We start from the raw sequence: 137,952 nt of genomic DNA, 5'->3' as shown, positions 1-137,952 counted from the left end.
GAAAATAAAGAAAATAAAGAAAATAAAGAAAATAAAGAAAATAAAGAGTATTTTGTGCCATTGAATCCATGTATTTGTCAATGGCTCCCAGAGGAAAGACAAGAGAGCCAAAAACCTGGCTTGGTCTACTGAACACACAGATCAAGAAGAATGCTGCAAAAATTAAGGTAAGATAAAAATAAATCCACAGAAGAGTGCTCTTCCTTTTTGCCTTGAGGATCACTTGCACTACATTCATTGATCTTAACTGAACATCAAGAAACATCACATTGTCACAGGTCATGGTCATAACTCCATTTAAATCATTAACAGTCTTGCAACAAACTATCAGTAGGAATAATGTTTCCAAGCAATGACCAAAATCATATTACAAAGTCTGGAGCAGATGGATGATGATGGGAGTCTCCCCATAGTCCTTACACTGTTTCATCCATATTGCTGTCATTTGCTGTGCCAGGAAACAAACACCTCTCCTTCTGCAAGCTCCATGTTTGCCACCTCCCAGCCCCCTGAGAACAGCCAGTACTTCAACCTCATCTCCCTTTATTGTACAAAAATCCTTAAACACAGGAATGAACGCAGTTTGCTGATGGAGATCACCCAATTGCACCCGAAACAAGGAGCTTTCTAGCTCCACTTTCTAGCTTTAATTATGATTCACTTTTCATAATCATCAGCAAGTGTTAACATTCAACTACAATATCCTAAAGACAGAAATGCAGCTTTTTCCGTTATTTGGCCACCTGCTACATGGTGGGGGGAAAGCAGGTATCACTACCCCAGATTTCACATATTATTGGGAAAAGTCAAGAGAGCTTTCACAAGTATGCTTTAAGTGTCACTGTAAGTAACCTGCTTGGTAACAGAGTTCTAAAACTATTCATTAGCTTCTTTTCACATATCAAGTTGAAATACATGAAAACTGTGTGGACAGGAATGGAGAAAAATTGAAAACATAGTTTATTTATTTTTCAAATTTATTTCAAATATTATTTATTTTTTAATAAACATCATTTTCTCCAGCTCTAAATCCACTTCCAAGAAGTTAAGTTACTGAAAGACAAATCTGATTTTAAACAACTAAACCCAATAGCCAATTACATCTCTCTAAATTCCTGTGAGACAAATATCAACATGATATTCAATGGAACAATTCCCTGGCCACATGGAAAACTAATCTGTGAACAGATTCCAATGCTAATTTCAATGCGGTAGGTAGTTGCAATAAAAACAAAACAAAAACCACAACCAAAAGATCCATTTCTCCAACATAGCTGAAATGAAAAATTCATATGATGGAAACCAAATTTTTCTAGCTCTTATCTAAGCTATAAATCAGGAAATAAAATAATACAAATATAGCCAACAGACTATATGCCAACAAGTGCTTAAAGAAAATACTTGAAAACCTAACTAAAGCATTCAGAATTTAAGAAACAGAACTTGCTTTGAAAAGTGCTGCTCATTAATCAAATTATAAAGTATGGTGCATCTGCAAGTGTCCTGAGCACTGAATATGGAATATTTAATATGGGCTTTAATTCCACAGTGAATCATCTGCTACCTTGTAGAATACATCAGGAAAAGCAAATAACCAGCAGCAGAACCACCAAACAACCTCCCTCCCCAGAAAAAAACCAAAAAAACAAAACAAAACAAAAAAACCAAAAAAAAAAAAAAAAAAAAAAGAGGACAAAAAGGACACAAATACAACAGACTTGATAACACTTACTGTATTTCTGTGTCCCTCTTGTCTTGTTTTGCTATTTAACAGCTTTCCTTCTTGTTATGTACCTGAGATTAAGAGGTATAAAATACTATTTCAAAACCTGCTATCTCATTACTATTTTTTGACTTCTTTGCAAATTAAAAGTACTACTTGGAGGGGAAGGGACTACAGTTTGGGCATAAAGTATTTCAGGTTCCAATTCATGTCTGAGTATTTTACATACAGTAGAGGGAAGAACCTGTTGCCTGATGCTACAAAACCATCTAATCTAGCAGTGCTATATTGATCAGCTCCATTCCGGCATCAATTAAATACTTAGCAGAGTTATGTAAAGGAACAGGAGGATAAACTGCACCCTCAGTACTGAAGCTAGATTCATGTTAAATCAGGTCAAAATGCACACTCACAGCTTTTAGTGCAATGTACATGTTGCAAGTTATTTCAAACGCCCACAATTCAGATTTTGGAAGAAAAACGCCTCAGCTAATTTATGTTAAATTTTTAACAGTTACAATTATTATGTATGTATATATAAAAAGGAAACCCATCAAGGAAATGTCTTATGAAAAACATTTTAGATATTCTTGATTTGGAGACAGCAATCTAAACAGATCAAAAACTGACTTGCTCCTTTTATTGTAAAGACGTGTTACGACAAAACCAAAACAATGAAAGAAAACCTCACAGAGCATTATTCTTCATGAAATAGCAATCATTAGCCACACCACAATAATGACTATAATAGAAAAAATGTTTAATTACAATACCACTCTTACTCCCCCAAAAAAAGTGATTATACCAATTTGTTGCTATGAGTACAAATTATGACTCCCAAATACAGCAGGAAAGCTAAAAGGTTCAGTATCATCTCACAACAGGAAGACAAAACTTTCAAGTGCTGTAGGGCAATATATTATTGTGCAGAAGACAAGGTACTCAAGTCAAGTACCTCAGAATTTGCTTCTAAGAGCTCAGTAGAGCAAGACTTTCAAAAAGCAGCTTTACCATCCTCTGCAACACACACTAAGAGCTAGTGCAAGGCATTATGAACACATGCAAAAATATGTGTAGCTCTGTATCACTCAGGTAAGGGAGAGACTTGCATACACCAACCAAAGATATTCACTGAAAACCCACCACTACTGCACGTAGAAAGGTAAAAACAAGACTGGAGACTAGAAAGAAAAACAAGCCCCACAAGAGACAAACTTGGTACACAGTATTGTATCTGGACTTCAGTACAACCATTCAAGAATAAGGGAGGCCATCAGCACTTCCTAAAATTGCACTGACTTGCTAACTACCCTTCCTGAATTATTCCTACAAACAATAAAGCTTTCCTACTTTTTTCACCACTCCCCCCAACAGGTATCTTTTCAAATTATTCATTTTTCTAACAAAACAGTTGGCCTATGCAAAAGAGAATTTGCTCACGGAAGTCACTAATGTCTCGATTTGTACTTTTTCACAAATCTAAGATCATCACAGGAAAAACAAACAAATACCCGCTGCTCTTTCGGTGTTAGAACACTATTTACCATTAGGTAATAAAAAGACAAGGCTCCTATATAAGGTTTTTTCAAGCCTGCTGTGATTCCTTACCTTTAATGTTACCTCAAAACACTATTGAAGTAAGAAGGGTTTAGCTTTCAACAAGGTATTACCAGACACTCTTAAAATAAAATAAACTGCTCTTCCATATGAGAGAAGGTTCTAGTCTGAATTAATTATTGATGAAAAGATTAAAATACATGACAAACACCCTGCCCCAAGCACAGGAATATATATCTAGTTTCCACAGTGAAAAGTTACCAATATGTCTTCCCCACTTCCCAAAAAACTGTACCCATACCAAGGTTCTTCAATAATTCCATAAATAAATCAAAAACAGTAGGTAAACAAAGATAGTAAAGTTTGCTGATAAGAAAACAAAATTTTAAATAATCCTAACTGTTAGTGCAGAGTCGCAAAGCAAGTTCTCCATGAAATTGGTAATAAAAGAATAGATAAAATTTGGTGCAAATAAATACAAAATGAACATGTTCAAAAATAACTTAATGTCATAACAATGTGGTAACTATGGTGCAACGTAAGAGAAAATACTATTTTTCTACAGTTTTTAAAAGAGTATCACTTCACAGCTCAGTGACAATCAAAAAAAATGACTTAGTAACAAGTAAGAAAGGAACAGAGAATAAATCTATCATTACGTGAGGCAGAAATTTACAGTATACCCTCCTCTTGACTAGTGCATGTAGTCATAATCACCCTAACTCTGAAGGTATACAGAAGCAGAAAGATTCAGGGAACGGCACCAAGAACTAACCACAGGTTAGGAGCAGTTGCTATACAAGCAGATACGAATAAACTACAATACCCCAGCTTGGTTGAGGAGAACACAGAGGTGGCATGTAAAATAAAGGTGTTTGTGGGGAAAAGAATAAAAATTATGAAGTACATCAGTAACAAGCAATCATTACTATTTGGAACACAGGAACGTGGTGGAAATCAGTTACATCACTGGGCACCACATATAAGACAAAAAAATCAGTAAGTTTTAGGACAAAATCCTCAGAATTACTGTCAAAACTATAGCCAAAGCCAGAAAAAAAATCACAAATATCAGAGAGCAAGCCCACCAACAGCTGTAAGGACTATGTCCAAACTGTTGCCTCTGTCCAGGAAACCTAAGCCAAGAGCTGGGGTTTTCCTAAGAGAGAACACAGTAAAGGTGGCAAAATATTTGCCCTATACTTACACTTTCCTTATGCATCATTGCTGGCCACAATCAAACCATTTGTACTGACCTGAACAGACCTTCGGTAGGATTTGGAAAAGAAAAATGTCCTTTAGCCAGTATTCCACCATCTTTTTTCATTAGCCTTCAATAGGTATGCACTAAACTATCACTAAATTCCATTTCTATTCAATTGAAAACTGCTTAACTTTCTGTATCTTTGGAAATTCCAGCCACTAGTGAGCCAACACTTTAAATTCTTAATATTTTGTCACTATATTGTAACCTTTAACAGAAAACTCCAGTAGTAGGCTGCACATTGATTAAAAAAAAATTTTAAATCACACACAATATAAAAAGAATAAGTGGTACCTCTTGAGATTTCAACTTTTCTATGTCTGTGGAGAGGTCTGAGCTTTTTCCATGAAGACTGCCATTTTCCTGTAAACAGACAAGCAAGTAGTAAGAAAAATTAGGACAAGAATGACATTCTATATTGAAATAATGGGGAAAAGCACTGGATTAGAAAGTTGAACATGTAAGACAATTACAACTTATTTAAACTCTGTGTTAATCAACACATGGAATAACCCAGAAATGTAGAAGGCTGTGTATCATTTGCTCCGCCTTCTGAGAAACTGATCTATACTCTTACAATACAGACCCACACACTCATTTTAGCACTTTCTCGAGACATCTGGTCTAGCAGCACATGTAGGAGTAGACAGAAGTTATCGTTATTCAAAATCCTGAATCAGTAATTTGCCTCATTAGTTGAAAGAAAACCAAAAACTAAAGGCCATACATCATAGCCAAAATTTATGCATGTAAGCTTGATTCAAACTGGTAAACAAAGTCCAGTGCTTTTTCAGTGAATTCAGAAGAGAAATTCCTGTGTTCTACTTTTTTTTTTTTTTTTTTTTTTTACAGAAGATCCCGGCCACAGGACAAATTAATTTGTGACTCTTAATCCTCACCAGTTCTATACACAGAGAATATATATTTCTAGTGTTCACTTTTCTGGGGAGAACACAGAAAACTCCATTCAGAGTTTTCCTGTGAAAAGGAATTGAGTTTTCTTTAAAAGAAAACTCTTGTAACCTAAATGACATTCCAGATTAACATTCTTTATTGCCTCATGAAAAAAAAAAAAGCTAACATACAAGAATCACTGACTTTATATTATTCAAATATTAGCTGGCTGATCCTCTAACATGAAAAAAAAAATGTGATTAATACAGCCACACAGCCAATGAATCACAAGCTCAAATTCCAGTTAGGTCAGCTTAACTCATAATTGATTAAAATTGATCAGCAACATAATAAATTAGTGTAAAAACACCAAACACATGGTAAAAATATGAGCTACTTAAACCTGCATAATTAAGATTCCATTTTAAATGTAGAGGAGGCATTTGAAGGTTCTACTCTATGCCCCAAGTTACGCAGGATGTTTTAAATGAATGCCTAATTTCCGCGTTGCACAGAAATATTTCTCCAATACATGAAATACTTCTACATTTATTATAATTTATTTACTAACGATCAATGGAAAAATTAGGACTTTGTAAGAAATCTTTCTACTGCTCTCTTCCAAAGTAAGGCAGAGGCTTTAACAGCATCCAGTGAGCTGAATAAGATCTTGCAGCCTACCCATTTCATTCCACAGCACAAGAAAGCTGCAAAGGTGCAAGTGCTAACACAACTCTCTGGCTCAAAGGCACTGAAATCAGAACATAAGGTATGCTGTGTATATCCAGTTAAGGTACTTAGCTCATTGTCCTTTTAGAGAGTAAATATTCATAAAAAGAAAATGGAGCAGATGAAAGGGAATGTGAGTTACTAGGAGGAAGATTGCTTTTGACCATTGAGTTCAGTTTCAAAGGGTCATATTATTTTAGGATATCAGATACTATCAAGAGCCTTCAGCTCAGTAAGTGGGATGGATGAAGCTGGAACGAGAACAGGAGGAAAGCATTTAAAAAGAAAAGCCTCTCTTCAGCATCATGACAGCACATACTATAGCTGGTTAATGTTAACAGGGAGGAAAGCCTTCCCCACACTTTGCCAATAAATCTGCTTCCAAGTAACATGACTTCTATTTTCATTTTCTGTAAATAAAATACATGCTCATCATTCAAGCATACAGTTACATATGGTTTATTTTCATTAATTCTTAGCCTATATATTTTTTAGTCTTAGAAATCTAAATTGCTACTGTAGCCCATCAAAGTCATTAAAGTCTCTAAAATATGCTAATCTGTGTACTTAAAGGAGTTTCCCTTCAAAAACTTTGCCAAATCATCTGCTGATTTATGGTGTAAATTCCCATAAACTTTCATTATGAATTATTACATGGGTATCTTACCCTTGAAGATTCATATGAAGGACTTGGCTGACCGCTTGTTCCCCAGGATGTGGCACCTGTTCGCTCATCCATACCTAGAAATAAAAAAAAAAAAACAAAAAAACAAAAAAACAGACTTATAAGAAATGATAGCAAAAACAGTATTCTCTGATGCAACCTGAAAATATATTCATCCACTTCCATACACTTAAAGTAAACTCATCTGCTTTTGTATACTTAAAGCAGTGTTTCTAAAAGCAAAACTTCAGAAGAAGAGTTTCCTTATTAATTAAGCTGGCTACAGAGGAACCTGTTCATTTGGACACCTGCAGCTGCTGAAAACAGGAGCATAAAAAGGCAAGAAATTTGCCAACCTGCAGAGTCTGCCCTACCCAATCCATAAGAAATTAGCATGAGTAACAAACCAAGCACAACGATGTGAACATCATGGCTTTTTGAACAGCCCGATTTATCTGCATCTCAAGCAAGCACTGAATATTGCAGCACATAGTGTGAAACACATACTTGTTATCTACTCTTTGCTTATGTCTTGCTTAAGTATTGTAAAATGTGCAAAATTATTTCCCCCACTTGGCCTTTACATGACACACAAGATATTTTAGCATAATGGGGAAAATAGGCAAGACAGACTGGTTATATTTCAATGGCTTTAAAAACCTCAGAGGATCATGGTCTCTGCCCTACTAAAACAGTAATATTTTCTACACTCAGTAACGGTTCTTTTAGAATCAGTTCCCTTTATGCAAATCCAGGTTATAGCTCACAAGAGAAAGGGGAAGGAAAGGACAGGGAGATCTTTAAACATTGTATCAGAATATATATATATCCCATGTATTATCCAATTTCTATCCAAATTTAATTGGTCAAACCATCTTTAAACCACATTCCCAAACAGCTAATTGCAAAAGCACCTGAATTCCTATAGCAAATTCCTTCATTAAGGATAAAGCTAATATTCTAACAATTAGGTTCCTGATTATCTGCTTCACAAGATATTTTTTTGTAATATGTGGAACACATCCTAAACTGCAGGCTTCCAAGCACTTTGGCCTACAAAATGCAGCTCATTACTTCCCTATCACATGAACTTCTCCCTTAAAGAGTTTTGATATATAGCATAAATTTTTTATGTAATATATACTATGAACTATTTATGAAGTTTTATAATGTCATAATTTATAAATAAGAACTAAGTGTCCCAATTTATAAATAAGAGTAGAATGTAAGCTACTTCATACAATCATCTCTGAACCCTAACTTTATATTGCAGCTATAAAATTTTCATGCATATTTCTCAGACTGGACATACTGCAAAATAGAATGTAAGCTAATACTGTAAATAACTACCTATGGACCACTACTATTCTAATCATTATTTCCTTAAGAAATGTGCTTTATGAAACTATAAAATGTTATTTAGACAAAGACAGCCTGCAAAAGGGAACGTTAAACTGAAAGTACAGTAAATCACTCAGATAAAAACTATAGACACTTTTGGTGTACTGCAGGAAAGATCCTCAAGGTTGAAGAACATTCTTTGAAAATGCAAAACCACCACTATATTGAGCCAGCAGTTTGGGGAAGTTTACTGCATTTTGCAGCTGACAGTACTGTTGTTGTTTCATTGTAACTGGTCCAGGAGCTGAGTAAAGAGTCGTGGCTGGCACTGACAAAGGCAAAAGTAATCTTTTGGCACAATTGACTCTTTTCTGCCAGAAACAACAGAGCTAGTAATCCAGTCATTATCATAACATGTCTTCCATTGCCTTAGTTTCAAAAGATACATATATGTGGGGAGAAAAGAAAAGTATCTTACTGCAAGACAAAGTCCTTGGGAAAGTTTAAGATACAGTAGGTTATATCAACCCATTTCAGGAAATATGTCAGTAGATAATGGTTATGCATAGAGCATTCAGATGCATGACCCCTAATCAGTAAAACATGCTACTCATTTAAAAATGTGAGTCAGTGGGACATAAGGACTTACGTCATGGTTCTGCTAAATCAGCACATGTACAGCTAAAAATTCTAGTATTTTAGTTCTACCATTTGAATTATGCAAATAAATTGTTTAAAGAAACTGCTCTAAGCCAAAAGGTAGCTGTTTCAGATAGGGAAGAAAACTAATTTCTGACTAGTTCCCAGAATTCTTTTTTCTAAAAAAGCCCAGTACAGTTAGCTAGAGTAGTAAACTTCCTTTTTGCTGCCAGGTGTCTTTTTCCTCCTTTTCATTTTTTCCTCCTTTTCAATTTTTTTATTCTCACAAGCCCCAAACAGGCTTGCATGTAGACCTATCCCTTACACAAAATTTTCACACAAGGAAGATGCTTTCACATTTTAGATGCTCTGTGAAGGCTACAAGAAAAAAGAAACCCTATACTGCACGCAGAATGATACCCCTGCTGCCCTTGGTCTCCATCAACCTAAGACACCAAACAAGTGCTGACCCAGGTAGTTAGCAACACTCAACCAGGAAATCAGATGTGCACCTACGATGGTGTTCAAGGAATCTCTTCTGCTTTGTACACCAATGCGTTTTCCATGGATGACAGATGAAAACCACCCAAATGCTGGATGAGACAAAGACCCAGACAGTTTCTAGCAGGATGAGCACAAACAAAAAACAATGCATACTTTAACACAGCCAAAGGTAACTCTGTGTAACTGAGCCAGGACCATCAGATTCACCTTTTAGATGTGAAGATCCTGAAGTGGGGAACACTTGGTAAGGAATAACATGGAAGTGATCTATAGTAATAAATTCAATAAAGTCTCAAAGCATAAGTATCACGAAAAGAGTTCTAGTGTTTTCCTGGGAAATGCAAAAGAGAACAGAGGAACTAGGGGGATCATCACCTTTGTATAACCCCTTCCACAAGGAAAGGCAGTGAACAATTGCACTATCTATTAATTCATCACGGATGTCAAAGGGCACGGGAAAGCTGTGACAGTTAACAGAGCACTGAAAGACATGCAGGACAAGGCTGCAGTATCTCAGCCGCTTTAGGTAAAGCAAAAAAGGTGGAAATTGAACAACTGTGTTGTTACAAAGGTCCAGTAACGCAGACTTGCATTCAGGCAGACGGGTACAACAAGGTTCTACCCCCACTTCCTATTTTTAGTAGGCATTGAGGACAGAAAGTAATTGAAATGACTCATGATTTCATAGTTCTCAATCAAAATTGACTACTTCCATAGCACATATGCTGCAGTTTAATCAGGGAGTAATACCATAAGTCTAATACCACGTTTGTTTGAGCGGGTTCAGCTGGCAGTCTGGGGCTGGGCTGGCTCACAGGGTACCTCCACAGCACTCACTGCTGCTGTCCCAGCGAGGACACTCCTGACCTTGGCCAGCCGTGCACACAGAGCACAACCCAAATCCAGGAGCCTGGCCAGCCCGCAGGAAAGGCTGAGTGTTCCTCACTCACCTCGGGGAGACCCAGCCAAGTCATGATGATGCTTTCTGGCTTTATGCATTGGATTCTAAACAGGCTTTGCTTAACATCACATTTATGAAGCTGCTGTGAGCATTTCAAGCTCTTCTAGAAGAAAACCTGAAGAAACCTGTTGCCTCATTATTTCAACATATGTATTCATTCTCAAGAAACAGATTCAAACGTTCATCTAATAAAAAAAAATTGGATCTTACAATCAAACTGAAATGAAGGTTGTTCTTGCTGGCATAAGACAAAGAAGACTATATTTAAAACTTATTTCAAGAGACACAGGCTCTAATGTTCATGTAAACACGATAATATACTTTATAGGGTTACCATCTGCTACGATGTTGATCAAATAAATGATTTGACAAAAAAATCACATTGTAGGTTGTTATACTAGGTACTCAAGGTATGAGTTTCTATCTTTTATAGCTTCTTTATCCAATTTTGTTTCAGAGTAATGATATTCCTTCAGATAAGATTCAACATCTGAAATCAATTACAAAAAAACCTACAGCACAAACCATAACAGCGTTGATTGTGTTTTGCATTTCAGACACACAAACAAATCAATCTACCATTAGGCCATATATTGCAGAAGTCTGTTGTGAAGTATGATACCAATTATTGCCCAAAATTATATTTTAGGTCTAGACTTTCTGGTAAGGAGATGAAAAGAGTAATAAGAGTTGATGGAGAAACACTATACTCAAATATTTTAACTTTCAGTAGGTTAAGACTAGTTTCCAGCCTCTTCTTGGTATTTTCAATTAAAACTACTTCTCTTTTTACAGTAGATGTAATATTTTTAATAAGATAATAAAAACATTTATTTTCTAACAAAGAACTCAAAATTCACAAGTCAGATTTAAAAAAAAAAAAAAAAAAAATCAATAAGTAGAGACAAGATAAAGTTCCACACATTTATTACTCAGGAAGTGGGAGGAAACATGGATGACAAGGGGACTAGCAGGACACTCAAAACCAAAAGCAGCTTTGACAATAGATATAATGTGGTAGGCTTAAAATATCCAAAGCTGAGGGCATTAATCAAATTGAGAAGAAAAATGAAATGCAGGCCACCTACCAATAGTCTAACCACTTAATTGCCATTGGGATAAATTCAGATGCAACATTATAATTAAGTAAAAGACAAACCACTTTCATTTCAAACTATATAAATAGAGAACTTTCTCTCCATCCACTTTCCACGATAAAGGTAGAGCAAGGGGTAGTGCAAGCATGGAGGGGGAAAAAAATTTTTCAAATCTCAATGCATACTGCTTCTTGGAGAATGTACTAATTGTCTTCCAGCATATGAATACCAAGCTCCCCCCCATCCCTCCAGATCAAAAAACAAAGTTCCTCCCCAGTAACAGAGTTGCTTATTAGAGGCACCAGCGGGAGTAGCAGAACAGTATCCTTTTTTGTACCTTTGCTCCAGAGAAAATGAATGGAAGAGCTATGGATATGTCACAGAAACACCATCTTGAGTCTGTCATCTAGTACCAACTTTGGACTTTACAATTACTTCAGGGAACTTCCCAAGATAATTTTATTAAATTGCACACTGCTGCTCACTCTCCTCCCTGTATTGAGCTGTAGTGTCACAGATTGAACACTTAATTCATTGCGCAGTGTAAAAGTGAGATCTCTCCTGGGCTTACCTATCAGTTCTCACATCTTTCCCCACCTGCCCAGCCAGGTTCATAACCATGGGAGTTGAGATTTTTAACTACCAGCTTCTAATGGCAGGGGTTTAAAACTACAAGGAAGCCCTGCAGGGACTGAAGGCCTGCTGAGTGAGGGGACACTGGTTACCTCAATTAGTACCCATAAAACACTGGCTTCCATTTGAATATTAATATTTGCAAAGATCAGCTTGTACACCTGTTTGAAATATCAACAGTGATTATTAATAATAGCAAAAAAATTTATTTTCATTTTTGAAACATTCTTTATCCCAGAGAATTCCAGAGCATGATTATCTGACATGGCAAAGACTAAATATCTACTATGCCAGTCATTGTGGAAATTATTTGAAGAAAAGTCAGAAGATATGCTATACAAAGTTAATTTCTATCTATAGAACAGGTAACCTCAATTAAAACTTCAGAAGAACAAAATTATTCAAATGGGAGGAATGTACAGCAAGTACAAAACTTACCTAGGCAATAACCAAAACTTAGACCAACATTGGCAGGTATTAAAAATTAGTTGTAATCTAATATATCAGCAAATTGAATTCTCCCTGTATGTAAAACTGTTTAAAACCTATACTTTCATACAGAAAATTATTTGCAAGAACAGTATTTTCTCCAGACAGAATTAAACTTCTGGGTGTATGCTTCTTCTACTTTTTCTAAAGCAACAAAAGACATTGTATAAATCCAGAAAAAAATTGAAAAAAATCCATGCTGGTTCAGGACAACTGACGAAAATCTTGAATATATTTTTAAAGTGTCTATTAGCATCAAAACTCAGTACTGGTTCCTGTATAACTATCACGTATGTTTTAGATTTGTTTCAACTCATTACCTAAATACAATTTGCTATTAAAAAAAAAAAAAAAGGCAATTACTACTTTTAACTTGATTTCACAAACAGTCCTATTCATTTCTTGCAATAAGACCTATGTATTCCCTAAGAACAACACTGGATTATTAATTCCCGTAAGAGCAGTGCCCTTACAGAAATGTCAGAAATTACCTGCTTCTCTTTCCTCATATTCTCTGCTTCCTAGACTCTAAATCATGTCACTGAACACACCAAGTGACCTGGAATGACCTGGACACTTTAAATAAAACACAACACAACACACTCAAAATAAAATTGGAGCTGGCATTTCCCACACAAACTGTGCTAAACCAGAAAACTGCACATTGCTACACCCATCTTGCCAGAAAAATTACATCAGGTACTGTTCAAAGAGGAGAGCATATTTGCAATACTGTATGCAACATGCATTTGTTAGTTGTGTGTAGTTATTCAGAGTTCAAGCAAAAGCTAATGACAAAAACTATAAAAATTGGCATTTAAACTATTAAAAAAGGGAATTTTCTTATAAATCCACAGAGGTGCTCAGAGGACTATACAGTAAAGCTACCATTCACCCCCCCCCAAAAAAAATTCCCTATATTAATACAAGTTTTAATATTATTCTTTGATCCAATTTGAGGTTAAAATTCTAAAAAAAAAAAAAAACTGAAATCCTAGCCTTCATAAATTATCCTGTATACTAATAATATTTACATGTGTGCACACAGAGTATATTTTGAAGCCTCACTGGTTACAAATGTGAATAAAGTACACCAGCTTAGAGATCAAGCCTTTAAGAGGGGTACAACCCAGAGCTTTTATTCACACTCAAACACACAGCTAAACTGCTATTAAATCGCATCATGCTGCTTATTCCCTATCTGTGTTCAGCCATGAAGTATCAGGCTGAACAGCTCTAACATGCAAGTCTCAGCCCTACAGTACCAGCTATCAAAATAATCCATTCTACTGGCAAATTTTCCTGTGGTTACTTCAGTTATGACTCAACTGCTTTATATAACCACACACTTTAAAATATAGATATACACATATATATTTATATATACACACCAAATCAAGGCCAGTGTCACAAGACTGCACACACCAGGCCAAAAATATTCTAATACAGCCTCATAGGCAACAGCTACTGTTACCAACTGTATTACAACATGATTGTACAGAAAACTGCCAATTCAGGCACACAATTAATCTGAGTTACACAGTGTGTAACTGAGGTGCTAACTCTCATGAGCAAAGAAAATATGGCAAGTGCAACAGCTTTTCTAACAACGTGTCTAAAATTTTTAAGAAAAAGTATTTTTAATCATTTATGACATCACAAGGGTCCAGCAAATTTTGACCCGCTTGAAAACAAATTGTAAGATCAACCTGAGGTCAGTACCTTTCCATGGTGTTAGCGATTGCCATGCATCTTTATACAGACACAATTAAGATAACCAATTGCAGCAAATTAAAATTACTTTGTTGCTATTTAGAAGATCATTAATACTTTAACACTAAAATATTTCAAGGAAAAAGAGACCCTCTGACATATCAAGCAGAGAGTCGGGGCGGGGGGAAGAAAAACCTGATAAAGTTTTTGAGAAACAGCATATATTTTGACTTTCCAAGTTCATGAAGGTGAATCAGTGGAGAAATCAAGCATCAGACAAAAACCTTGTAATTTAGTGAGGCAGAATTTTGAGCCTTAAGTATAATTGCAAGCATACTATACAGTATAGCCAAGGAAATGCCAATGTAACTCCACATTTACAATAATATGACTGGAAACAAAGATATTTACAGATACACAGTCAAGATCACAGAAGCCTGAGTCGGAACTTGAGAAGATCTAGACCAAGCCATTTCATAAAAGAATGTGGAAGAAAAGCTATACTTTGCTAAAGTATACAGTATCTCTCTATCTGATTTTTGGCATTCCTACAATACTAAAATCAAAAGTCTATTACCAGCAGCATGGCATCTCAGTCTCTCACATTAAAACAACGATACACTAACATCTTACATTTTTCATAAAACAAAGCATGTAGAATACAAAGAAATCTGAAAGGTTTTCAAGTTTGCCTCTAGACAGGCATGTCTTCAGTGAGATGATTTCTTACACTTCCTTGCTCTAAAGAGCACATCTAAGTCAGCTGCAGGAATTAACTCTCATTACTAAGCAAAACAGAACTTACACATCAGGGTTGTGTGAACTTCAGTTCGTCATGAGAGATTTCGGGTTCTTTCAATACAGCTGGGGGAAAGTGTATACTGTATGAAAATTTCAGCATTAAACACCCTCTTTTAACTCTGAAAACAAAGTTTATCTGCTCAATATTTAAAAAGGGAAGAATGCTTATATAGATAAATGGAAGCACTGCACATCTGCTCACCTAAGCCAGAGCTGTGGTAGGCTAACTCTAAGTTAGACGTGGAAAAAACAATAAAATAAATATAGCCAATGTTGACTTAGGTAACTATTACAACCAGGCTCACTTATTTCTCTCCTCTTTTGCATAAAATCAAGAAGAAATCCTCCATACTGCATCTTCAATCAAGAAAGAAGCTTTTGCGATGTTAGGGCTCCGCTATTTGTCCTGCAGCACAATGAAATGCCTACCGGTTTGTCCAAGGGAAAGGTAGCACCTTCTTGCCTCAGAAAAAAAGCTGCCTAGGGCAAAATGTGTTTTTTTCTATTATTTTAGGCATGAAGGAAAAAAAAAAAGGCTTAAAGTAAACTTAAAAGTTTCTAGAAGCATCTCTACTTGCATGCATATGACTGATAATTTGAAGTGATGGAAGTTAGCAACAGCCTGCCGTGTCGAGGTCTACTTTTTCCAGTATGCATTTTGCACCAACAAGTGCTTCCCCCTCCATAAGCAAGTTGGAATGTAGTAAGGCTCTTGCCAGATGTTCTCCTTCTGCAGAGGTCCAAAACCAACAGTTCTCAATAATTCCATTACTTCCAAAAGTCAAAGCCAGAATCCAGTCTGAACAAATGGAGATCTGGCACAGCCTGTGCTGCCAGCAGGGCCCTGAGACACCTTAAAAAAACTCAAACTAAAAAAAAGCACTCCAAGAAACCTTTCTTTCCTTAACACTGAGACATTTCTTCCAACAGCTTATTAGACAGAGATTTTACAGGTATTGTTAAATTTCATTCTCAAATTAAGAAAAAATTATGTTCTCCGACAAAGGAGAGAAATGTGTCTTTAAATGTGCCAGGTACCATTACAACTGCTCAGATATTTTCTGAATCAAGCTCCTTGCTGCCTGGGCTGTTAGCTGCCTCCTGAGGCAGGCAGGCAGGCTTTGTGTTGACAGCTCCCTTAGTGTGAGTGGCAGTAAATGATGGTGTGCCCACAATGCTGGAAAGCTGATATGATACAGTTCAGTCTCCTACATCAACAAACGAGGTGGAAGGACGACTGGTGCCTGATGTTAATGGGCCTTGCACTAATACACAGCAGCACTGCAGCAACTGAGATGTCTGAGGGAGCCTGGTTCACCTTCTATCCCCCAAAACATTTGTTTTTCTTCATTAGGTGTTTCTACACTTTCCCATTTTTTAAAAGAAAGGCTGTTCCTCCCCTTGAACTAAGATGTGTCACCACAGTTCATGGCAATACTAAGTTGCATGACACCTGTATTCACTCGTTTCTCCCCTCATAACCAAAAGGTATCAGCTGATCTACTGATTTCTGCTGCACTTTAGGACAATCCACATTTTAACGCTCTTCTGGTAGTATATCCACGTTGTTAGAGCTTGTAATTCTGGAAAGACTACCCTTAAACAACAAAATCACACCTTTAGAGGATCAGCAGCACAGAAGTAACAACTTCCTAGAGTAATCAAGACTGTGTTCAGCATTGTGGTCTTTAAATGCTAAAAAATAATTAAAATAGTTTAACTTTGCTAGTTTAGCAGAAACATGCAACTATTATGAAAGTAACTTATAGTACTATCACACTAACTAAAAAAACCAACTTACTTTTCTATTCTAGAAAATAACTACTAAATCTGACAGGGTCTGGCTCTGGTGGAAGTGAATCCAGAAATATCTCCATCTGCTAGTGAAGATGTTGAGATTTCTCCAACTTTACTTCTTAACCAAAGACTTTTTTTTCCCTATTTGAAGACTTTACTGATCTTCCTTTTATTTCTTCCGCTAGCTTTTCATTTAATACTCCATAGTATGGTTCAACTGCATAGCATTTCTCCTTGGCTTAAATCCTAAATATCACACTTTTTATAGAAATCTGAGTTTCAATGCTTTTCTTGTAACAAGTGTTACATGAGTTAAAACACTCTTAATAAAATGCACCTAGAAACCATGCATGCTTCAGAAGCAGAACTTTGACAAAGAAGTTAGAATTGGAATTTATAGTCAAGTAACCCATTTAAATTGCCTTCATACTCTAACAGCTGGAACAGACATACCTGTTGCTGTTCAAGTGCACTCATGCCTTTGTTTTTTTTTTAAATGAGGGCAAGTTGCACTCTGAATACAAAATAAATTTGCTGTTGCTGCCTCTTCAAGTATGCTGTTACAGCAGTTCTGTACGTTATAGCGAGAAAATACTGAAAGCCAATAAAATATGGTAGACAGCTCTTCCGTGGCAAAAAGCAGCCTTACCTAGTAATTATCCTTCTTACAATAATAATACGGTATTAAAGACTTTAAAACATTTACTTAAGTAGTCAGAAAGCAAGTAGCAATCAATAACTAAGTATTTTTCTTTAATTCCTCCTCCCAGGATGTTTTAAGTGTCTCTCCTTTTTCAAAAGCACCAAATAGTCTCATAACTTCATTCCTGTAAAAATTACACCTTAGTTTTAGGAACCAATTTCCAGGGATATTTAATCAGAACACAGAAGTGAATGATTTTACATTAAAATTAGGAAAAATACTCCAAGTTTAATGTAACAGATGAATAAGAATAAGAAGTGGAAGGATTCTAAAACCTTTCAGTGGGTTTTAGAATCTGCCAGCACAGTGTCCAACAGAGCCATCAGCCAACCTGCAAGTACAGCCCCACAAAACCTCCTCTGCAAAGTGAGCCTTCACACAGGCTAGAAGCACTTCCCAACTCCAACAAAGGATTCTGATGCAGGAACCACTGCCAAACAACAGCTTATGCGTCAAGGCTTATGTATGCAAATACAGCCTATCTTCCCAACAACTAAGGGCTGGCTGCCACCCAAAAGGAGGCCATCCTGCTTCCCTTAACACTTCACCGTCCCCACTGCCCACAGCCTGGCCCTCATGTCTTCTTCTCTCACACTAGCACTGGGATTTTGCAGGGACCTGCAGTAAACCTGTTCAGGAAGAAACTAGTAGAAAACAGACCCCTAAAAATAACAAACCCTCACTGGTTTCTGGCCAGACTTGCTCACAGAAGTATTTCACTACTGGGCCAGAACAGCACCAGTGCTGGCAGAAAGGGAAGGAAGAGCATGAGAATCAAACAAGGCTAAAGTCAGGGTTGTCAGGTCTTTGGCCCTTCCCCAAAGAAGGGCCAGGGAAGCCAGCCCATCACTTCTGAAGCATTTACTACCTCTGAGACTGGCTGCATTTAAAAGGAAAAAAAACAGTGATTTTTTTTTAAGGGAAAAAAATAATAAGAAAAAACCCCAGCTATCACCATGTGGTGATGCATAAAATCCTGCAGTCTACTTTGAGATTACTGGCTTTATTGAACCAATGGTACTATGCCAGTGTGTGAGAAAAAGAACTGAAGAAATGCATGTTTCAATTACATGAAACACTAATAATCTCATAAAAATCTTAAAAAGATCAAATCTGCTCCATGTTAGGGTAGAGACAGGTTACCAGGAAGTTCAATGTTGCCAGAAAACTCCCACACATACTTTATTGTTCACTTACTGGAATTTTAGCCAAAAGTTAGAGGAAGAGTAAATTACTTCAAAGTAAATGGCAACAAAACCCAAGCATTTTGCTTCCCTCTGTTTCTTCTGTAATTCCAAAGAAAAAAAGAATTTTTATTTTAAAATTTCTAAGTACATTTTGAAATTTAGCCAAAATGAGTCTTGAGTTATATGTGCCCAATAAGCTTCTTCTATGAATTACGATATCCCATTTTCTCTTTTGCATTTTAGAATGCTAAGCATTGCCAAAACAAGTCAATTTAACTACATTGCCTCTTTGGGTGGTGACTTTGTTTGTCTTATATCCTGTATGCAGCTCTCTGTATAGATACTTTTAGCTCTGGCAACAGCTTTCAGACTTTGCTTCACTTTGTACTTTACTTGTTCATACTGCAACACTCCAATACAATGAAATTTGTATAAGCGCCCAGATTTGCTCAACCACTAAAAATAAAAATGTTACCATTTATAAGGGTTATCAAGTAATTTTAACACAAGACAGACTCTTCCCATTCTGTTAAATATATAAAACAACAAAAATGAGAACAGAGTTTCTGCCTTTTTGAAAAAGACAACCATGACTTGGTATTTGGGAATGAATTTCTTATATTACAGTCACAAGGAATATTATTACTCTTCAACATAATATAATTTATTTAATTTGCAGACCACACTTTGTGAAAGGGTAACAAGGCATCAAATGTCTTCACATCCCAGTTTATAAGGGAAGGATTACTGAAGAAGGTTCAGAAGAAAAATATCAACTCTCCCTCCCAGATGCACGAGAGCATTCTGAAGAATCGCACATGTAATAGGGCAATTCAGAATAAACATCACATACAGCTCCACAACATATGTTCACATGAACTAAAAATGCAAAGCTTATTTCTTGGGACAAGGCTGGCTCACATACCTTTAAGAAAATTAAGAAATTCTTGTAAACCAAAGTGAATTCATAACTTAACACTCTTCACCTGAACTCAAACAAATGTGATATGCTTACATAACTGAAAGGCTAAACAAGATGACATTTGTGTCCTTTTGTGCCCATTCCACAGACACACACAGGATTTCCCTGGCAGCCAAACCAACACAAGCTCTTGACCAAACTTCAACAAGTGATATGAAAGCCCCATGAATTAAACAAACACATATTAAGGCACCTGGCAGGAATCATGTGAAACAAATGTAAAATTCAAGAACAAGAGCTCCAGCAGTAATTTTGTTCTACTTCATTTACTTAACAGAAAAAGCTTATATTTAAAAGGTCACAAAAAGGAAATAAACATGTGCTTCACTCAGATGTATATATGCAATTTGGTCTTTTAAAAAACTCTGTGTATATTACCAACTACAACACCAAATTTAATTCCAGGAATATGAATTTTTGTTTGGATTTTACTTCTTGCCTTTTTTAAAGAAAAGCCAAACAAAGAATACATCTGAAGCCCCTTCCCTTCTACATCTTCAAGTTCACTGTTGAATTTTTAAACATCAGAGCAGAACTTGCCCTAAGATATTCTTAACTAATTATCAAGGAACTAGAACACCATATACATTTTATCCCCTAAGATCTCTTTAGTTTTCATTTTCCTAAAGGACTCAGAGCAATCATTATTTTAATGCTGAGTCTATTATGTGACAAACAAGAGAAAAAAAACTTTTTTAAAAATCCTATGAAATATAACACTAAAAAGAGGACAAATAACAGAGTAAGAAGAGCACAGAAAAACAATCAATATCTGCTTTTATAAAAAAGGTTCAAAGTGAACAAGAACTTCACACATGGTGGAACCTCTTAAGACCTGTGAAGCCTCCAAGTCATCCGAGGACTAATTAGGTTTTCAAGAAGTCTTAAAATCTAATACACCCTATTCCTACAGAATTTCAATTGAATATAGATTCTTAACTCTTTCATTGTAAAATCAGAGTCTAGCAGTTTATAAGAGATTGTAAAAACACAGATGAAGCTAAGCCACTTCATTGTATTTTCCATTAAGAATGAAATGAAGTACAGTTGAAATCAAAATTCTGTACTGGCTGTACTTGATTTAATCCACAGTAACGCCATCTATATGCTACTTACAGAGAAGTAATAGAAGAAACTGCTGTGGTGCCTATATTGATCTAGTGTTGTACTGAACACTTTCTTTTGAGAGTCAATTACATCTCCTTCACACCCACATCTGTCATTCTAACACAAAGTTTACAAGACTTTTTTCACATCACAAGAAATTTTCTGCTAAACAGAAAAATATAAAAACTATAAAAGGGAACATCTGTATTTTAAAAAGATCTATTGGTCTTGATATTAGGCCTAAGAAAAATACTGACTAGAATTACAAGAATGTCATTATTATGTGTATGCCATCTTTTACACAAGAAAATCCACTCAAAGCCATTTTTAAAACAGATCCAAAATTAGAAGTCTGTAACTGCAGCAATCTTAAGGCTGTTAAACTTCCAGATCACAGCCAGTTCATAGCAGGGCTGATTAGCTCAATCACAGAGTCTTGCTAATGGCAGTTGAGAGCCCCAAACTGAATCTAAATCACATGAAGCAACTAAAAACACAGGCAAAAGTACTTTATCCTCAAAGCCTCAAGTATACCAACATAAAAAGGATGGATAACCCACCGGAGTTCATGAGTTAACTAAAACCCTATGATACATGTTAGCACAAATAGCATATATTTCAACCAAAAAAAAAAAAAGTATAGATAGTCCCAAAATCTACTTCAGGAGCACTCTTAATGATGGAATACTGTCTGAAGTTAGTGATTGCAAATATAGCACCAAAATGTTATTGCGGGGGAAGACAATATGCTATTGAAGAGAGATAAGGGGAAATAAGAGTTAACTGCTCTAGCTAGGTTTTTACCAGCTTTTTCTTTGTCCCTTGATGTTGCCAACCTCACTGGAAAGGAAAAATATCTCTGTAGAATTTATTTTGTTTCTCTTTCAAATGCAACTGAAATTCAAGGCCACCAACAGCCTGAAGAAGAATGAACCACCTGTAGAGGTCAGCATTCCAAAAGCGTATCAGTAAAAATGTAACAAAATGTCAAATTCCTTGTTTTGGAGAAATTTGATGCTATGTGTATTGAATAATGATAATCCAATGCATCTATACACATCATGTATCCTCTGTCCTTTAGCATGGAAATAATTTTGCTGTGATTAATACAATGTGGAAGAAGATGAAAACAAAATTCCTGAACTGGCTCATCACTGGAGTAACACTTGAATAAAAACCAGTTTCCTAAGGCAGAAAAGAGCCACCACTGTGATTAAATATTTCATTAATTTAATATCAAGAATTTCTATAGAGAATTAAACAGGAAAATTAATACATAGGTGGCACAGGCAACTTTCAAATTTACATTAAAAGATTTCCATAGTATATCAAATGATAAAATTCCTTCTCAGAGCAAAGAGTTTTGCTCAGCTCATATCATAAAATGAATATGGTATAGTAAAGGTCTTTCTGGAAGACTGAGAAATACATGCTCAAACATTTCAAATATTTAACATACTGTATAAGAAATCAAATATCTTTTACTAGATCATGAAAATGCATTAGAAAGAAAAGAATGCCTATTATATTATTATGCTATAAGGTGAAAAAGGTTATAAGAACTCTGATCATTGCATTTTTTCCCCGAGTGTGTGGCAAGATACCAGGTTTCATCTAAATTTCCTGCTGATTTCAGCAGGAAAGTAGCAAAAAAACACCTGCTACAGAAAATCTCTGATTTGTTTCTTTTGATTACATGTAATTCTTCTGTGTTGTCCCAGGCATTTCAGGTGAGGTTGCTCCTTGCATGAAGAGAGAAGCAACTTGACTTTGAGTTATAAAGCTAAAAAGGAAAGGCTCACGAAAAAAAGTAGTCAGTCTTTTTCACAGGGAAAACCAAAATTTAAAAAGGAAATACATATATATAATGAGCCTCCAGCAATAAAACCAAAGCAATTCAAAGGGGTTTTTAAAAGAAACATCAACACTATGAAGCGGGAGACAGTTATCCAGCTTGAAATGGATCTATATGAACAGAGTGGATTTAAACAAAATTGTGTTTCACTGTGGAGCACTAACTTACTGTTTTTTAAATAGTTTAACCTCATTCTCTTATGCTTGCTTACCGTTGCATTTGGTCTTTAGGACATGCTATAGACGATTATTTATTTTCTGACTGCCAAACCTTCCGTCTGGGAAATACTTTTGCTCAAGGTTCTCCAAGTTTCCATCCTCCTCAATACACTTCTAGTTACAGTATTTGGCTCTGGCTGTGAATTGAACAAACAATCCCATCTCCAGACAATCACTGATGAGGCAGAGCCTGGCAGCAATGGTCAATGGCTGGATCTGACAAGGCATTTGTTTAAGAGCCTCCTTCTGACAAGTCATGGTCTTGGCTGTTCCCAACTTTTTGCATTAAAAACAAGGAATCCATCTACTAATCCAGAACATTCATGTTATCCAAGTATGCAGACAAAGCAAGAAAAACGGTCTTTGAATAACCAACCTTTGAGAAATCCTACCAGTAGAACTCCCTGCATCAAGGAGCTCTGCACTCTTCAACCTATTTAAGCAGCCTGAGTGTGAAGGAATTACTTGAGTGCATTACTAGAATATTAAATATCTCACACTGTCCAGATTCACAGCAAGCCTATCAAATAACAGAATAACTACTTCAGAGCAAAACTTTTTTGCTGACTACACACCATCAACAAATAGTACCAACAACAGCAGCATCCTCCCAGTTTCATGTCCAGTTACACAGTACTCTAAGTTGTCTACCACAGTTTGGAGAAAACACTGCCATAGCTGGCAAATATAATCTTCCCCTATCACTGCCAGAGCCACTGGATGCAGTGACAGACACTGTCCCCTTAGAACTTCACCTAATTTTAGGAAGCACTCGAGTACTCAGCCATTTCTGAAAGCCTTAAGTGGATTAGCATTTATTCAAAAACTCACTTGAAATCCTGTCTCATAAAGGATGTCTTCTCTAAGTCTGCAAACAAAAAATACTTGCAGTCACTGTGCTAGAAAGATTGCAAATCTCAAACAGAAGGTGCAACTTCCTTGTCAAGAGATTTCCACCGCATACCCACATCTGCAATATGTGATAGCAAAAGCAGACAGGAAAAAAATAATGAAATGATTCCACAACAAAGAAAACAAATATATACATATATATATACACACACAAACATGTATAAAAATACATATTTACAGAAGTTTCCTTTAGGCATTCCAGATCAAGACTCCAGGTTAAAAACAAAAAGCAATAAAATTTAAAAAAACCAACCCAACTTTGAAATACTCATGTCATCTTTAAAATGCAGAGGAAGGTATTTTTCTATTGCTATTACACAGCAAAAAATACACAAAAATAAGACCCAGAGAGTTTCAGCAAATTTCATCTCCCTGGTGGCAAACTTGTAGTTAACCATGGAGCCTCACCTTCAAAGTCACTTAGTTTAAAAATCACTAATTTCTCTGAAAATACTGTGGATTCCAGCAAAGTGCCAACAGGGAGAGAAATGGGCTGAGAGGGAGGGTAAACAAATAAAGGACAAGGAAAAAGAAGAGACATATATAAACAAAGTGAAAACATTTGAAAAGCACCAAAGAAAGTATTTCCTAATAATCAACACATGTGCACACACAGCTCCCTGTCCTTTCCCCCCTCCCAGCAGGCCGGGGCTCCCTGGGCTCCTGCAGCTGTGCCATCAGGTGGGAGCAGCTGCACCAGTGCAGGGCTCCTTCCTAGCTGCAGCGTGGCAAAGGCAGACTCCTTGTACTCACCTAAGTAAGGCTACTTTTTTTGGATGACAAAAAGGTAAGGCAATCTACATTACTACCTCATATAGGTCTGGTTTTAAAAATAAATAAAATAACATGAAAAAAACTCAGATACAAAAGCCCACACACAACCCACTGCCTACATTTTAATCAAGAACAGAAAGAAAAGAAAATGAGAGCAGATATTACTTGGCTAGATTTAAAGGAAAAAGCCAATCCTTTTCAATAGCAGGCTCCATTTCTCAACATGACCATGTTCCAGAAGATTAGATAACAGTATCAGGCAATATCAGGCTATTAATGACACAACCTCACAGAACGGAGAAAAGTATTTAAGCACGATATTGACTTTGTAAGATTTAAGATACCAGCACACAAACAGCCCATCCTTTTCTAAGACATTAACATATTGATATTAAATGCTTGGATTAATGGATTATAAAGGAGTAATACCATAAATTAATTCTGATACATCTCAGCAAAGTTGCTGAAAGAGAAAAGAGAAAGAGAAAAAAAAAAAAGAAAAAGAAGAGATCAGCATTCTAGAAGTATCCCCAGGGGAAAGCAGCAGCCGATCATGGCACACATTACCTCTGCCCCTGGTTCATCCATCTGCTGCACCTCAAGGAATGCCACAGGGGAAGCAAACATGTGGAGCACAGCTAATAACAGCAATTCTGTCCATATTAGAAACTAATTATCACCCTTTCCTATCAGGATCAGTGCTTCCAGAATTATAAGCAATTTACCCTACTAAATGCAGTCTAGAATTTAACACTCAATAACTCAATAGCTTATTTAAAAAAAAAAAACCAAACCAACAATGTTGGTTTGGACTTAGATATAATACAAATTATATTTCTTTTCCTCTCAACACCACCCATTTTCTTGCATCTGAAGATTTAAATTTTTGGTGTTTGGGGTTTTTTTTGTGAAGGAATGAAGGGAAAAAACTCTGCTTAAACAGAATTCTGTGCGTTTAACTCTCAGCTCAAAACTGCACAATTACTGTGGTTAAGTTTATGTTAATCTAACAAAAAAGACAGAGTTTGTCTTGTATAAGCTATATTCTGGAAATAACTGCATGAAATCTCATTGCTCCCTACCAAATATATTACTTTTCATTAAATACACAGACCATAAAACTACAAAATGAGATTAAAAAGCTGTGAATAGCATTTTATGTACTGACCTTGCAAATAGGAAACAGTTTCTCCTTGGTCCGTTGTCGTTCTACCAAACTAAAAATTAAGAACTTGGAGGATTGTTGATATCCCTCAGCATTAAGCTGGTCTATAAGAACCTAATTATTTATTTTGAAATCAAGTAAATATTGTTTTGTTTTAATTAACACCACCTATTTGAGGCACTACTTCTGCACACAAGCAGTTCAAACATTTTGTAGCACAATCCAAATAACTGAGAAACAGGGAACACCAAGGAAAATCATATTATGAGTGAGTATAAAGACCTGAATAAAGAGCATTAGATATGGATAAAAACAGTGCTTCTCTCACAAGAATCTTAATTTCTCTTTGTTTTCTATCCATCCTTTCCTGAAGCCAAGTACTTCTTTAGCCCTGACCCAAGTTTTGTCTCACAGCCTACCAAGACCAAAGCATACTCTTCCAAATTCCCTGGTTAGCTTGCAGGTGCCGCTTTCTTGAGAAAGAGAAGGTCAACATTCCCCTAAGGATTTGAGCAAAATGCCTCCTCGAGCAAGCAGTCTGGGATTCGAACTTGGGTCTGCTCCCTTGAGATTGCACATGCTGGCTCTGCGCCTTGAGGTAGCAATGTCAAGAACTGTTAAGGATTTACAGAGAAGTCTCACAGATTTAAGTGAAAAGCATTCTAATGGGAATCACTAAGCTACTTTGTTTGCACCTCTGAAGAACACACATTAATATTATGCTTAAAACATTTTTACATGAAAACGAAATATTCCCCAAAATATTTGACTCAAAAGTAAATAGAATTTAGTGCCAAACGCTAAAGAACTGTAATTACAAAGCAGAGCTACTACTTTTTTTAATATACAGACAAATGTAATACCAGTATACATTCAAAGTATTTATAAAGCTATCTTTTTTTCTAAATTGGGAATAGTCAAGGCTGTATTTATGATCAACTGTATCCTTCAGCATGAAGGGATACAAAGCACAAACCTAACGCAAAACATCAGCAACTTGGCTTAATAAGATTACAGTACATTAAAAGGCGCTCATAAGCATTTTCTATAAATGAAATGTAAAGCCTGATGACTACATATGAGCCAGAAGACCAACCTAAGCTCATAATGAAGGTATTGTGACAAAGCTTAGTACCTAAAACATCAACCGAAAAATGTAGTTTTGATATAGTTGAAAATTTCACACTGATTATAAAGCAGCCATGTTCTGGTGGCTAGTTTTAGGGTAGTAGTGTTCTAGTTTCTATGATCCATGTAACAGCTATAAGGCAGATAATACTGAGTTTACCTAATATATTATTCCTTCCTGCAAATCTCACTTCTCAAAATAACAGTATATTTACAGTGTAATGGCACATAGTTGGAAAATTTAAACCACACGTCCAACACCCTTAAAGAAATCAGTAAAAATATATGTACATTAACTTAGCACACAACAGTTTCTTTTTCAAATGCAGAGAAAAAGGGATATTATGATCTTCTGTGGGAAAAGCAAGCTGGCAGACTAAATAAGCACCAAGAACTGTAACCATTAATTCATTAAGTAAAAATAGGTAGGAAATCAAAACCCCACACCCCTGCACTCCAATGACACCTGCCCTCTATCAGTACACAGAAATAAGTACTATAGTGAATCAAACAGCACCAGACAAACTTGGTTTTGTTTCCTCACCTACTTTTGAAGTTTTGAGCATGCTCAACCCCATGTCCACCACACACAGACACAGCTATTCTTATATCATCTGTATGCCTTCAGAAAACACTCCTACAGTCCTGGACTAGTAATGACATAAATTTGCCAAAACAGATTGGTCAACAGCAATGATAAACAGCATATAAACTGTTTTACCAACATCCTACTTACCTTATCACCCTTACTAGATCCAGTAACTAAATTTACATTAAAATAATTGTACAATGGTACTTCAGCATTCAATAATCCACGTTACTTAGTATGTCAGCATGAGCCATTCCCAGGATTAGGGGAAAAAAAATTTGAAATATAAAACGTAGAAGTCAACATCCTTTGACTTCATACCTGGTTCTCTGTCCAATCAAAACCTCTGTTAAGTAAATACTAGTCAAGGTCTTTATTTCTCTATAAGTGACATCTCAAACCACAGATCCACAGATAAATTCCATTTTATTTCTAAGAGTTACCAGGAGCTCATTGTGCATGCACAATGCATAGAGTGTGCTGAGGAGGAAGAACTAAAATAAGGATACTCTTACACAAGCCAGTCACCCATTCTTGCCATCATTTACTAAAAATAATATTTTTTTTAATTCCCTTCTCTTAACTGAAGTACCTCAACTTCTTTTTCTGTTTGTTACAAGGAAAACTCAATTCTGAAAAAAAAAAAATATATTAATTCTTTTAATTTGAATCAAAATACATGCAAGCCTTTGAGTAGATTATAAACCTGCAGCCAGGTGTCTATTTCTAATAATCCTCATAATAAAAGGAGAGTTTTAAGTAGAGCTCCTTTCTGAGAGAGGATATTTTTTCCTTAAAAACTAACTTGGTTACAAGCCACAATATAAAAATCAAAGGACAAACTTCTTAATCAATTTGCCACTCCTATAGAGTACAGATTTAATAACAGACATCCAAATATATCCAGCTGAATCAGAAGACATGTAAGAAAAAAGAAGGGGTTGTTGCTGTTGCTTTTTAATAATGTGAAGCAACTGACCACCTGTAAGTGCCTCCACTGTCAGCACTGTCAACAGGAAAGGGAATTCACGTTCACAGAGATGGAGGCACATTCAGCAAGCTTCTACTTCTCAATATCTATGCTTACCAAGGCACTTCCTTCACCGCAGTGCACCCTGTGCTACCATGACATTTACTTCAAAAGTTTTCCATTCCCAGCTCCAGACATATGTATTACAGGAAATATTTTTTAACAACATGCAATATTATCAAATTTTATTTGAAACAAATGAGCATATAATCCTTCTTAGGACTACTTTCTCTAACTCTAATACTAAGGAGAACAAGAGGAAAGTGCTAAGACAAGTCATCAATATCCTCAAAGAGAAAGTCAAATTAGAAAAGCCAAATACAAAAAGGCCAAAATGTGTCATATCCAGCACAGAAATACTTGAACAGTCATATTAAAACAGAGCTCCAGCCTGAAGCAGTAAGTTAGAGGCATATTGAGAAGAGTGTACTTTGATCCCAGAGGCAGCTCTCTCCTCTGCAAGGCACTTCCAGTATCAGGCCACATTCACATCCAAAAACCAACAGAGATTTACAGGCTATGAAAGCACACCTGTTTTGGACTTCCCTACAAATAATCCTGTAAAAGAGTGAATGACTACTTAAACACAAAAGGTCAGAGATAACTTCCAAATGGCTGGCATTGCCCCAAGCTGTTACAACAGTTATGGACAGGCAGATAACAGTTTCTGAACCTAACTTTCCACACCCCAGAAAACCTTAGCATCCTGGCTGAGCTCTTTCCCTCCAGACAGACAAACCCTAACAGCCTCTTTCTGCTCTCCAGAACAGGCTGGCAGTAAGCACAGAATGAATTTCACTGCAGAACATAAACCACAACCAAACCCCACCACATGTGCAGTGCTGGCTGTACTCACAAATGGCTCTCAGCCAGCTTGACTCCTATCACTCACAGGCAGGAAGAAAACCAGACAGGCCACTTAAGCAAAGGCTTGTTCACTGTGGGACAGCAACAGAAGATTTATTTGCACAATTGGAGCCATTATGCCAATAACTTCTGTTCACTGACACCCTTTACAGAAATCCTGAAAAGAAAATGTTACAGCATAGAGATAACTAGAATTCAAAACAATAGTCCCAAATTGTCTGAGACCATGTGAATTTATATACAAAGTGAAGAGTAAAAACTACAAGCATGCAAGCGACTTCAATAGTACACGATTATTAAGCCAGCATCCAAACTACATTTCCACAGCAAAATACTGTCTGAATAAAGGTAATGACACTACTTTATTATATAACATATAAACTACTTAGTCTTGCAGGAACTTTACAATATCACTATTACCTCTGCAGTCTATACAGGATTCCAATGAACTCCCCCAACTAAACCAGGTATGTAAGTGCTTGACTTACAACACAGGTAATATCACTGACATGTTCACTGATCAAAAGCTACATCTTTAACTGAACTGAAAGAAAGGCAAATTATCTAAAATCCGGGAAAACTAACAAAGAAAGTACTAACTGGATGTACTCCATCAATTCCTTAAGGTCAGAGGAAAAAGTAATCAAGAATAAAGAATTCAAAAAGATGGCCAGATATTCCAGTGCTGACAGCGGCAGGACACCAGATAGTTGTTGTGTTTTTTCACAGAATTACAGAATATTCTGTGTTGGAAGGGACCCAAAAGGATCATCAAGCTCAACCTTGAAGTTAATGAACTGTATGGGGATCAAACTTGCATTATTGGCATTGTTAGCACCATGTTCCACTTTCAATTTGTTCATTACTACTGCTGCTACAGAACACAACATGGAATTTCCCACATGTAAGCATGCTTTACATTAAGTTGGTTGTTAGTTTTGTTTTTTTTAAAGGAAAACAGAAAATGCATAAAGGAAACCAACAAAGGCATAGTCTTCACACAAGAAGTACAGATACCAAATTTCTATTTTATCATAATGGTGGCCCGTATTTCCAAAGAAGTTACCAGACTGCTGAGAAATTAAGTTCTTCCCTGCAGTCCTAGATTTTGTCTGAATAAGTTCAACAAACTTCCTATGAAGAAATATTAATATAATTCTCAATAGTATCATTCCAGATGCATGCAAATTAGTTCTATATATTGTACATTTCAAAGATCATTTCCAAAAGGACTGGAAACTAGTTGTTTTTTTTAATCTGTCTGCATTCAAATTTAATCCATCATGAAGTTTCAGAGGAAAAAGCAGGGTAAAAAACATTCAAAAGCCTATCTACAGCCCCATGGGAATGCAAAGTCCCAAAACACTAAATCTATCACTGGTTCAGGGGTGATTGCAGACGCTGCTGTGCCTCCCACTTACATTTTCAGTTGTACATTTCCAGAAATACGTGTGTGTGAGAAGAAACTTTAATACAAGTTATTTTTAAAAGGAAAAATATTTAAAACTGCTCAAAGGTGATTATGACCATCTTGAGGCATTCTCAAAGAATATCTTTACAGTAAAAGTGAATCAAACTGTACTCCAGAACACAGTCAACTATTCTTAGTATTTGTCCACACACTTTTTTTTTTCTCTGCCTACTTTCTTTTCTTGTTAAAGACATCCCCATAAAAAAAAATTAAATCACACCACAAGGAGCAGTAATGAAAGAGAAAGTTACTGAATTGTCCCTGCACATTTTGTCCATCAACAGATGTTAGAAAGCCTAACTGGAAAACACAACACAGAATACAATGTTCAGGACCGGCATTCCTTTGGTTAATACTGTACAAATGCCTGGAGGAATCACACACACCTAGGAACGGTTAACTGTATTATCCACATGGATGAAACTAAGCACAGGATAATGCAAATGACCAAATAAAATTTAAAAATTAATAAACTTCAGCCAAACATCCAAATTCAAATCTACCCCAAGTAAAACAAGTTTACTGTTCTCCTTGCTACCCAACGGCAATTACATTAGCAAAGTTTTATTGATGCCATTAACACTTACTAGTAGAAGCAGCACCACTAACAAACTGCTATAAAACTCAGTAATTCTTTAACACCCTCTCTTTTTTTTTGCCTTTGAATTGAAAACTAAGTTTTTAGTCAAAAATAATTATTTCAGAAATTAAGAAGTACTCACATCAAGTCCAGAAGAAAGACATCCTCAACTACCTTAACCACTAACAAAATCTGGTAGTGGACAATAGTAATCACATGGGAGTGGATGTGGTCATCTGCGTGAAGAACCCGAGAGCACAGTAGTTCTTTATTTCCTGGCTTCAAAGGTAATCACTCCTTTTTACAAATGCTGATGCTCTTAAGATTTGTTTTAAGTTTTTGGATAACACAATCATACCAAAATAAACATGAAAGTTGCTTTCATATTCTGTTTCATTACCACTTAAAACCATACATTCTTCAAAAACAAGTTGGAGAAGACACCAATCTACAAAAATAAAACAGGCAAGGATCAAATGCATATTTTGTGCACTAACAAGAAATGAAAAGCTAAGAATCTCCAAAGTTTCTTGTACATCAGTCACAAAGCAAACAGCCTTTCCACACTAACAGTTTCAACCAGATAATCTTATGGGCTTCCCTGGAAAATACCCCTGCTTCCTGATTTCCCCATCTTTCTGTGTCTAAAATACTAGTACTTGCTAAATACTTGCTTCAGTGTAAACATCTTATTTCTCCTTAAAGCTGCTGTGAAGTTAAAAATAAGTACCTCAAATCTCTCAAATTACAAAGAGATGGTAAACTAGACATGAATTACAAATAAACCCCAAAAACCAACAAACAAAAACCACCCCAAAACAAAAAAAAACCCCTCAAAATAAGTATCACATTCAGAAGCTGATGAAACGTAATCTATAAACTGGGGTCAATAGTTAGCTCACCTTCCTAAAGAAATGTTTAATTCCTTAAATTCATTTGCACTCTCTCCCTTTCAGTGTTTTCTAAAATACTGTTCCCACTAGCTATATCAGAAATTCCATTTAAAATCAACGAGGTTGGGATAAAAACAAGTGATCCAAACTTTGTAGCTTTATCCTTTCTTTTATTTTCATGAGGTTTACAGCAGCTTTTTTTTTCCCCAAAAGCTAGAACCAAACATAAAACAGGAGTCACAACAGGCTAGTTTCGCAAAACACGGTAGTTGAATTTTGAGTTTCAAAGAATTGTTTGAGGGCCAAGACACTGTTTTTCTCTTAAATAATATTTACTAACAGAATAGGTTTCATTAATCAAATGGAACTGAGACCAAAGTGTTCTGTTAATATGTGAAGTATTTGTTTTCAAAACATCTGTAGCGCTTGAAGTCTTCCCCTTTGACACATACTTACTCATCAGTACTTCCTGAACTTCCCCTCACATACCAGAATTATGATATAAAAATCATCTATTTCACAAAAAGCTCCATTTAATGATATACAACTATTTTTATGACAGAAGAAACAAACAAGTTAGAAAGCACTTCAGGGGAAGTAAAAATTATTGGTTTGAAACTAAGTTTTTCATGATCCTTAGGTTAAATCAAAATTGTTTCCTAACTTTAAGACGCACTCCATTGCAGCACAATTAGCTTTTCCAGTACTGTTAGAGAGTAGGTTCTGTCTACAACAACCCAAAGCATATTTTTTAAGTATTCAGAATACAGATACAGTAGCAAATACAGCCACATTTAACACAGCTTCATCTCTTGTTTCAGTCAGAGTAGGTTTTGTCAAAAGACCCACTTGATTACTGAATCTTTTTAGACGACTTGTTACCATATCCATGATTATTAGATCATGGCCATAGGCTAGACACTGGTACATATATCCAGCTGTCAAAGTGAATTTAATCCATTAAATACAAAGGATAGCTATGGACAGGGTTGTTTTCTGTTTATGTATCCGGAAACCTTTTTAGACTAGAATTTTTTTTCCTTGAAGAAATTTGGGCAAATGTGTTTATCTGTGTTTTCTTATTTGGATAAGATTCAAATAAAATTTACAGAAATGAGACCCATATGTAATCTGTGAAGGTGTGCTGAAACAGTTTCTACAATGATGATATGAGTCCCAGACTGAAATTTGCATTTCCACATTTTTAAGTAACAGAGCATACATTTAAGAAGCTGTATAGCGGATACAGCAAGAACTGAACTGAAGAAAAAGCCCAAAACTTGATCAAGATAACTAAAAGATTGAATTAAACAAGCAGAGATATCAAACTAAATACAAAAGGAGGGAGTGAATACTGATGCTGAAAACAGTGCAAGCTAATTTAACTCTACTTAGGTCATATGAGGTTGTTGATATTAACCCATTCCAAGACTACCTTTACATGAACTAAGCAAGTTCAAAAACACTTCTTGTCTGTTCTGCAGTGTAAACACTAGCCCCCATCTTACAGCTGAGGAAACCAGAAAATAGAAAACGAAAAAAGAAAGGCAGTTCCTCAACAATGGAGCAAAACAGGAACAGAAATTTTAGCCTCTTTGCTATGTCCTTTAAAACTCAAGAATATCTTTTCTTCATTATGCAATGATACAATCTTGACAAAAGCTTTTAGGGGAAATAAAAAGTCTGCTTTAACTTTCTACAAAATTTTATAATTTTACAAAAATACAGCACTAAGCGAGTAATAATATTTCCTAGGATTTTGCTATTCCTAGTGAATTTTTATATATGAATTAAAAGTCATTCAGACAAAAAAAAAAATCACATTTCTTGAATATTGTATTTTGCTCATTACTTAGTATTCCACGTTCTTATAATTTAACAGATCCAATGAAACAATAGTATAGATTATAAAACCAGAGAATATTGAAAAGCATTTAATATCTCAATATGGAAGCTTGTTACATGAATTAAATGATCTGTGCCTTTCATTTAAGGATTAGTCATACAAGTAGAAAATTATTTCAGAATTAGAATTTAGAAAGATAAATACCTAACTTCTCATACTAAATCCATTTTAAATGCTATCTTTGTTAACGCTGACAAAATCAGGCCAGTATTTATACACACTTGCATATTCAGAACACAATGAGCTTATCTCAATGTATGTAAGTGACCCTACTGCCACAATCCCAAAAACAGTGCCTACTCAATCGGTACTGACTCAAAGGCTAAAAGGACACATAAATAGAACATTTGTTGGAGCTGTGAAAGACCTTTTATTCCCAAACGTGACTTGAGACCAACTGGCACAACAGTCAGAGGATACTTGGGGTTATTAATGCTGTGTTCGGGGTTATTAATGCTGTGTTCGTTCCCAAGGATAGCTGGAGAGCTTTAGGACACACGTCCGCTGAGGCAGCATTAAATTTGCTTAAAAGGGGAAAACAACGACAAGCAGAGACCTTGAAGAGTCCGATTCCCTTGGTTCATACTCTCCTTGTAATCAATGCTGACCTCTGCTTAGTACAGGATCTGGTCCTCGTGCCAAGGCCACTTACACCACAACTTGTCTATGCAGGTTAGGCCAACACATGTAGAAACTGTAAGTAACAAGTCCTGTCTGAACTGCTTAGAGCAGCAGCTCAGCAATGCTTCCCAAGGCCAAGCCAACCTGGAGCTATGCTGCTTTCCTGCTCTGAGAAAGGGGCAAGGGCAGACAGAGACTGAACAACAAAACCCAAGCTAAAGATCACTAGTACAGCACATGCACACATCTGCTGCAGCAGACAGAAAGTTCTTTTCAAGTACAAATAAAGTATTCATTTCATTCTTCCTTAATTTCACTTGGAAGGAGAAAAACGAAGAATCAAGTGTTTGCTTAATTCTCACTTTTATCTATTTCAGGGAAAGTGATAGAGCTAAAGACTGTGTTACATAAACAGATGTAAAGGATGGAGCAAGCTATATGGATAACTTCAGAACTCATCTCATCTAGAGGCTCCTTCAATACAAAGGAAATACTTACACATGGATGTTCCAGTCCACATAAAAGAATATGCTGTACAGTGTTAATCACATTGTCTCCAAACTTTAAAAAATTCCACTTCTTCTTTGAATTCTTCAGATTTAAGGTTTTTTTTATCTTCTTAAATAAGCAAAAAATTAACCAACTCCATCCTCACAGCACATGTAGAAATGAATATTACAGCTGTCTAGAGCATCTGTGCTCTAGAAATTGTCTCTGATTTCCCACAATTCATCTTGAGGAAAAACTTCACATACGAAAAAGCCCCAAAACTATATTATCTGATGTGAGACAATAAACTTATAGCCTTTTCTTAATTTGAAAACAATTAACATTTGGTAACTACAGTCTGAAGAGGAAGCATTTATACATAAAGATCTAGCAAAGTTTGCTGAAAAGGGGATCCTATGTAAGATATATTTGCCAAATACAGAACGTTATATCTCTGTAAGTGATTCTCCCCCATTAGTGTCACATTTATAAATAATATGGTAGCAAGACAACCATTTTATCTATAAAAAACAAAAACAGGAATGAGAAAAGGATGATGAATGAAGCAGCGTATTTTCCCAACTGTTTTGCACTAACCAAAATTATGGATGAAATCCTCAAAAAATATTTCTTCAAGGCACTAAAAGGGACAAATACTGTGAGAAACTCAGACAGCGATACTTTTGCAATAAACCCTGGTTAGCTGTTAGAACCACTCAACCTCTAAGTGCATTCAAGTTAAGTATGTTAAATACACAAAAAAATCACAAAGAAAGATTTTAAAAAGCTGTAGCTTTATGAACATTGGGTTCAAGCAACCAAAGAAGGAAATAACATATTTCAAGGAAATCTCTGCTTCCCGCTCTTTTTACTCCAGCTATGTGCTAATACTGACAAGGTACTTTCAGATCAATGCATCAAGCACTTCAGGAGATGCAAGAGCTCTGCCAGGAATCCTGCCTTCAGAAGGACTTTCATTGCTATGGCAACAGCATGTTCTCCAGGATCCAATTCAGAGACAACCTGTGACACACTCAGAAGAGATGGCCAAACTCCGACTGAGTGCTCGCTGCAGCACAAGTCACTCTGTCATACACATGCCAGTTAGCACTTGCAGAAATGCAAGGTACAAAGCAGGGGGCTTTTATGATAGTCCACGGGGCACTTAGGATCCCTGCCTATAAACTGCTGCATCTAGGAGAAAAAATACCATTTGCCTTATTAAACAAATTTAGTCTATTCAAAGGCCAAAAAGAATATTATCATTAGCATAGATTATAAATTGCATTACACACCATCTCCTATATGCAGGCACTTACCCCTTTTCTGGTCCCAATTTCCCCTAATAGGATGAGGATAAAGGAAAAGGGAAGGGTTAGTACATAGTAAAGAAGCAAATTATTGAAACCATTATTCAGTACTCAACAAGTATCTTAAAATAAAGTGGATTTAATGAGTATAACAGACACATGTGGCTACAAACTCTAGTTCTACTACTCTACAAAGAAACCCAAACAATCTTTTACAATGCTTCACCTTCTAGCCAGAAATGTATTCACAAACACACACCCTTGACATCTTGAGATTTAATCACCAAGCATGCTGAGTTTTAAGCATTCCATATACTACTTGTAAGTAGTATACGCTTCTAAGATTTTTTATAATACTACATAGGGACCAGCCATTAAAAAGTGCCACAAGGAAATTTAAGTTATTTATCCATTTCTGCACTTTTATTACATTAGTTTACAAAAACAGACAACATCCTGCCTGTTGTTGCTCACCTAAGTTCATTCACCCCAGACAATCAGATATATCTTTCCTGTACACAATGAAGACTATAACATGGTTGCACGTGTTTCTGACAATGCCTAAAATAGTTTAGCCCCTTTTAAGATTACTTCTGGTTGTACTGTACAGCCCTTACATACTGAAGGCCTGGTAAGACTGTTGGGTGTATGTGCTGGAAAAGATATGGTCTTGCATTCTTTAAAGCCTCTCTCTTCTTCCTTTTGAAGTATCAGGCATTATCTAACTTGCTTTGCAAGAAGTAATATTACAGATTGTTAAAAAAATATTTCAAATAAACTAATAAAATTAACAACTGAGAAGGGAAGAAATATGGGGGGTTTCGTTTGTTTGTGTTTTATTTGAGTTAGCATTTTTGAGAGGTTTTTTAGGCTTTTGTATTGGGTTTTTTGGTTTGTATTTTTTTGTGTTGTTTTGGTTTTGGTTGGGTATTTTGGGGGGTTTTTTTTTAGTTGAGGAGCTTTTAAATTCAACATCTTACAAATACTTGCAAGCATCTAATTCAGATGTTCCTAAGTAGTATTGACAAAGTTTATGCTTGATTTTTTTGTGCGCTTATTGCTGTCCTCTGGCAAGGGAATATGATATCAGAGATATTTCCAAGGTTACCAAAATAAAAGTATTACACAGACCAGAGAACACATGCCAGACATTACATGCATTTATACACGAATTGGCAGAAATGTGCATTTGTTTTATAAAATCCAGCTAAGAGAAAATTTTTGCATTACCATTCCATTCAATCCTCTTGCATCTAAGCATCACAAGCACTAATCTTGCAAAGACATACTACAAAATACAGCCATTTGAGCTCTACGGTAGTAAGCACCAGACATCAGTTTTAGAAATACACAAAAGCTTTTCATTACTGCAAAACTCGGTCATCTTCATTAAATCACCATCTCTTCATAAAAGCCTTGGCTTCATTTAGCATTCAGGAAGATGAAAGAGCAGCTACCCTCCTTATGGATTACTTCTCTATTACAAGAGAATATTTTGCACGTCAAAAGCAAACAGTAAAGGATTAAATGATATTGTAGTTTGTGCTCTTATTTATTTGCAATGGGCAGTGAATAGAATTGCAAAGAAACAATCAGTGATTATTTTAAGCTGTGTTCTTTTGCAAGGATTATGACTCATGAAGTTGCCGCATAAAGAACTGGAACGGGATAGGTGTCGCATTGAAAATGGTCGAAAAACCACAGTACGAAAAATGTTTGTCCTAAAAGTGAAGCCGTCTGATTTAATCATTTCATAGGGTAGCCACAATAGCTCTTGGGATAACACCAAGACAATAGTATCTTGCATTCAAGTAAACAAAAAATAAAAAATATATGCAGTGAATTCCATTCTCCTACAGAAGACTAAAAATACCTCCTGATTTTTTGTTTATACTGAATTAAGGGTAAAATGTGTTTAAAACTCAATTTAAAACACAGAACATGCACACTTGTGGTCTGACACTCATTTGCATTTTACCTGCAAAATGTACAACTTGAAATAGCCAAATTTGGATTTTGATTAACTAGGTATGTTTTTCTAACAATTAGTTCAGCCTATTCATCTTAATACTTTTTTTAAATATAGAGGGGAAAAAAATACACCATCTAAAATACAATTTTCACAAAATATGGCTCAGAGCACATTTCAACATAAAACTCCAGCCCAGTCTAAGTTTTGCTGTGTTACCACTGCTTCAGCAACAGCAAAGATCTCTTACAGAGACAAGGCAAACACAAAATGTGTCCACAGTTTTGTTCATGAAAAGTAAAGTAGAAAGCAAGTGGTTCAGCTTCTTACTAGAAGTCCGCACAACTAACAACCTGATCAAGACACAGAGACATCACCATCTCTGTAACTACAACTGGCACAGACAAAAACCCAACAAAATCTGCTACCAAAAAAAAAAAGAAAACTTGAAAAGTGTAACAAATATCTCACATGCTTACAAAAAACCATATAGGCAACCTCTGTAGAAGATCAGGAGCAAGATATCAGGTTGACTGCAATAAACAAAATTTACTTCAGGAAAGAAAAAATTGCCAGCTCTATGTAAAAAAAGAATCTACCTATTTCCCACTTAGCAATAAATTGCTACCATAACAAAAATGTACACATTTTAACCATCTTTTAAATGCAATTCCATAGCCCTAATATCAAATTGTACATCTTGCCTGCCCAAGACGAACTTTACTTAGTTCTATGGTAAGTTTTTACTACCATTCAAAGAGAGCATTACCCTACTGACAGGGCTGCAAAGTAAACATTTTCAGTCAAGACTTTACCCCGCCCCCCCCCCCCCATTCCAAATACTACTTTAAAACACCAGCAACAATTATTCTGGTGTGATCAAGCAAGACTTTTCTGCATTACATTAGCAAGAACACTAAGTTTGTGCATTTTAAAGCAATTTCAGCCCTTTCTTAAAAAAAGTAATAAATCACATCTCTAGCATACAAGATTCTAACAAAGTCCTGAAGATTGATTGGGTACTTTTTAGCCTCATTATCCTCTGAAAACAGAGAGATATTATAAATATAACAAAAGCTACTCTTTCTGATCATTCTTGGTATTCAGTTAACATCTTCACCGAAGAAGTACGTCCTTTATGTTTTCGAATGTTGTATTTACAAACACGGTTTTGTTTTACAGATGAAAAAACAAGGCATTCATTCAAGACATTAAAAAAAATTATCATTATCTCATCTTAGACTTGTAATAGAAAAAAATAAAAAACAAACAACTTTACCCCTACAACCACTAGTAAATAATGCATTGTAGTATTTTAAAAGTCCATCAAGTACCACAAAGTACCTCCAAATCATCAGGTTGAGGTATACAATACAACTGGGGACTTCTACATTTTCAAATTAAAAAATAAACAAAAAGCAAACAAAACCCACAAAATGAGGGAGTGGCCATTATATTACAATTTAACACAGGAAAAAACCCTCCGATATTAAAAATAAAATTCCTATCCTTAGAATAATAATATTTAACTGAACGAATATACTTCCCCCCTTTTCCTAAAATGTTTAATAACTAAAAATGATTGAGGTGAATACACTATTTAAAACTAGTTATGCATATTCAATAACAACCTCCAAATAATTCACATGCAAAAGAAAATACTGCCTTTGTTCATTTCTTTATTTACTTAAAATCTAGTGACCTCACAGGAGAACATACAAAACCAATCAAGTTTTGCTATGTATTTCTGAAGAAGTGCTAACACATTAAATTAGACAATGGCTCTAAAAAAAGGTTTAGAGAACATACTTAAAAATAAATACTAATTTTCATACTTGAAAATTCGGTTTCAATAAACGACATCACGAAATGAAGTAAATTTAAGATAGAAGACTTATATGTCATTATTATATGTCAAAGATCACATCTGGTTCTGTGGGTACTTAAATAAATTTTATAAAGTTCTGAAAACACTCAGTGCTATTTTCCCAAAAACAATCCTTCAACACCAGAGTAACAAAATGAACTGCATCTCCACGGGCAAGAGAGGTCATTTCAAGAAGTCTACCAAACTATTTCCCTTTATGTGCAGCTTCCCATTTTAAAAACAGTCTCCATAAACTTCAGTCATACTAAGTGGGATGGTAGTATATTACTGCCTTCAACATCCTTCTCTTCATAAATACACCCTATGTTGAACCATAAAAAAGTTACACTATTCCTTTAGCAATTTCAGGAAAATATAGTTTACCAAGTTCATAATAGAGTATAAAGTAGATGAACAGAAACTCATATAATGGTATCTGCAGGCTCAGCTATGGATAAAGTAGAATTACCTGAGACAAACAGCTGTCAAAGCAACTTGATAGCAAAACAACTAAGGGGTTAAATCCTCTTTATGTGACAGCTGGAAAGAAGTGGGGGGAAGGGGAGCTTTGGCAAGCACGTATGAATGACAAGCTTTTAACATGAAATTCCTTTGCTAAAGATCAAAAAGAGACCATAAACAAATAAACCCCCACAAAAAAGCTAAAACTTAGCAAAAGATTCAGACATAAAAGTTTTACAGGGAAAGATTACAAGTCCCGCTGACATTAAAGGATGCACAAATACATAAGAATCTCATTCATACTTCTCTTCCTTCTCTTTATCCAAACCTTTAGTCCTCGCATTTACATTTCTATCAATACTACTTTCTGGATAAATACAAAATTTCAAATCATATTTCTTCCTACATGCCATTAAGACCACTCTCCAAAGCATCTGAATACTCTTCATCACCTACAGTAGATCAGAAACATTTGGCAGAACACAGTTACTGGCTGGGGGAGGCTGATGGTGGAAGGTACCCCATCCAAGGTAGTTCCACATCAGGAAAGGACAAGGCACTACTGCAATCCCAGATCTTCTGAAGCCATCCAGAAATAACATAGCAAAGATCTTCCTTGCATCCCGAAGTAGTAACATTTATATGGGCATTGGAGGTTGGATGCTGTGCCTGTAACACAGTGACCACACTGCTGCTCTCACCCAAGGAAAAAGTTGATGAAAACACAGGATTAACTTTTTGAAAGAATGCTTTCTACACACCAACACAGCAAAAGTCAGTTTCCCTTATTAACAGTGTCAAATCTACCTCTAAACAGAAGACAGGCCAGCACTACTAAAAATTCTCAAATCATCTATTTGGAAAACAGCAAAGAATTTCTGACCAATTGTCGTGAGCTTCATACCGTCATCTTTCAAAATCAAAGTCAACAGCAATGAACGATGGACTAACACCTATTTCTCTGCTCACCAAACTAGATTCAGAATACTGAGCTGTTTCAGTAACTCTCCCTTTTTCCTCAGTCCCCAAGACCCCAATATTCATATGACCACAACACCTTGCAAAACACTGCTTTAAAGCTGGGTTGTCAGTTCTCTCGACTTTCCAACATTTTTTCCCCTTCTCTGTCTTAAACAGGAGTATGGAAGCTGTATTACACAGGAATATATGCTATACTTTTCAAGACTTTTCATGGAGTGCCTAGTAATTTATCTTTCCAAAGGCCAGGAATGGAAGGAGGAAAGGAGACAGCAACAGTGAGACAGGAGCTGCCAACAGGCAAGCTGCAGAGCCATGTATTTACTGGCTCTGCCTCACCCTTCAGGCTTCTAAATGCAACAGGTGAGAGATCCAGAGTGAAATCTTGATCTCACTTGCATTGGGCCAATTTGAAGAGTAATCCATGCGCCTCCCCTACAAAAAAATAGAAGGTAAAGAAGCCACGGATACCCTTCTGCTTTCGAGGCTTCTTCAGCTCCCCCAAAGCTCTTCAGAAGAGGGCAGAATTCAGCATCCCTCAGACCAAAGATGAAATACCAGGTTACAAGGTCTGCTGGTTCACCTTTAATGAAGCTAGAGGACAAACTAGACACCAAAAAATTAAAAATAATGACAAAGCTACACTGCTGCATGACCTAATGTTTAACAGACCACTCCAGATTTCTAACATTTAATACACAATAAGAGCACCTTTTCTCTTCAGCACTTGCATAGATCAATGAACAGAATATCTAAACCATTGCTCATCCAGGTAACTCTCCCAACTTCTTTTAATTTGGGGGGTTTTTTTGTTTCTTTTACAAGAAATTGCTGACGGAAAATTAAAAAGGAAGTAAGAGTTTACAGGACTGACAAAGTCAGGTTTTGTTAATTTTGAAAACACTGTGTTAATAGACCTGCTCAAGAATTGCCATTGTGTCCATTCTCAAGACACATGGCCCTAATTTAGGGACACTCAGGTTAATGGCAGGCTATCAACTTAAATGGTCTTTGCATCAAGCCACTAATTAGTGGCCTATCTCAATCCAATGCACCCCTTACAAACTCAGTACATTAGTAGAGAGAAGTGGAAAGGGCAGCCAGTCTCTTGAACTTTTATCAAAGGGGACCAAAGCAATACAGATATCTAAACAGACACATTCAGAAGTTTTTGCATGCATGAGGAATGTCTGGGTACACAAGATTTGTGGCCAAAGCTGTTCACACTCAAAGGTGTATATTTATTTTTCATGAACTTCAGAAAAATCCTGTAGGCAAGAGAGGTGTCATATTTTGACAACTTAGCTCTTAAACTGTACCTCTTACTTTAAACTTTTATCCCTCTTTTCTGCTACAACCACATTTTCTTACTTCATCTCTGACTGATACCGCATAAATGCACGTGCACAGCCACATATAAAAATAATAAATAAGGCTATTAGTACGCTGAAGAAGCTAGTAAATTGAAAATGGTAGGCCAGAGAAAAATATTGCCTTGGATTTACTCTTCTTTGCAAAAGACAAAAAAAAAAAAAAAAAAAAGGGATTTATTTTAGGGTACCAAACCCGAGATTAAAAAAAAAAATCAGTTAAGGAAAAGACTGAGATTGAGATCAAATCTACAAAAAACCATAGGAAAACTGCATTACCATTGCTAATGGGAGGCACCTGCATATTGTGATATTGGTTATTAATGGAATTACTGTAATAAATAAAGGGTGTTGGGTAAAATCAGTAACCATCCAAGTTTGTATTGGCATATGTGTGGTAGCTTAGACAAAAGCAAAACAAGGCAAAATGTCACTGTAAATCACAAACACTACTGTTAGCCATAATAGCAACAGAAATTTTTGATTTTAAATAAAATCTGAAAAAAAGCCTGATTAAAAAGCCGAATAGAACAAATCTCTGACCTTTTCCACCATCTACTACAGTTTCTAATACAGAAATGGCTTTATCTTCATAAGTTGGTTTTGGAGGAGAAAATAATTACAAGTTCTGTTTTAAACAATAATTAATTACAACAGGTATGACAAGGAATATTTTGTGGGTTAACTCACTGGCTTACATATCAGGTTACTTTTCCAATATGTTTATTTTCAAAAGTAGTCTGACCAAGTTATTTGAGTTTATCAGCAGCTTGCACAACTTACTGTCATAATATACTATGATATATCAGATTAGCTCACTTATTTTATCTGCAGCTTTCATTCATAACGATTGACCTGTAGAAAGCAAGCCTGCCCCAGCTATCTTTTAATCAAAACACAACGTTCTTCTGTTAATCCATTATAACAATTTCTTACAAGATATAGATCAGTTGTATTAGCTGTTTTATTCATGCAACCCAACTACACATATATTTTTAAAATACAATAAACAGAAATATTGCAGAACTACAGCAAATCAAGCTTGTTGCATCAGAATTAGTAACATACACCCCAGTATTTCCAACACTTCACAAAGCCACACCTGAAAAACAAACAATACTTAACCATCCTTTAACAGTAACTAATCTGTCCTTTTAAACTAGGAACCAGGGGGTGGTAAGGAAAAAGCATCATGAGCATTCCTTCCTTCTAAATAGATTTCCCAGAAATATACAGTCTTAAGAGCCATGCAGATATACAATTGATCTTCACCTATTTAATGGGGGCCATTAGGCTGAATCTCAAATCACTGACAGGTTGGAGGGGGAGGGGAGGTGTTTTCAGATGCTTACTTTAAGTTTAAATGAGAAGGAAGAGGCTCCATAATAAAAAAAACCAATGAACACAGTCTTACTCCAACTAAGAAAAAGAAAGCACTTTCCTTTAGAATGCTTGTAAAAATATCACAAAAATAAAACTCAGCTTAATGGGAAAGATATAAAGCAAGCTTCACTTCTCTAATTGCCAATAAAACCACTGAAAGTCTCTGTAAGAGGCAGCAACATCCGAAGAAAAAAAGAAGTACTTTTTAGGAATCTCCACATAGTGTGATTTTCAGTCCTAGACAGCTCAAAGGACAAAATACCTCATCTTTTCATGTTTCTCTTTAAAAAGTGACCTCTAGTCAGTTAAAAAAAAAAAAGCTTTCAGGTATTGTTTGTCCTAAAAGTTACAAAACACTTAAAATTATAGCAAGAGCACAATTAAATCAAAGTACTTAGAAATTAAATGCTGTATTTCATCACTGATCTTGACACAGTTTTTCTACAATACTTAATACTGTCTCAGAACACAACTAATGAAGAAGTTTCTCACCTCTCACTCCTGCAGAGCAATCCCCCTAGGTCAAGGCTTAGGTCCTAACATTACCAGAATTAGGGCATATAATCCCACTAACCAGTAAATCTCTACAACTAGAAATGTTTTTAATAAAAATCCACAAATATATACTACTATCATGCCAAGGGGAACTCAGCTGAGGTTGTAGCTTGTTTGGAAGTTGTGGTGTATTACTCAGGATTGGTATTTATGGGAGGATACACCATATATGTAAAGAAATTCAAGGAGTCACACTGTTTCTCTTAAAGAAATAACTATTCTGGCATTCTCTCTTTTACTAAGACATCCAAGGAAAGAAAGGGAAGCATTACCAACAAATATGGCATGCCACAGTATTTAGCAGTGCTCTAAGACCTAAAGTAAAAATGAAAGTTTTATTATTCAACAGAAAATTATTTTACTCATTCAGGAAAAGCAAAGTGGGATGAGATGCTCAGGTTGTGCTCCCCACAATTAGGTTTTAGGTGCCTGAATGTCTTTTAAAACAAGCTTCAGAGAAACAACTCTCTTAAACATTCGCATTTTAAAAAATTTAAATATTAACCACATTGTAAAACAGATTTGCTGTGTTACTATTGCCATTAATTTAAACTTGACGTTCTTTCAAAAAGGAAGAGAAAGCCAGTCATATATTTTAAGAGAAAACCTAACAGACTTCTTCAAGTACGCAACAATTACATTTGCTACATATTTTCATTAAATTAAATGTGAGAGACAGTCTCTAGAAAGCTTGAAAAATTACTCAATTGAGAAGTTTTAGGATGCTTTTAAAAACAAAAATTCTCAAGTGTCAGTAAAATGAGGTGTCATTTGGACTCTCAAAGTAACAGTTCTGACAACCTAAGAGGCAAATGGGGGATGTTACTGCAAAACTTCAAGCCACTACTTCACTTCTCTACTGGCATTCTAAACATTTATTTTCATTAACTGAAACAGAAACATCACTTTGTTGTATCCACAAGAGCAAAAATATCACTTCACTGTATTCAAACAAGATGAATCTACACAAAAAGTTACTTTATCAGAAACTTACTTTGGTTTCTCTTTTCTAATAAGTAATAAGTATTCCCTTCAGGGAATGATATAAAGCATCTGTTTTAAAATTGCACTTATTTCCTATTACAGTCTTAGCTTAAAGGTCTCTGACACAGCTATTAGGTGGAGCCCATGATAATACACTGAAGCCACAAAACACATGGAACACGTAAATACAGTTACTTATGTTCCAGATGCACACAAAGTTGCAACATGAGAAAATTCTACTTGTCAAGTCTTTGAGAGCTACACAGTACTAGAAAATTGTATTGAACTCACATTTTCCTTAAGTATTGCATTTAAAAATAACATGTCCTTGAGTCAGGAGTATTTGACTATTTGGCATTTTACAGAAGCTTTCTCCTTTCATACAGGGGCTAGGAAATTCTTCAGTTGAACAGGTAGGTTTGATTTTCTCAAACAAAAACAACACAGTCATTCATTTTTAATATAACAAATATACAACTTCCATGTCAGTACGGCTAGAGATGCTCAACACTTCACTGTACTGTGACTAATAGTCTAAGACATATAGAGGAAAACCACGGTTAAAGTTAGCAAAATGTTCTATAAAGATCAAAACAGCACATCTTTAACTGATCTGAATATCTTATGAGAATACGTACAAATGAAAGATTACAATACTTTGAGAACATGAAGACTATGCTGAAACACCAAGACCCAGTTAGATGAACATTATGTATCTCAGATGCATCCTACCTGATCCACTGAACTGGCTGCTTCCTAGCGTAGTTGGTCTGGTTTTTCCACTATTAACAGGTGGGGAAAACATCTGCAAAACAAGACAAAAAAGACATGTTTTAGTTGGCTTTGAAAGTCTGTGTTGAATTATTAATGCAAACAGAAAAAAGGTTAATAGGAAACAATTTTTTTTCTATTTTCTGCCTGAAAACAAACAGAATGCAAGATGCATGTTTAGACACACAAAACCAATAAGCTGAAGCACTCCTAGCAATTTATTAATAGGACTAAAACCTCATTTCTACACAAACAACTTAAAATTAAAAGGACACCTATTACTACTATGACAATTTCAAATAGTTACAAGTCTTAAATTGTTTTACTCCAATTATATTTCTTGCTGATCTGCAAATATAAAGTCACTGCATAAAGACAGCATTTAAGAGGCAGTAGTTTTCTATTATATTTATAAATCAAGAGTCTTTTTGGTATGTTAAAAGTATCACACAGAAAATATCTATAATTTTCTAAGCCAAGAGCATCAATTAATAACTTCTGTTATTTGTGGGCAATAATTTTTCTTTTGTTTAAATAAGAAAAAAAAAATAAAAACCGAAGAGCCAACGTGCCAGTGCCACACGCCAGATTAACCACCGTTAATTATTAGATTATGCCATCACTGGGTCAGCCTGATTTTAACCAGTTAAACCAATTGACCCAGCTGGTATTACAGTATTAAATCTGGAAGTCTAGACATTACATCAAAGTTCAGGTGTCCAACTTGGCTGAGGCAGACCCAGCCAAGCCCTGCACGCTGCTGCCCCTGCTCCTTAGTTCGCATGAGCACGGAGAAGTCATGAGAAGACCTCGGAGAATATCCTACCGCACTGAAGTCCAGCAAGTCGCTCAATTCCTTGTCAGTTCCTATAGCGGCCATCCTCTGCTGCTGGGAATTCATCTTCCTCCTCTCCTCCGATCACCTTTCTAGGGCACAGGGAGAGAGGCACAGGCAGCACTTCACGGCGCGAACCCGGCCCCCGGCGAAGAGGAGCCTCTGGTACCTGCACCCCTGGGGCGGGGAAGAGACTCCCAGGGGAGCCCCGCTTGGCCGGGCGGGCTGAGGGAGTCGGCAGCAGCAGCTTCCCCGAACTAACCAACTCTCTTCAAGTTTCCTCAGGCTCCCTCTTCTCCCTCATTCCACCTCTCCCCCAAGCTCGAGCAAGGCACGATCACGCCGCAGAAAGGCCGCCGAGAGGAATTAAGTCCCCCTCAGGCAAGCGAAAGCAAATAAACAGCCACGGCCCGGCGAGGTCCGGAGAATTAGCGAGAGATTAAGTGACTCACTGTCCCCGCAACAATGGGGCTGACGAGCGGGGCCGGACGAGCCTCAGCAGAGCCATCTCTGCCCCAGCATTATCGCCCACCGCCGCTGCCGGCTCCCCCTCCCCCTCTCTCCCGACCCACCCACCGGGGGCCGCGGCCGCCGCTCCGCGCTCGGGACCGCGGCGGGCCGGGAGCCGCCCCCGCGCGCCGCACGCGCACACGCGGGACCGGGCGCGCGCGCCACCAGCGGGCGGGCGGGGGGGCTGGAATGCCCGTGCGGCGGCGGGGACGGGAGGGGCCCGCGCCTTCCCTTGTGCCGGCGGGCGCCGCGGGGGACCGGGCGGCCCCGCGCCCCGGCAAGTTTCAGAGCCGCCCGGTCCTTTATGACCGTGGGCAGCCGCCGAGCGCCGCCCGTGGGGACTCGCTCCTGCCCGCGATCCGCGGCCCGGAGACCCCCGCACGCCGCACGTCCGCCCCGCCACCCGTGCGGCCGCCCCCGGCTGCCGCCCCTCGGGTTCCCCAGCGGAGCCTCCGCCTCCCCCGCGGCCTCCCCGCCGCCACCCCGGACAGCCTCACTCCCGCCCGCGTGCCCGCGGCCCCGTCCCCTCGCCGCCGCCTCTGCCCCTGCGAGCGCCCGGCCACCGCTTCCCTCCCCCCGCCGCTCTCTCCCAACTTCTCGCGGCCGCCCGCACTTACCCGCTGCCCCCGTACGCTCCGGTGACCAGGGCCGGGCCGGCGGCGGCGGGCGGGCCGCGGGCTGGGTGGGAGGCGACGAGCCGAGCGCTCCCCCCCCGCTGGAAGGAACTTGTGGGTTCCCTCAGGCGGACATTTTTTTGCTTACAGAGCCTCAGCACCACGTTCACGGCTCCGGCTCCGTATCCCTCCGCGCCGAGCACCGCCGCCTTAACCCTTGTCGCGCCGCGCCGCTCCCGGCCGGGGCGGGCGGGGATCCCCGGGAGCCGCCCCGGCACCCGCCTCGCCCCCGGACGCAGCGCCGGGACGCCCCAGCAGCTGGGGAGAAGCGGGTCCCCTCGGGCCGCTCAGGGAAACACGCACCCCACGGGAACAGACCCCTCCCCACCGCTCCCCAGCTCAGCCAAACCGACAGCAAACCTCGACATGCAGCACTGCCGGCAACGCACGTGCCCCAAGATACATTATCGCACTCACCCTGAATTCACATACGCTAAAATACGCCTGAATACTTTTAATGTATCAATACACAATCTTACTGCTCAAAATAAAATGGCGTTTAAATTACATAAATCTTTAAGCATTCATTAACAGCTTCCTCTTAAAACCATTAAAACCGTAACGTGTTAAAGCACAAGAACATGGCTGTTACTACAAGAACACACATTCAGATAAACTGCAGCTCTCTGAAACAGGTGATGCTAAAGGTGAACCAGCCCAAGGGCTTCCGTGAAGGAATGGGAAGCAGCGTGCGAAGAACCTGCACCCTCATTTGGGTCCTGCCACTGCTACAGACAAATCACTCTTTTGTGTTCCGTCTCCTCACAAAACCGCACTGCCAGCCTGTCCTGTTGGGAAGTTTATTTCGTGTTTGTAAAGCCACCTCACACACCAGCGTACCGGCCTAAGGCAAGCGCACGCCTCTCCCCGACACCGAGCGGAGCGGTGCCGGTGCGATGCCGGTGCTCCGTCGCACACCCGTCTATCGAGCCTGCAGAGCCCCCAGGTGGCACCTACTTGCCACCACCTGGGGCTGGGTCTGCTCTTTTCTGACCCCAGCTACCGAGGGCCACCTACCATTCTCTCCGAAAGTGAGATTTATAAAGCTATAATCTATGCAGCTACTGGCATATTTTTCTTTTGAAGCAAGGGTATTTACAAAACACAAGGACAATGGAAAAGGATACTTGAAATCCCAGAGAACCTGAAAGGCTCGGGGGAGCCGGTAAGAGCAGTGAGGAAGGGCACGCTGTGTGGAGGAGCCCGCATCCCTCACAGGCTGCTGCTTGGCAGTCCCCCAGCTCTGGAAAGCAGCAGGCTGTACTGAGGGCTCTCCAGCCACACACCCTTCCCTTCCAAATCAACTGTCCCCATCCCAGGCCCTGACTGTGACATCTTCCGAAGGAAGGGGAATGTGGTAACAAACTTACCATCCCCAGGCAAAGACAAACTGGAGGTTCTGGAGATTCTCCTCCATTTTTCTCCCTTACACGCCTTGTGCTGGATGATCATTTGTCCTCGTGATTCTATGAATATTCATATATTTGCCACTTAGAAATGCAGGAAGCAATTTGTATTAAAATACCAACACAATGACTTCCATTCTGTGCCCCTGAGGCAAATAAGTATGTACTTTTTCTCTTTGATGTATAAATAATACTTCACTTTAGAGGAAAGTACCCATTGAAGGAGATCATTATACTTTTCATGAGCAACATTCTCTAACATATTTTTGTTACAAGAACCCCTATATACCTACTGAGAAGATATTGTTTCTCTGGAAGTGCTACTTTTTAACCAGTAGTGGCACTCAGTACCAGTTAGTACAGCTGCAACGCTGATAAGCATTGATTAGAAAACTAGCTAAATGTAAAGAAAGTGGAAGCAATAATGCTAACAATTATTTGTAGTGACATGTAATTCGATTAAAATTATAACTTATTTTTGTCGAGACACAGATAATTATAGATTCTTTGTTAATACAAATACTTTGTATTTGCCCTCTAACATCAGATTTTAAGGTTCACATTTATAGGCTTTTATTTGCAGCTAGAAACTTTGAGTGGAAGATGATATATCCACATGGCACAGGGTTTAAAGTTACACAAAATACCATACTATGTTTTATTTGCTCCAGAATGACGTCACTTTCTCGTGGAGATCCTGAGTAAACATACTCATTGCTGAAAGTCACATTGTAGCAGCCATTCTTCTGCGTTACATTTCCATACCTTGGCGGTCCTCTCAGAAAAACTTCAAGAAACTCAGAGAAAAATTATCAAAACATAAATGAACTTTCCAGAAATTATGCCAGACAATTTAGCAAGTACACAAGGCCTCAGGGAAGGTATGCTTTGACCCAAAATACACCATGAGTCTGACCTACAGAAGATTGCTTGGGGACACAAAATTGTAGTGAGTTGGCCAAGTCAGAAATTTCAGAATATACTCCTGCAGGTAGCTTGACTAAAACTGTTCTGGAAGATTAGTAACTATCACATCCTTCATTACAGTAAAATTCAAAAGATAATTAACCTAATGTTTCCTGGGTATAGAACATATTCTTCCACATTCGTGAGATTCAGAACCTTTAACATATTCCATTTTTAACCCCTTATCATGTAACACTGGTCAGAACTACCATGTACACTCAAAACATTAAGGCATGATATTCTATGTCTATGCAATATTGTCTTTCACCTATCCAACCCCATGCTCAAGGTGTTACTTAGAATCCTTTCAGTTCTGTCACGCCCTATAAATTATTCCTGTTCACTGTAAAGATAAAAGTTTTTTAAAAATGCATTTCGTATTCTTATCCTGTCATTCCCCCACACAGAAAATGAAACAAAAATCGATGTTGACAACATTCAAAAGAAAAAAAATCCAAACCCAAAGCATTATATAGTATAAACATTTTAAAAGATCTGAAGAAATCAGTGTCTGAAACTTGGTTCAAACAGGTTCCCATTTGCAACAAAGAAAATACTTTCAGTCTCATTCCTGCTGCAACTCCTAGATATGGTTCTTTCCTTGCATGTGTGCAAATGTAGCAAGCATAGTATATAAATCACACAAAAATCAAAAACTTCCAACCCTTCTGTGACACAACTGTACCTTTCCTGCACATTATGTAGCAGGCTAAAATGCTCCCCCCTTCTGTGACTGTTACACCCTCTTTTCATTCACTTTATTAAAAATAAAAGCTCTTCACTATGTAGTGAGCAACGATTCAGATGGGTAGAAGGAAAATACAGGATCAATCACAAGCACTAATAATTTTGCTGGTGATTTCACAAGCCAGGACTCTGGCAATCAGAACTGAATTCCTGTAGCTGCTTTCCCAAAAATATTTTCATCAATGAATTTTCTACCAAGATAAATATCAGTGTTGTAGATAAATAACCTTCCCTTAGAGAAGTCTTCAGTCTTTCATGGAGTAGTGCAAGTAATAGGCAGGTAAACCTCTGCATACAAAGTCATCAGTGAACTCCAGATGCTAACAAAACACACAATACAACTATAAATCTTTATGGTAACTGCCCTGACAGCTGAGCTACCAACATCAATATGGTCAGCGACCAACCAGAGCAATCAGGGAATTGCTACTTGCCAGATGGTGATGGCAGCATTCTTCCACATGCTTCAACATGACCATGAAAATGAAGAATTACATACAGAACATAAAAAAATTAAGAGGAATATAAAACCAAATCACTCGAGCACAACTCCCTGAAAATAATCACGCTCATACATGGTTTTCACAGCCTTCATGAATTGCTTTCCACCCACTCCTTAAAGGAAAAATATTTGATACAGCAGACAGCTGTTGTGCATTCAGGGATGTGAGAAAATGTATTCTGTATTACTATTTAATGTATCATGCCTGTGTGAATAGAATCATTAAGCTTGCATGTCTCCTTTTGGCTTATTTATTGTTAAATTTACAGATGCTGAATTAATTCACCATCACCACCCAAACTGTGCAAACTCCTAGGGTGATCCCCGACAGAGCACTTGACCAAGGATGGAGTTTTCACTGGAATGGCTCCTTTAAATCAACATGTATGTGTTCAGCTTGCATCCACAGCCAACAATTTATTCATGATAAATGCTATTGCTCAGCAAATCCATAGCCCTGGAGAAAAGTCAGCAAACCTTCTTTCCTGCTCCAGTTTGTTGTTGTTCTTGTTTGGTTTCTTACAACAAATTCCCACCCTCACCTAAACCACTGAATCCTTTCTACTGCTTCTAGTAAACTTCCCTGTACAGAGAGCAATGCTCATTTGGAGTCAGCAATAAGGAGAAAACAACATTGTTTCCTGCACTAGGATGGACAAAGCAATTCCATTTTCTCACTGATGTGTTCCTTCACCTGGAACCTGCCTTGAGCCAACAAAAAATTAAAATATTTTTGTTGTAATGCATGAAGCTTTTGGATGAAGCTCTTGGGGAGGCATTCTGTTCTTCGTACAGCCTTCCCTTACAAAACAGACTAGAAAAGTATCCTACAAAAGAGCATAGAGCTGTGTTCCTATGCCCAAGCCTCATGATTGCACAGTGCTTGCTGTTATCAGTACAGCCCATCTTACAGATAACCGAATTTGCTGCCTGCTATATTTACCTCGCGGTAATTAAAATTATATAACATATATATTATGTAACAATTGGAAAGATTTAGAGCATTTGCAGGAGGCTACAATGGTGAAACCTGTCACCAAACAGTACTGCTTAGGAGGTGACCAGAGAAAACATATGCAGAGTGACTATTGTTAAGTCAAAACCTGTTTCTGTGGGGCACTGACAGCTACACTTCACTTGTTTTCTGCCGTTGACAAAATGCTTGCCAAGTGCTTGTGGTTGAGCAGGGAGTGAGTAAAAGCTTTAGCTCGCTGTAAGGGACCTCTTCTCAAGAGGAATTCCTACAAAAAAGTTGTCTGGGGAGAGCAGGTTAAAAAAAAAAAAGGCGACTGAAAGGAGAAATCGCGGCGGGAGGGCCCCACCAGAGGTGGCTCCTCCTGGTCCCGCTCCCCCCAGCAGAACCGGGCCGGGCATAGAGGGGCCACCCGCCAGCCGTGACCACGATCACAGAGCCCGGGGGCGGGCGGCGGCACCGAGGCCGGCGGGAGCTGCCCCGCCAGCGGCCCCTCGGGCTGCGCGAACCCCGCGGCGGAGCCCCCAGGGCGCGCCGAGCGCAGCTCGCCCCCAGCGCCGCCCCGAGCCCCGCTGCCCCGGGACGCCCGCCGCGGGAGACCGAAGCGGCCGTGAGTGCCCCGACGCCCCTCCGCGGAGCCGGCCCTCCACCCGCCGGCCGAGAGCGGCCCAAAGTTGTGCGGAGCCGAAAAATGCGGCAAGGACTATTTGTCCTTCCGCCGGCCGGGGGAGGGGAGCGGCGGCAGCGGGGGAGGGTCGAGGGCCGCTCCTCGTCGCAGGTCCCGGGGCGGAGCGGGTCGGCTGAGCCCTCCCCGGGGCCGGTTACGAAATCCCGGGGAGCCCAGCCCCATCCCGTCCCGCCCAGGCCGGGGGCAGGCCGGGTGCGACTGTGGAACGCTGCGCCGGCCGCGGGCCCTTGCGGGAGCCGCGTTAGGAGCAGCGCCGCGTTCTGCCCCGTCCCGCCCCGTCCCGTCCCCGCCGCCCTGCGCCTGCCGCTTTGGCTACTGCTGCGGGGCTGGCGGGGCAGCAGCACTGGAAACGGCTCGTCTGGGGGGGAAAGGTCTGATTTCCCGTATTCCCTGCTGGTGCTCCAAGCCCTGCACTCCCCGCTCCCTGCGGGACGAGGGCTCCGTACGAGCGCGGCGCAGCTCGTGGCCATGTGCGCCTGGAACACTTCTCATCTTCCCCTAGCTCAAGAAATGAACCTGAATACCACCAGTGAAGAAGTAAGCAGTTTAAATAAATAAATGACGTTAAGCTGGCTTGGATAGTCATTTTGTTTAAGCCAATATTTCTTAAATTACCTAAAAACAATCAACAAGTTTATGCTAAAAGCAACATAAGGTTTTCTTCCTTTTGCAGTACTTTGCTACTTACAGGGAAGCAAGTAGTCATGAGAGATTTACCCAAGCTTAATAAAATTAATCTAAATTATATTGTCTTTAAAGGTGGCTTAAAAAATCAGTGTCATCTAAAGCTTAATAGAAACGTGTTTAGATGTTTAATTAAAGCATTCATTAAATTGAAAGCAGATTGATATCCCTGGAGAAAGTGGGGGTTTTTTCAAGTATCTCAACCTTTCTGTTCAGGAGGTCTCAGCATGGCCATGCCGACTGCTCCTAGGAGGTGAGCACCGGCTCCACGGCGTGGTGTCGCAGCCAGCCAGTCCCACCGAGCGGCCGGTGCGGGGTGTGGGAGGCAGCACGGCCCCGCTACCTGAGGGACAGACTGCTGGCAAAAACAGTCCAGGGGCTGTGCAGCTGCAGCACTCTGAACTACTTCATTTTAAGAAAACCCATTTATAAGCTCAGAAGACAGAGATTACAACAAAGAATCATGTAACTGAGGTTATAAAAGGGACTTATTTTCAGTGAGGAAATAATACAATGTTTTAAGTTTCTTATGTGAACTATATGCCTGTCACTACACATTTTTTTATGATGATCACATCACACAGTTCAACGTGAGCAGTTTTGAAGTATCCCTAGGATGATTATTACTGGTGCAAGCCATTGGGACAAAGCATCTTCCACCAATAAGTTCTCACTTAAATTCTCATGCTGGCTAGGTAGTCAGAATAGAGCTAATTTGCAGAAAGGATAAAACATGAGTATCACCACTTTTAGCCTGGTTTCCTAAGGAAATCACTTGCAGACAACCACACTGTGTTCATGGGGATGGATGAGATTTCTTAATAAATCACAAATTTACTTGCTAATTTCAGCCAAGGAAAATTAGATCACATTCATGCATGTAATGGAAGCAAGGATTAAAGGAGAGAAAAAAAGGAGACTCTTAGGGCATCTACTGAAGAAAGGAGTAGTTAAGGTCAATCCTTGTTAGTGACCAAAGAACCCAGCGATGCAAAGCCGGGGCAAGGTAACTTTAAGCAGTTCCCTTCTGGCAGAAAAAATTCTGGTATTCTGTCTGCCACCAGAAGTGGAATCAGCCATCTGTTTTACACAGAACTTTTTGAATGTTTCCTCATCTCCCAAGTTTCACAAGAGCCAGGAAATAATTGCTTCAAAGTAATCAAAAGCCATATAACACACAGATAATGTTTTACATTCTAAAATTGCTTGAAAGAGTTTAACTGAAGTCTGACTACAGCCATGCATCAGCCAGTCCCAGATCCAGATGGGTCCCTCATGCATGGGATTCCTACCCAGCACTAATTCCCTGCTTGGCACTGACGGGAACAGTTTCTGTCTGTCACACAGCTAATGGACCATCAGATGATGCACTTTGGGGAACTAACGGATGACAGAGAGGACCAAATTTACAGAGGAAAATCACAACTTTGAAGAATAGTAGGAAATCTTTACACCAAGCACATATAGAACTACACTTCAAACTACTCTGAAAGAAGCTTAATTTCTTAAATCAGTAGAATGATAATATGGAGTTGTTTAAGCCTTTTGGAAGAAAAACAAAGCTCAGAGTTTAAATCCAATTTTGAGTACCATTGCAGCTACATCATAGGTGGACTCTTGTATGAAGACAATGGTTAATACTAAAGCATTTCCTTCCTCATATATTATCAATATTATTTTTTCCAACAATATCTGCAGTATATATCAGATTAATTTTCATTTGGGAATGCCATTGTAGACAGTCTTCTTGTCATACATGATACATACATATTTATAATTTCATTGAAATTAACATAAATATTTCTGTTCGAAATAAGAAACAGTATTGTAGGTGCTCTGCCCATAACACTATTGATTGACTACATTTAACGTTCTTTTTACATGAATCATTTAAGATTAAGCTTCATAAAATATATCTTGTCCCCTATAATTTGCCTTTACGTGGCTCTTAACATAGGAAAATCCGGGGGAGTTGTCTCAATTACTGAAGTTACTTGATTATCTTGATTATTCTTTTTCAGAGGAAAAAAAACCCCAAACAACCAAAACCCGTGTCAGAAACAATAATGTGATAGGATTACTGTACACAGCATATTGCTATTTTGATCATAAAATGTTTCCATGACAGACATGCAAATATACAAGGCCAGATGACTTCAAGAATGGTACCTGTCCTTTTGATGAACTAGTTCGTATTATCTCATCTGAAACTCTCTTTTATCATATGCAGCTGTCTTATGCATTCACATGATTTTGACAGTCACATTCAGATACTTATTGCAACTACATAGTTTCCAGATGCTACAGAACAGTATAGCATCCCATTCAAAATTATCTCCATCAGAAATTTTGAGTCTGCTCTCAAACTAGCAGCTAACATAGGAAAATGTGAATGTTATACCATGTAGAGAGTAGTTTTATACAGGTCTCAAGTCTAGAGCTAAAGGACACTTCAAAGAAAGTGAATTTTTGAGATGTAAGTTTTAACTTTCTTTTCTGAAGAGCGTTTACATTCTAAACAGCATATTTATGCTTTCAGTTCCTCTGTGCTTATATAGTAGTAGTTATGACCTCCAGGGCCATAATTCCACCATAGCTGCAGGTTCTGGGGAGCTGGCTTGTGGCAAACAGGCTTCTGAATGAAATACAACCTTAAAGTTTCAACAGCTTATAAGAACAGGGAACATAAGAAAGCCATGCTGTTCAGACCAAAGGTCCACCTATGCCAGTAGCCTATTTCCAAAATAACAGCCCAGTATAGTGTTTATTCTTTTCAGTTTAGTCTCTCATATGTTCTCAATGTAGTGACTATTCAGTGGGATTCTGGAGAGCAGAAATGAGTTTGGCTCTGTGCCCGTTCCTGGTATTGCACCATTTCCAGATTAATGAGAAAGATCAATCATTAGCCAGTGCAGGACACTCAGGGAAGTATGTAAGAACCAGGCATGAGCGGAGTAATCCTGTACCTGACATATTCCCCATTCTGCCAATAAGAAAATTAATAATTTCTCAAGCAAGAAGTTGCATTTGATTATTGTTTTTAGTGGCTATTGAGAGCTCATCCTTCATTTATTTCTTTGGTTCATATTGAATTATTTTAACTACTCAGCAGCCATATTTGCAGAAATCATGACAAACCAGTCATCAACTAGTGAAACTTTTTAATACTGTCAACGGGGTAAATATACTCCAAGAGGGCGACTCTTTGAAAGTCAGTAAAGGAGATCCTAGTATTGATGGGGAAGACTTGCGGTTGTTCTTCATCAAATACAGGATAAATATATTGCCATTGAAAGATGTAAGGGCCAAGTGAAAATATGAACTTTTGGTCAGTCACTTTACATTCCCTGTATCACCTTATCTTTAGTTGTAAAGTTGAGGTTTTATAATATGGAACAGGCTGTGATTAGCCCAGGGTATCATGGTTAGTTTGCTGCTATATGCAAGCTGTTGCCTCTCGGTTGTTGGGCAGACCAAGGTGAACGGTTAAAGGTCAGTGTCTCTCTGCATTTGACTTAGTAGGGCTCAGGGTCTTCTACCCAGATTCTTATGTTCATGAAAGTGGTAGAAATTTACTATCTGGGAGACAAGTACCCTCCATTAAATTGAATTAAAATTGGAAAATATATTTAAAAGTGATTGGAAAGACAAACAGATAAACTGGTAGTGCAGAAACTGCAGAAACTTATCTTCTATAATCTAAAACCAGAATAAAGCAGTTATAAAAGGTACTTGCCATAATACTGTTCTGATTAAAGTCGATGGATATGAAGCTACTGGCTTCAAAGGAGGACCAAAGTATAGCCCATCCAGTGTCCCTTCAGAACTACTTCCAGCAGAAATGTCACAGCCTGTCAAAATAATTCACATTACATGCAGAAATTTTTCATTATATTCTTTAAGAAAAATGGTTATTTCAAAGTCAAGAGATTTTTCTTCTAACATTGTTTTGTATTAATCCCCTCTTTTTCAAACTGCACAAAAATATTAAATTAATCATATAGCTCAAGGCAATTCCAAAGTTTACATTCATTGCTGATGGTGATTGAAGTGATGGTTATTAGAGACCTGAGCAGCTGCATTGCCATCAGGGTCCTGGCTCATAACTGAAAATTGAGGGTTTGCTGAGCCCAAGCTGAAGTTAAGAACATACTTTTATTTCTGGGAGGCAAGAATTATTGTACAGTTTGCAACTTTTTTTCAATGTCAGACTCAGTTTAAAGTTTCTAAAAGTCTACTGTTGTGTAGACGATTTTGAATACTGCCTTCCAGTTCATAGTTTTACATATTACCATCTTTGTTCTTATTTTTAATGGTAAAGAAAACATTTTAGCAGCACAAGTAGAAGACTTGCAGCAGAATCTTGCCCTCCAGAACTATCTCAAAGTTTTAGGTTTCTCTTCAGGGGACCTATGATTTTCTTTCTGGGCTTTCAACTCAGCCAATAATCAAGTAACTTCGTGTAGGTCAGTTTCATTTTCTTTATCTCAGTTGCCTCACATGTAAAATAGGAGTAGACAATAACCTCCCTTAAAGGCTTGCCAAGAAGGAAGAAACTATAAGATCTTCAAATGAAACACATAATAAAAAAGACTTTAAGTAATTTGACATTTAAAACTAGAACTGGGAAACATTCTACATACCTAAAAGACTGTACTTTAATTTTGGATTATAGGGTAGATGTATATCAAGAAAAAACTTAGATAATTTATACAGTTTACCACTAGGGATATACTACCTTCATTTTAAAAAGCTAATAATGTTAATCTAAACCCCCCTCATTATTGCTATTTGATACACAAATACTTGAAGACATTCTGTCCTACAACTTATTTAAATATATTTTCAAACTTTATGAGAAATATATTCAAAAATTGCTGCCTGTAGATGTATTATTAGAATTTATACACGACCTGCATTTCCTAACACCTGTACAATACCTAAAGAATACCTTAAGTTTCTATTACCTGTGAAAGCAATTATTTTCTAATTTTTTAAATGCAAAGATCATGAATTTAACTTTAGTTTTCTATGTGAAATTCCACTCACCCAATTTCACTCATCGCATTTTAAAATATGTATTCATTTCAATAGGAAACAGTTTCTATGTTTCCACCTTCTACCTGATATTATAAAAACCCTGTAAAACATTTTGCAACTCGATGTCAATATAGCCTTTAAACTCTCCTTAAATTGAATAACAAAAGAGAAACTATTAGAATATCATTTGAGTGAGACCTGCTTGCTGGGAAGAGGTGGTGTTTGTTAGGTATTTTTGTGTTCATGCTGCAGCTATTTAAGTTTATATTGCATTTATGGTCATTAAACTGAAAATAGCATGAGGTATATATATCTAAAAATAGAAATGTTTTACTCCTTAGTCTGTGAGACAAGGCTGTTCCTTCAGCAACTCCAAACAAGCAGGAAATTTTTTTCATAGTAAATTTTACAGCTATTTGGTCATTTGTAGCTTATAAATAAAATAAAACTTAGCTCTTTACTATGAGTTATTACTTATTTGCATTTCACATTTTCAGAGCATATTTTTCACCTCCCCACTACAGAATACCTAATACCAGACAGCTTCTATTTGTTAAAAAGAGGCACCCATGGGAGAGACTTAATTTTGATTGATAAGAAAACAGTTTTAAGAAGCCTAAAGAGATTTCTTGAGACAAGACCCGTTTCCTGTGGCATTGCTTTTCAGACTACCAGGGAATGGTAACCAGCAATACTTTGGTATATAAGGAACTACAACTGCAACGACACAAGGTAATACCAGAGCTGTTACATTTATCTCACAGTGCTCATGATACTGGTCTAGTGACTGGCTCAGTGCCACCTTTTTTGGTCTGATTTAGCTCTGCTGTATCTGGATAGCTGGTCATCCCAACATACCATTTGATTCATTGACCTTCTGAGATCCCTTCCAATGTGAATTGCCCTATGATCTTGTGGTCCTGTGACTCCTCATATAAGTTGGTTTAACATTTCTAATAAGACCTCACACCAGCAGAGAAACTGCACATGGAAAACTTCTATAGGTATACAGAACTTCATCACAGAGGATGGACTGATGTCTCTGACCTACTCAGCCTTTAGAAAGGTTAGCAATGAAATATCAGACAATTTGTTTCAAGGTTTTTTTCTACATTTGAGAGACTGTTTAGCATGATGTAAAGCCAAATTAAAAGTAGGACACAAAGCATTTGGGGGAATAGACACATGCTAAATAAAAGTGGCTGCAGCTACTGCCACCCTGCAGGGCCTTACAAGATATCATGGAATGTGTCATTGTGATTTATTTTTATGAATTACTCCTATGGGCATGATGTATGTATTCTGTGAAGATTAAAAGGAGTTGTATCTTTAGAGATACTACATTAAGACTCACCATAATGTTATAGTTTAATTCTGCAGAACAGAAGGTCCCACTCACTGGAATTTTATCAGTATAACAGAAGAAATATTGTATACAAATTTCATCACGGAACAATTCACAAGGCTGAATACATTTTACAAAGTCAATGAAGTTTGACATGAAACAGATGAGGCACTGAGCAAAAATATTTTCCTATTTTGAAGCAATGCATTCAGAGACATATTTCCTGTATTGTACGATTTAATTTTCTTGATGATATCTGTTAGCTCTTCAAGAACTGACAAAGTGGCTCCCACTGTTGCCCACTTTATTTAAGGTTACCCATCTGTCAATTGCTTCTAGAGGCACCAGTTTCAGAAGATTTTGTAATTTCAACCCACATTGAGCAAGACTAGGATTATCTCACAAACATAATTTCCAGTGGGTTTTTGCATCTTTCTAATAATCTGTACAGAAAGTCACACTACACTTGATACAGGACTACTAACTACGTAAGTTTCTATAATAATCACAACAGAGTATTTTTCTGTGCAGTGAGAAGCTTCAAAAAGCACAAGGCCTAACTGCCTCAGCACCAGAAAGCATTTCATGAATGGTCTCTAGAGCTGCACTGACTGCCTTCTTGGCTCTGACTGCAGTTACCAAGTTTGTGCTGGAGTACATTTAGTATTAGTACACAGTTAGTATTTCCAACAGGTGACCATTTGATGTAGACAGGGCTCCCTCTGCTTTCAGCCACTGCTGGACACAACAGCTATCCCTGTGTGCAGGAAGGCTGTCAGAATTCACAACTTAAATATGTTTAAATATGTTTATAGAAGGTTTTTCTTGTGTGCATGAGAGGATGTGAAAATAATCCATATATTGTGTATATAGAGGTAACTATTGTCATCTTCTCATACTTCTACACTAGGCTTTTTTTTCCTTCTTCTTTCATAATGTGTTGTGATTAGGATAGACTTTTAGCTCTTAGAATTGTCTATTCCTCATCATTAAATGAAAATTTTTGTGGCAGACCACTTACACATGAGAATGTAGCTGCAGTTGTCAATCATTTAAATACGTATTTATCTGCATATACATATGTTAACTATAGCAAAAGGTATTTGAAAAGACATACTATAAAATAATTGTTAAAAATATTATTCGTTAAACCAATATTTGTTTTCAACAGATGTCTCAAGTAGTTGTTTGAGTATAGTCTCTTTACTATAGATTTAGATACAGCTGTAGTTTAATGAGCTTCCTAAAGACATCCACAGACACCAAAGCAAGAGAAATCAAGGAAATTGAGTCTGTCACATTCTGGAAGCAGCTATAAGACAATTTATCACTTATGAAGGGTCTTCAAAAGCTTATGAGCATTTGGGACACCATATATCAGAAAGTTCATAAATGACTCACCAAATGTTACAAAAGGAGGAGAATGATTCTGGATATCTTAAAGTACAGTGGAATAAATCCAAAGACTGTTTTGGAGTAACAATGAAACTGAGGAATGGAAATTGCATGTAAATATTCTCCTGTCTTCTCTACACATACCTTCTCTTTATATCATATAATGGTAAAATAAAGCTACGGCTTAAAAATCACATCTCACCGCGTACAGGGAACAAGTTCAAAGGGACAGATTTTCTGTGTTTCTGAATTTTGTGCTTCTCAGTCAGCAAGGAAAGGGAAGACGCAGGGCTGACAGCAAGGATAGAATGAGGGAAACATGATGCAACAGCTCCCCAACCATAGCTGCTGGTCTTAATGGGGGAAGCGACCACAGCACCCTTGGGAATGGTGATGAGGGGGACCCCAGTCCCAGTGGAAAGTAGGAAGTATTAGAGCATTTCCCAAGCTGCTGACATCTGTTATAGCCAAAACATAACTACAACAGAAAATAATTTGTACTACTCTTCCAATTCCTCTAGCCTCCCCATTGAGCAGCAATTTGCTACAGGAAAGAATTATGTACCTATTGAGTAAGATTTCTTGCAGTTCTTGCACTAAGGAGTGCCTCTATCCTGGCCATGAGAAGGTTCATCTCAGGGCTCACACTGTCTTTCATACTACCCCTTATGAATTGTTTATATACTATAGACACTACTAAACATGCTCAGGATGATGAGCATGAAGATATTCCCTGTAATCATGACTGAAGGCTTACCACATCACTTCATACCTATGTTTATATAATTTTGGAGGTAGATTGGATTTCCAGGTGCTACTAAACAATTACACTTCAAAAGGATCAGGAATATATTTTTTTTCTTTTTTTTCAAGCAGAGCATGACCAGACTCTCCTCAGTGGTGCTCATGACAGGACAAGAGGAAATAGGCATAAACTGAAACATGTTAAATTACATCTAAACATGAGAAAACACCTTGAGGGTGACTGAATGCTGGAATAGATTGTTGAGAGTAGTTGTGGAGTCTCCAGTCTTGGAGACATGGCCCTGAACAACCTGCTCTAGCTGCTCCCCCTTGAGCAGGGCTGTTTGAATCTACAAGTTAAGTGTAACTCATTCCACTATTTAGGTGTAACCTCAACTATTCTGTGATTCTGCAATTAGACTACCTTCCTTAATGCAGTCATCATGATTTATGCCTTTTACTTTGAAACTGGAATACTGTAATTGATTCAATAGGGCAAGGCCTCATGACCACTGAGAGAATGAAGCTGTCTGAGATGTTAAAACCTAACGGTGAAAATGAGAAACCAAAAATCAAACAAATCACATCAGTGTTTCATCCTGACTTGGTTGTGTTGGAGGAAGAGTCTTACAAGAACTGGGCTAACTACGTGTTACCATCCTGGATTTGCCCTAAATGAGAGACTACATCTCTTCCTCTCTGTTCCACGGTGAGCAGCAGAGGTGACAGAGGGAGCTGCCTTGCACTGGCAGGATTGTCTGCCAGCATCTCTCCCCACTGGCACATCCTCCCTCTGGTCTTTAACTGGCAGGTGTTGCTAACTTGAGCAAGTCTAGAAAGCTGCAGGAATTTCACAGGAGAGAGATGTTGCTGAGAAGATTCTCTTTGGAATTAGAAGTGGTTTTACTCTTTCAAATGTTCTGAAGAGAAGCACTATCTGCTGTTTGCTGCACAGAGTTTGTAGGCATTACTGGTTTATGAAAGGGTAATTTCAAAGAATGAGAAAGATTGTGAGTATTTTGGTTGAAAACATCCTTTGTTTTTCTATGTTCCAAACAGTTTAAAATTCAGCTTCTTTAAACTCTGTTTTCTCCCCCTAATTGTTAGAGATTAAGGGCCATTCAAATGTGATGGAATATTTTCCCCCTTTTCAAAAGCTACCCATAGAGAAACGTTTGGCTTCCCTTCAAATGGAACAGTTCAAAAAGAAAGAACTGGTGAGCACAGGGGTTAACAACAGTTGCACTTGAAAATGATTGATACTTTAAAATGACTAGGGGACTGGGTGTATACTTGTGAAAATGGAACAACAGGTACAGCAGAAAGGCTGGACTCATAAAATGTGATTAGATTATTAGCAATAAAACTTGCACACATGGAGTTAAACATATTTGTAGAGAGGCCTCAGCTGTACTGGCTTGGAGGAGTGCACCTGTTTAATAAAAAATTTGCCAACAAAATGGCTCACTTAAAAAGTTGATGAATAAAACTAGAGATTTTGATGTTATACTTCCCAAGGTGAGCAGACTGTTTTTGGGTTTATTTTAATTATGCTTTTCAAACTCCTTTCAAATGATAGTAATTTAAAAAAACCCAAACAAACCTGCACAAAAACGTCAACACCCAAACAGACAGAAAAATCATTAGTAATTTTAAATATTGTTTCTATATCATTGGAACTAATGGTAAGTATTGTCTATTTCAAATGTTAAAGCCTTAATAAAAACTGAGTATGTATTTAGCCAGCCCTTTCAGTATAACATTACTGAGGCATTAATATACCAAGACGCAGCTTCCCTGCGCCACCAGAAAAATGATCCCATTTGTTATCTTTCCAGTATAGCAAGCTTTTTCATCCATTTCTTTTACAAGCTGCTGTTGCCACTATTCTCCTTGAGGAGTCTTGACACTTATTCAAGCTCATGGGCACGCTTCTACAAACTGCTGTAGAGGAACTGCCAAACCTGTTTTCTACCGTAAGTCTGGTGCTTTCTCTAACTCCTCATGAATTTGCTCTTAATATATATATATCATTTTATTATGTTTATGTTATTGTGAAAATTATGTGTCAAGTGTGGAGCAAAAAAAAAAAAAGCTGTTTTCTTTTTTGCTCTCTTGCTGAAGTAGACAAATATTGGATTTAATGCACAATAGAATTCCGTTGCACAATATGGCTAGAACAGGTGAAAAAGCCTGTGTTTTAAATGTAAACTTTTCTAATGAAAAAATAAAAGAAGAAAAATTAGTTGAGGATGCTAATAAAATAGTAGAAAAAGCCCTTAAGGAAGTATGATGGTGTTGAATGTGTGATACAGGCCAGTTTTTAACTGAGGGAAGAATGGTGGTATTAGTTAAAACACACAAGATATGGGCCCAGAAGCAGAGATTATTTGCCATAGTTCTTGTGTTTTGCAGACAATAGGAAGTAGGGGTGTGACTGGCCATCTGGTCTGCATGCTCCAGCTCCAGCTGTGCTAGCAAGCTTAAAGGAGGAGCTGCAGCTGTGTAATGAATATTTACAGCAGAGGAGGGTGTGATTTATGGCAAAGATAAGAATTGATGTAAAAGTAGGACTGGACGTGCTTGAGATTTAAGATGTCATTTCAAATCCTGTTGTCTGTGATTCAATACTGGGCATTTCCTTAAAATATTCAGAGATCTGAAAGAAGATATTTGATTCATAAACTTGCTTTAGTGTGTGTAAATACAATGCTGGGAATTAGGCAATTACAGTTGCCCAGGTCCAATTGTTATAAACATAGCTGCACAAGCACAAGAGTTTCCCTGTCAAGTAGAATGATCAGAAGGCTTTGATAACTTAGTATCTAAGAATTAGAAATCTATTTTAGATAGTTTAAACCGTGAACACCTTGAGTACAATTTATTTGATACTATTCATGCCAACGAATCAGACTCAGAATCAGATCATCAGATGGCCTGAGTGGAATAACAAATTATCATCACAAGACATCTTCACTGATGTACTTGTTGGTATTTAAAGTTTTGTAGAAAAAAATAGGATTTTTATAAATGAGATTTCTTTGTATTTACATACATACATGTATGTGTATAGCAGATGCTAAACAGTTCTACCTACTGTCCCTTCTAAAGAGATGTGGTCAGCCTTCAGTCATGATTACAGGTGAATAAATAATTATAACTGGCTTAAGATATACCTTGTCCTTGTTATTTAGCTGCCACAGGTAAAGCTGTTTGTGATGGTCCATATACTGGTAGAGAAGTACTAACCTGCCCAGCAGTTCCAAGCAGGCAGCAGCTAACGTGCAGTTGTCACAGCACACAGTACCAGCAAAAAGTTAACTTGTAACTGTGTGGAAAATGAATTGCCAGCAAGATTTCCTCATTTTTGCCTTGCTGAAGAAATATATCTTGGATGGTAGGTACTGCCTTGAAAAAAATATTTAGCTAGAAGCCTTTGAGTGGGAAATAGTCACATTCTTGGTTGCTTTTCCTGTGCCCCAGAGAGTTTGTGACAAGCACAGAGAAGTGTGAAAAGCTTTGATATTAAATCTAGAGATAACATTCATCTGAAGAGTTGGTGTCCCTGGAGATTGGAAGGAAAGTGTTATTCTCTAATATTCCTTAAAACACTCAGAGCAAGTGGTTTTATTCTGTCCATGAAAACATTCTCAGAAATCTAATTCTATTAAGTGCTACTGCCTTAAGAAGCATTCATTCTGTAAAAAAAACATGCCATAGGAAATCCTTAGATATAAGGGTGGAGGTAAGTAGCTGGCATTTGTTTCTAATTCATGTTTATTTTATTTCATTGCAAATTCTAGTTTGTCTCTTCCAAATTAATATGGAACATTTCATTTGCTGATCTTCTGCATTAATGTGGTCAATATAATTGGAGCTGAAGTGAGTGTTTGCCAGACTTTCTAACTGCTGCCAAGAAAAACTTGGGTGTCATTTTAGAAAAATCCATGGGTGGAGGAGGACGAGATCATGACCATCTGTCTGTGCATCAAAGGATATATCATTATAGGGGAAAAATAACTTCTCTGTTGTGTTTGCCAGCCTTGTTCCCCTTCAAAGTAAGTTCAGTTAGTAAGTTTAGAAGACAAACATCTTCAAAATTGTCCTGTGGGCTCAAACGTTTCTTGGAAGGAAGTTGAGGAAAAATTTAAAGGTCAAAACTGCACAATTTAGAAGGGAATGAGATAGCATGAGAATAACATTTGAGGAACATTATACGGTCTCCTTCAAAACTTCCCAAATGCTTCCTGTTGCATCCTTTTCAGTTCCAGAATCTACCAGGTAGCCCCTAGGAAGCCCATAATCTCTTTCTTGTCCTGAAGACGATTTGAACACATTCTGTGCCTCACAGCATTTACAGACTTCTTGACTTAACATTTAACAAAGGGACAATAGACTAACAGCTTTTGAGAGATGTGACAGTAAATATGCACCTGGACCTACCTGAGCCTTAGAATTTCTGGTTTTGGTCATGATAATAGCCTGAAAAGTAAACATTCTGCCAAAAATTTGCACAGACAAGTGGGGCCTTATCTGTACTATAGCTAATACTTTGCTCTTTTTATTTGGTTGGGTTTTTATTTAATACACTGCAAAATTAAAGTCTTGGCATCATGCCAAAATCCATCATAAGCAGCTAAACTAGGAATGTCTCTGCAAAGCCATCAGTCCTTCAAACCTGGAGTCACTATTGCAGTCGTGCTGCAGACTCCTTTATCAGTAGTCACTGTGACATGAATGTCTCCCTGATGAGAGTGAAATGACAACAAATGGAAAATGCTGGTAACCATGGGAGCTCTGTTTAGACTGCCACTTCCAGGATGCTACTGCTCTAGTTCAGTCTGCTACTGTACCCATTGCAGTTCCTGGAAGTTCCAAATTCTAGCATGCTCTCTCATCAAAATGTTTGCATTTTGCAGTGTGTGACATCTAAGTCCAGAAATTATTACTTAAAGATATCACTTGGGCTTCTCTGAACAGGAATCCTTCATAGTGTCAGTCTTCAAAGGAAACAGTTACAGTTCTTATCAGGAGTGTGGAGATTTTCTTTCTATTGAGATTCTGAATTCTCTCCTTCTTTGAAGATAAGAAATGCCAGGCTATCACAGCTTTATCTGAATATGAATGGGTCCCTGGATTTGATAAACTGTTTAGGGCTACCAGGATCGAATCCTAAATATGTGTACATTGAGAGTTCAAAAGGTGAATTAATTTCACCTTTGTATGCTTGCTATTCTTGATTTCTATCTTTCCTAATAATAAATAGTAAAATTTAAAAACATGATGTGAAAACAATTACAGCTTTTTGGAGTTATACTTCCTGTTCCAACATTTTTAAATTAAAAAAGAAAATATCTTACAGGCAGATCAGGGTGTGACTTTTGGGAAAATAATCCGTGTTTCATTTTTAATAAATGCAAAACTAAGCACAAGTGAATTTTCTAAATGAAGTCAAATGTCAATAGCATTTTTCACACATTGAAATGTAACAAACACAGTGTTAATTTGCAGTGCATTCTGAACAGAGAGTCACAGCATTCCACCACATCTGGAATCTTTGCAGATAGAAATATTACAAGTTTTTCCTAATAGTAACTACAAAGTATTACCTCAGCCTCATGTAATAAAATGCTGTCTTGAAGATAAACATAAAAAATCTAACCACTGAATAAAGATTTTTAAGCAGTATTGACAATTCAGAAAAATTATATTTTTACATTATTGAAGTTGAATGATACCCTGAAAAAGATCTCAAATTCTGCAAGTTTTCTTCAAAATCAAAATGTTTACTGCAATGACATGGCTGAGTTTGCTAAAATATTTGTTTGCATGAGGCTTCTTGAATTATCATCTTTCTCAGCCCTTAGTCTTGAATTTTAACAGGATTTGTGTATTCAAAAAAAAAGTTTAAAAGAGTAAAACCTAGTAATCAAGCACTCCTGTGACACTTGCAGAAATCTTGTGGTAAATAATGAATTTGGTTCATTATAGTGAAAAGTGTACATATACATACTGTTTCAGAACACTCTTCTAGGACTTTTATGAAAAACAAGAGTATAAGCCTTTCTGCCCTGCCACTCCCTCACAGTCTACGTGGTCAACAAATAGCTGACCACGATTAGTAAAATTTACTGTCTGAGATAAGTAATAGCAAATCCTGTAAAACAGGAGTGTTAGAAATCTGCGTGGAGGATTGAATTAGAAAATTTCCAGAAGTTCAAGGGCCACATCCATTTTGCATAAAATGAAGCAGATGGTAGCTGACTTAATCTTTGATACCATGGTACAGTCCACAGAGATTATAAATCCCAGCATGAAACACTCAATTTCTTTCTTGCATTGAGCAGGTGATAAAGATATAACATCTTGCAGATATTTTGAAATACCTACTTCAAAAAAAAGCTCTATGATGCATTCTTGTTTCTTGTCTACATTTTTCTAGCAAAGGTTCTGGTTTTAGCACCAGCACCTAACAACAGCTGATTAGCAACCACAACTAATTGGCAGTTTCTTAGCCATGTTATTGGAGCTTTGCCTATGCTGGCCCAGAGGTTCCCTGTTTCTCAGGAAGCCTTTTTTCTATGTTACACAAGCATTTATAAATCTTCTGTCATTATATTTGATCTATCTGATGCCATTCACAGGCATAACCAGGTCAACCAATAGAACAAATGCCCAGAGTCCCTGTTTGAAATTCTTACACTACTCAAGAGCTGGTGGGATGTTAACATATTGCTTAGGAGAGGGTGTCTTGGGTTGTCCCTGAGGATAATCATCTAACAGGTATTTTACATGACATGAGTGACTATCAGCATTTTTGGTTGAGAGTGTAAGAGATTTAGAGCCTAATTCAGCAATTCTTAAATTTCAAAATGTTTCTTTTCACATTAAGCAAAGCAAGTAAACATTTTGAAAATTACTCTAAATCAAACTCTTAATGTGTACGTCAAAATTTCAGGAAATCCACATCATCTACACTTGCAGACCAAGGAATCTTATGATAAAACCATGTGTTATGAATAGTACGGAGTAAGTCACTCCCTGTAGACCGCTCTGTGCTGCACCATATCAACTTAATGTTGGGTATGATTTGTGATTTAATTTAAAGGATTTTAACTGGTTTTAGTTCTATTTCTAATGTTCAGATACAAAATACTAATCTTAAAATACTGGTATTCCAGCCAGAAGAAGGCTGAAGTCTGAAGTCAAAGAATAGAATAATCTTGTTAATTGTTCACAACTTGTTAATGCAGTGTGAAATCCATTGGATATCTGGTAATAAAAATTGTGTTGTCCTTTGGAAATACACATTTTCTGTAATAAGATTTAAAATATAAGTGCTAGAATATTCCTAAACCTTTAGAATACCCAACTATGATATTTGGAGATGTTTTACTTTCATTTAATTTGTAGACCCCTATAAAGGCATAGATGGACTATGACAGATTTTGTCAGGAAGTAGCTCAAACACGATTATCGAAGACTGATCTTTAAAAGTAAAGATGACTGGAAAGCATCTATAATGTGAAATTGTGGGTGCTTCTCTATCTATGTTTTCCTAAAAGAAAAACGGACAATGTTTTGTCATCCAAAGCTATAACCAGTGTTACTCCGTACTTGTGGAGCCCGGCCCATCTGCTTTGCACTGATCTGACTGCACAGAGCAATCTCAAATCTGGGTGGGTTACAGGAAGCAGAAATCCCTGGCATTGCTGCATGTGTTTGAGGCCCTGCTGCCCTTCTCCCACGCAGGTGCTGCCAAAGACTGGATGTAGCTTTGCAGCTCTGTACTGCTTGTCAGGGTCTCTGGCTGAACCTTTAAAAACTGTCTGAGAGCTGAGAAGCTCAAATACTTTCTTCATTGGAACCCGACGAGGCTGCAGCTCTTCCTGTTTGTACTTTCCAATTTTTCATTAATAGTTCCAATCTCATGATGTGGTAACAGCTACAGAGCCAACTACTTGTACCCATTGCTTCAACTGGAACAGCATTAGAGCTGCTATGATTTGTGTCAGGGTCTGACTCAGTGCAAAACTTCAGGGGCATCACTGCAAACTAAGGTTTTCCATTTCTCATGAGAACGGCCCCGAGCCTGTATAAGCTGTAATATTTCAATTTTATAGATGAGAGAGATCAAATTATTTCTTTTGGTATTACAGACATGTCCAGAATATCCAGAAATTTCTGTTCTTGCCCTAGTACTGCAACAGGAAAACAAAAAATCAAGGGGAAGAAACATTTAGAAATTACTGTAACTGCATCTTTTTTCTCCCTTTGAGGATTTTGTTTTTAAGCAATGGCTTCCTCGCACAGCTTTTAATACTTTACTAGTCATTTTCATCAGCATGGAGTTGTTCTAATTTGTTACTTCTATTTGCCAATTATGAAGTATGACAGAATTCTAAATATTTAATAGGAACGGGATTATTAGCAATGTGCCCTTGTTGCATGCTGCATTGTTATCCTCTTCAGTATTGTAAAATATATGATATACCTGTAGAAAAGAGACCTTCATAGAACATACAGATGGAATTGAATTCCTAAAGCAGTCATAGGTTTGCAAGAGTTATTCTCAAGGTCTCAATACAGGTTTTTCAGATTATTATACACGAACATTGGTGAAAAAAGGCTTTGCCCATCTTTTTTAATACAATAAGTCTGCATATTATTTAAAGAGACACTGGTACAAAATGATCAGTTTGATTACACCCTAAAATTGACGTTTTGGTTGGTATTCAACATATAGTAAGTTTATAATTTAATATTTTACTGTATGGGATATATTTCTTGCAGATTATAATGACCCTCAGGTTATTTAGGTTCTTGCTCACATTTAAAATGAATTCTTCTAATATTCTTTGAGAAAGGTCAGATTCAGACAAAGGTGTATAGAGCAATACTGTCACTTAAAATGGAATAGTATAAAACATTACGGTTTAACACTGAGAATCGTATAGTGAGATCTTTGGTTAACGTGTTAACCCGCTGAATGAAGATTATTATAGTATCTGGTAGTCAGTGCAAGAACTTGGGAGTGGAAAGCCTCCTAGATTACTCACTTGGTATTGGTGCTTTTTGTAAGAGAAATCCATGGTGTGAGAAAAACAACACCTTGTTTACAAGGTGATATATGGAAAAAGAAGGACAAGTGCTTTATGGCTCCTAAGGTAAGCTTTTCCCACCAAAAGAGCTAATTCTAGGTTGGCAGTATATTTGCAAAGGTTGAAATTAAAGTTTCATTGGCCATTTAAAAAAATGTAGCAAATCAGTGTTGGATTTTGATATAAGCAAGACATAAAAATAGAACAGCAGCCCAAAACATTCATTGCTCGTAGGAAGACATACAGAGACAAGCTTGCAAAGTACTTCTTGTTGTGTTACAGGTCAAGCTCTGCCAATCTTAAATCAGTTGTGGGAAGAGGAAAATCATTACAAAGTCAGATTTCCTGTACAGAACATCTGGTGAGACCAATAAAGTTACTCATGCAACAAAGAAATTGCAGCAACCATAGACATAGGCTGCATTAAGAACAATTAAATTTATTATATAGTGGCCAAGAAGAACACGAAATGACATTATTTCTGAGTTGCTGGGGTGAAGTGAAATATGTGGTTCATCTCATGTAGTAAAAGCAAGAGTTCTGCCAAAATAGCAATGAACTACCCACCTTTTTTTCTGCTGCTGAATGTTCTCAGGGCCACCAGTGACAAAGATCAGGGCAGTGGCAGTCACTGGTTCCTACTGCCTTCGTGGCACTGTAAGTCACAGCAGTCCACCTGGGTCTGCTGAAGCAAAAGCTGATTTTCATCTCTCATGGGTCTTCTCTCACTTCTGTGAGGCTCTGCCACAGACCAGACTATCTCCTGTGCCCAAGTTTCCATTTATTCAGCCATCTCGCCATCTGGGTCTTGACTACTGCAGATATAAAGTAAATCAAAGGCATTTTTTAAAGCTTTTTTCCTCATTGAATGAAGCCCTTCCTCCTCACTTCAGCCTCATGTTGAGATTGTGTCCAGGTGACAGACAGGATAGCAATTTTTTCCACTAGTCAAAAAGAAGACTTACTTCAGACTATTCCTTAAAATTCTCATAATGTCCACTTTCTCACTATACCTTATTAAAAAGTCCAACAAGAGTAATCAGAAATCAAGCACAATATGTGCATTGGAGAGGTGGTTTCCTTGAAAATGGTGAATGAATTAATGTATTTTTTCAAAGGGTGAGCATGAAGTCTAATTAAGATCTGGCTTTTCATAAAAACATGGAGATCATGTGCAGGGTGTTCTTAGCACTGATTTCAACTACCGGGAATTAGAAAATGGAATTAGGTTGCAATATGCTGCATTTGGATGATTGACTTCTTAATGACTGATGAAAAGAGAAAAAGTAGTTAGGCAGAAAGAGTACCAAATAAATTTGGGTTGGTTTTTTGCTATGAAAAAATTCTGAAGATGCTGTGTCCTATATCTGTATGGGATAGACCATAGAAGAAAAGCATAACTTAAAACTGATGTCATCACAATTATTGCTACTCTGCACCTGCCTAATTTCTAGTTGCTTAATTTAGTTGTTTAACTCCTCTTCAGACAGGATTTTAATTTATGGTATCTGTTGCCCTTTCCTTGGTATTTTCTAAAATTCATAAGAAATGGAACCAAAACAATAAATACCTGGGTAAAGACACTGCAGAAACCTTTCTAACTTAGAAACATTTTATTTTAATAACCTACAGTAGAAATTAGTAAAATTAAATAATTTTTATGCAAATCAGCACAATATTGTATTTTTATATGGTGAGGAAGCTATGTTGTGTTAATGGACACAAGAATATCTGGGGGTGGATGTTTAAAATGATAAGTTTATCATGTGGATACATTTCATTCCTCTCCAAAATAATATCAAATTGAAAGTACCTTAGAAGAATTAGATGACTGTATGATTCCACGGAAACAGTATCTCTTCCCCTATTATAGATCATTAGGTGGTTAACAATGTGAATGAATGCGGCTGCTCCTGCAAATCGTTTTCAATTAGCTGTTGAAATAGAAAACTCATCTGAAAAACTGCTCTAAAATAATAACACAAGTTCCCCAAGTGAGCACTTTGTTACTGAACAACAAGAGCAGTCTTAAGCCACTAGAGACAGTTATAATTAATGCCCAATTTTTCACAGGCACATTTTTTAATATATTTTGTCAGGGTATTGGCATTTTGTCTGAAAGTTGCAGCTTTAGTCCACACAGTATATATAGATAGAAGCAAGGTGTGATGTTAAATCTGTAAGTGAACTCCACTTGGTTAAATTCCAAAAAAATTATTTTATTTAAAAATTAACTTTCTGTCAATGCCAATGAGTCTTCTCTAGAATAACAGCTCTGAACAGAAGGTTAAGTACCATTGCTTCATATATACCACTTCTTGATATTCTTCTTGAGATCTAATACTTCTCTTTCCTGAAAAGTAAAATATTACCCTATCTTGAACCACCAAAATGATGAGCTGTTTTTCACTGACTTGTACATTGGCCTTTTGAAACACTGATTCTGGGGACTGGCAGATCTGGTGGGTAATTCTGGCTTATAGTAAAGGATATGCACAGTGTTTACAGTAGTTTAGAAAACACGCCAAAATGCAGTTTTTTAAAATTGTCAGATTCACATAGGTATCTTGTTTATTGTAGAAGGTTAATACCTGTACTCTACCTGTCTAAACAGAGCAGTTGACTGATTCATTGTTAATGCTTCCCAAGGAACCCATACCCTAGAAGTGGGACACTAGAGAAAACTACTAGTCTGACATCTTTTTGTTTGTGACAACGAAATTATCTGCAAACCACAAATTGTTTAGGGCTTCAGTGTGTTGCCAGGTATTTAAGGTCTAGAAAAAAAACCTTCTAATTCACACAGATTTGTACTAATATAGTAGCATAATTAAGGAAATCACCCTGCAAATGTCTGCTGCAGGCACATAAAAAACATTTGCTAGAAATCTGTGTGATGCAGACTGTTATGATCAAGATCCCTTAAAGAATTCTGTGCTGCTTCTGTTCATCTGTATTTTTTTGTCAGAATGGATTTTATTGCCATTGCATTGTTGTGATTTAATGCTGCTTGTTCATATAATGTAAAGTTAATCTTTAGCTGTTTTAACACCAGAATGGCATTTCTGTTGTCCTCAGACCCAAGAATTTTCAGCTAGTGCCTATGTAATACTATCAATTGCAATGTCTTATCAAATTCCAGTTTCTCTCCATGAATCCTCACTCAGAGATCAAACAAGCATCTGTCAAACTTTGTTGTCCTATAACTCTACTGTTTAAGATTTAGCTCTACAGTCTTTTATTGCTCTGATGACGTGTTGGCCTCTATTGCTACCAGCCCATTATGTGGGTCTACAACACACAGCTATTACCTTTACTGTAGCTGGGCTGAAAAGTTATATTGGCCAGCCAGACACAGAAGTTGAAGTGAGAAATTAAAGGATATTTTTACTCATTTTATGCATTTATGCAACCCTGGAAACAGGGATAATAATAGGGTATATTGAGCGGAAATAGAGCAGCATGGAGTGTTGAGATAGAGGAAACAGAGCAAAGATACTGAACTAGAAGTAAGGTTAGCACAGAAATGGTCTTCTTTCCCTCTTACGTACGCTGCATAAAAAGAGCTGTAAGTTCTAGTTTAAGACTTAAGACTATCATTATTTTAAGAATACTTGTAGGACTAAGAAAAGTAATACACAGATATTCAGCAATATAGTTCTGTTTGTGAAAAACAGCTAAGAAATGTTAGAGGTGATAGAATGACACACAGAGTGTCACTTGGACTTTAGCTCTTCTTTGGGAGCCAACTCAGACTCTGATTGCTCATGTGCCATCCGCAGCCTCAGAGCTCAGGAGTTACTGGGATATAACGGTGCTTTCCCTTTATGAACTCAGGTCTGTGAGAATCACAATGAATTGTGATTCTTGCTTGCAAGCTGAAGGAAGCCACAGCTGTAGCATTTCTCAGACCTCTCCTGGAGAGAATGAGCATCTCTTCATTCTAAGTCTCACCCTGGGTATTTTCTTTTACAAAAATTTGAAGCTCTGTATTATTTTAAAGGAGTATCTACTCTTCTATCAAAATTGTCTCAAATCAGTCTATGTGCTCAAAACCTATTAACAGGGCATGTGTGCTATGGTTGCAAAAATCTGCTTTCCTTAGTAAACTGGGCCAAATACCTCTAAGAAGCCAAATAAAAGTTTAATCTTTTAGAAATGACATTTTAAAAAAATAATTTTTTGTAGACAAGCCTACCAAATTTAATATCATGTTACTTCTACTGTTCAAAGGTACAGGAATAAATAAGAAATTATATTCTTTACATGAATTTTTGACTCTTTCTCCATGCTTCTACATGACAAGTATGATTTTCCATCAAGCTGTTTAGAACACCTGAGATATTCCCCAGCAAATGACTGCCTTGTCTTCTTCAGAGCTGAGTCAATATTGACACCAACCAGGCATGCATCACCATGACATTCAGATGCATTTCACATTTTGATTGAAGTACAAACCACTCCAGGCTGTCAGACACATGTGGTCCAGGTAGGATGCATGTATTCTGCTTTGTAATTTGGCAAGAGAACTATAAACTGGCTAAATTTTAGTCAAGGACCAAATATTCAAGAATCTGGAGATGACGGAGAGCCCTGATAATATCAACTCTGTTTTAGAGTTGCTGCTCACAACTTTGTTTTGTAGCTTTTCTTGAAGAGTACAAAAAACTTCTCCTAAGAACACTACATGCCCAAGAGAAGGGACCATGGAGTAAACAAGTTGACTTCTGAATACTGAAGCAAAAAGGAAATAGCTGTGTAGATATGAGGCCTGTTGGACAGCTTTATAAATAGCAGTCAGTGGATCACAAAACTTACGACAAAAAAAAACCCAAACAAAACAGCACAGTCTTTTTTTTTTTTAAATAAGGTTTTTAAAAATATATACTTCTACGATTTTAAAGTTATCATTCATGTGCTATGGGGGAACTTTCTAAAACTGAAAAAATGTTTATCTTCTAGAGACTGTTCTCAGTAGAACCTGGCAAAAAAAGCTGTTCAAAGAAAGGCAATGATACAGTAGTCACATGAAATAAGCAGAATATTTAAGAGGGCAATACTTTCTTTTGCTGGTTCCTAAACTTCATAAAGCAGTGTGAATGCAAAACCCCAGGACACAACTGGCTAGATTCATAGGCAAGAAAAGGAAACTGGAAGTGATACTGCCTTTCATCCAAAAGTCCAGTCACTAATGCATTCATGTGGGAGAAGGCACTAGACAGAGAAGACCTGTGCCTGTTTGAGGAGATTTTTAGTAGGGATTTTGGAATAAACCTCCTTGTTTTGTTTCATGTAAGTGTTCACTGAGTCAGAATGACTCAAGTCTGATACGTAAACCAGGAGCTGGGGAGGTGGGGCATGCTAGACTTTTAATCCCTGTTCAGACAGACATTTAACATTCTTAAAGTGGAACAGCTAAATCAGAGAAGAGCACCCCAAATATCCTGCAAAACTCTGGTTATATCAGACCTGTGGGAAGTGTTGAGCCTACGAAAAGTAAGATGTCTCCCCTTACGGACTGTAACTGATTGGCTACCGGACAAAACAGCAATCCCCGTTGTTTTCTGCTTTGTTATCCTAATATTTTCTTTCCTTTCAGTTTGGCAGCCAATCTGATAAATAAAAATCAGTTATTGGCACAGATTTTCTCAGAATTCATGGATAAGTTTTAAGACATTATGATAATGCCAAGAAATTAGTTTCAGTTCTAATTTTCTGAACAGAAACTGCGAAGCAAACACATGATTAAAGAATATAAAGAAATTTAACAATGTAACAGTGTGTCACTTTAAGGAGAAAGTGATTGGTCCAGAGTTGCTGATACCTCAGCAGAAATTTTGAACAATATTGTGCTAAAGGAATATTACATTTAACAGATTTTCTTTCTTTATTGCCTATTCTAAGTTTTGGGGTTTTGGATGATGAGAAAATTCTGCTTAGAAGCTTAGTAATGTGTTTTTATGTTTATTCTTCAGGTATTTTTAATATCTTCCCAATAGCAACTCATTGAGAGGTAATGTGAGTTATTTTATGATTTCAAAGTAGAAATATCATTTATCACTTCCAGTACTATCTGCAATAGTTTAAAAGGTGCATTGGAACATTGTACTTCTACAATGTTTTAACTCACTCTTTTGGAGTTGTCTTCTTCTCTTCTCTTCTCTCTTCTCTTCTCTTCTCTTCTCTTCTCTTCTCTTCTCTTCTCTTCTCTTCTCTTCTCTCTTCTTTTCCGGAATTATCCTCTTTTGTCTGCTCAAATGAATGTGGTTTGCTTGTGGGATCCTATATGAGCAATGGTTAATATTTTGCATGAGGTAATTAATTTTTACAAATCACAACAAAAGGAAGCATCACAGAATAAATTTTCACTTCCTGTTAACAAGGGCACATGCTGTTGGATATCTGTTCACCATATTTTAATGAACTACAATATCTATCTTGGTAAAATAACGTATCTTTCTTTCTCTGACAAGGCTTGTGAGAGAGGCAAACCAATCTAGCAGTAGGCTTCTTGCAGTATAGCTGTTGTCAGTATGACAACTGCTGTCAATAAGACAACTGCTCCAATAGATATATATTACTCACTTTTTTTTAAAAGCAGTAAATGTGACTGTAAACTTTACCCAGTAGTGTAATTTTTCAACACGGGTCTCCAGGTCATTTGTTGAGTTGGTGTTATGTCACCTTTCATGCTATTTAAGGCTTCTGCCAATATAACAAAGTCTGGCATCAACTCAGTGGAACAATGTTCTTTACTACTGAATTACTTAACTGAGTGAAGTGGATGCAGAGGCTAAACCAAATAGCTGTTTGCTTGGATTTTCTTTACTACGTGGATTACACACAGCAGTAGACATTTTGGATTGAATTTCTTCAAACGGGAACGATAAAAATCCAATAGACACAGTGTATGCCCTGTGTCTCTGCTCTGAGAACTGGGTGAGCAGTTGCAATAAATGGATGTACATAGTATCATTTTTCCAAGACCAATTTCTTAAATAAAAACTAAATTATCTCAAGTCTTATTTCTTTATGTTAATCTACTGAACTTCTTTCAACCTGAAGTTACCATGAAAAACTGTCGGGAAAAAAAAAGTTTAAGAAAGATTTTTCTTTTGCTTCCCAATGAAAAAACTGGATTCGTAGCTCTGTAGCCATTTTCACTCTGATACAGCTCATCCAATTCAAACACTTCTTGTAACTTCAAGCAGTTTAGACTGTGTTTTCATCTGGTGAGTTAGGGTAATGTTGACAGGAGAAATACATACACGCTGATGAGACACTGCCTCTCCTAGATGCTAATTTTTTATTATTATTCTGCATAATGATATGTTGGAAGCGTTTAAAAAGGTAATTTATGGTTTGGGTTGGTGTTTTTCTCCTCATTTACAGAAGCATACTTTTAAAGACTGGAAGCTTACGCTTTCTTCAGGGTTGCGTACTTTCATATTGTCTCAAAAAGGACACTATAAACATGTTACATGTGCCTAACAAGCATTACAAAATAATGTTATAAACAGATTAGATCACTCCTTAGTGTTTATACTTGTGCCAAATTCCTGAAGCTATGATACTGTAAGAACAAGCCACAGCAGACTAAATGCAATCAATTTTACAAGTGTACCTTATGGAATATATGAGTAAACCATACATGTGTTGAATAGTGTTTGTGTTGCAGATGTTCATTTAGTATCCGTTTGTGCATTCATAGTTACAGTCTTCCCATCTGAACATATCTATTCTAATGAAGCTTTGGCAGCAGCTACAGTTGCAATGTCATGCAGGTTGGTACTTGCTGTGTCTAGAGCCTCAAAGAATAACAAACAATATTAAACAAACCCAAACTTCAGTGCTAATGAGCAAGACCTCCCCACTCTGCTACTGACATAAAAAATCAGGTTTTTTACTGACATACAAAATCAGGACGAGACAATTGCCCTCTGATTCCCAGATAACATTCAAATAGTGACCAGACACAACATGGAGTTTAGCAGAGTTTAAAATAAAAATAGTAATAAAAGAATCATCATTAGGTGTATTTGTCACTATAGTTTAGTAGTGTTTTCCCCAGTTCTTTTAACCTGCAACAAGCAATAGAAGCAGTTTGGACCATTGAGGGATACAGCAATCAGTCGATTTCTCTGGCATAGATTGTGCTTTTTAAGACAAAACCCAGAAACTGATGAGAGATTGCTGTCAATACCTCTAGAGGCGAAGGAACGTCTCTTTAGCAAGTGAGTCCCAGGCCAATAGACAGTAATAACAGATGAAGTAATTCAGACTAGTTAACTTTCAAGCTTTGCTGTACTGCTATAGTCAACAGTGCATGCATGCTGCCTAACTGCATGAAATACAATTGTTCTATCAGCTTCTGCTAAGTTTTTCTTTAGAGTGTATCATATGTTTGCAGTTTTCCCTGTTTTTTTGGGGGTTTTTTTTTGTAATTATGGGGACTACTTACTATGCTTTATTAATTTGTGTTTTAGAGTTATGAATGCATATTAATTCTCACTTCATAAACTCTGGTTTGCTCCCATACCTCTGTGGAATGGTGTGAAAACATGACACTCAAACCAATTTGTCCAAGGACTTAGGGCTTTGCAGAACAGACAGTATGCAATTGTGCACCACTGGAATGCACAAACTTAATTACAAAAATGTGCAGAGTTGATATTCGTTTTGTTATTTCAGAATTTTTCAATGTTTTACTTTGTAATCTTAATATTCTCTTTGTGTTTATCTTGCTTTAGAAGGAACATAAACACCTGCAATGATTTCTCAGTAGGTAGATTAGTAGTTGAAAATACATGTTTCATGTAAACGGACTACTGCTTAGAATAAGTTCCACTCTCTGGTTCCCACCTTTTGCTCCATTTTCTGTCAAATACTAAGGATATTTATTTCTCACTTTTTTCTTCCTTCTTTGGCAGAAGGGCACAATTTAGTAATTGTTTAACTACTAAACTGCAATAACAAAATGATTTAATGGCATAATCACTAAGCAGCAATTATTTAATTACTAACGGGTTTTTTTCTTCACTTCTCTAAGGTTCCAAACTACTCTGGAAGCATCTCAAGGCTAAAGATATTATTTAAAATGAATAGAATATTTTCCAGGCTAAACACAGTACTCAAATTTTAGAGCTTAAATTCACACAGGGTTGGACACTTCACTTATTCATCTGAAAAAATACCTGTATTTGAGAGAGAATTTACACTAACTAAACTGTGTATTTCTGAAGGCAGTTATGGTAGATAATACAACAATCAGTTGTGAGAAGTATGGGCTGAAGAAGTTGAGATATAGATTACATATGTTTAAGTTCTTTTCTATTATTTATCTTTAAAAATGACCAGAAATATTTTCATATTTTACTAAAGGATCATACTTTGGTGGTGGGTTTTGTTGTTTGGTTGGTTTTGGGTTTTTTGGTTTTGGGGTTTTTTGATGTTTGGGTTTTGTGGTTTTGGAGGTTTTTTTGGTGTATGGGTTTTGTGGTTTTTGTTGGTTTGTTTTTGTTTTTTTTGGTTGTTGTTGTTGTTGTGGGAGTTTGTTTTTTGTTTGGGTTTTTTTTGTTAGTTGGTTCGTTGGTTGCTTGGTTGGTTTGGGGTTTTTTGTTTGGTTGGGTTTTGGTTTTGTTTCTTCTTTGTTTTGTTGGGTTTTGTTTTTTAATTAGTGTAGAATGGACAGCAAAACTGGAAAAAAAAACAAATTCAAACTCAGGAGCATTCTTAGTTGGCGGCCAGGGGGAGACCGCACTATAGACAAAAAGGCTTGAGAAAAACTGCATTTCTTAGTCACCTTTCGATTCAGAGATTTTCATATGCAAATTCCGAGGCGAGTGAAACCGCAGCTCTTGGAGGTGCTGTGCTCCAGGGCTGTTTTCTCCAGCGACTGTGGCTCCATTGCCGAGGTAAGGCTGTGTCCAGCAGTTCTGTGACATCCCACTGAAAATAATGGGAATGTTTTACTCAATAAAGCTTTAGAACAGTTGATCATGTATTTGATTGATATTTAACCCAGCGGGTATATGAGAACACAGGTAGGTGCACAACGAACCTTCAGTCTGAACAGCGTTTAGTATCTATGCTGCTCCGCTGACTGCAGCAGCACGCTGTGTGCTATATTCTCCGCTGTCGGTATTGGATGTTAACTCTGGGCACAGCTGTCCCTGGCTTTGTTCGGCCACAGGGCTGTGGGAAGTTCCTGGTGCTGCCGCTCGGGGGAAAGGCCTGACCGGCCCCCCGGGCTGCCCCGCGGCGGCACCGCCAGCTCAGCGGGCGGGGTCTGCGCCGGGGGCCCCGCTAAGGGGAACCGTGCTGGGCCCTGGGGCCCGTCCGGGACCGGGCCGCGTTTTTGAGGAACCCGTTCAGGGCTGGCAGCTCCGGGGACAGCTGCAGTTGGAGCTGCAGGCTCAGCTCTGGGCGGGCAGGAGAGCTCCGGCAAGAAGCCATGAACTGCCGAGCCTTTGCCCAACAAATGGCCCGGGGACCTGCGGCCTGGCCGACGCGGCAGGAACCAACGACCCCCCGACTTTTGTGCCCTTAGACTGTGAGGGTATAAAAACCCAGAGGGCCCTCCTGAGAGGCACCCAGCTCGAGCTGCTATTTTATTATTCAGTTTCTACACCATGATTAAATTATTTTAAGGATCAGGAAAGGATCGGGATGTCTGAGAGATTGCTATGTGAGACCTATGGCCGAGCTGGTAAGGAAATGTGGTCTGTGTGTGTGGGAGGTGCAGCTACCAAGGGGCTTTGATCCCAGCTCAAGTGGTGCAAATGTGACAGCCAGAGTGGTTCCTGGGTGGTGGAGCATACGATCTCAGAATGGTTTGGGTTGGAAGGGACCTTAAAGATCATCTAGTTCCAACTCCCCTGCTGTGAGCAGGGACATGTTCAATAACACGAAGTTGCTCAGAGCCCCATCCAACCTGGCCTTGAACATGTCCAGGGATGGGACAGCCAGAACTTCCCTGAGCAACCCATTCCAGGGCCTCACCACCCTCACAGTAAAGAATTTTTTCCTAATATCTAATCCAAACCTACTCTCTTTCATTTTGAACCCATTCCCCCTTGCCCTGCCACTACATGCTTGTGGTAAATAGTTTTGCTCCATCTTTCCCATAAATTCCCTTCAGGTACTGAAAGGTTGCAATTAGGTTACTCTGAAACCTTGTTTTTCCAGGCTGAACAATCCCAATTCTCTCAAGCCTTTCCTCATAGAAGAGGTCTCTACCTCTGATCAACTTGGTGGCCTTCTCTGGACTTGCTCCAACAGGTCTATGTCCTTCCTGTGCTTGGGACTCCAGAAATAGATGCAGTACTTGAGGTGGGGCCTCACCACAGTGGAGGGGAAGAATCTCCTCCCTCCCATGCTGCCCACACTGCTTTGGATGCAGCCCAGGCCATGTTTGGCTTTCTGACATTGTCTGACATTGACAGCTCATGTCAAGCCTTGAATCCACTTGCACTCCCAAGTCCTTCCTGGCAGGGCTGCTCTCGATCCATTCAGTCTTCAGCCTCTCTTGATACTGGCTGGTTTCCCTAATAGCATGGCAGTGGCCCTGTGTGCCCTCACCAAAGTGGTGAGCAGCCAGCGCAAGACTGGGCTGGGACTGCTGGGCATGAGGCCTGGCCCGTGGCCTGAGGCCCAAAACCAGCAGCAGTTCCTGGTACTGGGGATATGAGAACCTGCGCATGGTGGCGGTGCTAGAGCACGGTGTGAGGCCCGGCATATGACGGGTACCGGGGTGTAAAGCCCGACACACGACGGCGGTGCCGTCCCGGGGTGTGAGGCCCAGCACATGGCGCCGGCCCCGCCCCGCCCCGGCCCCGCCCCGATCGCGGGCGCCGCGATGTCTCCGACCCGCGGTTCCCGTCAGGCAGCGCGCGGGGCCGCGGCCGCCCCCGCCTCCTGCCCGCGCTCCCCCGGCGGCGGCGGCGGCGCTGCTGCTGCTGCTGAGGTGGCGCCGCGCCCCGGCGAGGTGAGTGAGGCGCCTCAGCCGGCGCTGCCCCATCCCCCGCCGACCCGAGCGGCAGGGAGCGGCGGCCACGCCGCGGCCCCTACGGACGCGCAGCACGGTAAGGTCAGCCCGCTCCGTGCCCCCGGCCCGCCCTGCCGCGCTCCCTGGGCGGCGGGAGCCGCGCTCGGCGGGGACGGGCACGGGGGGATTGTCGCCGGCGAGACCGGCGCCATCTTAGGTCGGAGCGCGGCCTGGCGTCCCCGAGTGGGGCCCCCGCGCTGTGAGGGCTCCCGCGAGCCGCCCGCGGGCCCCGCTGGCCCCGGCCGGTTCTGCCCTCGAGGGCGGCCCGGGCAGGGCTCGCTCCTCCCGCCGTTGGCCGCGCGGGGCTCTCTATGGGCCCCGGGCGTTAACAGCAAGAGCGGTGCTGGCGGCGGGGCTTGGCTCGGCCTCCTCCCCGCTTGCTGCGGTTCTGCCGTGCGGGCCTCGCCCAAACACGAGCCCGCAACCCGAGCCCAGTGCCGGCGGTCACCCGGCGCGGGGGGCGGGACGCAGGGCGGTCAGGCTGAAGCGGCAGCTGCTCGGCTGCCCTCGGGACTCCGCTGCTCCCACGGCCTGGCACCACCGCGGCTCGGCGGCGTGAGCTGCTGGCGGGCTGGCACCGCCGATATTGCCCTTCCCTAGGCGGAGCTTGTGCCTTCTCATGGCACCGAGGGCAGCGTTGGCTGGTGAGGTTTGTGTTTGAGGAAAGTTGGTTTATGTTTTGGTTTTTTACAATTTTCAGGTGCAGTTTCAGCTTGGTCATTGTTTCTTCGTTACTAAACAAATGCAGCCCTCGATTAAAAGCCAATTGTTCCCAGTCTCGGTGGAGCTGTGGATTGCACACCCTCATCAAATAATGTGGTGCAAATTTATGTGCCTGTATGGGACGTTATCTGAGAAATACAACGTGTAGTCGTCCATTGTATCATCTGTGTTGTAAATAAGATAACTTCTCTGGGCATTTGAAATGCAGGTATTAAAGTGGGGGGGAAAATTACTTGAGTAACAGATGATAGTCTTACGAGGCGTGGCTGAGGTCACTTAGTCTGTTCAGCCTCAAAAGAGGAGACTGAGGGGAGACCTCATTGCAGTCCTCATGAGGGGAAGAGGAGGGGCAGACGCTGATCTCTTCTCTGTGGTGACCAGTGACAGAACCCAAGGGAATGGTTTGAAGTTGTGTCAGGGGAGATTTAGGTTAGATATTGGAAAAAGATTCTTCACCCAGAGAGTGGTTGGGCACTGGAATAGCCTCCTTAGGGAAGTGATTACAGCACCAAACCTGACACAGTTCAGAAGAGTTTGGTCAATGCTCTCAGACACATGGTGGGATTGTTGGAGATGTCATGTGCAGGACTAAGAGTTGGACACTGTGATCTTTGTGGGTCCCTTACAACTCAGAATATTCTATGATTCTATTATGGAAGGGTGACAAGGCTAGTCTGAAAAATTTGTGGTTAGTGTAAATGTCCTCACTCTTTAAGCTCGCTATCAGTTTCATATTAGTTATTTGATTTTAAGCCAATCCAAGGAAGTTTTGAGTATTGCAAGGCTCACTTGAGCTTAACAGTGGAACAGATAAATTTCCATCTGAAGTAATAACTGTTTTTTCCAATAATTCTTAAGTCCCATTGGGGCTGCATCTACCGTGATTTTCTATAGTGCCAGTTTCTGTCCATCCTTAGGGTGCTCTTCTACAGATCATTCTGCTGTTTTCACTACAGCTGTTACTCTTGATACATTTACTAAGATTATATCTTTTTTTGTTGTTTCTGTGTGAGACCTTTTAAGTCCTAACTTTAAAAAAAGAGGTTATAAATACAACTAGCTTTTAATAAAGTTAGGTATTTTTGAACCTAACTACCACCATAAAGATGGCTAAACTAGTGCTTCTAAAACAATTACTTTATCAGAAACTTGCTGCTGTTTTGTGCAACGAGCTCTCATTTTTTGTCTTTTATCAGGTTTTTAGTTCACCACTTTTCTAGTAACTATAATAGCGTTCCAGGGACTTGCAGTTTTGCAGATTGTTGGTTATTAGTGCCTGCCTGATGAACTTCCATGGCTATGCTTAGTTTTAGATGAGCAGTTGCTTTTAAAGCAATATCTTGACATAACCTAATGATATTTTAAAAATGTTTTGAAGGACTTGTTCATGATTTTGATGCTTTACCTTACAATACTGGTTTCAACACTTTCTTTGAATCTATGCATACAGCATTGCATTGGAGTTTTGGATCTCTCAGATGCATGGACTACCTTTAAGGAAATGTGTGTATAAACATATATATGTGCTTATACATATTAAAAAATGAGGAAGATAAAGTCTATTGTCAGTCGGTTTGCTTTTCTTATACTGGTGTCTGCACCTCCGCTGGGAATATTTGAGCAGGATGGGGGAAGGATTCACGGTTGGTTTTGTGTTTGAGAGCAGCTGCTAGCAGGATTCCTAGAACACATTTTGTGGGTTAATGTAGTTAAAGAAGCTAAAAATTTGGAAGCTGTTTGTACTCTAAAAATGGATGTAGATGTTTCATTTGGCAATGGAGACCACTTGCAGGAGCTGTTCCTGCACACCTCCTCTAATCAAATCCATTACCCCCTACTGCAATTTTGATTGTTCAGGCTACAGATTTTTGACCTCTCAATTGTGCCAATAAAACTTTTACTGGGCCAGGTTATTTTTAACCTACTCTGCTTCACACCATAGTTTTGTGCAAAGTCGTGCTGGCACAACTGAGGAAGCAGTGCAGGAGCTGGGCAGGAACTCATTAGGCCAGCTTTCTTCCCAGGAAAGTAGTAGTCAGGGAAAGCTTGGCTTCAGATTATAGCATTGAAATTTTAAAAATTAGGTTAAAAGATGTGAAATTAATCTTGATACTTGCCTTTTAAAAGCTGCTCTGCATTTTGAGTCGCTTTCCTGATTCATAAAATGAAGTATTTATAAGAGGTGTCACCAGTTACTTTGTGTCACTTTCTAAAAGCACATGGCTATGTTATCAAATTACTTTTAACTGTATTTAAGAAAAAAATCAGCTGTGATACAGTGTAGGTGAGGTTATCACATGTGTCTTTTTAGAATTCGGCTAACATATAGATTGCTTGTGCCTATTTTGTGTTTTTAATATAAATTGCATTGCATCCTCCAAGCACATTTTATAATTTATTACTTTTTTCCCCTGAGGTCAAGTAAAATTAAATTCCGAAAGTAAAAACTGCTCATTTATGTTGTCTGTTCTATAAAAGAAGTCTCTGAAATAGTAATTTATTTTGCCTTAAAGTCTGTTAAACTTCGTGTTATTAAAAAAAAAATGTTCTAAAGAGTGTCCTACAGAAAAGAAATTATAGAGTTAAGCTTGAGTCTCTTTCCAAGACCTGGCATGTAGCCCATGTCGTCTCTGTCAAGTGGAAATTCACTTCAGAATCTTCCTTTTTTCCCCATATAAGAATTTAGTTTAGTATCTTGTTCTCTTCTTTCCTAGCACCATGTCTAGCTTCAGCGCCCTAAACTGATGGAGGAAGCAAAGAAGGAGTTTAGCTTTGCTACTTAATTTTATCTCAAGATGTGCTAACACCAGCATTCCCATTCTCATACCAGTAGAGGATGATTCTGTCTGCTTCCCTGTGATGTTACAGACTAATTATTTCTGCAGTCTTATTAGATTATTGGAAATAGCAAAGTTTCTTATTTATTGTTCTGTTCAGAAATACTTTCAAGATTATGTTAAAGAATGTTAAAAGAAAGAAGAAAACTTTATTTGCCATCTCTGTTCATTTAAAAAACAAATAAAACCAGTTGTGATAGGAGATGCTGGTATTAATTTGGTTAATTCTAAAAGGTGCATATTTTTCTTTACTGTATTTGTACATGAGTTATTTTTACTGCAACAGAAAGTCTACAGGCATGAGGGACTCTAATGAGATATAAGAAATTTTTATAGAGTCTTAATTGATAATGAAAGCAGTATGCAATGCATTGTAGGTATGGCTTGGGGATTTTGCTGTTGTGTAGTTTTTTTGTTTCAAATGTTTTTTGTGGGTAGTTTGCTTGTTGTTGTTGATATTGTTTTGTGGGTTTTTGGGAATTTTGTGTAGGTTTTGTTGGGTTTTAAAGAAAATGTGACCGTATGGGAAGCCCAGGCAAAATCTTGGAGAATTCCGGAGGCTGTGGTAGGTTTTGGATTAGGGTGGGGTTTTGTTTTGTTTGTGTTGGGTTTTTTAAGATGCAAAGAAAATAAAGCTGTGATCAGTGTTTCACTAAGTCAGTTGTGCCAGGTAAATTATGTGCTTTGTAGAAGGCCCTTCACATTTCTTGTGAATTACTTACCTGGAATAGGAGTATTTTTTAGAAGATACCTTTCACTGTGGCTTCCACTGAGGCTTCCTCTGATAGTTACTGGTGTTTTATACAAAAATAGGTTAAATTCTGTGGAAGATGTCTTTGGTCTTTTCTCTTCAATAGGAAAGATGAGCATTCAAGTAATTGTCAGAATGGTGATGTGGCATCAATCTTTGAAGATCTCTTGTATCAGATCATGTTTGATCTATAAAGAACAGGAAGGGAGGGAGACCATTCTATGGGAATTACTGAGAACTGCAGTATTCCTTACTGAACAGTGAAGCATTTCATGAAAGTACTGATTGTTTGCCTATGTGTGTTTTTTGGTTTTTTTTATTGTCTAGTCTCAAGATGGCAGAATTATTTATGGAATGTGAAGAAGAAGAGCTAGAACCCTGGCAAAAGAGAGTGAGAGAAGTGGAAGAGGATGATGAGGATGATGATGATGAGCCAATCTTTGTTGGGGAAATCTCAAGCTCGAAGCCAGCTACTACATGTAAGACAGCACTTTTCCATAATTTAAAACAGAAATTTCAAGGTATAGAAAGTTAAACTTAGTTTGAAAGTATAGAATTTTTAACAGTATGACTTAAGAAATTCCACATCTTAAAGCTGTACATCTGTCTCACTGAAAATTAGAATTCTTAAGAAATTCTGTCTGAACCCCAGGTTCTGGTTACCTCTAACCATAAATCTCTGAGATCAAAATAAGGACATTTGAAGGTTTTAGCATTAGTGACAGAGTTTAGAAGCCAGTATATACAAGGCTGAAACCATGCATGCAATTGCTCTCGGTATAGTTAATATTTAGTTATATATTTGGGAGTCTCTGCCTGCTAAAAGAATATGCATGAATTTAAGTCTTCCTGTTACAGTCTTTTTTTTTTTTTCCCTCCACCCCTCATTTCATATGTTGGTGAACATCATTCTGGCAAAACCAAGGTAACTGTGTTAAGTGTCTGTAGTAAAAGCAGAATCTGGAAAGTGATTAATATGAAAATTCTGAAAATTTCACTTCATCTGTGAAGTAGGAGATTTTTTAATTGATAAATTTACCCATCCTTTGTGAAATAGAGAGGTTTTTTTCATCAAGTTCTGGAATTTTCTCCTAAATTCAGGCAGTGCAGGGAGTGAGGTTAGGTGGTTGTGATGACAGGAGATGTGTCTGGATTCCACGTTTGTCCTATGCTTGGGCTTTGGCAGGTAAGTAAAGAGGAACATTTCTTTTTGTTGTTGCTTTAATTAACTTTAGTAATTTTTGATTTCTGTGTATCCATCTTGTATCAATTTTCAAGAGCTTTGACTTAAGGTTTCCTCAGCAGTCACATACCCAAGACTTTGCCTGGTAAGGTTTACTGCTCGCAGTTTCTGCCTCATCTCTGCTATGCTTGTATCCAAGATTTCCTAGTAGTTTTCTGAAGGTGTGTAATTTGCACTGAAGGATCTCAAGACACAATGTTACACTAGACTGTCTGTCACACTGTTGCATGGATTTCAGAGCTGTTATTAGCTGTTCAGTCCTTTTATTTCACAATACTTTCATCTTGTATCTATTACTTTGTTGCTCACTAGGATAGTAAGTTTAAGGCTTCTTACATTAGGTTAAAAAAGTGGAAGCATGATTTTAAATATTAAAAGAATACTGAATCTGATACTTAAGTTCTCTCACCTGAAAATATTTTTTAAGAGTATTTTAAAAATACTCTGGATACCCTGAAAAATGTGAAGAATATTTTAAAATTATTCTACATTTTCTGCAGTTACCAACTTTTAGGATGTCTGAAATACATTCTAACTGTTTTCTGGAAGGTCCAGAGACCTCTGATTGCTGTTGGTCATTGGCAGTAGGTCATTGCATAGGACAGCTATTAAGGCACTAGCATGTGTCGTAACAATAAATATGCCAAGTTTGATTGCAATTGTTGCCTCAAGATTTTTTTGTAGTCAAAGGATAGAAATAATTCAGGTGAAAACTATAATTTTGGTATGATTCTGTGAACTTCAAGAACTTTGGTAAAAGATAGAGACTTAAAATATTTGCTTCTTATTCTAGTGCTGTCGGTCCTGACACAAGTAAAATCACTTATGGTATGACTTTTTACTTTATCTTCTTTCCTTCCCTTTCCTCAACTTTTCTCTTTTTAATCTTCTACTTCACTATCAAAAACAGCTATGGAAGAATGGCCTCAGTTCTTCTCTGGCTTGTAAGTAGTACTACCTGGCACTAGTCAGGCTTCAGTTTGTTATTGGTGATAGGCAAGATACCGTGAACTCAGCTTCGCTTATCACTGTTTAGTTTGCACCTGATCAGATGAAATATTGATGACAAATAGAAACTCACGTGTAGGTCTTAATTTTTCTGAAAGGTGTAGTTTCTACAATGCTTGCATTTTCTTAACCTTTTCCTGCAAGTACAATTGCTAGTTTTTGTACAGACTGTGTGGAAAACTTGAAGGAAATAGTTAAAACTCCAACTTTGACCTGCTGGCGGAGAGTGGTGTAGAATCAAGTGTCCCTCCTGATGTACTGGGGGATTATTTTGGCTGAGATGAAAAGTAGTTCACACTTTGTTCCCTTTACCTTTTTCTGCAACTGCTCATTATTCCTACAGTTACCACTTGTTGTTCTTGCTTCCTTTTTCATAATGATACAAACCTGTAATTTGTTACTGCTTTAAAATGTAATTCTGCATGTCAGCATGCTTATGCTTCAGTGGTGTTTTACCTGAACAGGACAAATAACTCTTTGATGGAAGAGGGGAAAGTGCACATCAAGCCTGTGATGAATTAGTTGAGTTGTGTAAATGTAGTTTATAATTTCAAATAACTGGTTTCCTGAAATGTTCTTTTTAAAAGCAGTAAAACTTGCCTTAGTAAATTAGCATGTGTCCACATCAGACTGTCTTGACTATGCTTTGTGAGACCTAACTTTCAGGATAGCTTTTCTTTTGTAGGTAATGATACTTTAATTTAATTTCACTCTGGAATTCATATATGAGGTATAGATTTGTTAACAATCACAAAATGTATGAGTTCAGCTAAATACCAAAATAATTTAATCATCGTTTGTAGTTACTGTTATGTTGAAGTAAATATAGTATTACTGTTACAGGACCAAATTTCATCATATCTTAAAAAATGCAAGCCTGTTTAAATATGTTGGTTGCAGCTGCTTTTTTGTTAGTGTGATCTAAATGCAGGTGGCAGGTTGAAAGCTGTGATCTTTGGAATTCTACTGCTATTAGATTTATTTATCAACTTGAGAAATGTATACTAATGAGCCATTGCTGGTGGAAATAGCCTTAAGGTTATTAAACACAATGTGTAGATACTCTAATGTGTGTTGTTTGAGAACCTGATGTAATTTGACCCTGGTTTGAGAAGTTACTTCAAGCCTTGCTGGTTAGATATTGGAGAATCAATCTAATTTCATATGCATATTTTCACAGGTCAGAGCGAGCAACTTGTCAGCAACACTAGTGGAATTAAGAATCTGGGAGTAGAAAAGTATTTTGATTTGATGAGTATTTTTGTAATGTTTTGAAATTGTCAGAAACCTCAGACTAAGTCATAAAATGTCAGGGACTATCAGTGGCGTTAGTTAGGGAGTAAATGTAATTTAAGAAATTGCATGTGCTTCTGCTGAGCTAGAACTCTGGACACAAATTACCATGTAGGATATGTAAGAAAATCAGTGCTCTTGTAATGCAATTCCAGTATGACTCCTTTGGCTGCTGATCTGTTGATTTTCCTTTCACATTGGAAAATGGCTATCATGAAGTCTAAAATCCAGTTTGTAAGTGCTGTATTTTGCTAATACAGAAGCAAATTGTGTTACTACTGGTTTAGAGAAAATGCATCCTTTAATGTAGAGCAGTTCTAGTATTTGGGAAATATTACATACATGTGAGAAAGAGATGTAAATAAATGCACTATAATCAGCAAATTAAAATGTTAATGAAATGTCCTTTTTTTTGTTGTTGTTTGTACTCTTATGTGTGTGTTGATCTGTCTCCAAGAAAATGAACACTGAGATTCTTAAGCGAACTAGCTTAACCAAAGAGGAGTGGAAGATCGTATCCTAATTTGTACAAATTACACTTGGTTTTACCAGGTTTTTGTTGTAGAAATAGTATTTTAATTTATAAGTCAAATCCTAATTGGCTCAATTAATGTATATGAATACAGCTTTTAAATTTGAAAAGCAATGAAGCTATTAATTTATTTGCAATTAAGATAAATGTAACTTTTGACAGATATATTGAACAGAGTCAACCTCAGCTCTCCACGAAGGGGGATACAGAATGGTGCACCCAGTAGAGGTACTTTATTGTCCTAATATGGTAATTAAAACCAAAAAAATCCACAACACTTATGAAACATTGGATTGCAGAATTATTTAAAGATAACTTTGGAATCCTTTGCAGCAGGTCCAGTCACTACATTCAAGTCTGAGAGTCAGCATTACACGACGCCTGCCTCCAGCCCCGGTGCCGTGCCTGCTCTGTCAGTCTTTCCAACTGTCCCCAGACCTGCGACTGGCTTGGTGGGAGTTCAGCAGTTGGCTGTAGCAGTGAATGTTTCAGGAACTTCACAAATACTGCAGAGACCAGTTGCTGGATGTTTGTCAACACAGCAGATGCCTGGGTCAAGTTCTGGCATAACACAGCCTGTTAGCAGACCTGTAACCATTCCAGTAACAACACAGCCAGCATCAAGAAATATCACAGTTCCTGTAGTGGCTCAACCTGTATCCAGGCCAGAGACTACTGCAACAGCGCAGCCTGTGATACTCAATCAGGTAAATCTTTATTCATTTAAAATGTAAGAGGTATGATTACTTTTGGAATAAATTAATGAAGAACATACTGACTCAGCCTAGTGTTTTAAAGATCTGGACTAGATTATAGACTGACTAGCATTAGGTAAACTGCAAAGATGCTAGGACCACAACCTTGCACTGGTAAATTAAAATATATATTGGGAAATACTGATTTGGAAGACTCAAAGATGATAGCTTTAGTAAGAGTAAAATGGCATTAAATGAAAATCCTAGATGCTAGAGAAATTACTACTGTTTAGATTCTTTGTGTTCTGTGGAGAAATGATGCAAATTCATTCTCTAAATTTTGCAGATTTCTTTGCTCAGAGATGGATCCTCTGTATTGATAAAATAATTTCATTTTTAAATAGCTTGCATTTAGTGTGTAAAGCAACTTTGTGGGTTTTCCACCTGTTTTTTACAGTGCCTTGCTTGGGATTTTTGGTTCTAAAGAGCATGCTGTAGTGGTAGCTCCTTAGAGAGTTTTGCTTTTCATTCATGTGGCACAGGAATGAAAACATTGTGAAACAATAGTATGGTAAAAATGTTTAAGCAACCAAAAGTTGCACGATCAGCAGTTGAGACAATTTGGCAACATATTTGTTTTGCTTGAAAAGCCTAAGGGAATTGTGCACTTAGGTCATGTATCATAGACCTTCCTGGTTTGCCACAGAGCCCCAGAATGTTGCCATGAAGGAGTTGAGTTAGATGCTGGTTTTGTTGCATTATCTATTGGACACGTGTGAGAGAAAGAATGAGGATTAAAATTCCATATTTGTATGAGGTAAACTATGATGCAATACCTTTATTGAAAATAATTTATGCTGAAACTGTTCAATGTGCCTATAATACTAGCTACTATGTCAGGTTAAAATGAAGCCTTACAGTACACACCATCTCAGTTGTCCATGCAAATAGCCATACCTGAGGTTGTTTCAGTTGTTAGTCTTTTGGTGTAAGTAAAAATCATGCAGCCTAATGGATTCTGCATTTGCTGAGCAGGGCGATCAGTCTGAATGAACAGAGTTAATTAGGCCATTAAAACATACGGACTGGAATTGGGTGTTCTTAAGACTTGTGGATGAATAATTGCTGATGAGAGGCTGTATTTTAAGAAAAACAGAATTAAAACAATGCAATGTAATCATTGCCTATCAACTGGCTAGCTACATTTTTGGCAAATTCAGTAGGAAAAAACTCATACTTGCCGATTTTGAGTCTTCAGCAGTTGATTGATAGTTTGCAGAGAGAAATTGTGGATGTGTCTGGTGAAGTGGCTTAGATAAATTAGTCTGTCACTGTTAAGAAGGCCTAAGAAATGATATAATTAAAAGTCCAGATATCAGTAGGATATCTAGGTTGCTTCTTTAGTCCTCTTAAACCTGTCTTTTTAAAGCAGGACAGATTAATACAGGAAGGATTGCTACTTTACGTGATGTATACACATATTTCAAATCTGTGAATTTTTTTACAAGTTTACTGATGACATCGTATGCTTTATTTAAATCCTTTAAAAATGTGCTAGTATGTCCTGCAGAGTATTTACTGCAAAAGAAAGCCCTCTCCTTTACTTCCCTCACACATACATGCTCATGTTTTTCTTCTAACAGACAAAACTGGTTAGGGGCTTCTGCATTGTTTTTATGCCAAAACCTCAGAGTAAACAGAGGTAGGAAAGCTGAACTTTTCCACGGGGTATATGTAAGCTGCATGTAGCTCATCAAGACAGTGATTTCCTTTAAAGAAAGCATGCAGAGTGCATTTCTTTCTGTGAGACTTCTTTCTCATTCATTGAGTTTATTTATGTCACAGATGAGGCTTTAGTTAAGTATTTATAGTGTTACTTTGTCAAAATCTGCAGGTTGTTTTTCCATGGCAGAGTAGAGAAACAGCTATTTGAAGAAGTTGCAGCCTGAAATAGGACATGGAAAAGGTTCTTTAACTGTGTATTAATCAGTTCTGTCTATTCCAGGTTAGACTGACACGCTTTAGAAAGTAATGCATCCTTTTCTGGGATAACCAGTGCATACAGATTCTGTGGTCTCTTAAAACTTCTGCTGTTAGTTGAAATTATCGTCTTTTACAGTTTCTTTACAGTGCTGACATTTTGATCATGGTTTTCATGAGCTCTTAATTTTTTTAAAGCATCTTAAATGTAACATACTGTGTTTTGGATGTTAAGAAATTCTTGAGTACCTTTAGGAAGTTTTGTTTGTGTTTTTTTTCCCTTGCTTAAGACGTGGTAAATCTTCCATCTCTTCAGCTTAACTTTTCTAGATTCAGAACTGTATTTTCACTTTCAGCATTATCTAGAATTTGTTTTCTTGTTTATATTGTTATTACTACTTGAGGATGTTACACTTTTTATGGAGGAAGAAGCTTGGTTGATGTGCCTTTTTCTTGAGAGGTACTATAGTTTAGTTTCTTGGGCAAAGTTCTGTGATTTTTAATCACTCCTGCTGTATTGTCATTTGCTTTCTTAGTGTTATGTGTATACTACCTGTATTTTGGCTCATGTCCTTGGTTTGAATTTTCTTCATTCAAGAGCTCTTTAGGGTTTTTTGGATTCCTCAGCCCCTCCCCATCTAGTGTTTGTTTCACTGGGGGCTGCTGTTTTATAGTGATGATTTTCTGCCTTGGGCTTTCTGTGACATTTTTGTTCACACGTTCTGTTTCTTCCCAACTTCGTTCTTCCCAAGTGACAAAAGTTTCAAGTAAGTTTTTCTGGGGAGTGTTTGTCATTTGGATCTTCAGCTTCCAGGTGTTGAAACTTACCTTTGAAGATACCATGTTGTGAAGATCACTGTGAGGTATGACTGACTAGACGCTGGCAGGACCCCTTTTTAGCTGAGCATCCTTCAGAGTGCCTTTGCATTCTAAATACACTGCAATATTTTTTAATCTTAGGATGTCAAAAGATTTTTTTCTCTGGGAACTGGTTGCCTTTGATTGCCTACTGGGTTGAAACACCTCCTCAATTTCTAAACAGATCTATAATTTGGCTCTTGTCAATGTTTGGTATTCCAGTTTTATCATTGAAATACCCCTTTCCAATCACAAGCTTGATTTGCTGACTTCCTAAGTAAGTCAGTCTATTTTTTTGTGTTGTTACTGTACTACATGCTATGTACTAACTGCTGTGCAGTTCCAGAAATTCAGAGATGATTTTTATTTCAGTCATACAGTTTACAGCAGTTTTAATTCAGTCAGAGCTACTGTTGCATTTCATAGCATAGGACTATCCTCTTCTTTAAGAAAAATTTGTCCTTAGCAGTGAAGATGTTCCATAATTCAGTGTTCAGAATGCTCTCCACTAAGCTACAGCCAATTCTCTTTCCCTTAACAGGCACTTTCTTCAGTTAGTGTGATTCAGGTTCTGGTTGTTCCTACGTAATTTTGAGAGAACAAAGGTCCAGTACTATGCACTGTGATTTTTCAGGGTGGGTTTGGTTATCAGTTACCGTATGGGCTTCCACAGTCAGAAAATCTAGGATGCAGACTATGAACCCAATATTTTCACTAGTCCTTTAGAAAATTAGAAGTAGTGGTATATTACTTCACTTTGCTTGAGCCCTAGGAAATTAACTTATGAAGATGTAGGGTTTTGCCTTTCTGCATGTGAGAGCACCTGTACATGTTAGCTTGATTTATTTTTTGTTTCATCAACGTGGTAAGGCTGTTTTGTTTTGGTTTTTTTTTAAATATTTTTGTTTCCTAAAGCATTGGACAGTATTGGGGGGGTTTGTATGTAAAATGACAGAGCCAAATTACATTAAAATAATACTTGTGAACAGAAAAGGACTTTCTGAAAAGTAGGGGATGGAGTTTTCAGTGTGTCTGTTTTTACCTTTTTTTGCTTGCTGGATATGTTTAATATATACTGGGGAGATGTTCCCATGCCATCAAAATACCCAAACTATGATCTTGATGAAAATTAAAATGTTGGCAAATAAAAACAAAGAAACTACAAACTAGTAAGAGATGCAGAGTTTGTATGTAGCTGTTGTATTGGTCACATTTCAAATATAAATGGTGTGCACAGGGCGTTGCACTCAGAGCCCGCCACAGGTTTATCCCCTGAGCATTAGTTGTGCTTGAGGTGTGGCCTGCAGGCTGAGCTGCTTTGCTTGTCCTTTCATTGGCTCTTCTGAAACTGCTGTGACTACAGTAACACCTCTATTGTGACTGCAACTCATGTAGTTGTTACTCATAGCAAATACAACACAGGCATTTAGTAACTTTCCACAGCTACTCCTGAACATCTATCTTTAATTTGGTTTGAGTGGATTAGGTGTCTCACCAGAAGAAAGAATAGCTCTTTATTAAGGTCCTGAAGGGTCTTCAGTTAAGGAGATGTGCAAGAAAAAGGCAGGTTGGGGAGCAGCATCTTTCTTTTTGTTCTGGTATTTAGGAGTCCTAAATCAGATTATCATACCTGATTGTGTACTTGTGCTCCTTCAGCTTTATTTCCGTTCAGTTTGGTTAACATGGTGGTAGTTAAAAACCGTTGATGACATGGTCTCTGTATGTGTATTGGGTGTTTTTCCTCATTTGTTTATTTTTTTTTTACTTTAGGAAAATAGCACTATTGTCAATTTTTTTGTTTCACAGTACAGCTTGATGAAGTGTAACTATTTGAATTATTTCAGAGTTGAAATTGCCAATACTTTTCCATTTCTACCTTAGTATTAAATTAAACCTAACTATTGTGTTTTCCTTAACTGCTTATTGCTATTCCTGAAAATATTTCATATTTCAGATTGTGCTAGGATGAATGGCCTATTAAAATGTCACTAGTATTGATGAATCTTGAAAAATGTTTCTCCTACCTCACCCTCTTAAGTTTGAATATTTGTAAAGAGAGCTAAATTTCATGTTTCTTTTTCCTCCAAGTGTTACCTATTGGGTGATCAGTGGAATTGTTTAGTTTTAACAGTTTCCAGTGCTGGAGACAAGAAATGTGGACTATTTAGTTTTTTAGGTTATATGTACTGAAGGGCAAACCTTTTAAACTGAAGGATAAAAGAATACCTGTACTTGGAGATGCACAAAACTTAATTTAACAAGGTGCTGGGAAACATGAACCAGCTTTTAGGTTAGCTGGGCTTTGAAAAGAGGGTTTGATTATATTCTTTTCATAAATCCTTACAAAATTACTCTACATAAAAGAAAAAAACCCTTGATGATATCAGGAATGAGTGCCCTTCCCAGTCAAGATGCTATAGACACCCCTTACTTTCATTAAAGCTTGAGCACTTAGTAGAATTTGATCTTAATATCATCTTGCTTTGAGAAGCTTCTGCTTGCTACAAGTTTGTGCTACTTTTTGAGTTCTGGTTTTCGATCTCTTAAAATGCAGCTAGGTGTTACGTCGGAGTAACAGGCAAATGCCTGAGTTTAGGTTGAAGGAATAAAGTATTTTGTCTCTTTGAAAGATAATCAAGTATAATTTGAAACCTCATCAGACTTTTTGAACAAAAGCATTTACAATTAGCAATTCAAACAGATTAGTGATATTTCATTAAATGGTCTTTCACAGGACTTAGGATTGTTCTTACTGTTCTGAATACACAGCTATGAAAAATTAACAAACACTGGTGAGAATTGCAACCTTAGTGAAGTGTCAAAAGAAACTATTTTGGGGAGATTGTAATGAACTTGATTTTCAGTTGAGTACTTCTGAGTACTTTTAAGCAATCATATGTTTTTAAAATAAACCCTTTGAAGCTTGCAAGTAAAAAAATATTAAACCTCAAATTTCTTTTCCCTCTTGAAAATATCTTATTAGGATTATATTATGGATTCTCCACCAGATGCACCAGATAATACATCTGGTATACTGTTTGGTGTGAGACAGAACTCGGGAGTTCCACAGTACCAGACTGGGCCAGCAGTGAATGTAACAGGTGGGTATAACTGTAGTAGTTGATAAGAGAAAGAAACAACCTGCTGTCGTTTAACTCTAGTGCAGATCTTTGGGTTACAACTTTAAATAGGATTTCTGGAATATAATATAGCTACTTTTTTCTTCCCCCTGTACATAACACTGTATAATGTTTAATTAAATAAACTTTGGAGTCTTGTGTTGTCAGACTTTGCTTTTCAGTGCATTAGACTGACTATAAAATCAACTGATGTCATCTTATAATGCTCATTTAGGTGGGAAAAAGCATTGCCAGATCCACTGTATCTTTATTGACAGGTAAGGGTTTGTTTTCAATGTATTCATTGCTCTTTGGCCAGTGGGAATAGGAAAGACTGTTAGCAAAAGAGGGGTTGTACAGTACCTGAAGAACTGAGTCTGCTGGATGGATTCCCTGTGATGTTGATCTTGGTTTTCTGACTGCTATATGCAGGAGTTGGAGTAGATGGGATCAAAAGGATCCTTCCTGAAAAGGAAGGGAAGGGAGAGAGCATGTAATTTGACAAAAAACCCTCTTTTTTCAACTAGCTAAACTGTATTCCAGCAGTAAATATTTAACCTACTTAAAAACCTGCTTTTGTGTGTGTGTGTGTCACAGCAGATGAAATAGATGTGAAGCATGCCGTGTATTCAGTCTCAAGAAGGCTATAACTTGGGACTTCCCTCCTCCTTTTTGAAGGATTGTACTTTTGTGATAACTGGCCAGAATCCCATTATTCTGTCTATAAGTTATGGGTGACAATGACTTCTGATTCTTCCCTGAGGTGACTGGCTAAGTGCAGTGAATGGCCTTACTGGTCATGCTAAGAAGTTACGTAGGACAGAGGGATAGCTAGTTTGCTCAGCTTCATGTGATGATTTTGCATTTTTAGTTTAGTTATTCACTCCACATATGTGTTGATGAAGGTTTAGTAGTGTATTTTCTTGCTTGTGTCCAGCCATTCTGTTGGTGTCATTCTTGTCTTGGGTTAAATAGCTTTTCGTCAAGTAAGGAAATGGTTTGTATTTTGCAAATGGTTCAGTATTCCAGCCCTTGTTGTCCAAATAATAGTTTTTAAAGTTTAATTGTTTGTGGGTTTAAGTTTTTTAACTTTGGAGACTTGCTTGCTTACTTAAAAATTACTCGTATTAGTCTCTCACAGAGAAAAAAATAAAATGCTTAAAAGCATTGAGGATTGCAATTCAAAGCATTTTAAATGTGCCATACTTAGTCTATGTTTATTTCTGTAAGATGGAAATAGGATTTGAAAGTTAAAATAAAAGTTTTATTACTGTGGATTGAAACATGAATATTGTTATGACACAGAAGGCAAATTTAAGATAAATTTTACTTTGCGAGAAGGAAGTGTCTGTGTATTTTGTGGTTTGGCTTGCTTGGTGAGGCCATGTAATGAGATTACATTCAAGTTAATGTATGCCAAAACCTACTTGCCTGTGTTGGTGCTATGCTTCCCTAATTCATATGCAGCACTGTGGGCACGAGACATTCTGGAATATGGTATTTAAAAACAAAATCCTTTTGGGAACTGGCCTTTGATACTCTGCAGGACAATTTAACTTACGCATATGGATCACTAAAGACATTTTTTAGCTCAGTATAGAAAAAATATTTATTTTTGAGGTCTAAGCGGGGAAATGACAGGTTGCTAACCAAGCATCTTGTTAGGCTGCTAAATAGGTGGTGGTGTTTGGGTAAACAGCATTGGTAGCTCTTACCTGCAGGTCAGATGGCACTGGGGATGTATGTAAAATGTAGCTGGCTTTCTGAGAATATTGTGAGAATGTTCTTCCACAAACTTCACCCACTTGGAGTAATGAGAAATTGCTGTAACTGAAAGATCTGTTGTGTGGAGTTGACTGGACTGCATCCATGAGTTCGTAGCTCCTGATTAACAGGAGGTGTTGGTGCAGGACAATGCACTAGAGGCCTGAAGCAATTTGGCTTTCCTGTGCCTATTCTGTTATCACGGTACATTTGGTGCTTTTATTCCAGGTTACTATTTCTAATGTCTTTTTTCAGCATTTATAAAATCAGGCCCAGCCAGCACAGATGCACAGAGCAACATTAAGGTTTTTACAGTGGTGTTGTGTGTTCAGAAACCTGTGTGTGAGGTGGTGCTGCAGCAGTATACTTTGCTGCTGCTTTGTCATCGTGGATGTGGTACACAGGAATATTGTGTGTATAAGGATAGCCGACTGCTGGGTAGTAGCTACAGAAGTGTTCACTAATAGCACAAAGTGACCAAACAAGAATTGTTTGGCTGCTGCTTTTCCCTGCTGTCCTGAGTACTTGGAGTGCCCGTGGTCTGCTGTGTAGAGGATTGGACAAACTAGTCTGGAAAGTGGGTGATACAAGGAATTCTTGTGTCCACACTCCAGCTGAGAGAGATATTTTCATGATAAGAGGGGTCAATCTGATTTATACCAGCAAGATATTAAATAATACTTGGAGTTCGTGTGATTAGTTTTCGAAATAGGCCTGATTTTTTTTACATGAACCAACAACAGAATTAAAATGTAAACCTGTGTATTCTTCTAGTATTACAGTTCTTTTGAGAGAATTTATTAATCAGAGTTGTATAGACCAAGACTACTTGCCTTTATCAATATATAAAAGTTCAAATATTCAAAATTTTTATCACAGATGTGTTAAGCTTTTAAAATTTGAATTATGAACAATTTTGTTAACATATGAAAATAGTCCTTGTTTCCAAATCGGGTTTTCTACAGTCAAATAAAATACTTCACTGAAGATCCCTGTAAAAACTATGCGCACAGCTACACATAGTTTAATATACAGCAGCAGTTCCTGCTGTAGGTTGATGGCCGGATGCTCAAATAGCCTCAGTGATACAAAGAATGCTAAGGGTTATACAGCTCCCTGGAAGCCTTTGCTGAGCAAGACATATATGTCAATGTAAGCAGCTCATATACCTATGAGGGTGAGTATAAGTGAATTAAAACCCACTAGGAAGCAGTAGCATCTGATTAATAACTTGATGATTTTGTGAATGTGTGAATGAATGAACCTTAGGCAAACAATGCATAGAGTGAGACATTTGAGCTTAACATGTTCATTTATGTCAAAAAGAAGGAAAGGTGTGCTGCAAAGGAGAATGTTTGGATGTTTAAGTATCTATATATCAAGTGAATTATGTTTTCCCATGTGTGAGGCACAGTGTTGCAAATTCTCCAAGATGTTCATCAGCATTCCCTGCTGGGAGTCTGCCTATGTGCATTGAATGAGGAGATTCTCCATATTCTTGGCTAAGTGTAGATGGTTCCCACTGAGTACACACAACTGTGGGTGCCAGGGGGCTGTTCAGTTTCTTCTCAGAAGTTTGAATAATTTTATGTGACACAAGGTATCTCTATGTATTGAGCTTCTTGTTACACTCTGAGAAATCATTGAAGCAGCTATACCATTGGGTGGGGGATATACCAGAATGTCCTTAGATCATTGTGTCCAGAACTGAAGCCCTTGACATAGTTTATTATAGTCTTAAGACTATTTGCAGTCTGTGATTGTGAGAGGTTTACAAGACTAGTGCTGGCACTTCAGACTACTTGGTTCGTAGCTGTGTCTTTCAAGTCTACTTGAGGACTGATGTCTGTGTTGAGTTTATATTGTCAAGTGACAGAGACATGGGTTTCTGACAAGATGGAGTCAAGTGTTTATGGGCATGTTAATCAGCCACTGAACCTCCCAATTTCAAAGTTGTTGGGGGATTTTTTTGTTGTGGGGTGTTTTGGGGTTTGTGGGGGTTTTTTAGGTGTGTTGTTTTTTGTTTTGCTTTGGTGGTTTTTTTGTTTGTTTTGTTTTTATTGATTTTCTTCAGAAGAAATACTGCAAATGATAAGGACGTGTGATGTTCTTTCAGAAGAGAGCAGATAGATGTGCTGTGCTTGGTCATTAGAAGTTACAACACTGTTTTCGTTTTGCATGCAAACTGAAGTTTACAGAGTTAAGTAACAAACTAAAACAGCATTAACACAGAACCAAAAAAGAAGGTGTTTTTCATCACAAGTGCAGATCTTGTTCCAAATAGTGGGTGCTACAGAAACCAGCTGCTTAGCTTAACTTTATTACTCTGAACTCACCTTGTCTCAGATTAGAGTGGGTCAAGATGTGAAAAGTAGGCCAAATAAATTCAGGTGGCCATAGTATGATTTACTGGGGTTTCAGATGTGGGTCTATCTCTTTGCATTTACTCTTTCCTGCTTCACTGGCCTTGGCCTTCAAGTCTGAGTTGGATATTGTTTTCTTAACTTCGGTATGGCATATTAGTTTAGGAAAATCTTAAAACTGCTTTGTGTGGAGTCTAAATTGCAGGTATCACTAATGTGTTTTGATTACTATGGGAAAAAAACGAGGTTCTTTATTTTTAAAGTGCCGTAGGTCTACATGAGAGTGGTTTTGTATTTAAACCTCGTGCTACTTCTGAAGGTGACAGTGTAACTTCAAAACAGGCCAAGCTTAATGAGGTCGGTGCTAGAAGCAACTCGGCTGTTTCACCTACAGATACCTGTCCAACAGTTACACAGACACAAAATGTATCTTCAAGCCATAGGAAGATGGAATGGTCTGGCTGGCAGTCCATGCCTCTGTGTCATGGAAAAAGCTAACACATCTGTAGTGTTTCAGTTGGTCAGTGTTTTTAATGCTCTTAAGGCAGTGTAAGTAGGTAACTGTTCTTATGCCATAAAATAAAAATAGCTATTCTATGCAAGGATTTATACAGCTTTACAAATTATTTCATCTGAGGTTATTACCTATTCAAATTTTAGACCTTTGTTTAGTAGGTAGGTTTGAATTCTGTAGAGCAATAATTAGTCACTTGAAGACAGATGATAAAAATAAATGCCCCTGACCTCATTCTCTTAGTTCAGACTTTCTATGTCAAAGAAGCGAGTAGGGGGTTGAAACTTCAAAACACGACCAACCAGAAAGTCAAGATAGAAAGAATTCTTGAGTTGATTCTGTGACTGCTGAATTTATGAACTAATTCTGATTAGATGAAGGAAAAAAAGTCATTCTAGCAATGCCAGGCAAGGCAGTAATGACTTAGATTGTAGAATCCCCATCCTTGGACATATTCAGAAATTGACAGGGCATGGCTCTGAGCATAAGAGAGGACTTGTTTTGAATGGGAGGTTGCACAAAACCACCTCCAAAGGTCCAGCCTAAATTATTTTGTGATTCTGTACTTTGAGTAACTATTGCAAAGTGCGTTTTGCAGTTTTCCCCCTTTTCTTGCAGCAGCAGCAGTTTTTGATGCAGTTTGAAGTAGCAGTGCGAGTGGAGAAGGTCTATTTCAAAGAGGGAATATTCTTGGAAAGATCTTTCCTTCCCTGCAAGAAGAGAGCTAGTCTAGCTGTTTCAGAGTATTAACAATTAGGGGCATTTTTTTCTCCTGAGCCAAAAGGTGCTTTCTAGTGATTGCAATAGGCAAGGACTTATTCTTGACTTTGAGACATTTCCAAGACATCCTTTCTCCTATAATGTTAAAATGATTGTTTGGAATAATTTCAGATTTGAGTTTTTCTGCATGTCTTATTTAGAGCTTGTTTGGTCTTTCCAGCAACCAGAAGGAAGTGGCTATAACATGAACATCGCAGGAAAAAAATTTCCTCCACCCTGTTTTGGGTAAATTAGATACTGTGCTGCAGCCTGTAATAAAAGATAACTGAAGGATCTTGCTAAATTCAATAAAAAAAGAAGTAGATCATATTCACTGAAAACCGTCTTTTGCTGAGTTTGTCTCTAAGCCATCCCATGCTGGCATAGCAATTTCTAATCTGTCGCAGAATCCAGCACTGAAGCACTGCAGAACATGACATTTTGCTGCAGAACTGGTTTTCTTCAACTCAGTTTGCATGTAGCTGTGATGTGTCAAAATGTTTTACCAACTGTAATAGTGAAGACTTGCAGCACTGTTTAGTGGTGCATCTTTTACGTGGCCATCCGCTCATGTGAAGGACTTTCTGCTTAATAATGATTCTTAGCAAGACTATTATCTTAAGGAAAATTACTGACCACCCATGGTCTAGACAGGACTATTTTTGTGTAAAAATGTATAGCACTGTTGCATGGTCATCTCTTAACTCATACATTTACTCATTCACTTGTATTTTGTGGAACAGTGGACTCTACTGTTGAGATGTTTTTTCTGCGTTTAACTTCTAAACAACTTACTTAGTATGGAGTCCTCCAGATCTGTGAATGACTTGAGAATGCAAGAAAATTTCATCTGGAAAAGTAGCTCTTGCCCTGATGTTTTTTGGCAGTTTGGAGAAAACTTGAAGCTTGGTTTTATTCATTAAAGTTCAAACTAATGCAAAGCTTTAATACTTCTCTTTTGTTCAAAAGGCATTAATCATTTATGTTGATAAGAGAATGTTATTTCCTTTAATTACTGGGAGTAATTATTAATTTAGCGGATTTATTCTCTGGATTCTCCAAAGACACCTTTGCTTAACAGAAAGTATGCATTTGAATAGGCCTGGATTCCAACAAATATCCAGAGAGAGATAGCCTCATCATTAAGAACCAAATGGCAAAATTCCTTTCCAAAACCACTTATCTGAACCCTATTGTGATGATAATCGGGTCATGGCAGTAAACAGGCTTTATGGGTTCATTTGAAAATTAAAGTTCGTAAAACAAAAGCATCAAAAATCCATCCTGTCCAGGATGGGGTGGGTTGATAGTGCACAGAAAGAGTGCTTTCTCCCTACCATGCTACCTTTATCTCATGTGTTTTCTCCTTGTTTGTGGATAAGATTTTGTAAAATCTGTTTTATCAGTCTATATCAAATAGAACAAACTCCAAGTCAGTTTGGGGAAAAAGGAAGAGTAATTAAAAGATGCTTGTAAAGCCTTGCTTACAGTTACTACAGCTTCATTGATGATAATAGTTTTCATTTGAAATGGCATATTTTGCTAGAATTCTACTACTGCTACTAAATTGAGTATTCTGCTTGTGAATTCTGAGTTTTTATATGTTTTAAATTTTACAGGGACAAATGCTGCATCCAGCACCATTAAAAATGGAGGACCTTTTCCACGGGCCTGTCCAAAGTGTAATATACATTTCAATCTTATGGATCCTCTAAAAAATCATATGAAGGTAAAATATTTTGGGGCTGGTAAGCATTAGAACCAACTTTATGGGCTTCTCTTTGGTTATGGAAGAGTGCTTTGGTTTGATAGGAAGCTGGTTTCGCTTCTGTCTGGTACCAACCGGAGCCAAATGCTCAAAGTCTTGCAGTCATGAAAAGCAAAACAGGAGTAGGGGAGCTCTAAATCTTTTTGCTTTTTGCCTCATTTTTCCAATGTGCTGAAGGTAAGTGTCTATGGTAATAGGCAGCCAGGTGACCCACATCTGTATAAGATTGCAGCTGACACAAAGATGACAGTGTAAATGTACCTTTTTGTCTTGATGTATCACTTGGTACATCAAGATAAAAATACTTCATACCTAATAGATAAAAAAGTTGTTAAGCTGGGGGGAAGAATTTCATTTGCAGTTCATACTTAAATACTGTGGTAAACAAAACTTTTGAAAACTGAGCATCACTTCATCTGATTATTAAACTACTTATTACTGTTTCTGAAAACATTGTTCTCAATAAACTTACGCTTGTCAGCAAAATACTTGCATGAAAACTGCTTTTTGTTCGTTATTAAATGTAAATAGAAATTTTTCTCGAGAGTAAGGCAACACTAGTACTGTTTTCTTGATTAAATCTATCTTACTTGATCCTCTAAGAATCTTTCTTTTCAGTTTTATAATATATAGTGTTTTATTACTTAAACACTAGTTAAAGATGAGTCACTGTTTAAAATTGAATATGACTAAGGTCAGTGTGTCAGAGAATTAAACTTTGCATCTATCTCTCATTAGTGCCTTCAGTTTTTTAAAATGCTTTTCTCATTGATGCAGTTTGGTGAGACTGATACCTTTGTTTCTCTCTGTCTCATCTCTTCTCCCTGTTTGCATCCAGTATTGTTGTCCAGATATGGTAAATAACTTTTTCCCGGGAGTGATCAAAACAGAGTGTTTGAACACAACAAGTAAGGCTGCTGAATCTGAGAAAGGAAAATTGATTATGTTAGTTAATGACTTTTATTATGGAAAGGATGAAGGTGACCTCCAGCAGGTACAACAAGAGCAGAAGACTCATACGACATTTAAATGCATCAGTTGTCTCAAAGTTCTGAAAAATAACATAAGGTATTTGAACTCGCTTCCTTAATTATTTGTTAATCATTTAGAACCCATAGTAGTCTCATGTATTAAAATTTTGTCTCTCTGGAGTAGAGTTCCTTTCATACTGAAAACTGTTAATATTGGGTAACTGAAAAGAAATTTTTGCTTTACATGTATGGCCGTAACTTGAAACCTTTTACAGATTAGAGTTTAAATTTTAGTGGTGTCTAACATAAACACAGAATTTTGATAAGAGCAGTTGTAGGACTTTGGGGTTAGAAAGGGCAACACAAAGTATTTTACAATTTGCCGTCTGGATTGATGGCTATATTGGTAGATGCGAGTGTTAATTCTCTTTAGGGACACCCAAGGACTAATAGTCAGTCGTTCACTTATGTAACATCTGTTATTTTGTTGGAGTAATTTTACTTCCAAATGCTGATAAAACCCCCGTAAGCTGTTTTAGTAGGTAGACAAGTTTGTGTCATCGTTCCTTTGGAAGTTAAGGTCACTGAACTTTTTTACATGCACTATTGAAGGGAAGCTGAAGTAGCAGAATGTAAAATTGAAAAATGGACTATTGTTTCAAAGGGCACAGTCTGCAAGTTAAAGTGAACAGGTTTATGCTAACATTAGACAACATATTATTGAAAAAAACCCCAAGTTTTCTGTAATTAAAGCAGTGACATTTGCTATTAATCATTAAATAGGCATTACTTTTTACTCAGCATTATACTGTAAGCAATCGCTGCTTTGGTGCCTATGTGTTCCACAGCAAGTCATTAAAAATGTACGAGCCCTTTTTTTTTTTTTTTTCGATTTCTGTAGGGTTGACTTAAACCATATTAATTTTGGCTGTAACTTTGTAGCTTTATTCCATAGTTCTGTAACTTAAGAATTTTTATTTCAAGGTGTATTTTGCACCTTTATATATAGCAGACAAAATAAGTACGTATTACCTTCATCGTTCAAGTATAAGTTTTTTGACCGAAATCAAAAGCAGAAAGCGATTCATCATGGTAATCCCCTGCTTTCTTTAAACGATCTGTGATTGAACATACCATTACAGTAATTTTCTGTTAAGGCATTATGCAGTAAGTGTCAGTTCTTTTTGTCTGCTTAGGAACCTGGATAGACTCGGTTGGCTTTTTCTGGTTTTCTTGTTTCTGGTTTTCAAGCAACTGTACGATATTAGGAGCTTGAGCTCAAGAGATTTTTCTCCTTGCTCATTTGGTTTTTCCAGTTCCAAGGTCTGCATTCCTTTTCTGAGTGTGGCCTACATTTAGTAGTTCTTTTGGCTGTATTGAGATGAAGTGCATTCAAAACAGGAATTTTGGAAATTGAACAGTAATGGATTTGCAGCTAACCTGTCCTTGTGCTGCTTTGCCAGTAACAGTGACCTGCTGATGCTGTCGTGGGTGCCTGGACTTCTCAGCCAGAATAGGTTCCTACTTCAGACAGGTGGACAGATTAATGAGGAAAAGCTGGTAACTTAAAGCAGCAACATACCAGTTTCTCCATCGACTCTTTTGACATCGGCTGCACAGTGACATTTTGTAAACTGTCCTTCATAATTCAATGTCAGGCCTAAATGCTTTAGACAAAGAAGGCTCCTGGAGCCCTGCCAGTTTTGAATGGACGTGGTTTCACATAAAGCTATCATGTCCAAATTGCAGATATGTTCTTGCTACTTAATAGTTTTCAGCAGAGCTAAAGTTACACTTGTTTCAGAATGTGGCTTTGAGATTGCTGATGGCGAATGAAGTGTGAACAGTTGATGTATTCTTGTTGTCTTTGCTTACTTCCATTTATTCCAATGCAAGAATTTTGTCTAAGCAGACATGAGAAATGATAGATTTAGTCTTAGAACATGTTTTAGACTTGCTGTGTGTTCCTTAAAGTCAAAGATTTCTAGTCAGCTTTAAGTTCGTTGCCTTTTTTTTAGCAAGCACTTATTACTTAGTTGGTTTTTCTTTTTGAAATTGAGAAGTCCATACAGAGTAAAGTTTCTAAAGAGTCCTGTACATTTTGCATGTGATATGTATAGAGAATGTTAAAATGTAGTTTTTGCACCTGTTCACTGTAATTTAAAGGTTTATGAACCACATGAAACATCACTTGGAGCTTGAGAAGCAAAGCAATGAAAGTTGGGAAAGCCACACCACCTGCCAGCACTGTTACCGACAGTTCCCTACCCCATTCCAGCTGCAGTGCCACATTGAGAGTACACACACGCCTTATGAGTCGTCCAGTGAGTTGGATCCTATCATAACGAATTTTTTCCTAAGCCAAAATTTTTAGAAATTTTCCAACTTTTATTTCCTGGTTTGTAATTTCAGAATAAAGCTATTGTATTTAAAGAACAATAATCTTGAGATTTAATATAGGAACAGAGCGTTTTTAAGAGCAATGTATGTGCAAAAAAGTATTTTAAAAAGCTTTTTGATTTTTTCCTTGTGTTTTTTGTTTGCTTGTTTGTTTATTTTTAATTGAAAGCTTTACTTTAAGAACTCCTGTTTAAGGCCCTTGCCTTCCTGGCCTTCTGAAATTGTGCAGGGAATTTCTTCTAAAGTATAGAATAATCATTAGATTGCTCTATGTTTAGTGATATATATAGTTCACATTATATATGTATTATAATTTATCTGTATATGACCCCTATCAAATTTTTACCTTTTTCTTGTTTTTCGCTTTTTCTAGCAATTTGTAAAATCTGTGAATTATCATTTGAAACAGAGCAAGTTCTTTTGCAACATATGAAGGACAATCATAAGCCAGGTGAAATGCCGTATGTTTGCCAGGTATCTCAGAGTGACTTTTGTATTTAGATGACACCACTCCCCTGTCTTCACTGTCAATAAACTTGTAACAAAAAAGTCAAACTTTCTATTTTAGGTGTGCAACTACAGATCCTCAGCTTTTTCAGATGTAGAAACGCATTTTAGAACAGTTCATGAAAACACAAAACATTTGCTATGCCCGTTTTGCCTCAAAGTAATTAAAATTGGAGCACCATATATGCATCATTACATGAGGCATCAGGTAAGCAGGTATTTTCAATCATTAATGCTAGAAAAATGCTAAACACATCTAAGGAATCTCCCTCTGAAAAAAGAAACACGGCTGATTTGTATGGTTGTTACTGGATAAGAATAGTTAATAAGAATACTTCAGAAGAATTGTAGAAGTCTTTAAACTAATTATTAGACTTGGTCTTGTTTTTGTGTGATAGCAGCTCCCTGTTTAAAATAATCTCTGAATGTCCTTGAAAGAATCTTATTGCTATTTGGTTTCTTCGTTACATTGCAGTGATATGATTCTGCTTTTCTTGAGGTTACCATAGCAAACCTGCCACTAGTTCAAATAAAGAAAAAGATAATGAACTACTGTGTCTTGTAACTGGTAATCTGATTCCTCCTCCTTTTAGTAGTTGTACTGCCTTGCATTTTCAAGTATCTAATTCCTACAGAGTATCCTGTCTTTGTACAGTATTAGGAGTTTGTTTATTTAGTTGATGTTTTAGGAACTGCATAAGCATTGCTTGAGACAAGCTAGGGCTAGAGTTTTGTTTGTCATGCCATCCATGCTTACTATAGATTGTCATTTATCTTTAAAAGAAAAAGGGAATATACCGTTGCACTAAATGCAGACTGCAATTTTTAACATGCAAAGAAAAAATGGATCACAAGACTCAGCATCACCGAACATTTAGGAAGCCCAAGCAATTAGAAGGCTTGCCTCCTGGAACAAAGGTGAGAGTTCATGCAGGAAAACTAGAGGGGACAAAGGGAAAAAAAGCCTTGGTAAGGAGTAGAATGAAAGAAGTGCTTTTCTCCTTTCTTTTCCCGAACAAAGTGTTTGGGATTGTATTGTTTTGTGTGTGTTGTGTTTTGGTTTTTTCCCTCACCTCTAAAACTAAAACTCTGAAAAAATGCTCCTGTTTCAAGAATTACCAGGCACAATTTATGAATTCTTCCTGGTGATGCGTGGTTTTGCTTTCTGTCCCATTGTTCCATACACCTACATGCATGCTAGTAGTCCAGCCAGAGCTGCTGCTTTCTTGAGTTGATGGTTTATTTGTCCCCTCCCATTCATGCTTTCTTGTGCTGGGAGCTTCTTCTGCATCATTTCTTGTGAAAAATTTTCAACTTACAGAAGGTGGTGGCAAAAAACCATTTAAAATCGCAAGACCTCCTTCTGCATAGAATATGTATGCTTAAAACTGAGTTCACCAGGTCTTCTTTAGGTTCAGCATTTGAAGGTGTCTGAAGGAAACTTAGATCCTCTCAGAACACTTACGCTGTCTTTAAGTCATTCTCCAATTTCTCAAGAAGGATCTACTTAGACTAGGATTTTCTTGTAGATTTTGGGACTTTTTCCAACAGTTTTTTAGTAGACTGTTTAAATATATGTCCTTTTAGTTGCAAGGAAGAAGAAAAGTTAACATTTTGATCAGCTCTTCACGGTTCATTTGCTGTAGAGTCAGGAAGGGAAAGTGACTGCAGTTGCTGTTCATTGTCCTTCTTGGCAGAAGGAATGTAAAGCACTGATTCTTTACACTATGACAATACCTCAATTTTTTCAAGATTTCAGGGTCTTCATGACCTAATAAAAGCTTAGATTATGTTGAAATTCTCATGTTGGTAGACCTTGACAGGATGCAAATGATAATACTGAAGAACCTGGAATCAGGTTCAGAAGACAAGGTGCTTCTAAACTAGGAGTATGGGTAAGAAATATAATTAGGAGTCATATTGTGAGTCAAAACCACATTTGAGGGCATGACAAGGGAGTTGGAGAATACCAGATGAGAGGTCAGAAACCAGAATTAGTCCTTGGAGTTCTAGGATGAGCAAAATTACCTGAAGGGAGTAGACTGGCTCATCATGAGGCAACAAGACACGGGACTTTTTTGTTAAATCTGGGCACTGATGGAGTGGTTTGATATTCATCTTAGTAGGGCTGATTGGCCTGAGACTTCTGCTACTTTTTTTTTCATTTAAGAAAGCAGGGTATAGCCAGTTGCAGCTCTGAAAAAAAAGTTGTGTTTTCCCATTTCAACCAAAATGAGCTTTTTAAGCATCCAGTAGGCTATTTGAGGTTAACTCTAGGCCAACAGTATTTTCAGTATTTTGTATTCTTCAAAGTAGTCTTTAATCAGGAGAGTTTTTTTATGCTATGATTTGTGCTGTAAAGTGGCTTAAACTTTGAGACAAATAGAAGTGGGAACTTGGAGAGCTTAAATCTAAACAAAATTTTTTTTATTTCATACTTGTAGGTGACTATTCGAGCATCTTTGGGATCTCATCAGTCAGGATCATCAGCTACATCTTCTGTTAGTACAAGCAGTTCCACATTTCAATTATCACCTAAAGCTAAAAATGAAACCACTAAAAATCATAACAAATCTAATACAAGTAAGTCAAGAGGAAAATCAAAACAATCTACATCAAAGAAACAAAATGCATGGACGAACAGCAGAAAAAAAAAAGAACCTACAAATATAGCATTTCATAATCTAAGGTAAAATACTAGCATTAAAATTGTCTTTAAGTACACTTTGAATATAAATCATCTGATGGGTTCAGTAACTTTAATACTGTAATACAGAAGATCTGACACCTCAGGTTTGCTGAGAAAGCAGATGCATAAACTTTCCACATACTGCTACTGTGGTTATAATTCTGAATCTTCATTCACTGATTTTGGTGGTGGCAGACTACTTTATGATGGAAGAACAAGTGTTCTGGAAACTTCTGTGTCACATTTAGAACTTTTCTCTGCTTGGAGTCACAGACTCTTGAAATACTGACTCATTATTCAGATTTATGTTTAGACCTTACCTGTGGAGAGGAATACATCTGCCTGGGTGTTCTCCGGAAGTTTTCTTGTGGAGAGAAACTATTTTCTATTGTTGTTGTTGTTTTAGTTTTATTTGAACCTGTTAGTTAAAAGATTAAATCCTGTCTATCCTAGGAGATACCCCATTTTGGGGACCTAATAAAAAAGAAATCAGGAAAGTAAAAACAAGCTATTAGGAGAATACTGTCCTGGTCTTTACAATTTATTGGGGTTTGCTGTCCTTATGTTACTATTTTCATGGGTGTTTTATGGACTAGAATGTAATTTCATTGGTTATGATGACTTAGCATTTTTCTTTGTCAAAGATGGTAGATGTCACCCCTCCAGTTTCTAACTTTCTCAGTGTGCAGCTCTGGGAGACATCCAAAAACAGTCAGCAAAACTGGGGAAGAGCAGGATTACATTCTTGCTTTGTAGATGTTTCAAAGCTTGTGGGTAATATTGGGGTGACAGAAAAGCCAAAGACTTTTTTTGTGCATTGTGATGGATGGAAACAATTATTGGAAATACTTCTCGAGTGTATAGAGACAACAGCAGCAGCTGAAGTTGGAGGTTCTTATCCACTGCATTATCTCTTGTTTCCAGGAGTGGCCAATAATGGATGCTTACATTACGTTGCACATTTTTATTAGGATCATAATGAAATCATAGTTCAAGTAAAGCAAAGTTTTGTTCATGTATGCTAGTGTAACTTAAAAGTATTTAGCTGATGCATTTTTAAGTTTCTCAATTTTCCTAGTGTAGGCAAGTTTGCTACTTACCTAAAGCAAGAAGTTTGAAGTAGTTATCTCTTCTGGAAGTGTTGCTATTAACTGATAACTTTTTCATGTTACTGTTAGGCATCGTATGGGAACGCACAAATGCATTGAGTGTTTCTCAGAAATAAAAGATTTTGCGAGTCACTTTCCTGCTTACGTCCACTGTAGCTTATGCAGATACAACACCAGCTGTAGCAAAGCCTATGTGAATCACATGATGAGGTAAGAACTCTTCGAAGTTTTTAGTGGCTTAGCATATACTTCCTAAGTTCATGTAAGGTGTGAAGTGTTTGTTAGGTGAATTTTGAAGTGGGTCCTCAGACTGGCAGGGAAATGTGTAAGGTTGGATTTTTTACTTTGTAATGAAGGCTTAAACTCCTGTTTTGCTTTAAAAATCAGTGGTTCAGGCAATATTACACGTTTGCTTCAGAGTTTCTGTGGGATATTCCTTGATCACTTCAGCCTGACTTGTCAAATGATCACTAATGATTGCATGTTCTCTGGGTTTCAGATTGAATGCCTCATCTGATTTTACAAGTGCTGAATGCACATGGGCCACAGCTATTGCTAGTGAAATCTGTGCTCAGATTTAAAGGATGTCGCAAACAGCAAACTCAAGTGGATACTTTTTCTTACACTACTTCTGGTCATCCATAGACATAACATCTCATTTTGTCACCAGTTGTGGGGCAGCGTAGGGCATTAGTGATGACAGCTGTAAAAAAGCCTGTTAAGAAAACAAATGCGTTAGTTTTCAGAGCCATAGAATTATACTGTCCAATAATTAGATACAGGTCACGTAGCAGTGACAGTAAAACAAAATTTTAAAAACCTACTTGTTAATCCTGTGCCCTGAACAAGCCAACTGTATTGTGGAAAATACTGAATGTGATTTTCTTTCTGAATTCATGTACATAGAAAATGCCTTGACATTTGTGAATGCTAGAATTCTTGAATCTGTCACTTAAGTCTTTAGATATATTTTATATATATTGACCCTATGCACACTAATTTCAATGCTCATGGAAGTCCTAGGCTGAAATAGTTTACATGCTTTTATGTGTATAATCTATTGTTTGCATGCTTAAAAACCCCCAAAATTAATGTGCTTAATTCCAATTGTACAAGAAAAAATTTACTCTGGAAGGGGAAAGGAATCTAAGGTAAACTGTTCCTGTTGTTGCCAGTGGTCTGGATGGCAGGTCAAATTCATCCATGCAGTAAATTGGCCAATCTTTTGTCCTTTGTCCCCTCGATTCACTAATGTATCTCCTATCTGATCCTTTGCAGCACCTATCATCACCTCTTTTTTGGTGAGTGTAAGGAAAAAGTAATGGTGAGGAAGAGGACTGTTAGAGGGAGGGTGTTTGTGGAGGAGCAGCCCCTGTACTGAGCTGCCTGCACGTTGTTCCATGGGAGAGAACAGTGTTGGCACATACTTAACCTGCGTAAGAGACAATTTACAGGTTATCTGAAAATTTTATTTCTCGTTGAAAGCCATGTCTTTAGGAAGTTTTAGCTCTTTTGTGGTGCACTCCATAACTACAGCCATGGTTCTTCAAAAGCTGAACTGCTCATGGAAGCAATAGAAGTATGTTCTTGCAAGACTGTGCCAATAAAGTTAATCTTTTCACCTCCCAAGCTCATTTACAAGGGAGACAATGTTTTAAGCTAGAGCTGAGATTCACAAGTCCATAAGCTTTAAGCAATTTAATGTTTAAGAATAATGCAGTTCAGTAACTTAGGCTTCTATTTTCATGTCTTGTCATAAGCAAATTGCAGTACCATGAATAGTGAGGTGAAGAAAGTCACTGTACCAACACAGCCTTTCAGAGGGGATATGTGGAGTAATGTATTCAAGAAAACCAGTCTAAGTGGTAATGTTTTCATATATTTAGTTTTCACAGTGCTCGTCCAAGTAAAAGATTTTGGATCTTTAAGAAGCACTCAGAAGAGCTACGGTAATTCAGCTTTTTTCAGTTACAGATCATGATGTTTTTACTTTCTGATGTTGAATTAATAACTTAGTTGAGATTATAACGTCTTGAATTTCCACAATTTAGAGCAAAGAAATAAAACCATTAGCTTTTCCAATAGCAGTGTTCTGGTCAGTGACATATACTTATTTGTCCACGTTTATGAACTTAATTCTGAGCAGTCTTTAAATTTTTTTATTATTATTATTTTTTTGGTTATTCATAAGGTGCCAAATGGGGAGGGGGTCAGGGAAAGAATAAAACAACCATCCGAACAGAGAAACTCATGCTCTACAGATAAATTTCTGTCTAAAGTCATGTTCTTTGTACTATATCCAGCATGGAGATGCCCTGCTCATTGATGGGAATTTCCTGATACTAGTTGCAGTAGAAAAAGTAAGATTATGTTTTTGTGAATCATCTCATCTGAAGTTGAATGATTTTTTTTTTTTATAATCTGTCCAGTTGCTGTAAGTTAAGAAAAGTGTTTCCATGACCATGTTGTATTTACAGTTCCTTTTTACTTTGTATTTCCTAGAGGTGTGACTGTAGTGTGTCTTAACTGTGATTTCCTGGCTGATGCTTCTGGCTTGGATAGCATGGCCACACATCTGAGTGAGAACCACACTCATACGTGTCAAGTTGTTATAGAGAAAGGTGAGTACATGTAGTATCTTTTTTATACAGTATATAAATACTTACCTGTGGATAGCTCTTGTGTTACCGCAGTCCTATTTTGAGCTGCATTATTTCTGTACTTGCATTTGACAGTGAGTACTTCTGTATTTCCACACTTTAAAATATTCTTAATTAAATCCTTTGTTTTTATTTTCAGTTTCCACAGATAACCCAACTGCTGCACAAGTGTCTCAGTAAGTTTTATTTTACTGTTTAATGTTTTTTTTCTATTAATTTAGTGATAGATGGCCAAAATTTGCACTTTGAACTTGTTTTTTTTTTTAATTCCATAGAATTTGAAATGTATGGATGAACACAGGCCTTTACTGTACTAGTGCTTTTTCATCTTACCATGTCCACAATTACAAGAATGAAGAGATAAAATTATTACCTATTGCAGCTAAAACAAAATCAGGCTTTTGTTCAGTTTGGAGAGACATAAATAATTGTTGCAATGTTGGAACTCCTGAATTCTGACCTGTCTATACACAATGAGACTGTTACTTCTACTTAATACTAGCTTTATCAAATTACTGGTTTATGTTCTTTATGTAATTTGAATATGAATGCAAAAAGGAATGTCCTTTACTGAAATAGGACAAATTCAGTCTTAATATTTAAAAATATTTAGGAATTATTTTCAAAATTATGTTCTTTATATGACAGAGGCATACTGTTTTGTATTAGTTTTTTTTATTCTGACTTTCAAAGAAGAATTAGTATGTATTAATCAGGGTTTTTTAAGGATTTGAAGGAGAACTTGCAGTATTGTGGAGATTGTTTCAGGTTGTGTTAGTTTGGGTTTTTTTAAACCTTAGAGGAATCAGACATGCTAAGCCCTTCCTGATTGTCCTGGAACAGTTTCTGAGGCTTTGCAGTGTAGTTTATGAGCCTGTTTATGCCTTAATTCAAGGTTTAGAGGTCAGTTAAATCAAACATTTGTGTTTTCTTCAAACCATTTCAGAACACAGAATCAAAAATGTCAATTAGACTGCAAAGAACTATTTTAAAAGATACAAGAAAATAGTGTAACCCTGGTAGAGTCCATCTAGCCTTTAGCAGGATTCTAGAAGGAGTTTAGATTCTCATGTATGGTGAGAACTCTGCCAACAGAGGGATAAGTTCTTAGGCCTCTAAAGATAAATCAGCTTTCACTGAGCTTTGGGAATATCCCAAATAGTTTATTTAATATTTATTAGGTATTTTCTTAGTTTCCATAAAGTGGCTAGTAAGAAGGGGGTCCTCTAGTAGTTCATCTTTCAGTGCAACTCAAACAATGAGAAAATGAAGTGTTGAGCTATGATACTAGTGGAAATCCTAGTTTTTGTATTTGGAGCTGGCATTAGGTGTTGGGAATTTAGTATTTGCTGAACTGCATGGAAGGAAAGGTTATAAATGTGTTGAATGGTGGTTGAAGATGTACAGCTGTGGCAGGCTGTTGTCAGTACTGCAAAAGGATCTTGCTGTCTTGAATACATTACAGAGATATATGGAAATATGTAAAAATGTTGGATATACGGATATATATGTATTACTCAGAAGCAGATGGGGAAGCACTGCAAAGATTTGAAGTAAAGTCAAGAATATATGCAGGTTTGTTTCTGCAGGATGTTAGGTTAGGACAGATGCAGATAGCCATTATTTTTGGGAGTTCTGATGCCAACATAAAATTAGTTACTGGCACCACATGAAGTGATGTAAAATCCTTGATGGTGTTTTTTGGAACTGTCAGGCTCATAGACTTCGTTAACTTCAGTAAGTCTTGTCCATTTCCATATACTAGTTCTCTGATACTTTGGGCAAGAATGTATCATTGCTAAACTGAAGAGTATGAGTATACGAGTGTAGCAGATTTTTAATTCATAATTTGCTGTACAGAGTACAAACAAAAATGTTCATCTTTTTGCGGGCTGGTTCTTAGTGGTACTCTTTGGTTGCTTTGGAAGAAGAGGAACTTGCAGACAATATTCATAACTTTTGCTGTATAGTTTCTCAATGATCTCTGAATGTTCCTTCCAATTCTTTGACCTATAACTCAATGACTTGTTTATGGGACTCTTCAGAATCACTTCATCACTGGAAACAATGACTCACAATTACAATCTTGAACACTTTTGGATCTTCTCTTGCATCTCTGATGGTGTCTTTTGGTGTCTTTTATTATATATTGGATTGTCTGTATGTGTTTTAAAACTCATCTTTATTGCTAATGATCAGACATGTTCCATGAACTCTGTACTGTTACAGAGCCTGTCTTTGGACCAGAATCCTGCCATTAGTAATACAGATAACCTAGCTGGGGATGTTCCAGAAGAGTTTGTTTTTTAAATTTTTAATCTACAGAGAGTCTCCTTGTTTATTTGGTGATCCACCTTGTGCTGAGGGAGTAAGATGTAATAACTATGCGAGTACTCTTCTAATGCTCAACTCTCTGCTTTGCACAACCATTAACATATTTTTAAATGAACTGACAGCAGACATTTTTGTTGCAGGGCAGTTGAAAGTGAGCAGGTATCCTATACTGCCTTGGCTCACTGATACATCATTGTGGACCAGAAAATTGAACCCAGTCCAGCTTGGGATTATTTTGGTATGTAAGCAAACAAGGATCTGACCAGACCTTTTCCTTTTTCTTCATGCATTGAAGCTGTGGTATTCTCTTCTTGCATCTTTTAGACAGCAGGTCTGGTCTTTTCTCCCAATATTGTAGTCAAAGGCCCTTTTTGATAATGTTCTCTGCTTTGCAGCATTGATTTGCAGCTTTTTGGGGGCTGTACCCAGTTGAAGAGAGGCTTTCCAGGAGTTTCACTTATGTGATGCAGCGTTTCTTTGCTGCTCATGTGCAGTGTTTCTTCCCTGTTCCAGTCTATCAGTATCATCCCAAGCTAGAGTAGTGTGTAAATGGGATGTATATGAGCTGATATCAAAGCCCATTTTGTTCTGAACTTGATCCCACCTTCTGAAATTAAAAGGCTTTGTCATTCTTTTTGGGTGTACACTAAAGCATACAAGTCCTGATCTATTTAATATTCAAGTAAGTTGCATTTTTTTCCTGCCAGTGACTTTATGGTATATAGTGGCAAAATATGCTTTGAATGACTTCTGTTGCATTTAACTGCATAAACTGAGTCTTGGCCAAAGGAATTTATTAGCTGCTTTGCTCTCTGGTAGGTAAGCTTCTTTTTGCTCCAAAATACTGTGAGAGGAGGAAAGCACTTAATGGAAGTACATATATTTATTGAGCCTTGATTCTGAGAGTGGAGCAGCTACAGTTCCAGTTCATTCACACCTTGTTCTTTTGGTATCATGTCTCATCTTCAAGGATGCTCTACTCAAGCTGCTGAGACATCTGCTGCTTTTGATTTTACTGCTTCTGACTTAATCTGCAATTCTAGATTATCTATGGCAAGTTTATCCATCAGGATATGTGATGAGCTTTCCTTTTGCCATGATGAACATCTAATGTTCCTCCAAACTCAGCCTCCTGTTTACAGTGGATATATCTTGATTGAATCTCTCATTTTCTAGCCTGCAAGCAACATAACAGATACAGCTTACCTCACTCAAGGATAAGTCACTGATACAACTTCCTAGTTGCAAGAGTTTGGTTTTGGTGAATGTAAGCTGTTCTTGATTTGCAGCACTTTCTTTTTCTGAATAATCAAATTCTCTTGAGATTAATTCATTTTGACCAGTTTTTTTGTCCTCTTGACTTTTAGTACTCAAACAGTCACAGGTCTGGTGATAGTGAGCTTCTGCAGCCATCGTAGTGTTGCTAATAATGGCAAGGATCCTGTCATCTGTTGTCTCTTTGTTTTGTGACCAAGCGTCTGCACACTTAGTACTCTAAAGTCTTGTTCTTTTTGCTACTTTTTTTCCTTCTGACAGAAGCTGTGTTCCTTCTTGATTGCTGCTGTTCAGCTTCAAGCATCACTTACCTACTACAGGTTTTTCTTGCAGGGCTTAATTCTGTTTTGACACAGCAGCATTCAAAAAAGCATAGTGGATTTGTGTTTTCATTGTGAACATGCTGTTCATTTCAGAGGAAGTTGAATCCGTATTTCACTTTCATTCAGGTTTCCGACAACAAGAAGAATGGAATGTGATTGCAGGTTTTTGTGGCTTTCAGAAACATTTTCTAAGAATTTCTCAGAAATTACACTAGATAGACACTTGGATTTTAAGTTATATGAATTATACATCTTTTGAATGCTTATTTGGAGTATTATCCTTCTGTTCTTTTGCAGTTTTGATACAGAAATTAAGATTCCAAACTTGTATTTTGAAAAATTATAGACTACTTCTACTTACAGATATGAGAGATTTGTGGAAATGGTTCGTGTAGACTCAATTGGCCTTGTGACATCCTGTTTCCATTTGTGTGAGGATCTCGGGAAAGTTACTCATGTGGAAAACTCATAAAACCACTTCTAAGTCATGCAAATAAACCTGCCTGCCTTAGTGTTAAATCTGTCTTATGGTCCCAACAATTTATGTGAGTAATGCAACATATTAGACCATCTCTGCAAGGGCAGAGCATGAATATGCATGATATAACCAGTTTAGCTTATGGTCAAAAATTTAAGATTTCATTTGTATGTACCTTAACCTCTCTTTTTGTTATTTCTAGGACATTGAGTGTCATTGCTTGACTAGCCAGTTATGTCTAATATTTGCTTTGAAAGTCTTACAAACAAAGTAAATGTTTGTTTCTGTAATTGTTACATGTAATTGTGCAGCATTTAAAGTTACATCTGTCAAAATAGAGAAGTTCTGCTAGACGGTGGGATTCGTTAAAAAAAAAGCCAACACCCAAGAATCCCAAACCCAATGACCTTTTCATTCTTTTGGGTGTGAATAGATTTAAATTTATTAATGCTGGGTATGATTCAACTGAGTGTCTGGAAGATACCTTGAGTCACTCAAAGTTGCTTTCTATAAATTCTTGAAGCTACAGTCATCCCAGAAAAGGTTACTTTTGATTAGGTGTGGACAAAAGAGAAATATTTGGCAAGATTCCAGCTGAGTTTGTTCTGCTTACCCAGTGAGCCTTTGTTAGTAAGAAAACATGAGAAATTGCTGGGAAGACAGTGCCTCCTGATTTGAGCTCTGTGTGTGGGCAAATATATAGAATTTTGTTATGTGAGAGCAGGGCAAGCAATGAGACTGAGTTTCCATAGAGTACTCCTATTTGTCCTTACCTGCATTTTAGAGTCTAGTTTTTGTTACTGACTCCAGGTCTCTTCCTTTAGTCCTAGGTGGCTCTTCTCCTCTCGACTAAAGTTTCAGATCAAACTGAATTTAGACTTCAAGGTGTCTAAATTATTTTTCTTATTTGACTTTTGCTCTGAATCTCTTTGGTTTTATGGCTGATCCATTCTATTGACTATCTCAAGGTGAAATTTTGTGCTCAGGTGCTCCTTTTTTATGGGCAATTTTTTTAAAGGCTTGACAATTAAAGGGCATGTTTTCATTGTTCTTAACTAGAACTTTTTGTAGAGTGAAGAATCTTTGGAGGGTTCTAGAAAGGTTTCAGAATTGCTCAAAATTGTTGGACCAACAGGCTGTACTTACTGGAGGTGGTCAAAATCTTTATTTTCATAATGTTCTTTCCAGAAGCACTGTAACTTCACAGATGTAAGAAAGTATTGCCTTTGTCAATGTTGAGACCTATGGGATTTAAGTAAGACTTCTTGTAGCATATAAGTGTTGGGAACATCACAAGGTGATAATTTTCTATGGTTTAGTGTCTATTCATGCAACTTCTGCCAATTACAAATTAGAAGGAACTGCTTTCTAAAACTATTCCTAAACAAAATTAAGGTTGCGAGTATACATCATGTATCCAAGGTAAACCATAATAACAAAGATATGGTTACTACAAAATGTTACAAACTCTGCTCGTTTCCAAACCAGCATAAACAATTAGCCAGTTTGAATCCATTCTATCAGCTATAAAACATGAACACAGAAATCTCTCAAATTGGATCATGTGAAGTAACATTTATAATGGATTTAAAATAAAATAGATACTGGATTCAATTCACATCCGTTTAATTTAGTGGCAAAACTTTAATTTATTGAGACAAGAAGAACAGTTTTGTCCTTGGATGCACAATACTTGATATATTTGTGTCTAAGTTGTTCTGGTCTTTCAGGAGTGACTGTTACATGACAAATGGCTATTTCCAACATACTTGTTTTAAGTTCGTGCATAGAAATCATTAAAGCAGTAAAGCTAAGCTAAGTATTTGATGTTGCATAGTCTTCCACTGGTGGGACTACTCATGATTAAATACCTCAGAGTATTTAAGTCCTGACCCCAAAAAATGTGTTCTCATTTGATTTATCCTGATTATTTCTCTGTTAATTAGAAGAGTATTTTTACAGTGCTACTGAAACCAACCCTTTTTTATAGATATTATTGCCATCTATTGTTGCAGAGTAAGATATAATAATAATGTGTAGTTGTTTATGCTACAGTTTAAGATGCTGGTTAGGTCCTAGAGCATTAATGTTAGTTTCACCACATTATGAATACCTTCTATGTGCTTAAATTCTTTAAAAGGTGTGGATTTAGGCTGCTCTTTTGGATTTAGGAAAGTACATGTGGTTGATCAATCTAATATTTGTATACAGTTTTCAGAAAATTTAAGTGGTAAAGCTGTTTTTTGTGTCAAGTATTTTGCACCCTGTAGACAACCATTAAGACTTGCTGAGGTTGTGAATAATTTAATTTATGATTAATAATGTTATCTAAATATAATAGAGGCGACACCGTACTTCAGCAGATTAAATTTGCTTTAATGCAGCATCGACAAAGAAGATACAGGCATAAGCAATTTTGAGGGCTTTGTTTGGTTCTGCTTTTCTTCTATAAGAAACCTTTGAGAGGTTAGATTTTGTTAGAACTGATGACTTAAGAAGTTTTGTAGGAGATGCTTCTTGCTATCTGTGCGATAACATTTTCTTATAGAAACACAGAAAATCAATTTTGGTGATGTTGTGATAAGCTGTTTAATTAATGTGGTTTTAAAAGTCAATGAATTTAAATAATTTATAGCTCGTCTAATGTATGGACTGTGCCTGTAAAGGTATTTTGCAGGAAGCATCCCCTCTAGATAGTAGTTGGAGGTCAGCTGCAATGTTTTACAGTTGTCCTAAAGTAAACTTACAGCTCTGTTCTGGGTATCTGGGTTATGGTAGACAAGTAAAAGATAACTGAGCTTATACTGTGGAATTTTTTTGTCAGATAGCTTTATGCACTAAATTTAACATTTCAGATCTTTAAAATACTTCAGTTATGGTTTAAAAGGCCTTTCTGGTGAGGAGATCATTCCTCAGGTATAATTAGAATAAAAGTAATGCTCACTGTCTTAAGAATGTTGCTTGCTGGTTTTCCTGAGGCAAGATAACTGGAAGAGGTTACATAAAACAAGTTTATCTTCTAATTTCTGTACACCCAATAAAACACTTCGAAATTCTGAAGTATGTTTAAGCTCAGCATAAGTATCAACTTTAAAAATCAGATTCAGATTACCAAATTGCTTTCTAACTGTAAGTATTTTCATCCTTATCTCTATTTCAACCATACAGTGTTTTCAGACATTGAATCTTAATTTGTTATCCACACCGAAATCTCCAGTAGAGAGATAGAAGCTAACTTGGGGGTAATGTCTTGTCCTTTCTACACACAGTCTAAGAGTATGTCTGAACTTTGTATCTAGTGTGAAGATCCAAGACAATTCTTTAACTATATATATATATATATCTCTCTATTACTGATCATGGTGTTCAGACGATGTGCATGGTGTAAGAATCCAGCTCTGTGTTTTACTGCAGAAAGCTGGGCAGTGTCAGAGGCATATCTTTGGTGGGGCTGCCACCCCAGAGATGTGCAGTTTGTAGTCAGTCCCTTTGGTTGAGTTGAATGTCAGACTCCAATGAAAGAATGGTTTCCTTTCCTTGTGTATCTTCATATTCAGGGAACCTGGAAATTGCTAACTGTGAGATCTGAAATAATATTGACTCTGAACTGTAATTTTTTGAGGCCTATCAGAAATCTAAATGATCTCACAGTCCATATTAACATTTTTTGAAAATATCATCTTTGGATTCTGATCTTACAGATTTTTTTTTTTTAAGAAGTTGCCCTTCAGAAAGGGCAGTCTTGTTACAGAAATCCCAGATGGTCAGAGAGTGGGAGAAGTCCTCAGACCTGGGAAAGATTTGTCTTGTAACACTGCTTGCCAGCTTTCCAAAATGCAAAGATTTTGGTGAGTTTCTTTAACAGAAACAATGGTTTTGTAGAAATGAGAAGACCATTCATTTTCATTCCAATGTGTTAAGAAAGATTGTCTTACACAGTCACACCTTTTCCATAAATTCCATTACCACTTCTGGTATGTTTTCTCTTAGTTTTTCTTTTTTATCCCATATAGTTTTTCAGCATTATAGATGTCAAATTTGCACTTCTTTTTCTCAACAAAATTGTGTTCCATAATACTGGCTTTCATTTAAAAAGTAAAAAATGCAACCTCTTCTGTCTAAACCCAAATAAAAACATAACTAAACTCAAATCCCACACTGTAGCTCTTACAGTTGGAAAAGATGGAGAACACAGAACAGAAAAAGCTACTTTGATGTTAACTGAGTTTACAGAGCATCTGACAGACCTTTCAGAACAGTGAGTTGCTGCTCTGTTGGTGTGGTCTGGGCCATGTGGAGACTTTGGTTGTTTTTTCCAAGGTGTCATGGAATGCCTGTTACTTTGCTGCAGCCAGATGCTTGACATTTTGGATGTTTGTTGAAATACACGGCAGGAGGTCAAAGGACAGACCCTTAGGGTGCTGAAGAACCAAAAATACAAATGGAAGAATCAGGTAGTTTAAAAATATAACATTTAAAATTTGAAGAAATAAGTCAAGAAATCTTTCTTTCCTCATAGTTCTCAGGGGCAAATAGGTCAGCCAGGGCAGAGGAGAGTGGTGGGTAGAGAAGGAGGTTCTGTAGGAGAAGATAGAGTGCAATAATTTTGAGTTGGAAATAGTTTCTTAGCATGGCTCATTTGTGTTTGAGTTTTGTATGGCAGAAATAGAACAAAGTACAAGAACCATATTCCAAAGGGCATTTTATAATATAGAAGAAGCTTAACTTTGCCATACAATTTTCAAATACTTGCCATGTAATTTGCCCTCATTGAAACAAAATATACCAGTTCTGTGGGGGAAAAGTTACTATGCTAAAAGTATGTAGCATTGTTTATGTAGTTTAAAATAAGAGGTGATACAAATAATAATTTTAAATGTTCATCTTTATATACAGTGACCTCTCCTATTTTTGAACCAAATTTAACTCGCAGTTGTATTGAGACAGAAAAAAAAATCTGAGTAATTAATTTTGTCACTTAGGCACTTTGTATTTCCTAAATAAGAATAATATATGAGTAAGATGCCCTGTAGTGTAGAAGAAGATGCTTTTAAAAGCCTGGTTGGCTGTTTCTAAATGGCAGTTTTCATTCAAGTGCTTTTCTACTGTTCTAAAAATGGAAGGAAAATTGAATTTGTTCATCTTGTTTAGAGTTAAAAAGTTTATTTCATTGGGTAAGTTTTAATAGAGAATCAAAAGTTTCTTCTGTGACAAGCATTCTCTTGACTCTTCAACATGTTTACACTTAATGTAGTAGCATTTGGAGGGCTCAAACACTGTATAATGTTTAAAAATGTATTAACTTCAACTTGCTGTTCTTTGACTTTTTTTGCCCTTTTTGTGCTAGCAGAACACAAGTTTAGTTCAGAAACTTTTTCTGTCCAAATATAAAACTGTCCAGACTTAGTTTTCATCCTATTCACTAAGGCATAATTTAAATTGCATGTTTATGGAAAAAGCTACAATAGTTGCTTTCTAGTTTTGCTTTGTTTCTGTGGGTTTTGGTGATTTTTTTTTTTTTTTTTAAATTTGGAAGACTATTTGGAGACATCTTTACTGAGATCCATGCTTAATCTCTGTTACATAACAGATTTGTGGGAATATCAGTGTGAAAATACTTCCACAACTTTATATTGTCTTCAGCTGCTCATGAATGTAAAATAAAAGGAATATCATTAATTATTACAGAAAATTTCAAGACCTAGTTTATCTGAAGGAAAAACAGAAACACCAGCTTTTGAAAGGTAAATACAATGATCAGCTGCATCTTGAAATCAGGTGCATAAAATAACACATGCTGTGTTATATATCAGGTAATTGGGCAAAAAATGTTTGATTAGTATTTTCATAACATTAGCTATGATAGAAATTTTTCAGTGGCAGTTGTAAGGTACTTCCTCAACAAGACATGGAGAATTTAGATTCCAAGTGTCAAAACACATTTTAAGAAATGCTTAAACGGCAAATTAGTCAAGATTCATAGGATAGTAAATAAATTGATCAAATGGTTAAAAAAAACTTTTTTATCTTTTTCTCTGTGAGTTGACAGTATTACTGGGGCTATTGGGAAACAATTTTAAAATATAGTATAACATGTTAATTCTTGTCTATTTCTTTAGGCCTTTAAAGACCTGTGTCATTTATGGAAAGCGTACTCAACCAAATTCTTAGCAGAGCAAATATGTGAAATTCTTGGCTAACTAATAATTGCAGCTCTACACTTAAATAATGCCAGTCTGGGAAAAGAATTGAAATTTTACACCTTTTAGTGACACATATTGTGGATAGACTTACAGTTATTCCAGATTCAACAGCCTGAAATATATTATCCCACTTAGTGATCTTTCACAATTGTTGGTGCAAATTTAACCTTTAAAAACGTAGTCAAAACTTAATTGTGGTTATTTGCTATATAGTCATTAATAGTGTCTTATAAAAAAACCCACTAACTGCTTTCAGAGTATCTCTGTCTGCTTCATCACTTTTTATTCTGTCATATGCAGTGTGGGTCAAACTATTTGAAATTCTCCCTTTCCATAAAATGCTGACTTAATAATTGAGACTAAGTGGTTCAGGTGTTGGATGTTATCTCTGTCTTTAGGCTATGGATTAGTAAATGGTCACTGTAATTCTAATTGAATATGATGTGCTACTTCTTACCATTGTGTCTAAGTAGACAAAAATAATTTTAATATATAAATCTGATCTGTGCTTTCTGACGAAAACTTTGATGCTATTTCATAGGCTTTAAGACAGACATTTGGAGTGTTGTAGCTCTAGCACTAGAGATTCTCAGTCCTCACACTTTTCTCTGTTATTAACCCAAGGTAGTTATGTTGATAGTAGCAAGGAATTAGTGCTCCAGGAGCAGATCAGTAAATGAAAGCACTTGACACTGAAAATGCTGCATCTTTTCACTGCATTGAGGTTCAGAGGCATTATTTTGGACCAGACTCATGATCCCTGGACAGAGTGCTCATGCCGTGCACGCATGCAGAGCTGTGTGGAACATCCTGTGTTGGTTTGGACTCTTGAGGACTCAGCTCCGTTAGGGGTTGGAGCACTTGTGGATCAGAGCTTCCAGTTCATTTTCCTCAAAAAAGAAATGTAGTTTGCATGTCCCAGTACTGCCTTGTAAACCAAACCAGTTATGTGGGAACAATAAGGAATGGATCACATCAAACTGTTAATGTAAATGCAGCTGTAATACAAGTTTTGTTACCTGGAGGAATACTTTTCCGCAGACTGAAGGGAGTGTTTGCACACACTTTGCAACTACTCTGTTTGTAGATATGTAAATGTCATTCATTTTATAGGGTTGGGGTTTTTTTTCTTGCTTGCTGTAGAATTTTTCCCTGAATTATTTTTAAAATCCTAATATGATATACCAATATAAAATACTCTAAATAAAGTGCAGTAAAAAAACTTGAGCTAGTAGGATTTTGAAACAAGTGATAAGAGCCTAACTTTCTTCAGCCTCACTTGGCACCAAAATCTTGCATTTTCTGTACAATGAGAAAAAAGAAAACTAAGTTGCTTTCATTTTTAAGCTTCTGTATCCTGATGTAGATGTATGTTTCTACTTAGTAGACTCCTCTCTTGGATTCAGAGCTACGGCTTGTGCTGCTCCCTTGGAGTAGTCTTACTGTAAGCCCCGATTTCAGATGGACTCTATCACAGCCAGCTCATTAACATATCCCATGCTTGGTGGTCAGGTCATGAACCTGGACTCATTGGTTTCATTAAACAGAAGTCAGATTTTGCATTCTAACTGTTCACTGACATCCTCTTTTCTGTATAATACAGCTGTTAATATTCTTGCATTCTCCTGTATTTTTGATGCCTGAATTTTTAGTTCTCTTACACTGTAACCAGTCCTATCTGCACATAGAGTACTGAAGTACTTTCAGTTGCTAGTACTGGATAAAAGGCTTTTCTTTTTCAGCTACTGACATACTAACCGAATTAATTCTTGAAATATTGTATGATTTTTCTTTTTACTGTGGTATTTTAGTGCATCACAATCACTAGGGTCTGCCGATTCATCTGCAGTTCTCAGCAGAGGCAAATTATTTCATTGGAGAGCTGTTCCGTCTAAAGGAACTTACTGTTGTGCTTGGCAGTCTGAAAGATCGCTGTTGTTTGTGGATAATTGTTCTTGCGATGTGATTGTTGCACAACTACATATATATACGGGTATATATTTCTTTTCTTCCCCCGCCACTTACTTCTTCTCCCCTTTCTGTGTTTTTCCAAAAATGACTGAGAATAAGGGGCTGGGTTTAGGTGAAGGTGGGATTTTGGTTACTAGAAGATGAGGAAGATTGCAATGAATTTGTTTTATATGTTAAGGGTATATTTGTCCTTTGAGGAGTTTCTTGATGTGAATCTTGTCTCTGTGTGTGTATACACATGTGTAATCCATCTGGGTTTTTCAGTGTGGAAGCACTGCTCTTTGTGGGATAAGTAGGCATTACTCATCCCTTTATTTAAAACCTATTTTTTGGGGTTTTGTATATCTGTGTTCAAAACTTCCCACATAAAGCACAATACTGTGCCTGTTAGCTCTGCAACTAGGTCTTGCCCTCAAGCTGCTTGTTGAAAAATAGCAGCTAGGGATCATATGTGTATACACTGTTTGATGAAGAGTTGACTAGATTTTCATATGTAAACAATTCTAAATATTGAACTAGTATTTATATGACTCTGTATAACTGAAGTCTTTCTCTGGAATAGATAAAGAAATTAGGAACAATTATGGCAAACCAGTTATGTCAGCCACAGCTGATGGGTGCTCCTGAGCATTGGCTTTTATGCTGGAACTTAGTCTTGAGTTTTCCCTCCAATGTTACCTTTTTTGCCTTTTTCTTTCTAGATGTCTGAGAGAAAAGAACTTGGATAGATAAACTGTGTATTCGAGAATGTCACCTACACTTTAGGTAGTCCACTAAATGAGAAAAAAAACCCCAAGCCCTAACACTTCTGTTTGAGAAAAGTAGCTAATATAGGTTGTAATTTGTTAAAGAGGTTGGCCTATCTCTTGAGTTCATTCCTTACTATGAATGAAAAATCGGTGTAACAGGATGAAAAGATTCTTATGACTACCCCAGTGACCAATAAGATTTCACCACTGAAGGATATCCCAACAGTCTCTTACTCCTGCTCAAATTGTTCCTCTGACCTAGAGTAGAAGTAGGAAGTGGAATATTCTTGGATTAGTTTATATAAATGAAAGTAAAACTTGGAAAGAGATTTCTGAATGTTTGTAGCTGCTTTTCCAGAATAACCATTTTCTGTAGAACTCAATATCATTTATCATATAAATGAATCACTTGAATTGTATTAAATTCCTGGATGAGTAGAACACAGGTAGGTTTTCAGCTTGAAAATATATCAAAAAACCTAGTAGCAAAGAATTGGTTCTTCCTTTTAAGAGTTCTGAACTGTGTGTTACTTACATAATTTAAATGGCTTTAGCCAAAAATTGTTTCAAACCAATCTTTAAAACCTCTTGAAGAAATAAAATAAAAATGCATTTTGATTAATGAGATATTTGGTGATAACTGTGTTCCTCACAGCTTTTTTTCTGCGTGTTACTGTTCAGAGACTACTTTCAATTTAAATTTTAATAGTTCATTTGGGAGACTTTGCTCTTAATTTCACTTTCTAGATACAATTTATATCTGAAATCAGACAAATTACTGTTCTTCCAGCTTCCCCTTTCCTGTCCCCCACACCTTCTTTTGTCTGTCATCATCATCATTTTAGGTAATTCAATCTGCTTATCATTCTGAAAAACTTTGGATTGATTGACAATTATATTAAACTTTTACCAGATTTCATCTTTACAGGAAAAATTGAACTTCTCTATTTCTGTATTTCCTCTTTATAAACACATGGTTTTACTCTGAAAGGTGAATTAAAATACTACTTCACAGACTCACTTTTTCAGTGAATCCAGATTGTGATTGCTCTAAATAAATTTTAGTTTTGTTAATTTAGTTTTCCAGCTGTTAGCTTTATTCTCATGAGTATTGCAGAGTCAGTTGGTGGTATAAAGCACTTTTATCTGCATCTGTGTCAAAGAGGCAGTGCAGGTAGAAGAACTATAGGTATTGTTTTGGGAAATTCTGTGTGTCACACGAAGGCAACCTTCCTTTCTGGAGCTGAAATGCAAGAACTAGAGTACTAATTGACTGCTAAATACAAAGCTGAGTTTGTAAATGGATAAGAAAAATGCAGCTGTTAATTAAATTCTGCCTTTCTTGCTATGAAGCCTCATGACAAATCCCAAAGAGGAAATCTTCAATACCCCTCTGAGTGTCACTTTGCAGAGTATAACCATGCATTGCTTTATTTCATTTATAATATGAAAATATAAAAATCATATCTAAAAATAACCTGTTTTGGTTTTTTTCAGCAAACAAGAGCATGACTCTTCAGATGAAACAAAAGAATGCAGTAGAAATCAAACTAAAAAAGTTGCATCCATTGAAAAGAGTGAAGACGACTCCTCACTGTCAAATACAGAAAATGTTCCTAGTTTGGAACTCCCTGGCAACAGCTCAAATAATTCTTTGCATCAGAAAAGAGCATACTGTGATTCAGCCAATAACAAACAGTTAGTAGATGAGAGACAAAAATATATTCCTGATGAAAGTGAGATGAAAACGTGCCAAAGTTCAGATGACGTTGTCCTGAATGAGCAGACTAAAGCGAGTACCTTGGATGAAACTACGCTTTCAGCAATGAACGTGAGGGACTTAAAGCTGACTTTGGGTGAAGATGTCAGTTTTGAGCAGTTCTTGAGAAAGAGGGATGAACTTGAATCTGTTAGTTCAGACATAAGTGAACAAGGCAGTATTCATTTGGAACCTCTAACTCCATCAGAAGTACTAGAGCATGAAGCTACTGAAATTCTCCAAAAAGGTAATGTCACACCTTCATCAAAGAAAGCAGGACAGCTTGCTGAACAAACAGATGAGACTTCTAGAGAAAGCAATCCCAGCAGAATGGAAACAACTGTAAACAAGACAGATGAAAATGAAGCAAGCTGAAATTGTTTTAATTTTATTGTTTGTTTTAAACTATGGTGAGAACACCATGGACCATTCCTGATAAGTGTGCTCGTGGATGCTAAATATTAAAAAGTTTAAAAGGGAGAAGAGAAGAGAAAGGGACACCAAAGGGAAGTTTGCATATGGAGATGGCATGTATGTGTATGTATGACTGAATTCATTAGGCTTCAAAAAGGTAACACGTTCAAATGTATCTTTCTGTCTCTTGGATGTGATATATTATTAGATTGATACTTGAAAAGAGGGATAAATTCTAATTTTTTTATAGTTAACTAGCCCAGGATACGGTGATTTGTTCGCCCAAAAAGTATTTTTCTAAATTCTTCAGTGTGAATATCATTGAACTGGGGATTGAGTAGGAATTAACTTCTGATGCTGATATGGAGCACACTTGTAATGAAGGTTATTGGTCTGCTGATAGCTTAGGTAAATATAAACCTTGGGACTTGGTGTCACATTCCTGTCTGTAAAAGCAAGTAAACAGAAGTATATTAGTTTGTGCACCTCTGTACAGGTGTAATTCTGCCAGGCTGTAAACTTACCTTAATAAACTTTCAGTGAAAGTGAAATTATTACAATAAAAATATATATTTGTGGGGTTTTCACTGTGCAGGCTGTGCAGAAATACCGAACATAACTGTATAAAGTAGGACATAATGCTGAAAGTACTGTAGCTGTTAGGCTTTTACTATTGGTTTAATTATTCTTAGCCGTAGACCCATAGGAATGGTCTGTAAGTCACACCAAAGTATGGTTTAATGCAAAAATGATTTTAAGCAGAAATAAGGAAAACTCCAAACTGGAAACACCACCTGGCATGAGTTCTGCCATTTTGCAGCTGCTACTGGCTAACTTAAAAATAGAACACAAGGGCATATAAAGCAGAATTGTACAGTTTAATTTCAGGACTTTTTGTAGTCTAAGTTATGTACAGAAAGATGGCTGCTGGTTTTGGTTTGGTTTTTTTGTTTTGGGGTTTTTTTTTGTTTTCTAGTTAGCTAGATTTAGGAGTGCATATGATTAACAGTAGCTTGCTCTTTTGATTTCATTGCTCCATTTGAAACATTCAGAATGTGCTTTTGACTTACAGTTTTGTTTTTAATGAATGTTAAATGTTTTGAACAGCTGTTGAAACACTGCTGTAAATTATTACTTTTTGAGTAAATATTTGCAACAAAAGTTTGTCTTTGTGTATAATTTTATGCTCAGCTGGAAACTTTGGGCTTAGGTTTCTCCCATTTTTTAAAAAGATTTAGTGGCAGTTCCCAAAAAATAAGTAACTTCAATATTGTGAATTTGAGATGTATGTTTCATTGGGGATTTTTGTTAGTTTTCGGTTGGTTGGTTTGTTTGTTTTATTTTAGACTTAAATGAGCAAGTGCCTATGCATAAACATTTTTTGTACCTGTGTATTGTGGTATGATGTGCTAACCTTTCCAGACTATACAGATATTTTTCTGGCCCATCAGCCTGCAACTGAAGTTTCCTCTGTCCTCTTAAGTTCACCGAGCTCAGCTGCTAAGTGAGTCTAACAGTATTAAAATCCAGAGACTATCCAGCTTACTACTGGAGCCTCTAAATAAACCAGATCTCAACAGCCTCAAAAGTTCCTTCAAGCTCTAAAGAGATGTATGATTTACATTTTGGATTGCATCTTCATTGTCATCCATGCATGTGTAGAAGACTTTTAAAAAAGAAAAGTGGAACAGTTTACATACTCACAGCTCTTTGAGATCTGCCACTTTAAGAACTTCAAATACCATGACAGATGAAAAAGCTGAGAAGAATAAGTTGCATTATTCTTTTGTTTTTTAAAGATTTTAGTGAAATCATTAAATAGTGCTTTGGTTAACCGGTCTGATGTCTTCGTGCTTTTACACATGGAAGATTACTCATTGCAATGCTTTATTTTATGCAGTTTAAAGCACTTTTTCAGCTACAAAACTGGATGTGTATGTTACCAAGGGAGTTCCTGAATGCATCTGTGTTGAAAGCCAGGGAAATCTGTAGTAGTTTTAATCCAGTTGATGATCTTCCATGCAAATTATATATTTTGAATAATGCTCTGATATGTGGTGTTAGAAAAGATTAAGTTCAACTGGAACCAGTTGCAATACTTGCAGTTTCCTCACATTTATCTTTTATTATGCAATTAAATTTTTCAAACATTTACCACTTTAATAAGAATTTGGAAGGATTTGGCCACATGGTGTTGAGAAAAGGTGGAAAATAGAACTCAAAGTTAAAAATCTGCATATTTGGCAGAATTATATCTTGATCATCTCAGATGCTTATTATATCAAGCATTTTTTGTTTCAAACCATGTTGACAATACTTATGCAAAGGGTAGTGTTAGGGATAAACCACTCAAATATCTTCTGGTCCTTCTGAAGGAAGAGGTGGAAGAACTCGATTGTTCTAGCAAGAGCATCAGATAGCTTTTCATAGGCAAGGAAGGTATATAATGAAAACACTGGCATAGTATTTTTGTGAAGAGAAAAACTAAAATTCATTACTCTTTTTCCTATATGAAGTAATTGATTTGCTCCCTAAATGCTGTAGGAAACTGCACAAGTACAAGGATTAATTTCCATCATGTTATTTGGGAGGTTTCCCTGAGATAAGTTAAATTCACACTTTTGGTAGAAGCTGCTCTGGAGGATCAAGTTTCATTAATGCATTTTCAGTTAATTCAACATAACTTCACATGATTCATTTTGGTGTTTCTGAGTTATTTAAAAGTTGTTTTTCCATCCAGCCATCAGTAGTTCTTACACTCTGTCACCTCTGTTTTGTACTGGGGGAGACATTTCAGTTCCAGTTTTCATTGCCTTACCAAAAAACAGTCACTTAATTCTTGGTGTCCTTAGTAGAATCACCCTTTCCCCTCATCTCAAGAGCTTTATCATACTTGCTTGAATAATCATTGCAGATTGTTTATATAGTGCTTATTTTTAGGGAAGTCGTGTGCCATGTGCATGCTGTCTACATTATTGACATCTAATGGAGAACAGCAGTCATGATCAGTGAATGCTCAGTCACTTCGATCTTCCTCAAGTGCAGCCAGTGTCTGTTTACCTTGTGCAGCTTGGGAGAGAAGCTTTGGTTGACCTGTGGTTCAGATTTTGCTAAATGGAATGGCTGAGTAAACACAGGGGAAAAAAAAAATCCAGTTGTAGCACATACTGAATTCTAAGTATTGAATGATGTATTTTAAACAAGAAAGTTTATAACAATATATGTCTATTTTTCTTTTCCTGGGGCAGAGTGAGAGAGAGAAGAACCCTGCACAATACATGTTAAATCTCATTTCTGTGGTGCTTTACTTCTAGAAGGAATCAGAAACTAAAGGTCAGGGTAAAGAATCTTGAGTAATGCTTGTATTCTGCAAAACCTTAAATAAAAGATCTTAAAGCTTTTCTGCAGGCATTAAGCATTGTTATTTATATGCTGGCATGCAGAAAGCAGTTATTTTTTTATGTTGTTGGGTATACAAATATTCAACTAAAGACTGTGACCATAGACTATCACAGCAGAATTTTGTTACAGACCACTTAGAAATTTTTGTGTAGGGCAAATTTATACATAATTGTTCTCTCTTTGTTTTCATTAGTATTGATTTTTGCAGCTTATGAACTTACTTTGTCTAGTTGCATTCTGTATATTTTGATGTATGCTTCATATGCCCTTAATAAAAAAAGGTAAGTATGTTACAAGATTACATTGAATGATTTTTGCTTTTAATAAAAATGTTAATTCCAGTTTCAATGTAGTTCAAAAGGACAGTTCTCAGTTCCTTACTGAAGGCTGGCATGTTATCTCCTTTGAACGTTATGTTTTTATGCAGGATTTTGACTCTAATCTTCCTTATTAATTCCGTGCTGAAAGGGAAAGTGTGTTGACTGGTATTTCATACTAGTTTACAGATACTATGCAGAGAGTTCCTTTGAATTTTGGATCACTGTTGTAGCTCTAAGACAACTAATTAAAACTTTTTATTCAGTCATTTCATTGACCCAAATTAACCTTGCGAAGCTGATATTTCCTTTTTGCACCAGATTAAAGAAAACAAAAAAGTGGAAAATGTTTATCTGTGAAACACTTACTTTGAGGGAGGTGAATGTAGTTGTGCCTTCAAGGTGTTATAAAGCTAATGTGTTTATTGACATAAAAATATGCTGGGTTTGTTGAGGGGCTTTTTACTGTTGAAACCATTATATCAGAGAGGCTGAGTTTTTTCTGACAACCAGAAAGATAACTGTGATGTTACACCTATATCTGCATTTATATTTGGACAAATTTATCTTCATATTAAGAAAACTGAATGCTCAAATTACATGTGTGGGTTGTAATCTGGCCAAAATAAGATCAAGTCCATGATCAAAGCCAGTAACTTTTCAGGAAGCAATTCTCTATTTTTAAGCAGCATTACTAAGTTGCTTATATTATGAATCTAATGTAAAGAAACTGCATTTCATATATTAGTTCACTAGAGTCTTAGTGTTAGGCATTTAAGTCAAAAGAGCTGTTTTCCACAAAAACTTTTGTGAATATACTGGTTTCTTTATGAAGGAAGTTGTCTCATACTGACAGTGTGGTAGCCTGGAAAATATAACCTTCATATGTTCTGCTCATAAATAGTGTAATTAGGAATTAATCCTTTTGACTAAAGGAAAAACACATGTGGGTCTGTTCTTACAGCCTCTTGTGAGTTTTTCATATGGATCCATCATGATATTCTAGCAACAAATTGAAGCCCTTGTTTTCCTCTCTTTTAGTGCTGTAGAATTGGAACATGAATGCTTAATAGTTTTTAAATTGAATGTATTTAAATCACCTGTGTGTTTACTGCCTGAAATGAGGATTGAATTTTGTGTACCAGTTTCTCAGGTTTTCAGATGAGACTTGTCTTTCCGCCTAATCTTCTTGGAAAGACTTCACTACTTCTTGGGGCTAGCAAGTCGATGGCACATAATATAATTTCCCAGGTTGTTTAATGAAATCCAGTGTATTTGTTAGATATCATTTAAGTGGGACAGACTAGAGGGCATCAAAATGAATCCCCAGTACTGTGAGTAATTAGGAAGAATTCAGCCTTAAAGGAAAACTTCAGAAACACTGAACTTGATAGAGAAATGGTGGCAGTATAGGAAGTCAGGTGAAGTCTTAGCTACATTGGTCTGTTCCTGCATTGCCGTTACTTTTCTTTGTGTACACACACACAGAGTTGTTTATGTGCAACTATAATGAAAATATAACTTGGTTTTATTTTCCCTGATGTACCTGAACAGAGTAATAAAACACAAAAGCGATCTTGCTTTTTATCACGTTAA

The 137,952-nt window shown here is 37.3% G+C and overlaps 2 protein-coding genes across 13 annotated transcripts in view; one reads left to right on the top strand and one right to left on the bottom strand.

The window, feature by feature from the left end:
- TCF12 (transcription factor 12) overlaps window positions 1–48,984 on the bottom strand; it is a 160,690-nt gene extending 111,706 nt beyond the window's left edge. For all 5 annotated transcript variants that reach the window (XM_042039741.1, XM_042039743.1, XM_042039742.1 and 2 more), the window contains exons 1-5: window positions 48,895–48,984; window positions 47,759–47,859; window positions 46,894–46,966; window positions 6,835–6,908; window positions 4,839–4,907 (exon numbers count right to left, since the gene is read on the bottom strand). In XM_042039741.1, the coding sequence (XP_041895675.1) occupies window positions 4,839–4,907; window positions 6,835–6,908; window positions 46,894–46,966; window positions 47,759–47,833 (291 nt within the window). In that variant the 5' untranslated portion in view covers window positions 47,834–47,859; window positions 48,895–48,984. The remainder of the gene's footprint in view (window positions 1–4,838; window positions 4,908–6,834; window positions 6,909–46,893; window positions 46,967–47,758; window positions 47,860–48,894) is intronic.
- A 35,455-nt stretch (window positions 48,985–84,439) lies between these two features.
- On the top strand, window positions 84,440–134,471 carry ZNF280D (zinc finger protein 280D). Of its 8 annotated transcripts, XM_042039570.1 has the most exons (18): window positions 84,514–84,528; window positions 85,289–85,519; window positions 89,227–89,378; window positions 93,138–93,203; window positions 93,312–93,682; window positions 99,492–99,609; window positions 106,647–106,756; window positions 107,634–107,863; window positions 109,933–110,090; window positions 110,540–110,640; window positions 110,735–110,881; window positions 111,457–111,591; window positions 113,118–113,362; window positions 114,541–114,681; window positions 116,358–116,420; window positions 116,974–117,092; window positions 117,271–117,307; window positions 131,962–134,471. In XM_042039570.1, the coding sequence occupies exons 3-18, from the start codon at window positions 89,234–89,236 to the stop codon at window positions 132,596–132,598; spliced, it is 2,823 nt and encodes a 940-aa protein (XP_041895504.1). In that variant the 5' UTR covers window positions 84,514–84,528; window positions 85,289–85,519; window positions 89,227–89,233; the 3' UTR covers window positions 132,599–134,471. The 8 variants fall into 8 exon arrangements, with proteins under 8 accessions (XP_041895507.1, XP_041895504.1, XP_041895503.1 ...); XM_042039573.1 differs by lacking the exon at window positions 85,289–85,519 and having other exon boundaries at window positions 84,440–84,528; window positions 93,309–93,682; XM_042039569.1 differs by lacking the exons at window positions 84,514–84,528; window positions 85,289–85,519 and adding an exon at window positions 84,535–84,625 and having other exon boundaries at window positions 93,309–93,682.
- The last annotated feature ends 3,481 nt before the right edge of the window (window positions 134,472–137,952 follow it).

The sequence above is a fragment of the Corvus kubaryi genome, unplaced genomic scaffold (genome assembly GCF_017639235.1).
Source record: "Corvus kubaryi isolate FWS band 111438036 unplaced genomic scaffold, C.kubaryi_AGA036_p1.0 37394, whole genome shotgun sequence".
NCBI classification, from domain to species: Eukaryota; Metazoa; Chordata; class Aves; order Passeriformes; family Corvidae; genus Corvus; species Corvus kubaryi.
Note: the sequence above shows the minus strand (reverse complement) of the source record. Positions and strands in the feature narration are given on the sequence as shown.

Bases quoted from the DNA above. Each gene is read 5' to 3' on its own strand.
- ZNF280D (XM_042039565.1), top strand. From the start codon at position 89,310: ATGATGAGGATGATGATGATGAGCCAATCTTTGTTGGGGAAATCTCAA. The intron at 110,882-111,456 runs GTAAGCAGGTAT...TATCTTTAAAAG, and splicing joins ATCATTACATGAGGCATCAG to AAAAAGGGAATATACCGTTG. The intron at 114,682-116,357 runs GTAAGAACTCTT...TCATATATTTAG, and splicing joins TATGTGAATCACATGATGAG to TTTTCACAGTGCTCGTCCAA.